The sequence below is a fragment of the Diabrotica undecimpunctata genome, chromosome 2, assembly GCF_040954645.1.
Source record: "Diabrotica undecimpunctata isolate CICGRU chromosome 2, icDiaUnde3, whole genome shotgun sequence".
Lineage (NCBI taxonomy): Eukaryota > Metazoa > Arthropoda > Insecta > Coleoptera > Chrysomelidae > Diabrotica > Diabrotica undecimpunctata.
In genome coordinates, this window is record NC_092804.1 from 35,467,113 (window position 1) to 35,590,514 (window position 123,402).

Consider the following 123,402-nt stretch of genomic DNA (forward strand, 5'->3'; position numbering starts at 1 on the left):
CGTGTCTCCGGGGGCATGTCTCATATTACCGACATCAGTAACAAGAGTTAAAAATTTGCTATCGATTTCTATTTGTTACACTTAAAACGACGTACAAATACCATTTCTATCGCTACCGCAAGATGCGACGGTTTGTCCAATTTTACTACAGCACAGTTGAAAAATTATTCACATGCCCCTGGGGATACGTGACGCAGTAAAGGTGTTAAAGCAGAAACAATTATTATTAAAATGAGTAGTTCTTGAAAGTTAATCGCATGTATAAAAGCTGAGTTATTCTTGGAAAAGCCCCATCGAATGCCTATTTTGCAATTGTTTTTCAAGAAATTTGTTATAATTCCGGTTCTAACAATCGGATCTAAGTTTTTCAAACCCCATTTAGTTCATTTTTTTTAAGGAACAAGTTTTATTTTGCTAAAATTAAATATGTATAATAGATTAGGAGATACAATTATTTGAACAATTAAATTGTTAATAACAAATTATCTGACAGGTTTTCAGCATTATACTCTCGAAAAATCCAATCTACGCACCAAAAAACATAAAAAACGAAAGGTACCGAGGGGACATAAAAGTGCATACTTCTATTAGACTATTATTAGGCTTATTTATTTTTACTACTTGCTTTTATATAGATGATATTTTCCTAAATAGTTTAAATATAAATATCTTATAGCTTTGATGTAGGTACAGATTAGATTATTTAGGAAATATAACAATAGATAATTACTATTCCTTTTGTTAGTTGAGTCTTGGTACTAGCTTAAAATCATTAATCAATATAATCAGGTATTAATGAGTAATCAGGTATGTTTTTATTTATTGTTTAACTACATAGATAATTATCAAAATGTTTTTGCAGTTCATTAGTGGGAATTCTAGGATAATGCATTCGTTGATTAGATAATTAAGATTAATTTAAAAGATATGTAGCTAGATCTAACTAGTTTAATTAAATTTTATATGTGTTAACAACTAGTGCCAAAAAATTGTGAAAAGTGTGAACTTTCTATGGAAAATCAGAGCCACGTGAAAGCATTATGCAAGAAGTTTGAAAGTGGAGAGATCAGTATAGGTAGTAAAGCTACAGATATATTTTTAAAATTTTAGATACTTTACACATGCTTCATTGCATTCTGTTATGGCACATGTCCACATTTAGCCCCCTTTCCTTTGTTTCACCATCGATACCTTCACTCCCACGTCTTCCCAGTGGTCTAGTATCTACTTTGGTAATCGATTTTCTTTCGTTCTCTGTACAAGATCCTACCAGTTGTTTATATTTTATTTATTCAACTATTGTGTTTTTAACACTCTGCGTAAATCTGCGGATATTTTCATGGGTAAATATTTCTGAACGCGATCTTGCAGCTGAACTCCTCCAGAATTTCTTTTTGGTGGCTATAAGTGTTTTCTCTGTTTTGATTTTTAGCGGACAAACTTTGGAACCATATGTGGCAATACTCTGTATAATGACCTGGTATATCCTTTTTTTGTTTTCTTTGGAAATATTTTTGCCTCACAGAATCCCGTTTATCATGTTGATGGCTTTTCTTCCTTGCATATTTCTGTCTTCTATTGCTTTAGCTAATGCTCCATTATCTGTTAATTTCATGCCCAAAGTCGATGTCACGGCAGGTTTTACGTTTTCTGCCTGATAGGATCTATCTGGCATTTTGTTTTTAATATAGTTTTGACCATATTGAAATTTATTTACACCTGAAACAAAGAAGTTGGTTTATACTAGAAACCAAGTTAAGTACTGTCTATCTGTTTATTTATGTCTTGTACATACTATTTAGTGATAAATGGTACACAAAATAAATATCTCACATAGGTTTGTAGTTAAATCTAGTGTCAAAAAAGTGTTTTACTCAATGTATTAAGTTCAACTATGATGAGAAACATTTAACATTTCAAGTATCTTTAAGGTTTTTTTATCTTTTATGAGAGGGAATGGTCCAAATCTTTGAAACATACCTTGGTCCTAATGGGTGGGCAGAACCGCCTTCCAGCCTCGGTTATACAGAATTTCTCCAGCGTGGCCACGATGATCTCAACACCACTCGCATGGGTTGTTAGGACACCATTACCGTCAATGCCAGAGACTCTCCTGCTAAAAAAACACCCACCTCAGGGGTGTATTACCAGCCGCATTCACCCGATCTGTCATTCGCGCACAATTCTAACGCATCATAGCACTTTGTCACTACGACTGAATTCTTCTCTTCCTCTGTTCCTCGCTGTTCCTATTCAATCTCGCTCCTTCTCATTATGTCTTATCTTCTTGCTTACTTCTGGGCACCCTGCCTCCCTTCGGGTCGCCTTTCTTCTTGTTTCTTTCTCTCCAACGTTCTCCTCGCATATCTCTGAACTGCTCTCCATCTATCTGACGATCTAAGCATTCCCTACACCAGTTTCGTGACTGATTGCACCCTACTTCCTAGCTCTTTCTCTCAGGCTCCTCGTACCTATCCATCTATCGCATACCAATAGAATGTGTGAGACAATGTCCGATATTTTACAGTACAGGCCTTTGCCATTTTCTTCCTCTCCAAATCTGTAAAGGTATGCCCTGAAGCAACCATGTCCTGTGAGCATCTGCCTCAGGAAGTAATCCAAACGCCGGTGCTCGCAGTCCATCCATCTTCTCAGATTAGGAAAGTGACTTCGTCCACTGTGCCACCCTTCTCGTGTCGTCCCATTCCTCTTACCACACCATTATGGACCTCTTCCTTTCTTCTTTTTTTAAACGTTCTGTTGGTATGTCTTCATTTCTTCTCTCGTATATTCTTCCTCTCTTTCACTAGAACTTGCATCGGAATACACCCGGTGATAACTACCAACCCCCTCGGCAGAGACTGTTTTGAATACACATGCCACCCTCAATAGACTCTTCCTATCTGCTCGAGTGGGCTGCTTTCTGTACGCCTTTTTTAAAACTGCAATTCTTCAGACAGGCACAGCGTAGAGAACCTCCTCCTCTCAGTTTTGGGCCCTACAATGTTGGGCATGATCCTCCCCAAAGCGGCGGATCTTACCGCATCTTTTTGAGGCACCGCCTTTACGTGCTCCTGTCACTTTCCGTTTTGACTCAGAGTCACCCCTAAATACCTCACACATTTCTTTGGAAGCACTATTGGTCGGTCCCTTCAGAACTATAGCCTCGGTCTTACCCGCAGCTAGTTCTAGCTCATGCTACAAGGTAACAGCCGACGAAAACGATATACCAAATATTTTTATCAAAAAATTTTAGTGTAACATGCATTAAATTTACATGCTTTATATTGTGAGTTCATAGATTGTTGTTAGATCTCAGCCACGTATAGAAGGGAAGTAAAGTAACAAATTCGAATTTCTTTGCTCCTGTTACGATTAATCGTTTTGACCTTATGTATACCTATATGTGACATAATTCTCAGAGAAAAAATGGTAAAATATAATTTAGTAAGAAAAAAATTAACTTTCTTATTAATGTTTATTGAATAAAAAATATGTCAAAAGGTTATTGTCTTGTATTCAGATTTATATCGACGTTTTCTTATATGCTATAGTAACTTTTTTTTGAGCCTTACGTATTTCAGAAACGTTTTGCTTATTTTTGCTGTGCTTATTTTTACTTTTCTGACCTGCTTGTAATCCGATCCTTAGGTCGTCTGGTTTTCATAGTTATAAAAGCTTGATATAATAAAATATTTAAAACATCGCTTTACAAACAATATTAAAGTACAATGTATTCTATTTTAGGAAGAATACACTTTTACACATACAGATAAAATTAATTAAAATCAATAAAACTGAAATAAAGTCAAATCAACAGGTATCTGTGCATTTTTATTTGATATCAGCGTTTATCTGCACAACAATGTATATTCAAGATAAGTAAATTGAGATGAACAACTCTATGAATTTTGAGCATCCTGTAGTGGCAATTATCTTTTTATGTCATCATCACAATGATAATTATTTTGCTAATATAGCATATACCTACACATAATTCTTTTTTAAAAATGACAGTATATTGTTTACTAGCGTAAGTTAAGGAAGAATCTTTGATTACGTTAAAAATAAAAATAGAGCTACGAGAAATGTTGAAACTAATACATGGCGAGATTATACGTTCCTTAGTAAAGTTATTGCGTAGATTTATAGACATGTAAACAAACGTACACAACCTACCTTACAAAGGTACTGTGTTTAAAAAATTACCGCATTTAAACGAGTCGCAAGATAATTTCATAATCTTGCAAGATTACGGTCTCAGTTGTTCATTGATTTTTGATAAATGCAAAAGAGTTAACTGTGCGCGCGAACCTTAAAGAAGATAATTTTTAAGCAACCCCTCGTTTAAGCGAAGCAAATTGATTTACGAATAATTGAGTGTCTAGTGAATAAAGAAAATGAAAAAAAAAAGTAAAAGGTACAAATATTTATTTCTTGGCATCCCACGAATCAGGTTATCAATACAATGTCGGCGCATATTTTAGCACAACTTTTGAACAACAATTAAGTCCTAAGAGGCCGGTCCAGAATTTTCGCTTAAATATTGTTCTGGAAATATGTTAGTATAAAGTTCCAACGAGACTCATATGTGGTGAGTTTGATGTTTAAGTAATTCTTCAGATATTTTAGTATGCTAGTATAATTTTTGCACTTTGTGTATGATTTAATCTTATATTATTCTCATATTAGCCTTGAAAAATAAAATGTTCTTTAATTCAATGTCTAGACGAATCTCTCAATAACAATATCTGCGTATACGATAGCAATTATTGTTCGCTTAGTAAAAATAAGTAGGATAGGTCAACCATACATTATCACTGATCCGCCTTAATAGGAAGCAACTTCTATAGCAAAAGCGAGCTATAGTATTGTATCAATAAAGTGCAGTCTACTCCTGATTCTTTTTCTGGGCTGAGAATCAACAACATCGTTACCTTGAAAGTTGTTACATACATATAAGAACAAAGACGCGTTAGTGTTAAATCTCAAAATTCGGTGATTCTGCAATAAATTATAATTAAAAAACCACTTTTTTTTTATTTGAAAATTTATTTCTTAACTTGTCATAATACACTCCCTTCATTATTTTTGACAGAAGTCAATTGTAGCATGAGTTTACTCCTAAATCTTTGGGACATTTTTATATTCTGAAATAATTCCAACTGGATTTTTTTAAAGATCGCCATAAGTCGAAATAATTTATAGACAGTTGGGTTCAAAATTGAGAAAGTTGTAATAATTTAGTAAAATACTGATATCACTCGAAATAATACTACAACTTATTTGAAACATAACTTTAACTTATTTATAAGACTGACACAACTCAAAATAAAGCAGTATTCTACAGAGAAAGTATTGCATTATCTTATTTTGTTTTTGAAAAAGAATGGTATATCTTAAAATATGACCATTTGGAGCAAAATTTTGAACCAACTTTTCGATTAACAATAACGACACTTCTATCATCTGACGCCTATAGACATAAGCTAACTTTATGACATTATCACACACAAAAATATAGAATAATTGAAATCTGTTCACCAACATAGCCCATTTTTCATTTTTTTTTGAGATGTGATGGTTTTCTTTCGAAGTAGCGACATATTTTTTGAGCCTAAGTTTCCATATAAATAAACGTTTAAAAATCAAAAGGATACAAGGATATAATCTAGTGAAAATAACTGAGAAAAAAACTTCAATGTGGAATGTGAAAACTTTAATGAGAAATGTACCAAAGGAGGCTTTCGCACAAGATACAGCTGAAACAAAGAAATAAACATGTCCTTTTTTATTCGTAATCTTTTTGGTGTTCCCTTTTGTATTGTTAGCTTAGTAATATCCCAATCCGAGACGGTTTGTTATTTATATGAGCAAATAATAACGATATATGAGCAAATGATAATGATACTCTTGGTAAGGTTTAGGAAAAACAATGGTAACAAAAGTGATTTCTGAGTTACTTGATCCACCCATTAATCATTGGCGGACTATACTGAAGAAACCATAAGTATAAAATGGATTCTCCACACTTGGATGTTCAGCTTTATTGAGTTTTTATCTCTCATCAGCGCCAGAGCGAGTAGTTGGGACAAATCTGTAATGTTTTCGCGGATATTTGTAAGGACTTAAATTGTGGAACGTCCTACGCTGTATTTACTTGCAAGTTACTAATAAACTTCGACTAAAAGTCTAGACGCCGTGAATAATTTACAACCTGTAAAATCGAGATCGTTAAAACTTTTTTGTTCAAAATACACAAAATATTTTACTCAAAGATGTATAAGTATATTACTTTCTAAACTACACTGAGACTGACGAAATTTTGGAGCGTGGAGCTGAAACAGTTTCCCCTTCGTTTTTCTGTCGATCTTTCGAAAATACCTTCGTTTCGAAGGGCTGTAAGTTTAGAAAAATTGGATGAATTTTATAGCTATAATTTTCAGTATAAAGTTTTGATTTTCATTCAAAATTTGTGCAAATTTTACTTCTTAATGTTTATAAACAATGGAGATATGATTTTTTTAAAAATAGTCGCTAACTTCGTTCCTATTGGTCATAGATGGTTTTTTTTTAATATGAGCTTTTTTACCAGCTATCCAATGGTTGTACGTACAAGTTTGTAGCTCGGAAAATATAAAAGTTATTACAATTGTTTTATAAGTAAAAAACATACCCCTTTTTCAAACGTTTATTTTGTAAATAATTTCGATGAAAACGCAATATGCATTTAACTTCTGAGATAGTTTAAGTCTTAAAGAATCCTATGAAATTTGCTAAATGTGTCTAGCATCATTCATAGGGCAAGTTCAATAGTTTAAATAATTAGCCTCAGTGATAAATAAATTAAATAACTTTTAAACTATTTGACCGAGCAGGGGAAATTTCGCACACATTTAAAAGACGGTAATTCCTCGATGTTCAAATGTATTCATAACATTTTATTTTGTTAAAATTAATAAAATTTATAAATAAGTGCAAAAAAACTGCTTTTTTGCAAATATCTCCGTAAATTATTTATCAATTTTAATTGAAAAACCGGGAAAATAAAGATATTCTTGATATCAAAAAATCATATAAGTATTGTTTATTTAAAATATAAGGGAAGCAATTTATAGATAAAAAATCGAATTGTGACCATAAATAATTCTTTAAAAAAACACAAGGTAAAAATACGAGTACTTTCTCATCTATTCGTCATCTAGTAACCCCCACCTATGTCTTAAAAGCTTCAGATATCTGCGAAACATTTTTCGACCTTTTTTTTTAACCAGACTGACCTAATATGAGAGCAAATAAATTTCACATTTTAAAATGATTCGGTTATTTTATTGTCGGGTTATGTCGGGATAGCCGATTAAAGGGTTAATAGGGTTCTTGCTCTGTAATTCTCCGGCCGATCTCCTTTTTTATATAGATAGTTTAGCTCTGGTTTAGGGGGTTTTTAATTTCTTTTGGTACTTCTGTGTATGTTTTGAATTTCTGCTTGTACTATTAGTTTTCATTGTTTGTTTCATTTTCTTGTACTGTTAGTCTTACTTCTTCTTCACAGTGTGTTTCCTTCGTAGTAAATAGCATTTTTTCGTAATAATATTTCCATTATTCTGCTGATCTGTTTATCTTCAAATAAAAATCTGTTTTTTAGTCCTCGTGTTTTAATGCTGGGCATCTTTTTTGATGCTATGACTTTTTTGTAAAATTGTTTTATTTTATGATTTTTTTATCTGTTTTAATATCCTCTAGCTTTTTATTAAACTAGTCATTTTTATTTTTTTTATTTGTTACGTTGGCTTTGTTTTTCGCTATTTTGTATTCTTCCCTGTTTTGTTCTGATCTTATTGTTCTGATCTTGAACGTATTATCGTATTTTTTTCTATTACTTCATTTGTTGTTTCATTTATTTTGCTTTTTAATTATTGCCATCTTCCGTTTATGTTTGTGGGTTGACTAATAATGTTGGATATATTTTCATTCATCTGATGTTTAAATTTTTCTCTTATTTCAGTCCGTTTTAATGCTTCTATGTTTCTTTTATTAGAGTTTCTTTTAACTTGATATCTTTTTTCTATCTGAGCGCCTTAATTTTTATTATTGTTAAAAAGTGGTCCGTGTCCACGTTTGTCCCTCTATGAGATCGTGTCCAGTGTTTTTAAAACTAACTCTTTGGTTGGTAGGAAGTGATAGGTTTGATTTTTACTGCCAGATGAATGTCTCCAGGTTGCCTTATGTTTTCTTGGATGCTCAAATTTTGTCGATAGGAAAGGCATATTAAGTATTGCTGCAAGTTGACCAATTCTGACGAATTGACGAGTTCTGAGTTGACGAGTGACCATTGTCATTTATTTTTTCGTGTAGAGTTTCTTTTCCGTTTTCGACTAGCTCTTTCAAGTCTCCTTCTTTCCCCAGTTGTAAGTTGGTGTCTCCCGGTATTAATAAGTTGTCTTTTTTTATATTTCGTCGCATGCTTTATTTAGGTTTTCATAGAATTTATCTTCTTGTGTTAGATCGGTTGTTTCAGTTGGGGCATATATATATTTAATAATAATATGTGATGTTTTTCCATTTCTATCGTCAGTGTGGCGATTTTCCCGTCTATCGAATTGACTTTTGTTTGTGAGTTTTTTATTTATGTAAAACCCCACTCATCTACACTGGACATAAATACATATTCTTCGTTCGTGATTTCTCCTGTAGTTTTTCATCTTACTTCTTGTATCACCGCGGCATCTATTGTGTATTTTTTTAACTCTCTTGCTACTACTTCAATCTCTACCAGTACTGAGTAGCGTTTTAATATTCCATGTTGCTACTTTTGGTAGGTATATATTTTTTGCTTTCTTTGTATTTTTTCTTCTTTGTTTCCTGATCTTTGGACGTTATGTTATCTTTTGTTATTTTTTCCTTACTATCATCATCAAATTTAATCTTGTCCTTATTCTTTACCAAATTCGTTGCCGTTGCCTGAGTTCTATTTATGTTTTTTGGCAATTTTTTGGATCCATGTTCATCGCCGATTTTTCTTCTTCCATATCATAAGTTTATGATCTTGCTGACTTCACTTCCATATTTTCCCGCATATTGTCAATGTCCTGTATGCTGTCTTTACTCGTTTACCTGCAAATCTAAACATTTTTGTTTCTTTTCTAATTTTCATCTGGATTTACCTATCGCTTTTATTCAATTTACCGTCGATATATATTTATTGATCTTTAAGTTCTTTCAAGCTATATTTGTTTTGGAGGATTTCTAAATTGTCTTTAAAGTTTTCTATCTCTGTAATACTCTTATAATCTTTGTCCTATTTTTCTAATTTCTTTAATTTTGCCCTCCACATTTAGCTTATATTGAAAGAATTTGGTTACTCCACCTTTTAGTACACTTTTATCTTCCGAATCTAGATCAAAGCCAATTATTACCAGATTGTTTTAAATCTTTCGTTCTATAATTCCGCTACTCTCTTTTTTTTCATTTTATCCATCCTCTCCACCATTTTGTCCGTTTTTGTGTCAGTTTTTTACTTTCTTTTTTTATTATCTTTGTTTCCTTCTCTTAGTTCTTTAAATACTGGAACTGCTCATCTTTTATTTCGTGTACACCTGTAGTTACTTTTGTTAAATTCTGTCAGTTTTTCTAATACTTTTAGTGTTAGATCCATTTTATTTGCCTTTAGATTTTTTCCACTTTAACTTTTCCTCCTTTTTGACCATTATCCGTATCGTATTCGTTATCATCACTATCCATTGTTAGTTTCCACGCTTCCGTTGTTTTGTTATAGGGCTGTCAAATTTCAGGGGAATTGACCAAGTTTAGGACTGAAGAAGAAGGACCACTGTTTGAAAAATATTTGAAATATATTATTTTTAAGTGATTTTGACCGTACGACCGTAGCCTAGTATCGGCACAACCCACTTCATGCATTTGTCTCATGAAATGCTACAAAACAGGACCGTATTAAAAACGGGAAAACATAAAATTCCTGGAAATTTTTTAATATGATATACCTTAGTGTTGATTGTTGTTTTTTAATTACATTCATTAATTTTTTTTTAGATTCGAAGAAAAGAAAACATAAAATTAATGGAAAAGTGGTCACAAGATCATTAACATCATCTAGTAAATTACCAGATGATAAAATAAACTCGGAATTTAAGTCGTCACAAACCGACGAACCAAATTTTATTCTTACAAAAACTTCCACAGAAGTTGAAGTACGAAGAAAAAAAATATTAAAAAAATTCGATGAAGAAGTTGCAAATATGAAAATGGATAAGTTTATTAAGGACGACGACACGGATGTTACAAATTTAAATCTATCAACAACAAACAGAAGCAGACATGCAGTTTATCTTAATATCGGTTTTCAAACGGATAATATTGAATGTACTAACAATAATAAAGAAACAACAGATGAATTACAGGTAGTTAAAAATATCTATTTTTATTTACTAAACATAATGTTTGTGATTTGATCATATAACTTTTTAAATTTCTTTTACCAGAACATTTTGATTCTAGCGTACGATCCAATTTAAATAGTACTATATTTTATATTTTTTATATTTTGATATAGTTTAATATCTCGTATATAAAATTATTTGTTTCTTGTGAAAAGTCCAAAATTACCAAATATTTATTTTATTTATTTAGCGTATGGCATTTCGACACATCTACAAGATTACAATGAACATTACAATAAACGTTCAAATTAACTCGATATAAAAATACTTAAATCATGCTCAGTTTATAGGCAAACAGGAAGTCTTGTGAAATACCCTCGTAAGCTCGCTGGTGGCACTCCTCCGTTATGTGCTTGATAGATTGGACATTGCGGCAGCTGCATAACGGTGATGGTAGCTTGCCCTATTTGTTCAACATATCTGCATATCGACCAAGTTGAGTTCTGATGCAGTTAAGTCTGCACCAGGTCTTACGTGGTAGATCAAATCCAGGAGGTGTCTCTGTGATGCAAGGTATGGCTGTATTTGGTTGAGCTGCCGACTGTTCATGGATCCATTTGGTGATCATGTTGAACCCTGTGGCTGCGGCTGATTCTGCAGTTTTTATTTTACATTTTCTGGAGCGCAGTCGGCTTTTAGTTGCATCTTCTATATGAAGTTATGAATCGCAGCGCCGTGTTGCTAAGGATCTTGTTATATTCCTTGGTAAGTAGATTGAGTCGGCGAAGATGTGGTGGTGGAATGTCGCCCAGCACTGGTAGCTTATGTGTTGGTGTAGATTTGATTACTCCAGCGTGGAGTATCATTATCGTGGTGTTATTTAGCTGAACATCTATGTTTTTAATGTGAGCACTGTTGATCTATATTGGCGCGTAGTATTGACCTACAGAATAAACAAGAAAGAGCTAAGCACAAACACCTGAGTGTGGATGCCGATGATTCCATATGATCCCATAACTCTATCGTATAAGGATTTAATAATTCCCATAACCTCTAGGTCTTCCGTAAGAATCTCTTCAGCTTCTTCTAGTGACTTTGTTTGGGTTAATAAAGCCCAGTCATCAGCATAGCCAAACTTTGTTGATGTTGTTGTTGGTATGTCTGCGATGTAAAGGCTAAAAAGCAGTGGTGCGAGTAACGAGCCTTGTGGCAGACCATTTTTGAATTTTCTGTAAGTGCTTACTTCGGATCCTATAGTAACTTGAAATACTCTGTCGATGAGCATATTTTCTATTAATCTAGCGGTGAATTTGCAAGGAATAATGCATAAGAGTTTCTAAATCATTCCTTCTCGCCAGACGGTGTCGAAGACTGCTGACAGATCTTTGAACGCAGCAGAACTCTTTAGTTTTCTTTGAAAACCGGCTGCTATGTAAGTACAGAGAAATAAAACCTGGTCTGTGCAACCTCGATTTGGTCTTAAACCTGCTTGCTCAATTGGTATAGCTTTGAGGATTGTTGGGCTTATTCTGTGAAACAGTCTTTCGAGTAGTTCATACACATACACACTACTGAACATGATTGTTCATACTACAATCATACACATACGTGTTTATGATTTTGTGCAATCCACGTGTATTGTAACGAGTTCTTGAGTTCTTTAATACTCAGTAAACTCATCACCCCTCGCTACCCTCATCATCCACTAGTCTGGATTAAATTTGGGATTCCACGATCAACCACAACTGTTTTATCTTCACTTAAAAATTTATTGCAAATAAAGCAAAACTGAGACATTCTTTAGAGCTATAAAATAGCACATAAAACCTAAATGGTAAACGCTTGTAATAAGTATGTATATGAACTTGAACTGAACCACAGACCACTAATAACTAGACGTTTCACGCAGATAGCTCAAGGTCAAAATAAACTAAACGTCATTTGTAGTACCGATACAAATCTTTTGATGTCGCTATACTTTACAGTTTAAGTTTAAAACAAATCTAAAAATTATAATTGTCAATTGCCAATTGTCAGTAAGTGATTAGCATGGTTATTATGATATTATTTATCTATGGTTATTATGTGTATATAATTATTGTTTGATTAGATGGTTATTATTGCAAATTGCAAAGAAATCAAACTAATAGTGGTTTAATATATCTAGGTTATTGTTAGCATTAACCTCAAATCAGTTTCTAAATTACAAATCACTTACATCAGTGGTCTGTGTTTTAAATGTTCCTGGCATTCAAATAGTATTTTGCAGATTAAAAATAATTACTTAAATATGGTTTTTCAAAATAAATGTTGTATTGTACAATGTACCAATTTGTCAATAATTAGACATGCCTTTATACGATTTAGGAAGTGACTTAGTGTTATAAAAAATCCTAATTTAAATATGGTGAATTCCACTACAGTTTTTAAAACAAAACGAATATGCCACAGGCACTTTGAAGATAAGTTTGATTCTTCATGGAGTCATAAATTGTATCCAAATACAATTCCCGAGAACAAATAACTGATTTGATTTTAGATTCCTCTTTTAATGTACATCCCAGAAGTATTTCAATGTTGTGTGCGGAAACAAATGTAACAGAAAGTAAGTAACCCTGATATGTAATTAATAAAAATTATTTTACTTGAAGTAAATCATTGTATAAATTATTATATTAACTTTTTGTTTTAGTTGAAAGTCCTTCAACAAGTAGAGATGAACAATCTACACACATGTTTCAATCATTTGAGATATCCCATTATATTAAGTATTGGGAAGATACCAATGAATAATTTTCCAATTGGTTATTATTTTATAAAACTTTTTAGTTGCAGAACATAATTGAGGAGTTCGCTATAAGAAGGATGCTGCTCCATATTTGGTAATTGTTAGGAAATTGAAAAAAACTGTTTTTTAATAAAAGTTTTTATTTTAACCCGAAAGACATAATATCAATCGATAGCAAACAGATTTAGTCAATACTTGAGACTATTTTCAAGTAGATAATTTTTGAAAAAATAAGAAAAGAATTGAAAAAAAGTTGGACCTGCATCTTTCTTGTACCAAACACATGAAATAATGCTTCTTTGCCATCATTTTTAAGAAAAAAAAAACAAATTCCCAACAAGAACTCTTTTATTCGGTTACAACAATCAAACGACTATGGTTTGCCTACTACACAAATACGAAAAAATCTGTAAAAAGAAACAGGTTGGTGTTGAAAAAATAGCATTCAGAAAAAAAAAAGATAAAACATTAAACACACGGGCAAACACATGAACACATCCTTCATTCATCTACCTAGTCGTCATCATCCGTTCCAGATGATTCGGTTTTCTGGTTCTCTGCCATGGCTGCTTCACTTGTGAGACGGGTGTAAAAAGCCATTTGGTCCATAGAAATGAATCGTGTTACCAACTGCATTACATCTGCATATTTGGCTTTTTTGACAGGTATAGGATTGCAATAGACAGGAATATCAGAAGAAACTAAGAGGTCTCTGTCAAGGTTTCTCAAGATTTGGAATAAATGAAAACTCGGAAGACCAGTAGATATACTGATTTTAATCTCATCTAAATGTTCATTGCTGTACTGGAAAATTCGGTATTTGGAAATCTTGAATCTTTGCTTTTCTGCATCTGAGATAACTTTTTTAAAATGTCCTTCATAGTGACAACTAAAGTTCAGGATTATATTTTGTTTTACCAGAATGAAAATAAACTTTTTTTGGAGGTAGAAAGTATTGTTGGAAGTCAAAGGTCAGAACCTCCACTTCGTCGCTATGCTTGCACAATGTGGTTTTCTCCTTCAGTTCTTTGAAAAACAAATCGGTCTTAATTTCATGCAACTTCTTTTCCGCTGCTAAAACTTTTCGTTCATTTTCGTCGAGGGTCACATCTTTGAGTTTGTTATCTAAGACATGACATATTTTGCAGGTATCTGATCGAGGTGAGCCAAACCTTTAGTTCAAGTTTTCTTTGAGTTGATACATCTTCTTTATATTTACATCTGGAGATAAATAGAATCGACGGGATTTGTTTCTACTATAATGCGATTCACGCCATGGAAAGCGGGGATGTGAATGTTCACATTTTTGAGTGTAAGATCGTTAGATTTTCGGTTGGGTCTATTTGTATGCTTTTTTTTGTTACTAGGTGGCGCTGCAATATCTCTGTCACAAAAAGTTTGTGCAATGAGATCTACATGTTTGCTTGATATGCCGTAGATTGAACCAAAAGCATGTCTACAAACTCGTTTGGATAGCTTACCCAGCTTTATAAAGTATTTGTGGGAACAAGTGCGGTCTTGCCTTTCATTAGTCTTTTTTCGAGTTCTTTGAATAGTAGTAGTTTGAATAAACCCTCCTAAATAGGTTTTTTGCAAATATTTGTCGCCTATTTTGTTAAACTTTTGTAAGACAACTTTTCTTGTTTCCTCGTCCACATTCTGAAAACACTTGTACCTGCAGTTGCAGTTCGATCCAGTTAATCTTAGTAACAGAAGATAACCTTGCATTCCACGAACATCACCGAACATTCACAATCGTTTAGTGCAAAAATATTGCAGGTCCGGAGCTGCACCCTTCTTGCACCAAATGAGTGAGGAGGCAAACAGATGAGAGTAAACAGATTTGTAAACATTCTCTAATATACTTAATTATAAAATTAACAGTTTGCTTAACCTTCGGATAGTGATACTAGAGTTTTTTATAAGATTAGTTGCCTCTATGTCATAGACTAGCTGGGGCTAAAAACTAGAAATAGGAGCTTGCCTGTGTTCATAATCTCCCATTGCTAAAATATAACAAAGATATAAATATGAAAGCACTGAAAAATACTAGTACTTACAATAAATTGTTTAATACTCACATCAAAAAACAGTCTACTAAGTCTTTCACGCAGTAATGGCACTACACGAAGGTTAATATAATGAACAGATTTTGCCTTGTAAGGATTAAATAAAGAAAATAACACACACAATCACATTTACTTTTAGGTGTTTCCCTTAAGAATATCACACCACTGAAAATATTGCAGCACTGTAAAATATTAAGAAGTACACCTACCCATAAAAAGAAAAAAATTATATGGAGCATTAAAACAACTACGTCATAAATATTTTTTGGAAAGAAATAATAAAAAATCTTTTAAACGCAGACTGCTTGAAGCTAAAGAGTTTTATAAAGAAAATAAATTGGTTGATCTTTAGAACATTAATAGAATGGCAGCTATGCTAATTCAAATTCAGTATAGAGAGAGCTGTAAAGTAAAAAAGCTAAGACGATTTACTCTTAATGAGAAATGTTAAGCTTTGTCTTTATATAAACAAAGTGCTCGTTCATATAGTATTCTTTTCCATCTATTTATCTTACCCAGTAACTCATCATTAAACAGACTTCTGGCTTAAACTATTGGGGCCCAGGAATTAGTTAATATTTGAGTCAGTAAAACCAACAATATCAAAAATGGAAGGAATGGATAAGCATGTAGCTATAACATTTGATGAAATGGAGATTATGCCAAGTGTTCATTGCAATGAGCATAGTAGGTGTACAGAAGATTTTGAAGACATGGGAGATGACAGAGATTCATATATAGAAAGTCATGTTCTAGTTTTTATGGTAAGAGGTCCAAGAAAACTATGGAAATCATTGTATTTCATACCAATTTTGTAGCAGAGGTGGTGCAAAAACTCCTCAAATTAAAAACATGTTGGTGAAAGTCATTTTCAGTTACTAAGAAGCCTCAGTCTGCTATGCAATAAGATCTGTTTCGAAGGAAATTAATTTAGCATCTTCCAAAATAACATATTTTTCTTTGTTCGAGTCTCATCTTCAATATGGTCTTCATTTTTGGGGTTCTATGGGGTTCTAGAACAGCTGCCCCAATTTGATGTTGTTTTTAAATTTAAAAAAAGAGCAATACAGTATCTTTTTGGCCCCAGTAGAATAACATATTGCAGAAGCTACTTCAAAAATCACGAGATTTTAACTCTTCCCTCTTTATATATTTTAGAAAGTATTTGCTTAATTCGTAAACACCTACATGTTTTTCCAGCAAGACCTAATCCTGACTACTCCACCAGAAATTTAATCTTTGATTTCTATTTACTGAACCGATCCACTGAATAAGTATAGAAATCTATATTATATTCAGAAAAAAAATATACAACGATTCTCCCTTTGCAACTTAAATCTGCAACTTTTTTCCTTAAGTTCCGTAAAAGAACAAAACCCTATCTATCTGAAAGACCATATTATTTAGTAGAAGAGTTTCTGAACGAATAGCTTTATGCACAAAGTAATTAAAGTATTTGTATAAATATATATTTGAGTATAACATGCAGCCACTTAAACTATGCAATTTGCTATTTATTTAAATTTTGCAATATATTGTATGTTTTATTATTTTTTATTTTATGATATTAACGATTTATGTAATTTCAGTAAATTTTAAATTGTTATTTTCCTGACTTTTTGTAAGCTTTGTCCATAAAATTGTACAATTTTCAGTGGTAATAATTATTTATAAAATATTATAACATATATTTGTAAATATTTCTATTGTATTCTAAATTTATATACCAAGTTGTTTTACAGGTATTAAATAAATAAAGAAATTACATTTTGTCTTATTTTTTCGTAAATGGTACTGTATATATTTGAATTTAAAAATAATTTGCACATTTTAAAATTTCAAATGCAATTTTTTTTTAAATGTACCAATTTATATTTAAATACTTTAAGCTTTATTTAAATTTTCCAACCAAAATTAAATTTTGAAATTCCCGCGTAATTTTTTGCATGAATTAGTTCCGATGATAAATTTCTTGGAGCGCTGAATTTCATATTCAACTAAAGTATTGTCGTGGCGCATCTAGAGGTAGGTGATTTGTGAACTGAACCTTTTGCACTGGAAGAAACAGGTCTATGAACGAAATCTACGGACAATAGAATAGCCATATGTTTTTCAAAGCCACGTGGGTAGAGGAGATTTAGTTAGGGACTTACTATCTTTTGAATAAATATTTTCAGAATAGTATAATAATACAAAAGAGACACACATAATTAATAATACTTTTATGTGCATATCATATATAATGTGACTCTTAGAATCGCGTTATCCCAGGAATGGTAACTCTTAGGAAAAAATTCATAAATGCCATTCTTATAGAGAATTTTAAGATCTACAACTTTGGCTTAAAGTTTTTTTTATAAAACGTACCGTTTTCGAGAAAAATACAAAAAATCTCAAATTTTGACCTTTGACTGACTTTGACACTGAATAACTTTTGTAGCATACATACGATCGATGGGGATTTTTTAAACTTTATTTATAATGGTAAACCCTCCACTTATATTTGGCTTTCCGGGAATTTCTGTTATTTGACCACTATTTTTATGTCTAAATTGACCGGATTATTATCTGTCTGTCAGACGTGAGATTCTGCATGAAAAAGTAGCTACTGAAAAAATTTTGTAGTTTTGATTGTTTTTATATTGATTTATGTAGTTTTGATTGATTAAAATAGATCGCATATTATTTATTACTTTTTAGAGGTATATCCTTAATTCTCAAAAATAGATTTCTAGGTTGAACGATTGGCCATTAGTGCCACTCATTAAGTCCAAAAACAAATCATATAGACTGATTTTTAAAAAATAGTTTAGCACAAAATAATTTTTAACTTTTGATTTGTCAATACGAAGATTTTTTGGTGTACACCAAATTACCGGACTGTTGGAGAGTCATTCTGTATAATGATTTTACTTTTCTGAACTTTGAAATAGCTTCTCTTGATGTGTCTGGATCTATCTCTCCTCATGTATTTTCCAAATTTTAAAGAAGAAATAACTCATTTTTTTTAATACCTTATATATATTCACTTACCATGAGCAATACTAAGAATTAGCACATTTTTTATTATTTACTTTAAGGGAATGATCTTTCTATTAGCTTATACAACTTGGATAATTTCTTTAACCTGCAAGGGTTATGAATAAACAAATGTTTAGATATTTACTTCCTGTTAGTTATATTATTTGATAGTTTAGTGGGTTGTTGATTTCACTATCAGAGTCTGTCGATATCCAAATATTAAACTCGTATCACCAAGCACTTCTACTGGAGCTCGATCTATATCAATAACATGGTTGCAATCGAAGATTGTTAAGTACTTTTTGTTAAATTATATTTAATAAAATATTGTGAGTACATACTCGTATACGAAAAATGTTAATAAAGGATAACACAAGTAAAATGCCTGTAACACATTTATCGGCTTATATTGTAATTTCTTATAACTCCTTTTCAGAAAAACATCAATAAGATCAACAAAAGCGGAAAAGACGATAACAGTATTTTAGACGAAAATATTAATCTACCAGTATCTTCTGATTTAAAAAATGTAGAAACTGACAAATTGACAAATTTAAATTATTCAGAAGAGCCAGATTATGATCATATTTATGAATACTCACCAATCCTAACTGAAGAGGAACTGAAGTTTATATTTCCCGAAACAAATGCATCGTCTGAGTCTAATTTAACAAATGTAGAGACTCAAGTACGTCATATGATTCCAATACAATCAACGAAATTGACACCAGAAAAAAGGTAATAAGAATTTTCTATTGTTTAATATAATTTTATAATATTTTTCAAGTGCAATACGCTTTCAGCGAGAAGAAGTTTATCTTTATTTAATTGTAATTATTGCTCTCTAACAAGTGTAAAAAATGTAGCTGCATTTCGAGTACCGAGCTAAACTCTTACATCTCGCAAGTACAAATAATGCTTTCTTTTGCTTTCTCCCTGGGTCACTACTTCCTTCTATCTCACCCATTAGAACAAATCTTAATATCTCGTACTTATAACCCTCTGTACGAAATAGGAGTTGTTTTATAGTTTGTAATAGTTCACGTTGGATTCCAGCTATCCTTAACACTTTTGCGTTTGATGATCACATTATCAACTCATGAGATATATATATATATATATATATATATATATATATATATATATATATATATATATATATATATATATATATATATATATATATATATATATATAAGAATCACTCGATGAGTGGTGAGTTTTTCGGTCAAAAGTTGGAGAAAAAAGACAAAGAAGTTGGCTACTTCATCTATTTATTGAAGACGTTTCGCTTTCTAATCAGAAAGCATCATCAGTTCATCTAAAAAGCACAATATGAAAAACCAAACATCCATAGACAAGTCAATATAAATGCACTACCTCAAAAAGACATGTAGCAGTCAATGGTATAAAATGAAAAGAAGCTCAAGATAATGGACATCAATAATTAGTTGTATAAACAATAAATTGAAACTAGACACAGTTTACAATTTGATTTAAACGTAGCACAGCAAAAGACTATGTGTTTTTTGTACATCTAATTTAAAAAATTATATAAAAAACTTATGTCAAAAATAAGTATTTGCCGAAAACTAACAAGATCATAAGATCACACTTCCAACAGTTTAATATTAATTTAATTTAATTTTTACTTTAGATAACATTATTGAGCAGATTAAGAATTTAATTAGTAATATTATAAAAGGTGTAATGAAGCTACCACAAAAGCTTCCAATGCTAATAGGAGATACCCGGCAAATGGGAGCAAAATTCAGGTCCACATAGCTATCACGTGAAAAGACAGTGTTCTTGAAGGTAAAACATGACACACAACATGGCGAGTTACCAACCGCTCATGCAATATGGCGGTAAGTTTAAAAAAAATATATGAAAAAGTAGGCGAAAACCTTGTCTGTACGAACCATTAAATGAAAGAAAAAGATGTTTAAAAACACCATCTTCATTTAGGGAATGACTGGGAGAAATAGAACAAACAAGTGAGGTCGATCCCTAAATCTCATATAAAAGTGTCTAAGTAATGGCTGGCTGGCAAGTCACAGGTGCAGATTTAATTCAACTTTCAACAGTCCAAGGTTCATAATAATTTGAACTGAGAAATCAATGAGAATTCTATGAATCCAATTAATTTAAAAAATAATTTATTAAACTATTTCATCAAAAATTATTTTATATATGTATAAACTTGATAATTGAATCAATAAAATATAAGTTGAATATCAATCCTAATTAAGTAAAGTTAAGTAAGAAAATGTTATTTTATTTTATTTGAATTTATTTAAATGTGAAAACTTATGTAAAAACACACCTTAGGAGACAATTTTAAAGTAAAAAACCGATAATTAAGTATAAAAATATTTGATACTTAATTATCCTAATTTTTTTTGTGAATTATATATCATGTTTTCTATTCGTTACAATATTTCAGATTAAATTACATCGCAAAGGAGATAGTGGAAACAGAAACAACATACTTTGAGGAATTATCAAAACTCGTAATGGTAAGACGATGAAGATAAATTCCTAATATATGTTATGGATAGTCCGTAATTTCTTTTAGGTATATAAACCATATATTGAGAAAAACACAACACAGGATAAAAAACATTTTCTGAAGTATCTTTTTGGAAATATTTATGATATATATTTTAAGCAAGTGCTATTTTTAACGGCCATTCAAGACAGTCAGATGGACATTGATAAGATATTACATTGTTTTATTGATGAAGTAAGTAAAATTATTATTTTAACAGCAAAATAAATCCCTTTCCAATATTTCTAGTATTTCTTTTTTCTATGACATAGACGATTAATCAGGCTTAGATTCTGTATATCTCTATTTATAAAATAATTAACACACCAGTAAGATAACTATAGTTTTTGTCCAATTTAGTATTCACGTTGAATGAAATTCCATATTAATGAGTATACTTCGTTTTTGCTCTTATGTTCCTCATTATATACTAAAGAAATTCTGCTTCTTGTTTAGCCTTTTTACTTAAGCCTCGGCTTAATGATGGCGGCTTACTATGAAAACTGCCCAGAAAAAAAAACAAGAAAGAATACAGGCAGTAATACATTCTGGTGGAACAATGGCTTAGTGACGCTAAATTCAGAAGTGCGAAGCCTATTTAACAAAGCGAAAAGTAACCAAGACTAGGATGCCTACAGGTATACGTTAACGCTATACAATAAAAAAAAGAGCCAAAAGGAAGAGGGTTTTGCGATGCCTGAAGAGAGTTTTGCGAGGAGATAACAGATATCCTGGCCAGATGTCGAATCCATAAAATGCTAGCAAAAGCTGGTTCAATCAATAAAGAAGTAGGTTTCCTAAAGAAAGCTAATGGCAAATTTACGGACACCAAAGAGAGGAAAGTCTTAAAGAACTTATAAACACGCACTTTCCGGCCTCAACAGTTCTGAATGACGCAGACAGGCGAACCAACATAGACCAAAGGCCCACTAAACCAAGTTCTATTAATTGTAAAATAGCCACAGCAATCAGAAGACCAAGCAGAATAAGATATAAATAAATTTCAGCCATAAAAGTCTCCAGGCACAGATGGCGTATATCCAATACTTTTGCAAATGGCATTAGAGGTATTGATACCATACATATGCAAGATCCTTAAAGATAGTTTAGCATGGAGGGTTGTACTAGAAATAGCGGTTAAAGTCATATGCGTTTCCAAGGTAGGTATAGTATCAGAACTAACACCAAAGTCACATAGAACAATAAGCCCATCGTCTTTTCTATTAAAAACGCGGGAAATACTTCTGGATAGTACATAAGAGACCAAGTTCGAAAAGAGAACTCTCTAAGCAATCTTCAATATGCTACACACTCAGCTTTGGTTGATTTAAATAGGCTTATCTCAAAGTCAACAGAAGACAAACATATGGAAAAAGCCGCTTTTTAGATATTGAAGGGACATTTAGTAATGTTACCACCAACTCTTTGGTTACAGCAGTGGGTAGACGAGGCACGCCTTATGTAATAGGCAGATGAATAAGAACATGCCTGGAAAATAAAATAGTAATATCCACTAGGGGTGAACAATTATCAAAGCAAAAGCAGGTGGAGTCTGTTCACAGGGAGGAGTTCTGTCACCTCTACTTTGGGCAACTTTAGTAGATGATCTCTTAAAAATCTATCCATAAAATACTTTAACTGTCTAGGATAGGGTGACGAAATTGCATTTGTCGTTAGGGGCAAATTCGCTCAGGTTGTATCTGGAAGAATGCAAGTAGCTCTAAATATATTTTTATAATTGGTATAAATAAGATAGACTGGCAGTCAACGCTCAAAAAATACAAATCATCAACTTCGCAAAAAAGACAGTAGTATAAGACCTATAACCTACAGTACTGGGAGGAACAAAGACTTCATTTATCAAAGAAACAAGGAACCTAGGGATATATTTTGATCATAGGCCTACATGGAATACTTACTTACTAAAAAATCACACAGAAAGCTGCTATATCCTTGGGCAGATGTAGAAGGATGTGTGGTAAGAACTGGGGTCTCAACCCCAAAATGTCGCTTTGGTTATACACAAGGGTAATTAGACCAATGACAACCTATAAGTGTGTCACGTGGTAGGCAAAGACGCAGACATTGGGAGCAATAAGGCTGATAAGTTATACAGAGAAGCATGTCTGGAAATTATGGGGTCATAAAAAAAACTTTTACAGCGGCGTTGGAAGTCCTACTAAATCTTCCACCACTTCATCTCTTTATACAGGATAAAGCCAGATCTGTGATGCACAGATTAATAAATAGTCAGCAAATCATAAAGCCAAGTACATAATGCCGGCAATAGAAAGCTAATCGAGGAACTAAAAGAAAATAAACAATAAACGTACTTTAACCTTTAATTGTGGCTTATTCCCATTTAAATAGTAATTACTTTAAAATGCAACAAGAAAATAGCTTCAGAACAATATAAAAGAAAATGTCGAAATGGGACAACCCATCGATGCAACATCTACTGCTGATGCATTAAATAGCTTTGACAATTAATTTTAAAATTAATATACCAGGCAGGGAAGACTAAAAGAAAGGTTTACTTATACAAGCAGAAGCTACCTGCTATACTGATGGCTCAAAAACATCTGATGGTGTAGGGACCAGTATAGTCGAAACAAGGAAAGAGATATATTTTCCAATTATTAATTTTCCAATATATCTATTTAAGGATGTCATAATTTTCCAGGCAAAAACATTGGCAATCCATCCGGTAAATCCAGTAAAAGAAATAAAAACGCAGAAGAGAAGGCACCCGTAAATTGCCATCTTCACAGATAGCCAGACAGCGCTTAAGGCACTCAATTCTGCAGAGGTCAAGTCTATGCTAGTATGGGATTGCGTAGGTGCCCTAAATAAACTAGGAGACCATAGCAAGGTTACCAAGGTCTGGGTACTAGAGCACAAGGGTCATAAGGGATATTAAAAAGGAGATGAAATGACCAAACAAGGCTCGTTATTGTCAATCATTGGACCGGAATCCTTCCCCAGCATTGCAAAGACATTAACAAGAGCAGCTACCAGAAAGTGGGCAGCACACAAATTTCTGGAATGGTGGAGGAATTCACTAGGACAAAGACAGGCGAAACAGTTCATTATAGAACATTCGCCAAAATTTAAAGAAGACCTAATAAGCAAAGACAGAAAAACAGTCAGTCATAGTAGATCTATTAACAGGCCACTGTAAGTTGATTAGGCAGTTGAAGAATGGGATTGGCAGATGATAATGATGAAGATTCTATCACCTAGAGAAAGAAACAGAAGAGCACATTTTGAGTCAGTGCGATAGCCTGGCAAATGTGCGGTTTTTTAAACTAGGCCAAGGAGTGCCATTGGCAAAAAACTACATGAAAGGTTCAGTCTCGAACCTATTAGGCCTTTTAAAAAGGGTCAGTTAGAGAATGTAGTATAGTATTAGAGAATCATAATAGATCTTCTTTAGTCTTTTCTACTTCCAAAATTAAATATAGCCCTTTAATATTTCCATACCTCTCTTTTATTTATTGTTCTCAGTCAAGTTTTGATTTTATGATTTATAATTGTTCGTCTTTTATTTTTTTAATTTGTCCTGCGTAGGCCATACATAGATAAAGCCATAATTTAGCTTTGCCATTGCTATATACTAAAGCTTTATTCTGTATGTACATACCTTAAGATCATCCTAAATATTGCATTCATGAGTACATACTTTTTCTGACTAATACATGCTTTTCTATGTTCCGCTAGTTTGATACATACTGTTCTTTTAGCTGCATTTCCTAAGAACTTGTATTATAAAGTTTATTAATTAATTAAATATAATAAGAGTCTATTTGTCGTCTACTAAAATAGGTGACATAATACTTATGAAAGTACTTCACAAAGTAAAAATATCCAATTTAGGTTTTTGAATATGTTACTTTGAACATATCGAACATAATTTTCATATTGAGTTTAACATAAGCATACAAAGTATATTTTACGAACTTATTTGCGACTGTTTTGAATTATCGTCAAACACTCAACCGCCAATGGTTCACTCTATTGTACAGCATAAGAAGTACGAAAGTAAATTGCCCTAGTAATGAAAATATGAATCAAGTAAATTTAATATATGATAATGTTTATTTGCGTAACAGTTTTATCTTTTTTGCTCAAAGTTAAAGACAGTTCCATGTTTATTAATAAGGTTATGAAAATATTTAAATTTAACATATTTTTATTTTATATTTACCTAAATAGTACTTGTTAAAACCAGATTAATTAACCTAGAATTTAATGCGATTCTAATCATTAAGATCTGAGAGATTAACAGAGGCGTAGATATTTATTAAATTCCTCGTAGCCTGTACTTGGGTTTTTGACCATTCGAAGCAACTGATACCTTACTTTAGCGATACTCCCAAACCGGTTGCAAATAAAAGGTACCCTAATAAGTTTGTCACAGTAGTACTTATGATTGGAAAGAGTTTGTTTGTGTATTAACAGTGATAGTGACGAGACGTGTTTTAGGTATAAATCGATTAATATTTAATTTGCACGCTTATTATACTGCTGAAAAATGCATAATATTTTTAATTTTAGGGAAGTCTCTTCGAACTGTATCCACCATATTTTATCAATAGGCGTAAAGCAGAAGGTGTTATTAAGGAATTTGACTCTCTTCTTAAAGTAAGTAGAGTTATATTTGTATATCAAGCTATCAAGTTATATTTGCATATATTTGTAAAATTCATGTGGCCATCTGGCTAAGGTCTGTTATCATTGTTTTCAGTCGCGCAAGCGCCTCTAACATGACGCAAAGACCACTTAAGTAGCTGAGACCGACGGCTTTACGTGCTCAAAAATGTCGGTGTCGAGGATCGAACTCGTGCATTCCGGCTTCATATGCCAGTACCTTAGCCGCTGAGTTACGGCCGCCACATTTGTTCCGATGTGATATATTCCTATTTAGCTGATGCTAGAAAACGTAACATCTGATTATTCGAATTCTGAGCTCTAGACTAAGGTCTAATATTGTAAAAAATGTTTTCATTTTTATAAGTGTTTTCCTCGGTTGTTCGATTCTTGATAGGATTTCATTTTTTGGGTTACACTGGCTATTGATATTGGCTCCCAAATATTTTATGGAAGTAACACATTTCGCATTTGTTTATATAAAATATGTTTTTAATAAATCAAATTGAGGGCATACACAATAAACAGCGTCGGTCTGAATATGCAAGTCATCAGAGTGTTGGACATCTACACATTACATCTACATCATGTCTTTGCAATGTTGTGTGAACACATTTTACGCACAAAGAGCTTCTCGTGTTCTCAATTGATTTCGAAATCCGAATTCAGTGTCACTCATCTGAAACTCACTTCTTCTTCTTCTTCAGCCTTAAGTAATCCAATTTTGGACATAGGCCTCCCCCAAATCAATCCAGTGTTTTCTATTTTGCGCCACTTGCTTCCAGTTGTGTCCTCCGATCTTCTTAATGTCATCAGCCCATCTCATTTGTGGTCTTCCTCTGCTTCTCTTTCCTAACCATGGTATCCATTGTTGTATTTCGTGGTTCCATCTTTTATCCTTTAGTCGGACATTGTGTCCTGCGAGGCTCCATTTTAATTTGGCAGCATGTTCTCCTGCGTCTTTTACTTTGGTTTTGCTTCTAATCCATTTGTTTGTTTTTTTTTGTCTATTAGTCTCACCCCGAGCATTGATCTTTCCATCGCTCTTTGTGCTTTTACTATTTATCCATATTAGACTTGGTGAGCGTGTCCACTTCTGTGAACCATACGTAAGTATAGGGAGGATACTCTGATCGTAAATTCTGGTTTTCAAATATTGTTTTATGAAACTGACACTTCTTCTAAATTCGTTTATGAATGACTTTAAGAAAAGTTTTAAGGACATGAGACATCCTGCTTAATATTCGATAGTCATTACAGTGTAAGGCATTGGAGTTTTTTGATAATGGAACGAAAGTTGATTTTGGCCAGTCTAATGGTATTTTACCTGTGTCATACATCTTATTAAATAGTGCTGTTATCAAGTCGAGGCTTTTACTTTCGTTGTCTGTAATTAATTTAAATATTTTGACATTTATATTGTCTGAACCGGTAGCTTTTCTGTTCTTCTGAGCTTTTACTGCATAAATATCTTCTTCTTTTGTTATTTTCGGACCTTTTTCATTTATTCGATCATCCGCGGATGGTGGAGAACAAGGTCTATCATCGTCAAAGAGTGTTTGAATATATTCTTTCCATCTCCTCAGTTTGTCTCCTGTACCTATAATTATCTCGCTATTATTACTTCTTAATATTGTTTCTTTTTGCGTCTACCTGTCATTTCTCTTACTTTTTTATGGACGGATTAAAGGTGTCGTATCTTTCCTGAAGTTATTTAATCTCTAGACATTTGGTTGACATCCAGTTTTCTTTAGCTTCTCCGCACTTTTTTGTCATTCTTGTTTTCTGTTGTTTTTCGTGAACCCGATGTAGTCTTCTTGTGTATTTGTTATTTTCGTTTTTAGAGCAGCTCATGTTACTTCAACCTCTGTCTGTACCAAGTTCTCTAGCGTTTCTATTTATTTCTTAACCTTGATACTTATTTAATTTTAAAGCTTAAAAATATAAAGTAAATTTTTTATTAAAACTAAACTCTGAAATGTTTATAGGAGTTGTTATATATAATTGACTTTTAGGTGTGAAACCTAAGCCGTTGTAAGAACCAAATACGATACATAGTCTACGGTATTGACCCGAGTAAGATACTTAACAGCATTAAAAATAAAAATGTTATTACATATCGTAATCCATATTATAGCCCAGATATTTTATTTTTATTTTCTTCCATTTGTTCGAATTTTATTTTTCCTCATTATTTTTATGTTTCTTTGTTGTTTATCATGTTGTTGATATGTCAATGATATTTTTCGCCACTATTATAGTGGCGTATAGTGGTATAGAAAATATAAATCTATGTGTACAAATAACCAAATATCTACATGCCTGTAAGAAATGGTATCTGAATTCATTTACCATTGTTTACATGCAGTGTAGTTTATTCGCTAATATGTCAAATTTCTTACCTTTGTTGGTCCATTGTGATCGTTAAGCATATATTCCAGGTCTTTATCTAAATCATAAAACTCGCTGTCACTATTTTTTGTTAGCAAAATTTCGCTTACAACATCTTTATTTTTGGCAGCAAAAAAAATTTATCCACCTGATCGTTAGACAACATGTTTTACACATACCATAATTTAATTTACGCAAATTTGAGATTTTACTTATCTGAGATTTGTAACTTATTTACAGCGCCATCTTTTAAACTACTAACGAAATATCAAGATTCCTGTTTAGAACTGCAAATACCACTGTTTTTGTGCAAAAAGTTAATTATTTACACCCAAACCGTATAAATACAAAATATTTTGATTTTAGGAACTTCAGGAATATTACAACATATCTGTAGAATTCACAGCTTACCTTTTATTACCCCTAAACAGATTATCAAAATATGTTCTATTTTTGAAAGATATTTTAAAACAGTTAAAGAAACTGAAGAGACCTACAGAAGTATGTCAAATTGCGTTAGACATAGTTCAAACTCAAATGCGCAATGGAAATGATGGAATAGCAATTGACTCAATTAAAAATTGCCCAATAGAAAGAACGGATTATGGTTCTTTTAAGCAAAGGGAGAGGTTTACGATTTCTAACAAAAATAAAAAAGAAATGTTTGTTTTCCTATTTGAAAACGTTGTGGTTTTTACTACGGCTGATCCGGTAAGTATTTACTGATTACTTTTTGACGCATTTTGTAATATGTCTGATTTTGTGGTTTTCTTAAGATTGTATTAAAAATATGGAAAAATCTGCAAAAAAAATCTTTTCAGAAAAGTAATATTGTTTCCACATAAGATTTTTTTCATCTGCAGCTCTGGCCTTCTCTATACCTATTTTAGTTTCTTTGGTCATGTGTCAGTTCTCATTTAGATTGCAACCAAGATAAGTGAAACCGTCGGTTTTCTCCAGCTGTTCTTCATAAGCCGTTACTACTTCCGGTTGTATTGATGTTTTACTGACAACCATCACCTTTGTCGTGTTTAGCTTTAGTCCATATTCATCAAACGTTATGGTAATCCTATTAATTAGATGTTAAAGTTCTTCGTAACTATTTGCAATTAACACTGTATCATCCGCTTACTTCAAATTATCAATATTGGTGCGATTAATTTTGATAGCACATTGAACACTATCCAATGCTTTTTTGAAAACAAACTCTGAATATATGTTAAATATTAGTGAGAACAAAATGCAGTCCTGTCTTACTCCTTCGTATTTTAAGCTCTTTAGAATTATTCTAGCCAATCCTGATATTTGAACGTTGATACCAGTAAATATTTTTAATGCTACGTAAGTCTTTTTTATGAATACCTACCTGCTAAAGAATGACATACATCAGTTTAGTATGTTTTTGCTCGATCAAAGACCTTCTCAAAGTCAATAAAACATTTTTAAATTGGATGACATTTCTGCATCTCTGTAACATAATCTAAATACTAAATAGTGCTTCTCTGATTCCAAGGTTATTGCGGAACCCAAACAGCGTGTCACTAAGTTGTTCTTCTAATTGTTAGTACATCCTTGAGTGCAAAATTCGGGATGATTAAAGTTACTATTTCACAAGACTTACAGTGACACACTGTAAGAAATGTAAGTGGCACACTGAATAGATATTAAAGAAGAGCTCACCAAAATAGAAATTATTTCTACTCAAGATGCTAACAGGAAATGGCATATGTTAAAAGATGCTCTTATATGCAGATGTGAGACAATACTAACACCTAAGCTGATCAAGAACAAAAATGAATTGATGACCGATGAGATTCTGGATCTCATGGAAGCAAGGAGATCCTATAAAACCAAAGACAAAAACATGTATAATATTATACACACAGAAATAAGGAGAAAGATCAAAGATGCAAAGGAAAGATGGTATAGTGACAGATGCAAAGATATTGAACAGTTGGTAGAGAAACATGATAACTTTAACCTTCATAAAAAAATTTGGGCAATAACAGGCACTAATATTAAGAAAAAATCAAACATATTGCTGGATAAAAACGGCAAAATAATTATAGACGTCGGTGAAAGGCTTAAAAGATGGCAGGAATATATTCAAGAGCTATTTAAAGACGAACGGACTGAGACAGTACTAGAGCAGGAAAACTTCGACAACGGCCCAGACATAACAGAAGATGAGGTATTAGAGGCGATAAAGCGAACAAAGAACAACAAGGCAACAGGTCCTGACGAAATACCTGTAGACATAATACGGTTAATAGAAGAACAGCAAATTGGAATATTGGTCGACTTATTCAATACAATATACAGTACAGGAATCATTCTCCCAGAGATTGGCTGATGTCAAAATTCATAACACTACCAAAAAAACCAAATGCAAAAGAATTCCAAGACCACTGGATAATAAGTTTAATGAGTCATACGCTTAAAATATTTTTAAAAATTATACACAACAAACTTGAGCAGGACATAAGTGACACACAATTTGGATTTAGAAATGCACTGGGAACGAGGGAAGCCCTGTTCGCTCTGAATATACTTGGGTGCAAAGGTGCATGGATGTTAATCAGCCAGTATATATGTGTTTCTTGGATTACAACAAAGCCTTCAATAAGGTCAGACATAAACGTCTTATCGAATTACTTAAAAAGAAAAACTTAGATATGAGAGACATCAGGACCATTAGCGCTGTATATTATATTCAGATCGCTGTGGTAAAAGAGGGCAACCTCTTTTCAAATGAAATACAGATTGAGAGGGGCATCAGGCAGAGCTGTGTCCTGTCTTCTACTTTGTTCAATTTGTATTCAGAGGAAATAATCCAGAAAGTACTAGAAGAACTAACTATGGGAATAAAAGTAAATGGCCGACCAATCAATAAAATACGGTTTGCCGACGACACTATTTTATTAGCGGAATGTCTTGAGGATTTACAACAAATGGTTGACAGAGTGGTAGAAGTCAGTGAAGAAAACGGACTGTCCCTAAACACAAAAAAGACACAATTTATGGTAATTACAAAAGCCCAACAGCGCCAAGAAAACATAACAATACATGGAGAACAAATTAAAAAAGTTGAAAAATATAAATATCTGGGTACAATAATTAACGAAAACGAAAATAATAAGTACACAGAAGAGATTAATGCAAGAATAGAACAGGCAAGAAATTCTTTCAACAAACTGAAAAAAGTACTCTGCAGCAGGGACATTTCAATTTCTTTAAAGAAAAGACCTCTGAGATGCTACATGTTCTCCGTATTATTTTATGGGTTGGAGGCTTGGACATTAAAGAAAGATGTTTCGGACAGATTAAAAGCCTTCGAGTTATCGGTCCACAGAAGGATATTAAGAATAAGTTGGGTGAATAGAGTCACGAATGTCGAGGTGTTGAGAAGAATGGGAAAAGATAAAGAGGTTTTAAATACAATTAAAGTCGGAAAACTGCAATATCTGGGACATGTCATGAGGAGCGACTTGTTGCAATTAATAATGCAATGACGCATCTCCTGGTTAAACAATTTGAGAGCTTGGTTTAACTGCACTTCTGCTGACCTCTTTAGAGCAGCGGTATCAAAAGTGCGAATTGCCATTATGGTTGCCAACCTTCTTAGAGGAGATGGCACATGAAGCGTTCTAAAAATAAGTAAACCATAACGTGTGTTAGACGTGATTTAGAACTACACCGGAGAAAGGCTTAGAAAGTCGCTAATGCTAAAAAGTTTAATGTAGAAAGAAATAAAGTTGTTGACGATAATCTGGTTATTTATTTTGATTAACAACAAACATTACTTACACAACTGTTGACTATATTCAAAGTATTTTATCTTAATCTATTATGGACATACATAAGACATGCTGTGAAAAGGATAGCAGCTTTAAAGTGGAACTGGGCAACAAGTTGCTGAAAAGTGTACCGTTCTCCTCGAAAGAAGTGCCATACAGTGATTGAATATATCTCTCTGTCCCTTAGCAGCTTTAAGTGTGTTAATGGGTGATGGTTTTTAATCTAGCCTTTAAAGTCTATTCCATTCTGTACTCTAAAGTCGTTCCATCTCAGGATGAAATCCAATCTGCCATCATGCCACATAAAGGTTTAAGAAAGTATTTCTGGCTCGTTCTACTCTGCTCTTTACTTCTGTCTCAGGATCCTAACTATCTTTTATCTGACAATAAAAATATATACACTAGACTTATCCAAAATTTATTTAATTTTAGTATGAGTTGGAAACATTTAACTATGAAAGTAGTATCAATATGAAGGATTTGTCAATGTCATCAGTAAAAGATTTAACTATAACTCTAAAAGACTTTGAGAAATGTAAAGGTAATAAAGATCCCAAAGAATTTACTTATATTTTAGAAGCAAAAAATATAAACATCTGGAATGTTTGGAAAAGGGATCTTGAAATAATGTTATGGGAACAACTTTCGGATGCTAAAGGTATAAAATTTGTATTAATAATATCTATAAATTTTTGCTGTTTTAGAATCTTTTATGCTAGAAGATGATGATATGCTAGATTAATGTTTTCTATTCCTATTTTTTATTTTTCTCTATATATGTATCCTTTATATGTTTTATATGTTTACTATTTTTAGCTACAACTCCAACCCTTAATTCCTGTGTGAGTTTAATAGATATCAATACGCTTAAGGTAAGAAAAGACTTTGTAAAAATATCTGTCATTTGGTTTTTACTATTTTTTTAAATCTATTCATTTAAAGTACTATAAACCAAGTAGTAGAACAAATGAAGAGCAATCAAAAAAATAAAAAATTTTAGTGTACATTGTTACGTCTTATGGATTAAACAGAAAAAAATTATTCATAATTGGTCCCTTGCAGCAGTGATTTTTTTTACCACTATGCTAAATTTGTAGATCTTAATATTGGAACAATGGACCCGTTTAGAAATATGAGATACATAGAAAGAGGCTTGAAAGCCAGAACTTGGATAGCTGAAAACCACAAGCGAACCCTCAAAACAGAGAAGTTATAGCAAAGATGTGATCATACTGTCATGAGGTAGATAAAGACGACTAACACTAGAAAGTTGTTCGCCAGAACTATGATGAACATGAAAAAAACCTGATATACCAGAAATCGAAGTAAGCTGTCAATAAACTCAACAAGGCACCAAGTTCAGATTTGATTAAGTCAGAGATGCTTTACTCTGCATTACTACCCATCAAAAATTGTCTTATTTTACCACCCCAGGTACAGGTGTACCCCAAATATAAAACACTAGTTGGCAAAAAAATCGAATATATTTAGAAAAATACAAAATTGTATATAATAATTTAACTTTATTAAACATATTTATTAATGATTAGTTTTAGTTAATGTAATCTGGGCACACTTTTGACTGGTGGTTCAGACATATGTATTTTTTGCACATCTTGATATTCTGTCTTGTTTGCATGTGCAAAAAGCTTATCTCCTGCGAGAAGATTGCCTTTGGTCTACATTAGGTACTTCAGGCTCGATATGCAATTTTTTTAACAGCTCGGAATTTTTATTTCTGTTACTTCTTTCGATGAACGTTACTGGGAGATCCGCTTTATATTTCTTCATGGTAGAAACTAATGTAACGGAATTATCATGACACAGTTTTTTTGCCGTTCAGATTGCGGTAAACCAATTATCTGTTGTAAGATTACGATTTGTGCCATGAGTTAGTTTTGTTAGACTCAGCGTGTAGTGTTCAGCTACAGGAACACCTACCAATGTCGAATTTATACCGATTTACACTTTGGCATTTAAAAGATAAAAAGTTTTTGCATCGCATAATGCTATCATTTTAATTCCTTATTTAACGAGTTTTGAGGGTATATACGTTGAACTCTAACGTGCAGAACTCTGAAGGCGTGTAAAGTTTGCTACATTTGGAAATAACTGCTTCAAAAATATCTCGCATTGGCGCAAAACGATCTGTTTTACGATGCTCCTTTCTAGTGTCTCTGTCGTCAAACCTGATGCGCTTTGTAAGAAATGCAAAGCGAAGAGTACCAGACTTGACTTGTCAGTATTGCTTAAAAAACTGATCAGGATCGTTTGCTAAAGACGTGCTATAGATGTACGGCACAAAAAGTTTACAATAGTCAACAATAAATATTCCAGAGCTGAGATCTAAAACTTTAAGGAAAGCCAAATTGTCGAGAAAACTAGATAAAAGGTACAGCAGAAGTGAAGTTAATGATAGTGATAATTAATACATTAAATTTTACTTGAAATTACGTTTTATTAAACTAATTTTAATTATTAGAATTGTTTATTTGGCTTTCTTTTACAATTTCTAATGTTATAACTTAATCTACTACAAATTTATATTTTCAGGCAATGTCAGATAAAAAAGAAAAAGATAAAAAAGAACAACCAACTGATAATTTCTCATGCTCTGATGCAAACTCAATTCTTGGTAGCCCTATAAACAAAGGTGAATTTGGATATTTTAAAGCAAAAGCAAAATTCCTATTAACCAAACCTGTTAAACAAGATGTAGTGGTCTTATTATTCGAGAATTATGTTATAATTACTTTTGAAGACGCGGTAAGTATTACAACAATTTTTAATTTTTACTTCTACTAAGTGCTTTCCATTCATATGGGGTGTCTATTCCATAGAGGAATGTATAAAGAAAAAAGAAGTACCATAACCAAGAAAGTAACATCTGGTATACAGATGAATCAAAACTACAGAGGGTGTGGGGGCAGGAATATACTAAAATAGTCTAAGCAATTGCGAAAGTTTTGCCTTGGGGAGCAACTGCACCGCTTTTCAAGCGGTGCAAATTAATGCGATACTGCAATGTGCAAAAGGAAATAATCAGAAATCTCTTGAAAATGAGCAGATCCATATATTGTCTGACAGTCAACCAGCATTACAGGCACTGGCGTGACAGGAAATGACCTCTAGGCTGGTGTGGGACTGCGTCAAAGAACTGAATAAACTAGGAGACCTGAACAAGGTTCAGCTTGAAATGTTTGGGTCAGTATTTTGGGGATATCACATAGTTGAGTCCGGGTAACCGGAGATGGTACAAAACGCAACTGAGCTGTTAATTCTTGAAATCCTTGAAGATAATCCAGATAAATTTGGTAACCTGGAAATACCGTTTTAACAAGATGGCGCTGCTGCACACTATTATGGTGCTGCAAGACGTTACCTAGATGAGGAATATCGTTGTAGATGAATTAGAAGGTTCTATAGGATGGCCAGCTCTATCACCGGATCTCACACCATTATATTTTTTCTGTGTATTAGTCAGACAGTAGATGGAGCACATTTTTGAACACTCAATAGAAGAATTGGTTTTTAAATCTTTATTAATTAAATGCTAAACTCAATTTTAGTATTTATCTCATTTATTCATCAAAATCAATATTAACCCAAACAAAATTAGTATGGTCGAATAGGTATTTTCAATACCTTTCAAACGAGATATCACTTGCCATAAGGTCCGATTTAAAATTATCGGCCACAGGGGCTCTGTACCCTCATCTATGACTATTATGTCACCTGTTATGACTAGTTGAGAAGCCTACAGCTGTTTATTTATTTATTATTGTATATGACGAGGGGGGTGGGGGACTTTTGGCCAGCACTGTATAGAGAAAAAAGTCTAGTCTCGTACGGATACATCAGAAAAGCGGTTTAGATTAACGAAATTACAGAATGGATTGCGACATGGAAAAGAAAAAAGGTAGAACCCGAACAACATTTAAAGATGAAGTAGACAAGGCGATGGGAAGGAGGAACTCATCAATACCTAAAGATAAAGAATTGCGGGATAGAAAAAACTGTACAGAATGGGGATAAAAAACTTAGTAGAAGTAGTATATTCAATATCGGTTCATATAACCTATATCTATCATAAAGTTGCTTGTGAATTATCCGCTTAAAAACAACAATTTTACTTTAAATAAATCTTTTTTTAATTTGTTTCAGACTAACACAAATTATTACCATTACTACAATAGCATAAAAATGACCAATTTACTGATGACTTACGCTGATGATAATATAATACAGTTAATAGATTTTGCTAAAAGTAAAGAGAAAGATATAACATCGAATTGTACGTTTGTTATAAAAGCATTGAATACAGTAACGTGGGAATTGTGGAAGAAAATGCTGGGCAGTTTGTTACTGGATCAATTTTTTCAAAATAGAGGTACGTTCGCCTATATAAAATTGCGTCCATTGGAACATGGCGCAATTACATGAACCATCTAAATATATCACGTTTATATTACGGTCTTAATTTTTGAAATTGAATATTTCCCTATCCTAGTTCATAGTTATTTTTCAGTTTGTTTAGCACAACAGATATTTAAGCCCTAGGGTTTAAAAGGTACAATCATACAATTATTGGTTTATTGAAATCCACAAATTTTACGAAAAATTGGTTAACCCAAATCAGTACTACAAACTTTGTCAAATTGTGTTATGGTTCTGATAATTGAAAACACAACTGCATAAAGGATATATGTAACATTTTTTTAATCAGTTTTTAGGCTCAGTAGGTCTGTTTTAACCCTTTAATTTGCTTCATAAGATTTATTTGACTTAAAAACATTTAGCAACGATTTAATTAGGGGATAAAGGATCTATGTACCAAGCAATATTTTATTACAAAAGTGCATAAAAGATCCATGTGCTTAATATTGTACATAGATCTTTTATGCCTAAACAAAGACCCCTAAAGTTAGGTTAAGTTGTTCTTTACATCCAAAATCGTACTGTGTACTTTTATAGTGAAAATAGTGAAATAAGTTGCGAAAATGTCAGCAAGAATTAGACTTTTACTTAATCTGGGACAAAAACAGTATGAAGGTATGTTGAATTGATATTCAATCTTGTTTTTTACTAAAATATGCTTCTTAATAATACTTTGAGGTTAAGAGTTTACCGGAACGGTAACAAAATACCTGCATAAAACTTGTTTTGAGCAATGTTTTTATTATTTAAACATTGTGGAATAACTTGATCAGATAAAAAGAGATTTAAGCATAACTTTATTGTCGTAAATATTGCCGAAACTTTACCTGAACAAGATAAAACTCCCCCAAGAATCGAGAATATCCTGCATGGAAATGGAAAGCAGATATCTTCAACAGAGTTGCAAGATACATTTAACGGTAAATATTCATTCTAAAATTAAATTGTTTAAAGGTTTTGGTCTGCAGATAAAAATAATAAAGTAACCTACCTACCCTATATATGTTTAAAAAAAACTTTTAAATTGTAGATTCTATTTCTGAAGATGAAGTAATTTCTCCAGAATGTACTTCAGACGACTACAATCCAGATAGTACTGATTCGAGTGAAAGTTTTGAAGATTCTAATTGTGAGGGTGAAAGTTATCTCGTAGCAGTACCACCTGTCACAGCAGAAGATTCAGTTTTACTTATAAATCAACATGAAAATACTGAAAATCTATTGGACAGGAAGGCAAGTATTTTAATATCTAGGATAAATAATGTTAAGAGAAATGTATTCAATTTGCCAAAAAAATCAAGAATAAGGAAACGCCGTCCTGCAACATGGAAGAAGAATAAGATTTCCTTAGCGAAACAGAGCGGTGAGACATACATATCATTAAAAAGTAAAAAAGAGATGCCAAGCAAAAGTCCCGAATTAGGATCTTTATGCAAAAAAGAAAATTACAAAAAAAAATGTGATGAGCAATTTAACAAGTTTGATAGGGAAACAATATTTCGTAAGTTTTACGCATTAGATCAAAATGCAAAAAACTCATTACTTTTTAAATCTGTTTCGATTATGCCAGTTAATCGCCATAGAAAAAACATTAGTAAAAATAAATCATATACATTTGGTTACACAATAACGTGTCAGACACGTATTGAAACTGTCTGTAAGACTGCCTTTATCTCCCTTTACCAAATACCAAATAAAAAGGTGCAACTCATTCAGAATTAATTAAAATCAGGGACGACAGCTCCTTTACCAGATAAAAGGGGGCATCATAATTCTAGACCACATAAAATAGAAAAATACGTGGTTGATGCTGTAAAAGGACACATTCTTTCTTTTCCTGCAGAACAGTCACACTATTCGCGAAACAAAAATGCCAATAAAATGTATTTGTCTCCCTTGTTAGATATAACAAAACTGCATGAATTGTATCAAGAATATGTTCAAGAAACTAAGATGGACAATTGGTTTTTGGCTTCAAAAAGTTTTTACACCCACATTTTCTCATCAGAATTTAATTTGTCTTTTGGCCAGCCCAAAACTGACACATGCAGTATGTGCGATGCGAATTTAGGAGATGAGATCCACAAAGAAAAATTTAAATTTGCTTTTCTGCAACAAAAATTCGATAGCGAACGGGCACATAATAATAAAGAAATGTGATATTTAACGATGGACCTACAACAGACCATGCCTTTACCATGCCTTACTACTTCTAAGGCATTTTATTTGAGGCAGATGTGGTTCTTTAATTATGGAATCCACACAATAACGTCAGAGGGTGATAAAGCCTACTTTTTTTAATTGGACCGAAGATAACAACGAAAGGCAGTCTTGAAGTTGGCAGTAGCTTGTACACATTTGTTCAACTTTAACAAGCAGAAAGAAAGAAATAATCTTCTTATATGGTCTGACTCGTGTGCAGGGCAGAACAACAATTTTTAATCTAATATGCCTATATCAGTACTTAATTTTAAAGGGATACGTGAAGATAATAGACCAAAAATTTCCAGAAGTAGGGCATTCCTTTTTTAGATTCTGATAGAGATTTTGGAATAATTGAAAAGAAATTACGAAAAGTTAAGACCATATATGCCGCAGATCAATATAGAGATGTTATAAGCGAATCAAGTAAAAAAGGTTCTGTTATTATAAATATGATCGACCATTTTAAAAATATAGCCGACATAGAAAATAAACTACACTTATTAAATAGAAAAAAGAATTGCTGTGGAGATAAAATAAATTTTAGAGATGATATCAAATGGATACGTGTGGATAGCTACGGTGAATATTCCGTATATAATAAAAAATGTAAGGGCGAATTCAGGGGAAGGTTTTGTATTAGAAGTTATACCAAACAAAACGAATACTCTGCCCGTTGAAAAAATTAATAATTTTTAATTGTTGTTAATTTTTTAAAAAAAAATAACAACTTTGTTTTATAGAGGAAACTTATAGACATTTTTATACTCGTCTATGGGAAAATAAAAAAGGTGCAGAAATCGAAAATGAAATAAATAAAAAAATAAAAAAAAGAAGAACGAATTAGGAATAACATTTGGTTTTACATCGTTTTGTTGTTTCGTTTATCCTTTATGCATTTTGAATTAAAAATGTTTGCCTAAGTTACTTAGGGAATAAAGGATTTATGTACATTTATAATTAAATATTTTTCTTTCGTTAATTATTATTGTTAAATTATCATTATTAAAAAGTGTACTTTAAGGTCTAAGTTTCTTCAAAATTGTATCACTCTAGGCTTTTTAATAAAAAAGTTCTAATTAAAAACGTTGAATTCATTTTACTTGAAAAGTTGTTTATGTTACATATATTCTTCATGCACTTATGTCTTCAATTAAAGTATTATAGATAAAATTTAAAACTCATCAAAGAAAGTTTTTGCTCAAATATTTTTTGCAACATGAATGTCAAAAAATTAAAACTGCATTTTAAAAGTAAATTCCATCTTGATAAATGTAGAAAATTTAAAATATCAGTTTCTGCAAATCCATAAAGAATTGGTTATCACGAAATAAAAAAGTAAGGACAAAAATCTAAAATAAATTATGGAAAATAATTTTAAATATAAACACGTACTTTTTGACATTCTTATAAAATTTCTTAAAGGTGGAAATTTAAGCGTTAAGTGTGTTTTGTGGTTTATTTCCATTAAAGACAGTAGATAAATAGAAATTAAGCAAGAAAATAATTTCAGAACCATAGTAGAAAAGAACTATAGATAAAAAAATATAAAAAAAATAAATAGGGATTAGCTTACTCTCACATAAAATTCATTATGGATGTTTGTATTTCTTGGTTGTTAGGAAAAGGTGTGAGAATATCGACTACCTAAGACAAAACTGTTATAGACTGTTTACTATAGCTTTTACGAATTTGAAACTTATAGTATGGATATATAGTTCATTCAGTTAACCAATTACTGCTTCAAAAATAATATAAAATAATTAAAAATAACTTAAAAATACATATTTTTGAAACTCAAAAAATTCGGGTAATATCGATCTATCGGTTAATATCGACAATGGAGATGGGTAATATCGATCACAGATAGATAAGTTCAATGTTAAGTTTACTTAGGTTTAAGTATAAAATACATATTTCTTTAGTTACATTTACAGTTTGAGTAAATATAAAGAGTAGCAGTATCCGCTTCCGTGCAGTCTGTATGAGCCCAGAGACCACAGAGACGACATCTTCACCATGTTTCATTTATTTATTTATTTTTAACAAGCTGTTGTCTAATAAGATTAATAAACAGAATCCAAACTCCGAACATACTGCACAGTTCGCTTTCTCGTGTTTGGTATGCTTTCAAAACATAAGTCTTCGTCTTGACTAATTTTTCTGTTTTTACCTTAGTAGCTCCAATTGTTCGTTTAACTTTCTCAACCTTATTCTTCTTTTGCTTTTTGTGTTCCTTATTTTCTAATTGTTCTTTTGATGGTGTTGATGTTAAAATGTTCGAGTGTTGAGTTCGCCTGCTTCTAGTTTTTGTATAACTACTGACCGGGAGTGCCGGTAGAGATCATAGTTCACTGAAAGATATACGAGATAAGCTTTCATTTTTTAGCAGCACAGATTTATCCTTATATCGTTGCTTAAATCAATGTCTGAAACTTCCTCTAATTCTGATTCAGATGAGAATCTTCTGATTATGGTGCTGCTTTTGGTCTCAGTTTTTTATTTTGCACTCCACTGGACCCTGGTAGTTCATCTAGTGGAACTGGTATTGGCGATGGTGTTTGATGTGTATCAGACAGAGAAGACACACTGTCGTGATATTGTTTAATTACTGGTATAGATATTAATTATTCTTCACAAAAAACATCGGGATTGAATGAAAAGATCCCTGTGGTTCGAAAACCATTTACAGCTTTCTCAACAGACGCAGCCCTATTAAAGGCTGCAGACGGTGGGAGGTGTGCAGTGGCAGTGAAAGGAGATTTATTCCGGTGTCGCGACAAAAATTGTAGGAAGCCAGACTTGAATGCGGTATGTGGTTATCTAGCACTAAAAGAACTGGATGGTCTTTAGAAGCATTAACATAATGCTGAAAATATTTCAACCATTCCAAGGAAAGTTGTTCCGTTGTAACCTCGGAAACCTTTTTTGGATGGTGCTAGAAAGGTCACTAATGGAGACACTGCGGACGGCAGCCAGATAGTTGGTGGAGAGCGAGTCGTGGGTTTGAAACTAGCTTTTGGAACCGGGAATGGGTCCAACGGACGAAATAAGTAAAGATAGGATAAGAGATATTAGAAAAGATACAGAAATAAACAAAAATATAGATGGGTAAAATTACCAAAGATACGATAAGATAGAAATAGGGCGCCACTCAATTTTTTTTTGTTGTTTAAGGGGGAAATTAAGAAACCTTCGAAAAGAAAAGAGATAAAGAAAGATATTTTGGTTTTGAGACCAAATCGAAGGAAGGATTTCAACAGTTAATTATTAAATAAATTTGGTCAACACACTATATAAACAAATAATAAACATATTAGGTGGACTCCGTCCATATACTTACCTACGAAACTTAATCGGCCTGATCTTTCTACTGGTCAAAGATATAGTAATATTTAAAGGTAAAAAGCAAATATTCAGAGTTATGGTTATATCAGAAAACTTGTTAGGAGTCGACAAATAAAATACATACATAAAACAAAAACAATATATTCAACAACACAATGATGTCGGTAGCTGAATGTACATACAAGTAATAAAAATACACAATCAATTATGAAATGGTGGTGTACACATAAAAATAAGCAGTAATATGAATAATAAGTACATTTACAAATACAACAATATAATAATGCACAGGTTCAATCATCAGCGAAGAGAGCCTGATAGTGAGTAAGAAAAAAATTCAACCAAAGTTGATGGTAAAGAAGGTCTCTCTTTGCTGTTTAATATGCATATCCCGAGACACTGGGTTAAAAATGTATAACAATTATAGCAAATAACAAAAATTAATCAAATCTAAATTTACAAGAATACAAAAAGGTTACCGAAATAAAAATTTAACCAAACCGCACTTGGTTAAGTTGATTATCTATCTCGCACTGTTATTTAATGATTGAGAACTAAATGTTCGTAATTATTATTTATTGAAATTTCTTAGTAGCTGATAGAAAGTTTGAATGTTTTTTAAAGTTAATGCAAAAATCAGTAGTTACTCTCAACTACAGGTGAAGACATGGATGAACATAGATTCGCCCAGATGATTGAAAAAAATATGATACCATACCATATTATTCGCCATGATAAGAGGAGATACTAAGATTATGGTAACTTACAGTAATTTCTGATGACTGCTGCACTAATTCACTGAAGTTAATTTACTTTACTTTAATACTTTACTTGTATCAAGCACTGAAGTTAATTAAAAATAAAGGTACTTCATACCAATATTTAATCTAATATGATATTACATCAAAAACTCAAATATACAAGTGTATACACACTTAGAAAGAAAATGCACAGAGAAGGTAACACAGAGACGATAATATGAGCGAACTGCTTTACTCAAAGATCGCCCGACCAAAAGTAACTTGGTTCCTCTAAAATTTTACCAAACTACCCAAAAAAAGGTGAGGGTATCTCCCACTTAAAAATGATAGGACAGTATCCATTTCTAAGAACGTAAAGTTCTAACGACTCGGAAAGTTCGAGGTAAATAACGGTACCAGCAATCTTACATGAGGATTAGGTTATTATAGAAAGAAAACATCACTACATGCCCCGACGATATTTATCAAATTTATCATAAACGAACCCGGCCTTAAATCCGGAAGGAATTAACCGAGGATTATCTAAACCGTCGTTTTTAATCAGTCGGTTATTCCATATTTTAAGGTAGTCGATAGTTTCAATAAAAATTTTGCCCCTATTAAACCGACGATGAGCGTATCAGCACGGGGGTAAAAGAATTAACAATAATTTAATATTTTAATCACAAAAAAAAAAATGTTACACCGTTATCTACCCTGATTTTAAATATTTGTATATTGCCCCAATAGGACCATTTTTGTCCAAACCTTCTTTCATCCGATTTCTTCTATAAATAAACAAGTGGAATATATTGACCTGAGGCACTGAAAGCGCATACTAGCGTCGTGGTTTGTCCTCGTTTACCACTGGTTATTGTACCAACTTGTTTCTGGCCTTTTTACAACAACAATTTCACAGGAAATATGAACATAACTGATACCCGTCTCATTAACATTAAAAATTTGATGATATTCAAATTTATAACGATCACATAGAGTTGCTAAATTTTTGTAAAATATCTTGAGTTCTTCACGATTAAAAGCAGTAATTCTATTCAAACTTGTTGCTTCTGGTTTACGCAAACTGAGTTCTGGATGACGATGCGGAAATAAATAAAACCAGTCTTTTCCACACATTTTCGTTAGCATTTTAAATGGATGTTTAATTTTGTTTTGCTCTGCATATTCAAAAACCATTTGACGTATGGTACGGGACGTAAGGCCAAAAAACGCCTTCGATAGTTCTAAAACTCTAGATACAAATTCGGATTCCTCTTCCTTGATTATTCAGCTTTTCGTCCTAGTGAATTTTTTTGGCCTTGGAACGACCTCTCAATCGGTCTTGCAATGTTCCATAAGGGATGTTGTATAACTTGGATGCTCCTCTTATCGAAAGTATTGTGTCAGCTATATCGCTGAGGGCTCTTTTCATCGCTTCTTCGCCCCATGAGAACCGCGTTGTTTTTCTGTGATATGTTCGTGGCATCTGAAATAAATAACATCAACTGAAACCTGTCACAATTAGGGTAATATCGATCACGTTCGGGTAAAATCTATGGTCGATTTTATCCGAAAGTGTGCTCATTGTTGACATGAACTTTTTTAGAAAACACTTAACCCGAAGTTATACGATTTTGTGATATACGTATTCTAGAAATATGTTTTCATGCATTGTGAATACTAAAATGCTTACTTTAGCTAATAACGAAGACCTTACCTTAAAATACGAGTATAAAAATCTTCCACAAAACACAAATTTACTAGACATTAAGTGCCTATGGCGTATGAAAAACGACTAAGTGGCCAGTGCACCACCTCTTGTTGATGTGTTCAACATTTGCGCATTCGTTTTGCTCTGCGACGTCAATTAGATGAAATTTGAGAGAGATCGACATTCCCCCACCTTTCCCTACTTGTCTCTAAAGGCAACTTTACTTATAGAATTAATTTTTTACTTATATACTTCTTATTAACATATAAAATTTCCATCAAGCTTTGTATATTAACATTTATGCTTTTGTACCTCTTATTTTTCATTATTAGATCAACCAGGATCTACAGCTTCGACACCTACCCGCAGCATTTCGTTTTCAATCAACACTCAAAATACAAAAGAGGAAAAACATAAAAGTAAGTAGGTACTATATATTATTTTGGATTTTAGTGTGATGCAGATAAAAATTTTGTGGCGTCGTAATTTTCTTCATATTTTATTAAAAAGAAATATGCAACTAGTCGCATACTTATATGTTTTCTCAACTTACTACTTTTGTCTTGCGGACTTACATACTTTTTCTAGTAGGAGCAGAAGTAGGAGCGCATCTAGGTAGGCATCTTAAGAAGTTTAGAATATGCCACGTTGATTATTTGCTTAAAATCCCGCTTTTTGGAGTTTTTTGGGTAACAGGCTGGTGGTTCATTTAGCAATGCGCTAAGAAGACGTTTTCTGGATGATAATCTATCAGAATACGTTTCGTAGCCGAAAAGGGGGAGACAATTGTCGAAGGTTTGTTTGGATCTTTCGGTGCGTTCGTGTGTCTTTCTACGGAAGTCAAAATCGGAGAGGCCTGAAGCTTTATAGAGTTTCTTCAGAGGAATTGGTCTCATACAGCCGCTAATGAGTCTGCAAATTTCGTTCAAGCTGCCCTTTGCTTTATTGGAGTGCACAGATCTCTTGCATACCGATCATGCATATTACGCCTTTAAGAAGCATAGCGCCTGCGCCGTTGAGCTTAGTACTCTGGGTTTAGCACTCCATTTACTATTGCTAAGTTTTTTAAAGGTGCATCCACCTTATTTTGTGTTTTTTTTGCAATGGAACCTATATAATACTAGATGAGCGGTCTAGTGTGACTCCAAGGTATGTTGACTTTTTGGTCTGCTTTAGCGTGGTGTTATTCCAGATGATGTTGAGTTGTCTTTTAGACTGTCGTGATTGACTGTGGAAAGCACAGATCTGAGTTTTACTTGGATTTAATCTTAGCCTTCTTTATAATAATCGAACATCAAATTCAGAACAGCTTCCAATTTTTGTTTTAACCGTTCAATGCTTTAACCTTGGGCTGTCTAGTTGCTTAGTAAAAGTTTTGTTTAGTTTGCCAGCGACTTTTTCTTCCCTCAAGACTCGTAGAAGACCACGTCAAATGGTCTATTTTGCAGAAGTTATTCCATTATTTTAGCGAGTTGATAGTCCTTAAGAGTGCTTTTGTGGTTGACGGTATCATACTCCGCATTTAGGTAGACAAGGGATAGGCCTTGTTACCGCTTTTTCCTGAAACCGGTGCTTGATGTATTTCCTCAGAGCTAGAATTTGTCTAGTTTTGGTCTGAGACCAGCTTGCTGAGATATTATTTTTAAGTCGACCGCTTTCTTTATGCTATGCAGGATAAGTCTTTCATGCAGCTTATATATGTGGCAGATAAGTGATATGGGGTGATAACTCTTTGGCGTTTCTGGGCCATTCCAAGGATTTAGTATAGCTGTAACTTTTGCTTTTCTCCACAGTTTTGGTATTTAAAATGTTGTTCTGCAGTTATTAAACAGGCGTAGAATCCAGCTTTTTGCCACGATGTCAAAATCTTTAATTTGCTAGGAGTCCTCGCTCTGTGGAGGCTAGTAGATGACCATATAACTAAGAAAATACATTAAACAGTATAAATTTTAAATAACCAATTCTAATTTATATCAAATAACTTCTAATTCCATAAATAAGTGAATCTTTATTTTTGATTTGATTCTGGTGTATAATATCAAAACGAAAACTTGGATATTGAACAGAAAATAAAAGCAAAAAAAAAAACATGTGATTATCGAACATTTCATTGATTAGCTTACTTTAGGGAGTTTTTTTATTTGACCATTGTGTGTTATTTGCCAACAGGTTAACTGACCTGTAGTGCAATAAAATTGCGTTTGTTACGGGGGTTCTCCGCAAATAGAACTATAAATGATGTTATCGTTGATCTATCTATCTATCTATACAGCCTTGTTGTCCAATTTTGGACATAGGCCTCCTCTTCCTTCTTCCACGTCTCTCTATTGTAGGCAGTTTGTATCCACTTCGGGCCTGCGTGTTTCTTCAAGTCATCTGATCATCGCATTTGTGGCCTTCCTCTTTTTCGTTTGTAACTATATGGTCTCCAGTGTATAATCATCGTATTCCATCTGTCGCCTTTCTGTCTTATGATATGTCCAGCAAACTTCCACTTAAGTTTTGCTATCTGCGTTAATACATCGGTCACTTTTGTTATGTTGCGGATCCAAGTATTTTTTTCTTGTCTGATAGCCTAATGTTCAGCATTTGCCTTTTCATGGCTCTTTGGGTCTTTGCTTTTTTTTCATGTTTTCCTTTGTAAACGTCCAAGTTTGAGAACCGTAGGTGAGAACAGGAAGTATACATTGGTTGAAGACTCTTGTTTTTAAATATTGGGGGTATTTTCTATTTTTTAGTATATAGGAAAGTTTTTTGAAGGATACCCAAGCCAACCTTATCCTTCTCTTTATTTCTCCGGTCTGATTTTCTTTATTTAATTTAATTAGTTGTCCCAAATGTACATATTCTTTTACTTGTTCTATAGTTGTTTGTGCAATTGTAATTATTAATTCTTCTGGTTGATTGTTATATCGTTTATTATAATTCATTTGTAGATAATTTTCGTTTTATTATAATTATTCATTTGTAGACCTATTTTTGTTGATTCGCTATTTAATTCAGTTATCGTTGATACATAGGCTAATTAGGTCGTTTTGACCAGTTTAGTTTGTTTCTGCTGTAGATGTACACTAATTATTTCCTTGAGTGACTTGATTGGCCCGAAAACGTTCTGTGATGTAACCCGAAAGTGATTTTAAATTATATACAATTTATAAAGGATTTTAAATAAACTTATATATATATATATATATATATATATATATATATATATATATATATATATAAATAATTGTTTTAGTTTCGAGTCCCATTCCAAGCCCTCGATCAACAAAGAATGAGAAAGACAGAAATCTAGAAGACACTGAAAGTGAGTAAAAAATATGAAAGAATTTTTTTTGTTTGAATTTTTTGTGTTTATTTGTATTTTATAATATTTTAGCTTATATGAATGTTTTAATAATAACCACTATTAAGGAATTAAATCAGAATGTAAGTTACATTAATTCTAAAGTTTAAAGTATCCGTTAGAAGAATTATCAAACTATATATAAGCATGTAAAAGTTTATAATATTTTATCAATAAACTTAGTATTAATTTGCATTAAGGTTGCCGTCTATATAGTCAGCTAATTTAGTCAACCATCAAACTCAGTTGAAAAAAATAGATTATGTGTAAAGGAAACTATGCAACAAATAAATCAGTGCAAATTCTGGCCTATGCTGATGATATTTATATTGTTGGGAGAACGGAAAACGCTATACGAGAGCCCCATGTAGCATTAAAACAGGCAGCTACAAACATAGGTTTAATAATAAACACCAACAAAACGAAGTATATGAAAATAAGCACGCAACCACAAATCCTACGACCACTCGTTATAGAAAATGACGTCATCGAAGCAGAAAACGAATTTGTATACCTAGGAGCGCTCCTTAACACTAAAAATAATACTACCACAGAGATAAACCGCAGAATTTGCTATTACAGATGTTATTTTGGGCTCAATCTCCTCCTTAAATTCACAATTACATCGATAAATACAAAAATAAAACTAACATATGGTTCAGAGACCTGCACTCTAACAAAAAATAATGAAAACATGTTGGGATGATTCGAAAGAAAAGTACTAAGGCGAATCTATGGTGCAGTGAATGGCAATGGAGTGTGGAGAAGACGATACAACTTCGAACTTTATAGAATATACCAGGAACAAGGTATTGTCGAGTTAGAAAAACGCTCCTTAAAAAACCCATTGGTCAGTGAAGAAGAGGAAGACCCAGAACAAGATTCCTTGATAATATCGATGAAGACATGAGAAATATGAGAAAACGTACTTGGCGGAGAAAGGCGATGGATAGGGACGACTGGATAGAAATTCTTGAGGATGCTAGAGCCCACACAGGGTTGTAAAGCCAGAATGATGATGATGATGTAAAGGAAACTGGGACTTTAAGCTTTGAATTTTTTAAAATGCAATGTTTTTGTTACAAAAGTGTTTCTGAGTATTCTTTCCGAAACTTATTTCGAATATATTTTTTCAAACAAAGATAATTCAATTTTAAAATAATTTGGCCAAAATTTAAATCTGATATTATTTTATTTAATGGAATATTAAATAAAATATACTAAAATTTGTTAGATATTATAGAGTTTTAAACATTTTCTAAAAGGTGCATCTGCTGTATGTGTATTTCTTTTATTTTTTTATCTTTTAAAATTAAACTTAAAAGAGATTGGAGATTGTTATAGATTACACTAAATTAAAAAAAATGTCTACCAACTATGGGTCTATAGACTGAGTTAAATATAATAGGGCATAGAACATTTGATGCCAGATTTATCTGTTTTATATTCAGTACATTCATTAGTTCTTGGAATTTAAACTTATGTATATAACTATATGTATATAATATAAGTAAAACATAAATGTTTTAGTTGCAAGTCCCTTGCCAAATCCCCGTTCAACAAAGAGTGATAACGATAGAAAACTAGAAGAAGGTAAGTTATTTTCTTTTTTTATAGATAAAAATTAAAGATGAATTTATGCTTAAATTTTGCTCATTAGAAAACCTGAACCAAGTAATTATATATCTATATCTTCTTCTTCTTCACGTGCCATCTCCGCGACGGAGGTTGGCAATCATCATGGCTATTCTGATCTTAGATAATATATATATATATATATATATATATATATATATATACATATATATATATATATATATATATATATATATATATATATATATATATATATATAATTACTGGGTTCAGGTTTTCTAATGAGCAAAATTGGATTAATTTCCGCGGTAAGGTAAATGAAAATTACTAAGTTCTCGGGAAAAACCGCGTTAAGAATATAAAACACGACGTTTCGGCACCCACTAGGGAAACATTATTAAGAGAGATATGGTTCCGGTCGAGTTTGGGGTCTCAATCTGCCTACTTTCCTCACTCGTGACGTAACAGTATCTTGTTCTGTAGAAATACAAAAACCGTCAAACGGCACTAAGGTCTTAATCTGCCTAGTTTTCAGTGCCGACCGGTTTTACCATGTGTAGCTACTTTCATACTCAAAGTATGCGCGGAAAGTGGGATGGCAGCAATGTCGCCATGTTGATGGCAGTCGTTTAGCGTCATCACGCGTGTTTAAGCTGTTTTTAGACTAGCGTGTAATCAATGTGTAATCTCTTTAGTTTTGTGTAATCATTAACCCCCAGTATAAATAGACGCCGACCATATTTTAGTAAAATAAGATACACCATTTCAACCAGAAATTTCCACTGGGATTGTTGCCTTTTATAACTTTTTTAAAATATGGTATACAACCAACCACTAAGAATTTTTCCTTTTATTAATTTATTAAAATATTAATTATAAAAACATGATTATTTACAATTTTAAAAATTTCTTTTAGCTACTACAATTCCTTCAGCTAAACCTTCAATAAATGATAACATCAAAATGAATGAATGTGAGTAGATAAGTTAATTAAAATTTTAGTAGTAACTCAAGGTGATGTTCTAAAATATTAATTTTTCTTTAATAGATTAAATATTTTTTTTATTCTTTTGTACACTTTTCGTATTTTAGGCTACATGAATTTATCACCAATTTCAAACATACCATTAAGGAGCACAGACCTAGAAGAAATTAAATCAGAGTGTAAGTTGATTAAAGTTTAACTCAGAGGGTTACAAATGGGAACAAAGCTCTTTTATGTATATACACTTCTCCAAGAAATTAACGCACCACTTTGAAATATTAAAATATTTTGTTAGCGTTAATAAAAATTTCCATTGTTATGTTATGTTTTGCAAGCCCCTTGTATATGCTAGTCGTAGACTCTATATTAATTGACTGTTTTGTATCGCTATAGCAACAAAACAAAACGAAGCAAAAAATGTACTAATTCTATAAATATACTAATTTCCAAGTGTTCTCGAATTTTATTCGGCTACTGTTTAATTGTTGATTATTTTTAATTGTGTTTATTATGGAGCGTTAATCAGATAATTTAACCCGAGATGAATGTGCCCAAGCAGTGATACTGACGGAAGAAGGTTGGAGTTACCGAAGAATTATTGGTCGTCGGTTTAATGTGTCCCACACATCCGTCTCACGGGTGTTAGAAAGATTCCTCGAAAGATTTTATCAGCAAGAGAAAGAGTGCAGAATGTATAGTCCATTCTTGCGTAATTTTTCTAAATGATATTAGGAATGAATTTATGAAAATTACGCATTTTTATCATAGGAACCGGTATAGTTCTCTTTGTTAAAATGTCCTTTAAAAACCTTTGTCTAATCAATTTTGGCTCAGCTCACGATTGGCCTCAGCCTCGAGTTACTCGAGCTATTGGGAAATCTCATAACCTATTTCCCTTGTTTAATAAACAATTATCAGTTGCACAGTCGGTTACTGTATCATAGCTTAATTTTCTTGCGTATGCCGAAAGGCAAAGAACACGCATTTTAAAAAGTATTAGACGTTTGTATAGAAGTTTTTTTTTTCTCTCTTTTGCTTATCCCATTATAATTATATCCCAGTATTAAAATTTTAATTATTGTTATTATATTAAGCTTGACCAATACATTGAGAAAATATTTAATGATGTAAAAACAGAAATATAAATAGAAAATATATTACCTGTTCTAAACGTAACCTTCTATGAAATCGAAAAAGCTATACAACTATCAAAGAATAGGAAAGCAATCGGTGCAAATGAAATTCCCATCGAAATAATCAAGCTACTGGACAATAAAGGCAAACATTTTCTTTTAAACCTCTTTAATTAAATATACGAAAGAAGGCATATAACAGTCTGGCCACTGTCAACATTGGTAATGATACCGAAAAAGATAAACGTTAAACAATGTAGCGATCATCGCACTATCAGTCTAATGAGCCATGTACTAAAAATTTTCTAAGGATTCCTACCCGAGAGTTTACAACAAAATAGAAGTACATAGAAACAACCTTTGAACCAGAGAAACATTATTCAGGTTGCAGGTAATGTTTCAAAGATGTAGATACTCTCATAGATAACTCATAGAAGCTACAAAAGCTCTGTATAAAGAAAATAAAGTGTCCATTAAAATGGGAACAAGAATCATAGGAGACTTCACCACAACAAAAGGGCTCCTGCAGGGTTATTCCACATCTCCAACCCTATTCAAAATATACTTAGAGAAAGCCTTGACTACATGGAAAAGAAAATGCGAAGGCATGGGAGTACCGGTACGGAACGAATACCTATATACGTTAAGTTTTGCAGACGATCAAGTAGTGATTGCACAAGACCAAGACGACCTCAGCTACATGATGAAGAAACTACAAGAAGAATATACCAAGGCTGACCTAGATATTAACCTCGCGAAAACAGAGTACCTATCTACAAGTGAAGAAGACATAGAAGATCTACAGATTGATGACAACGTAACAATCAAAGGAAAGGATAAATTCAAATACCTGGGGTTTATCATCACGAAAAAGGCAACAACAGAGGAAGAAATTACACAAAGATTAGGACAAACAAGAACAGAATTCCGACAACTTAACTCAGTATGGTGGGATAGACACCTAAATATGAAGACAAAAACGCAGATTTATAAAACATTAGTGCGAAGTATTATGACATATGGGGCCGAAAATGGGATCATAAACAAGAAAAACAGCAGTAAGATAATAGCAACAGAGATGGAATGCCTGTGAAGATGCTGCAGAGTAACAAGAATGGATAGGAGAAGTAATGACGAAATAAAGCAAAGAACATCAATAGAAACAGACATACTAACATATATAGAACAAAAAAGACTAAAGTGGTATGGACATGTAAGAAGAGCTAGCGACAGCAGATGGATAAAAAGAATAACCGAATGGAGCCCCATAGGAAGGAGGAAAAGAGGACGACCCCGAAAATCCTGGAGGAACGAAGTAGACGACGCCATGAGTAAGAGAGGACTAAACGATGGAGAATGGAACAACAGAGAGAGATGGAAACGGTTGAGCGAGGGAAGGCAGTGAATACTGTAGAATCCCTAAATATATATATATATATATATATATATATATATATATATATATATATATATAGATATTATAAAAATTGAATGCAATATTTGGAAATAAACATATTTATATTAAATGATGTTTATGATATAAAATCATAGTTTTTACCGGACTATGTCAGCATAACGTTCTGATTTATTTTTTCCAGTCACTCCTTACCTCCAAAGCTAGCATTAAAAGCTTCGCTTCAATATAATGTGTAAAAACAAAATACTACATATCTTTTTTATACTAATATTATTTTTATTATTTTAGCAGGTCCAACAATTTCACACTTACCTGGATCTAGAACGGTTTCTGAAAATAATTCCAGCCAATTAGTACATCAAGAAAAGAGTAAGTTCATTTTTAAGTTTAGTTTAATACCAGAATATCGAAGAACAGATTTTTTAAACGTATCGAAAGCCTTTCCAAAACGTCTAATAATTTGGTCGAGAAGATCCCCATTTAATCATAATTTCAGATTATTTTAATAAATAAACGTTTCCCTAGCTTTGCAAACTTCTGTGAGCTTCGGTAAGTTCGGCACTTATATTTTATTCCTTTCTATAACTGAGTTATACCAACAGTACCAAATACTTGTTTCCAACACTTTTCTTTCGAAGTGGTTTAGGTCATCTTCACCTTTCTTCACTAAAATCTGCTAAGAACGAAATTTAAAGGCGATTTTTGTACTTTCTTTGAACATATTTCGTTTTTTCTGGGATACCCTCAGGCACCTTCCACCATAATTTTTCAAGGAATTTGAACACTAAACATCATTTTTGACTAATTGTAATTATACTTTAATTCATGAGAGAAACCTTTTTATTGACAGTTTTCCTAATTTATGTAAACAATAATTTATCTAGTGAGGACGTAAAGGTTTACTTAAATTCAATATTTTTGTAACTAAAAATATTTTGGCGAAATTCTCGGACAGGTCGATTTATATTTTGGATTACGCATCGGCTTGTATAATTCGAAATACTGATGACGTCACCATTTTCATGTAAATGACGTCATTATTGTTTTTTTAAATGGAACGATAATATACTTTTTTCGTTTTTGAATTTTGCTTTAAAAAACAATTGCAAAAATATAAGACCCTTATAGTCTAAAATTATTATTTTGTTAATTATAAACAAATTCTATCGCAAAATTTTAAAGTAAAATGTTAAACAGTAAGTGTTTGTGGATGCTTTTCTTTCGTTATTTTTTGGTATCTATGCATTTTGTTTGCAATTTTGTGACTACTTTATTGTAAACTTTACAAATAATCGTGCGTTTAAGCGAGAAAGAACGAATTGAAATTTTAATCATGTGTGGATGTGGTAACAAGTCTTGAACACAACAAGTTTATGAATTATGGAATGCTAAGTATCCAGATCGTTCTATTAATCAACTAACTCTAAGCAGAATAGAACAGAAATTTAAAGATCTCGGTTATGAGATAATTATAAAAGTCGTCCTTCAATTGGTGATGTTGAGCAGTTGAATTTGTTATTAACTGTGCAAGAATCTCCGCAAAAATCCAGCAAAAAAATTGCAGCGGTAAACTCACCAAGCAAATCTACGGTTATGAAATATTTGAAAAAAAAATAAGTGACACCCGTACAAAGTTAATTTAGTTCAGAAGCTCAAAGAGGACGATTATGATCGAAAGACGGAATTTTGCCAGATAATGCTGGAGCGATGTAGTAATGACCCGCAATTTGTGAAACATGTAATGTTTTCAGACGAAGCAACATTTTACTTAAATGGCACTATTAATAGGCAAAACTGTAGATATTGGCCAGATATTAATCCTCATTGGATCATGGAGGCGCATACGCAATATCCGGAAAAAGCTAATGTTTGGTCAGGAATTGTTGGCAACAATATTTTGTCACCATTTTTTTTATTAAAGGGACGTTAACTGCGAAAAAATATTTAAAAATTCTTCAAATTAATATTATTATATGGCATATAGGCATATTATAAAATATCAAATATCAATTATCAATATCTGGTTTCAACAGAATGGCGCACCATAATATAAATCGACCTGTCCGAAGATTTCGTCAAAATATTTTTAGTTACCAAAATATTGAATTAATGCAAACCTTTACGCCCTCACTGTATAAATATTTGTTTTAGTTTCGATGAATTACATGAACCTACCACCAGTTCCTCGTAGATCAGTAAACGATGGCGCAAAAATAAAAGAAGACGATATTTATATGAATCAACCTCCAATTCCACCTAGATTGAAAAAGGACGATGAAAAAATAAAAGAAGGTAAGAACTAACATAAATAACACAGTAACAATAAAACGAGTTCCATCTGTACCAGTATTATCTCACTGGTGCAAAATATTTAGACTTGTGATACAGCAAATAGTATCAGAATGAATCACGCTATTTCTAAATTATAACAACCGTAATTAGTTGATCGAAACAGATTGGGAGTAGGGGCTTAATAGAATGGCCAGCTAAGTCGCCAAACCTTAGTCCGCTAGATTTGTTTGGTGGGGATATATTGATCAAAAGGATTTAATAATACTGACGAACTGAAGTAAATAATTTGTACTGAAATTCATGCCATTCTACCTGAAACTCTTGAAACGTGTTGCGTGAATTTAAATAAAGTTTGGCTTACTGCCAAGAACTGAGGAGAATTCAATTTGAGCATCTTATTTAAACTGTTTTTCCTTTAAATAACCAATACTTTGCTTGTGCTCTAAAAAATTAAACATTTCTTGAAATTGTCAAACTAATTTTTTGAATTTTAACACCTTGTATAATAAAAACTATTAACTTTAGGTCAATAGTGATACATATTGCCGTCTTTAAAATTCCATTGTCTATTTAATTTTAAAGAGAAAAGGATAGATTTCCAGTTAGAAACAAATAAATGACGTCATACTAACGTCTTGGTGACGTCAATATACTGCAATGCATTACTGATTAGTGATCAGTTTAGTAGTGTCTGGAGACTGAGACCTCGGAAGCCCTGAAGAAGACATCGAAAAGGACATCGAAGAAGATGTCGAAGGCTCGGCGCAATGATAATCGACGCGGTTCAACCCGGAACACTGTTGAGTTTTTGGGTTATTCAATCAACGGTTCCTGTAATATATACAGGGTGAGTTTTTAGTGCGACATCGATCGATAACTCCATTATGGTATAGAACATCCAAAAAACTTATTTAGAACAAATGTAGGCAATACTTGGAAAATATGTGGAATTCTACAGGGTGATTAATAGCTACGTGGAATAGCAAACATACAATTTTTTTAATGGAACACCCTATATATTTTTTTAAATTTGTATGCTTCTCATAATTCTTGTTCTTGTAGTATTTTGTTTTGCATTACTGTACAGAGTATTTAACAAGTGATGACCATCTTTATTTCGAAATCTCTATGAAATCAACACCATGTATATAAAGAAGTAATGCATAAACAATTATTTATTTTATATAATAAGGTAAACAATATATTGTAGTTTTTAAATTGAGTTTAATTGAAATCATTAAATGAAATTTGTATACAGGGCGAACTACAAAACGAAATTACGATTTTCTCAATTTTTTTAAATGGATCACCCTATATTTTATTTTTTAGAAATATTGTTTTTATAATACTCTTTCATTTTTATATAGCATTTCCTATACTTAAACTCATTACTTTCCGTGATACTTTTAGTTTTCTTCAAATTTCGAAAATACAATCAATTTTTGCAAGTAGAAATAAGTATTTAGTATTGAGTGATAATATAACAAAATTATTTTTACTCAATAAGTAACTAACAAAAAATATAAACCATAACAATATGCAATAAATGTATTAATAAATGTGATATTTGTGCAGCAAGTTAAAAGAGACCTATTTTTTTTTTTTTTTCGATTATGTGCTTTTTGGAGATGAGGCTACATTTCACAAAAATGGAACGGTAAATCGGCATAATTTTCATTACTATGCATCAAGCAATCCCTATTTTGTTAACACTTACATACAAACCAGGTGGTCTATAAATGTTTGGGGTGGTATTGTTGGCGATTATGTGATTGACCCACATTTTTTTGACGGTCGTGTGAATGGTCTGGATCTGGATTTTCTAAATAATCATTTGCCAATACTGCAGCAAAATGTACCGCTTAATATTCGACAACGAATGTGGTTTTTACACGATGATGCTCCAGTTCACCACACTGCTCCTATTCACAATCATCTAAATAATAACTTTCCTGAGAGGTGAATGTGGATAAGAATAGGAGGATCAACTGTTAGGCCACCGCGATCACAGGAATTCTCCAAAATTGATTTTTTTCATGTGGAGCTATATAAAAGACATATACCAGAAGCCTCTAACCATTCCAGATGATATGAAAAATAGAATAAGAGAAACTTTTAATAAAATTGACTAACAAATGTTAAGAAATGTGGTTAGGTTATTTGAATATTGGTTACAAACTAATATAGACGTTGAAAATAGACATTTCGAACATTTTCTTAATATCACAATAATGTTTACATTCATTACATATTATTATGGTTTATATTTTTTGTTAGTTACTTATTGAATAAAAATAATTTAATTAAAATTCAATGTATTCACGAAATTTAAAGAAAATTAAAAATATCTCGGAAAATAATGAGTTTAGACATAGAGAGTGCTATATAAAAATGAAATAGTATCATAAATACAATATTTTTAAAAAATATAATAAAATAAAAATAAAACAGGGTGATCGATTTAAAAAATTGAGAAAATCGTAATTTAGTTTTGTAGTTCATCCTGTAAACAAATTTTAGTCAATGATTTCAATTAAACTTAATTTAAAATCTACAATATACTGTTTACCTTATTATAATAAATAAATAATTGTTTATGCTAGAATTCCACATATTTTCCAAGTATGGAGAATATCATTCCCTACATTTTTTCTAAATAAGTTTTTTGGATATCTTGTACTACAATGAAATTATCGACATATATCGCACTAAAAACTCACCCTGTATATATATGTATATATATATATATATATATATATATATATATATATATATATATATATATATATATATATATATGTAATTATAAATGTTAATACAGACATTTTAGTTGCAGTTCCTATGAATCTTATGAATTTGCCACCAGTTCCTCCCAGACTAATAAAAGATAACGAAAAAGGTAAAAAATCTTATTTTTAATTAAACTTTTGACCCTATAAATGCCACAAACTTACTACATTATTCGCATATTTTAGTAATATAGAGATAATATAGAGATAGAGATAATACGTAGTAAAAACCTAAACAGAGCTAAACCTGAACTAGAAAATCTTAGAGAGAGCGTCATGTTAAAAAATTCTTCGTTGTTCAGTACAAACCCTGTTCCTTACATTAGTTGCCTTGTTGTGAATTTTTTCTTGATTTTTGTTATAATTTTTCTTTGCTTTTGTTTCTGTTTATTTTACAAATAAGTAAATTTATTCTTTTGTAAGTTTTTTTTTGCAGTTTACAGTGTAACAATTGACTCGAAATTTCCGAGATATTTATCAGGTGTATAATACTGTCTTAGGAAACAAAGGTTTTAATTGATTTTTGTTTAGCAACGGCAGAGTATGAGAGGTTTTGTTGATCTCTTATTATCAATGCATCGTTGTGGTCAGATATCTTGTAGTTTTAAATAGCTCTTATAGCTTCTTTTGACAAAACTTGGTAAATGTATTCTCTAGAGATAATTTATAAGCTCTCAAAGTTTTTGAAGCAAAGCTACTATACTGGCGTTGTATGTATATTGTCAGCAGGTGGTGTTATGAGCAAACATAACAATTCATTCAATACATAAATCTACTATAATACAGTATCTAGTTGTATTTAATCTATAAGTTACATTTCGGATAGTGTCATCATAATGCAATGAAACATCAAAGCCAGTGGATATTAATCTTGTCCCACTAGTTTATGCGCCCACAGCCAGCAGTAGTGAAGATGACACAGAGAAATTGTATGATGATATAAAAAAAGTACTGAGGCATCTTAAAAATAAATACATCACTAAAATATTGGGGGACTTTAACATTAAAGTAGGAAAATATAGACAAAAATATATTGTAAGCAATTTTTTACTTGACCGTAATGACAGAGAAATCATTTTGTAGAATTCTACTTAGAGAACAATCATTTATGTCCTCTACAAACGTCGTTTGTAAACTTGTAATTCATTAGCAGATGTTAAAGATAAGATCATAAGAAATCAGATCGATTATATAACAATTACTAAAAATAACGAAAGTTGGAAACCTAGTCACACAGGTTAAATATTAGGTACCACCAATAAAACGTTCTAATGTAGTAGTTAATGTGCATAAATAAATAGGAAATTTAAAATTAGCATAAAATTTTGTAGTCAATTTTAAGATTTGATAACTACATTTTTACATTTTAGCTAGCTCAGTAATACCGCCCTTATCAATTCCCCGAAAATCTATCGAAAATAATTTGGATTCCCAAGAAGATCCGGAAGCTGGTAAGTTTAAAATTATTAAATAACTTATTATTTAATAATATATTATATTATATTATTATTATATATTTAATAATTATTAAATATTAATAAGTTTTTTAATTAAATAAAAGGCAGATATCAAGCACAGTTTATTAATTAAATCTTGCCCAAGTACTTTCGCTCTCAGAGCATCTTCAGGGGCATTCGCCAAAATTGTAGGCTATCCGGCACTTTTATGAATGTCATAAACATTATGAAGGACAAACAGTTAAAAATAATTTAAATTTGAAGAAGGTACATAGTGGGTGACAGCAGGAGAGAGAATGATCAACTGTGAAACATCTTCAGAAAGTTCCGGCTTTTGCATATTGGCTTAAAAATCACAAAGGACAAAAAAGAAGTACCGTTGAAATTAAAAAAAGTCTGTAAATAATTTTCAGGTTATGTTTTTGTGGCTATTTCAATTAAGTTTTTATTTTTAGAATATGGATACTTGGAAAATCTCACGCCAACTCCAAGTAGAAACGTCGAAAGGAAAACTAGCTTGAAGGAAATTAACGACTCACATGCAACAAATGTGAGTATATTCGTTTATACATTTGGCGGTAGTTATATATTTGATTAATTTTTTTAATAGTAATGTCTATATTAATAAAATACTAATTTTTTCATACATAAATGACAAATTTTTAAAGGAAAAATTGATCGATATAATTTAATAATAATTCAGATATAGATATTATTTTATTTAGTTGTTAAAAACATTGATGAAGGAAAAGGGAAAAAGAAATGGAAATATATTAACAAATTAATACCTGAAACATAACGAAGTATTCTTTAAGTAACATGTCAAATGGACCAAGCTACAGTTACCGCATGTACCTCGGTCCATAGGATATTATTCCCTGATCCATTCTAGAAGGTACAATTAGTAATAAAAATAACGCAACACATTAAACCTACTGTAGGGGATGTAAGTTAAATATCATTTGAATTTCACGTTGTGTAATAATACAAAAACAAATCACTTAAACTAAACTGTATTGTAGAAAAAAGGCACATGTAAAATATTTTGTAATCGATAAATTTAAAAATAGCGTCCTTATCCTAACGCTGAAGTGATGAGACTCTGAGTGGTCGACCGTCTTCTGTCCGCAACTACCTAGAGCCCCTCTCGAGGGGTGTAAAATGAAGGTCGGGTATAACTTGACTGAAAGTGGGTTGCTCGAAAGTTTTAACATTTAAGCCGCCTCCCTTGAACGCCTGCAGGGGTTCAACAAGTAATAGAGTTGAGTTAAAAGTTTCTTTCACTGTTTGTTTCACCGAAGCTTAAGTCACTGATATGTGGGTAGGACGCACACCTTTGTCACTGGTCGCTTAAAACAACCTCTATTACTTTTAATTGTCACTGCACGAACTATTCCGTCACTACCCGCATGTAATTGAGTCACTCTACCCAGGAACAATCTTAAGGGTTCAGTCCCATTTTCCTTCACCGTCACTAGACTTCCAATTCTGAGAAGATTGTTGAAATGTTTTTTCTACTTAACTCGCTCCTGGAGGGATGAAATGTATTCTTTGAACTACCTAGTCCAATAACCTTGGATCATTTTTTGAAGCCTTTGAAATCTCAAATTCCGTTCAGGTACTGCGGTCAATGTGGATAAAATTAAAAAGTGTGCTGGAGTAAGAGGAAGTAAGTCGGAAGGGTCGTTAGACATTGGTGAGACTGGTCGTGAGTTTAGGCAAGCTTCAATTTGACATAAAACAGTGGAAAATTCTTCATATGAAAGAATGTCAATGACACGCTTTAGGTGAAATTTGACAGATTTTACTCCCGCCTCCCAAACTCCTCCACAGTGAGGTGATCGTGGCGGAATAAAGTGCCAGTTGATATCTTCGGTAGTTAAATTGTTCCTATTAGTTGAACTAGAGGCGTCAAAAAATTTGACGAGCTCATTTTTTGCGCCAACTAAGGTACTACCATTGTCTGAAAGGATGAAAACGCATTTTCCGCGTCGAGAAATAAAGCGTTTTAGCGTTGCTAGAAAACTTTCCGTGGTCAAGTTGCTCACGACTTCTAAATGTATGGCCTTAGTTGCTAAACAGATGAATAGAGCTATGTAACCTTCGATAGTTTCATAATTTCGGGTGTGTCGATCCTTGAGCAAAAAAGGTCCTGCATATTCAAGTCCACAGTTGTAGAATGGCCTAGAGGGAACAAGACGTGACGAGGGTAAATTACCCATAAGATAGATTTGTAATTTAAGAGCCACCCTACAACAGATAATACAATCGAGAACGATTTTGCGAACCACTTGACGTCCATTAATGAGCTGAAATTTTTTACGAATGAAAGCTAATAGTAGTTGAGGACTGCAATGATTTAAGGTAAGATGCTCATTTCGTACAAGAATATTAGTAAAGTGGTGTTTAGAATTAAGGACAATGGGATGTTTTTTAACGTAACAAAAATCAGAATTATGCAGTCTTCCACCAACGCGAAGTATGTTATCCTTATCGATAAACGGATTGAGGGTAAGTAGTTTACTTTTAGAGTCAACGTTACCATGTCTCTTAAGGTGTGTCAAGTCGTCATAAAATGTTTTATTTTGTACTGGTCGAATTATATATTTTAAAGCATTATCTATTTCCTCACAAGAAAGGTTGTCGAAACTCCTTCGTGTAGGAGAAAATTTACAATTATTTATAAAGCGTAATACATAAGTGATAATGTGCTGTAGTTTTACAAATGAGGATATTTTAGTGATGATGTCCAATTTTATGTGAACTCTTGCGGCAAGGGCTGATACTGGTAGAAGCTCAGGGATTTGAGAAGATTCGAATATTCTATTAGGCCAATGAGTTTCTGGTTTAACTAGCCATGATGAACCATGAAACCACATTTCAGAACTGATAAGTAAGGTAGGAGAAATTCCCCTTGATAGAAGATCTGCGAGATTCTCAAGTGTATTCACTTAACGCCATGTGTGATATTCGGTCAAAGTTTGAATTTGAGAAACTTTATTTGCAACAAACGTCTTTAACAAACTCCGAGCAGTCTTTATCCATCCTAGAACAATAGTGAAGTCGCTCCAGTAATCTTTCTTCGAAATCTAATTGCATGTGTTGTTTTAACTTGTCTATCAACTCAGCTAGCAAGTAAGCTCTACAAACTTTTAGGCGCGGTACCGTGAGGATGTGTTTTAAAGGAGCTACTCTGGTTTTGGAGCAAAGTAGATAACAACGAAAATTTTCGAAGTTTTCAGATGAACGAATATAAATGCAAGCACCATATGCAGTGGTGGATGCATCTGAAAAGCCGTGTAGTTGAATTGACTTGTAGTTTGTACAAATTACATGCCTAGGAATTTGTAATTGATTAAGTTTAACCAGTTGAGTCTGATATGTAACCCATTTTGTATCCATGGGAACGACTTCGTCCTAGGAAATTTTTAATTTCCACAAATCTTGGAGAATAATTTTAGCCGTTTTAGTTACAGCCAAAAGCAAACCTAGTGGATCAAATATTTTCGATATAGTGAAAAGAATAAGTCTCTTTGTAACTTTACACTTGTGCTCTATAAGTTGAGCATTGAAATGAAAAGTGTCAAATTTTGGACTCCACAATAAGTCCAAAGTTTTGATAGTATCGTCAGCTCCAATTTCCAAAGAAACATTATTTTGTCAAAGCTTAAAATAGGTGCGTTTGACTTCCATTTTCTTAATTGGAAATCATGACGAGACAATAATTCGGAAGTAAGTGATTGAATGCGTTTGATATCTTCTATTGTAGAACCACCTGTGTGAAGATCGTCGACAAAAAAGTCCCGTAAAATTATAGAAGATTTGTTGGGAAAATCGGTTGCATACATATGTGCCATTTCTTGAAGACATCTAGTGGCAAGAAAACTAGCAGAAGCAGTACCGTAAGTTACGGTGTTTAAGGTATAAGTTTCGAGAGAGTTTGTATGATCAGATTGAGGTTACTACGAAATTATATATTTCCTATACTGCTGTACAGAGTTGAGTCGTGGACTTTCACAGACGCTACCTGTAAATAAATTGAGGCTTTCGATGTGTCTTTATCGTAGAATCCTGAAGATATCCTATACCGACCACATTAATAACCAGGCCGTTTTATTAAGAATGTAAAAAGTAAAAAAGTTGTTAACCACAATAAAAACAGCAAAAATCGAATACCTCGGTCACATCATGGAGAACAGCAAAACATATGTAAATAGGAAAAAGTAGAAGAAAAACGCGGACCAGGAAGGCGAAGAATTTCCTCGCTGAAAAATCTACGTACGTGGTTCAATACAACAACCACAAATCTTTTCCGAGCCGCAGTTTGAGCAACATGCGAAATGGATAGACACTACAGGAAGAAGAAAGGTACAAAGATTTAGATGTCTGGGCCATGTACAGAGAATGATTCCATCTACAATTCCCAAAATGGTACTACCTAGTGCATTGGTAGACAAAAGGCGAAGAGCAAGACTGAGGTCAAGATGGAGCAACGAAGTTAAAGGTAAAGGTTAAAGGTTAATGTAATAAACTGGAAAGAAAAGCAACTAACAAAAGAGAGTGGAAAAAATAGTACATCAAGACATGAGAGTCTACTAGGCTCGTAGTGCTACATATTATTATTATTATTATTATTAAACAACACCAAGATAATTTTATTGTAAAAATTAGTTTTAGCTCAGTTAGCTCATCCAATCTAAATAAAGTTTACGTTATCATTATTTATTTCGATTTTTTGTTTAGTTCATTAAATACGTATAAATTTTTTATAAATAATATATATGTTAACAAAATAACTGCACCCAATAATCAATAAAATTAAATTAAATACAAAATATATTTTATTATATTATAGCCAAATTATTAGCCAAATTATATTAACAACTTAAAATTAAAAGTCTTTCCTATACAATTACATTCAAATGGTGCTTGAAGAAGGAATCTTTACTAAGACATGCGCGAAGCGAACCGATTTTGGAACATTATGGATCATACCTTGTGTTCATTGTACCATGCTCAGAAATATTCCTTATATTCAAAAAGGCTGCTCTTGATTGCTCTATTCTTGATCGAATTGGTGATTCTGGATTTAGATCTTCAGTAATCCACACTCCTAAGTATTCCATTTTGTCTACTTGTTTAAAATCTTTAGTCTTTATCAGGATCCATGTTCTGACTTTACCCCCTTACTAATAACCATGATTTTTGTTTTCTTTATGTTTATTGTTAAACCAAACTATTCCCCAATATCGCAAATTGGATTTAATAGCGTCTGCAGGTCTCTTTCATTTTCAACAATAACGATTGTATCGTCAGCATAACGAATGTTATTTATAGTTTAATAATTTCAAATACACATTCTAAGTTTATATCTTTTTATTGAATATTTATAAAATACTTACATTTTATAGGAAATGGAAGAAGCATCGAACGATGCAAATATAACAACACCAATCGTCGAAAAAGATTGGCTAACAAAAGAAAACGAATTTGAAATTAGCCAATTGATTACAAATTTTCCAATAAATAATATAGACCTTGGATCATTTCAGAAAAAGCAATTATTTACAATTTTGGAGCCTATTAAAAGTGAGGGAATACTATTTTTGTTCAAAAATATGCTTGTTATAACGACGGTGGATGGTGTAAGTAATACATTTTCTACTTTTTTTTTTAATTTTCTATCATTCAACCAGGTGCTGAGTTTTCGAATATAATAAAAATGTATAACAAAAAGCATATGAAAGAAAATTATAATTTTTTGTTATAATTGGGCAAAGTAAATTATAAGTGGGTATTCTTTCAGTGGATAGCGAGTAGTACTCTTCTACAATTCCAGTAGAGCACAGACTGCTTAAGAGCTTGGTACCGCTGCCCTATGTTAGCTATTATTTCTCTTCTACTTTCCATTTCCGAGTCCGTCCTTTACTCCATGAAATTCCTATTCATCTCTTTCTATCCCACACTTCAGACTAGAAAGTCAAAAAACATTTCTGACGAAGAGCAGCAATGACCGTTAGTACCAAGTTATTATGCATAGGAAAAATCCTGGACCGGCTTAGTCTTCTTCTTCTTCTTATTCGTATACCATATCAGGCGTTGGCGATTATCATTGTCATATTTCGCCATATGAAATTATTGTCCTACAGTTGATATCTGAGTAAATTCACGAATAATTTTAACCAAGAAGTCTGTTTTCTTCCTACACCTTTACGGCCTTTTATTTTGCCTGTAAGGATAAGTTGTAGTATTCTATATCGATTTCCTCTCACTATATATTCCAGATAAGAAATTTTCCGGTGTTTAACAGTATTTAGTAATTCTATATCTTTGTTCATCCTCCTTAGTACTTTATCATTCGTTTTCCTTGCTGTCCAAGGTATCTTTAGCATCTGTCTATGAATTCACATTTCCAGTGCTTGAAATTCTGTTCATACTTATTACTTTTAGTGTTCACACCTCTGCTTTATACAAAAGTACAGACCAAATATAGCACTTAACCTTATCATTACCTGTTTCAGTTTGTTTTACATATGTTTTTATTGTTACAACGCGTTGTAAGCCAAATTTTACTTTGCCCCATAATTTTCTCTTTGGCTTCCTACATTGATGATGGCTTCTGTGACAGTGGATTTGGTAACAATGTCTTTTTGACGGGATAGGGTTTCACATAACACGTGCAATTTCAGACAACGACTAAATATAGATAATATACCATTGCATTTTATTATGTTTCTATATTTAAGAGTCTTGTATTTATTTTGTATCGATTCTAGTTTGTATAAATTTCTAGACAAGCGAAAACGTTCGGTATCACAGTAGTATAGAAATCATGAATTTGAACGTCACCTTTCCTCAAGAAAAGAAAATATGCTTAAAAGATTTCTCAGAATATTTAAATTTGGACAAACACTCAGAAAGAAGCTATCTGCTAGCTGTGGAAAGTTCAGAAATATGGAAAGAATGGAAAAGTATATTTGAAAATGTTACACAAAATCGCATAGAAAGTCGAACAGGTATAGTTTAGGAAAGAGTAAAATAAATATTTGATATTAATCATAATAATATTCAGGAACCCTAAAAAAACCTCCACTACCACTTCCCAGAACTAGTAGCCGTATGACTAGGAGAGATAATGGGACGGAACACCAGCAGTCTTCAGAAACACATCCGTGTCCTACTGGAGAAATTTACGCAGATCCTGATGGTGAAGATCCAAGTGAAGAGTTTTATGGAGGTAAAATAATAATTGTTATGATATTTATGCTTTATATTTAGGCTATTATATGCTTTGATTTTTCTATAGACCAAAAAAGTATATCCTGGTGGTAATTCATTTAGGTAGGTCCCTTCTAGTACTTATATATTAGTGGTGGTGCAATAGGTAGATACGGTTCTAACCTTTAGGAAAACAGCAGTACATCTGACTTCATTTGGATGATCGTTGTGGTGATAGTAATACCAATACTTGACATTGGGCAACATCGTTGATTAGTTGGAGAACTTGTATGATGTAGTCATTTTTTGGGGCAGATGAATGTTTTAGATTCCTTTCTTCTGCATAGTAGATCCATACATTGGAAATGCTCTGAGTTATGTGTTAAACGATATGCTAGGTATGCAAAAAAAACAAATCAGATTATTTTTCTCAGCGTGGCCGACGCAGTAGTAGTATTTTTAATGGAATTTTCTGTAAGAGTTTATATTGTTACCCAGTTTTACCCATTCTCTATTGAGTTTTTTTCTCTATTTTGCTAGTCAAAAAAGTAAATAATTTTTTTTTATCTCAGTATATTGCCAGTCTTCTTTAAATTGCTCTATTCGAATACCAACAATATTACTGTTATATACGTTTGAATTATCGGGTAAAGTGGTCTGTAATGAAAATCTTTCTTTTTTCTAAATTACTCAATATTTCGCCATTTATTTAAAAGCTTCCTCAGGAGTAAACTAAAAACAATTTGAACATTACAAAAAATGGCGTACAAATACATTTTAAAACACTCACAGAATTTAAAAGATTTCGCAAATAATATATATATATATATATATATATATATATATATATATATACATATTATATATATATATATATATATATATATATATATATATATAACTAACAAAAAATCAATATTTTACCAATGTTTATATATATATATATATATATATATATATATATATATATATATATATATATATATATATATAAACTTAGAGCTAAGATTAATATTATTATAAAAATTAATATTAAACTCACCAGTCTTCCGGGTTGAACCGCGTCGATATCCATTTTGCCGAGCTTTCGACATCCTCTCTGATGTCTTTTTCAGGGCTTCCGAGGTCTCAGTCTCCCGAGCCCCCAGACACTACTACACTCACTAGTCACTTCTAGTTCACTCACTAGTTCACTACAGTGAACTAGAGTGACTAGTGAGTGTAGTAGTGTCTGGGGGCTCGGGAGACTGAGACCTCGGAAGCCCTGAAGAAGACATCAGAGAGGATGTCGAAAGCTCGGCAAAATGGATATCGACGCGGTTCAACCCGGAAGACTGGTGAGTTTAATATTAATTTTTATAATAATATTAATCTTAGCTCTAAGTTTAATTGTACTAACCGCGGAAATCTTTCCGAATATATATATATATATATATATATATATATATATATATATATATATATATATATATATATATATATATATATATATATATATATATATATATATATATATATACATATGTCCAAAAGTTTGGAATATTTCATCTTTTTATTGATTTTTATATATAAAATCTTCTGAATAGTTAAACATCATTTTGTTTCAATTATCAACAATACTAAATAAATCTTAAAACCAGATAAACGATATGCGAAAAAAATATTTATTTTCTTGGAGTGAAAAACTTACAATGTACAACTTACATTTAAAAATAAATAAGTATAGAAAAAAATAATTATTAATAAAACTAATAATAAGTATTTCCTCCATTGGCCTGTATGCAAGCCTGTAGGCGATTTGGCATGCTGCCGATTAACTGGTCGAGCTGGGCTTGCGGAATTCTCTCCAATTCTTCACGAGCAGCATCTTTAAGTTCTGAAAGTGTAATAGGGGGATTGTTTCTCTTCTTGATGCGTGTTTTGAGAATGACCCAAGCATGTTCAATAATGTTCATGTCGGGGGAATTCGAGGGCCACTGTAATGTAGATATTCCTTCTTCTTCAAGAAAATTTTGTACTGCTGATGTTCGATGAGGAGGTGCGTTCTCATGCATAAACACAAATTCATCACCTACTGCCCCTCGGAATAGACGTACGACAGGATTTAAAACTTCCTTGATGTATACAGCACCAGTGACTCTTCTCTCCAGAACCAGCAGTGACGTCCGTGTACCACTCATAATACCACCCTAACCATAATACTGCCACCTTCAAATGGGACACGCGGTTTAGCTGTTTCTAGTGGGGCTTGTCGTCCTGGGGCCCTCCAAACCAGTGTTCTTCGCGAATCAGATACTAAGTCAATTTTTGACTCATCAGAGAACATTACGTTATTCCAGTTAGGATCATGATGCGCCATTTCTCTAGCCCATTGCAACCTTACTATTTTGTGTTGGTAGGTTAGTTTAGGAACACGTAGCGGTCTTCTACGATATAAATTTACCGCATTTAGTCTGCGTGTTATTGTTTGCCGTGAAATATTCAGTCCTTGAAGCCTAGAAATTTCTCTGGATATACCACTTGTAGATTCCAGACGATTTCTACGAGCTATAAATGTTATTTGCCGGTCTTGTGCTGCTGTTGTACATCGATTTCTACCACTTCTGAGTCGATCCTTGACTTTATTTGTATCTTGGAATTTTTTTTTAATTTTCGATACAGCACTCTGAGTAACATCAGCAATATTCACGATATAAATTTGACTAAAGTCCTGTTGTAACAAAGCAATTACTCTGGATCTGTCAAAATGAGATATCACGTTTTTAGGCATTTTTAAACGGCTCAATTCAAATTTAAACGAAGACTGAAATAATGTGTAAATACGCTAATCAGTTGAATGTGACCAAAATCATACAAAAACGAATCAAATTTTTTATCATTTTCATTTAAAAACCCTCTAAAATGAATATCAACAACAGTTTTAAAACCCCCATAGGCGTAGATATATTATTTGTATGTATTCCAAACTTTTGGACATGTGTGTATAATATATAAAGATTGGTAAAATATTTACAGACTTTTTGTTAGTTTTGATTTTCTTCGTATATTTGGCTCAGATTCCGCACCGCACGTGTTTTTTTCTTCACCGTCTTAACACGAATATTTATTTATGTTATTATTAATTTTAATGTTATGTTTAGCCCACTACTAGCATATTTTGGCACTTTTTTGGCTTGTGTGCCTATTTTGGTATTTGCCTATCTTCAGGCCTTCTGTTGAAACGATTTGGCGTCATCCTAAAATTGCTAACGTATTCTAAACTACCTCGCTCCATATTTACTCCTATTATATCTTGGATTTTTACTTTATTCCTTAATGTTATTTCCTTGACAGTTCTTAATGTTTCTATTTACATTGTTGTTGTTTTTTTCTCGGTAAAGTTGCGACTCTGGATTTCCTGAAAAACGTGAGGTTTTTTCTTATTGATTTAACAATAAAAATCCTTTTAAGAACACCTTTATGATATAGTAAACAAAGCTTTTAACACAAAGTTTCAGATAACGAACCGGTTCCTCCTGAATTACCTCCTAGACTGACAACTCTGGATGATACAAAGGAAAATTCCCCACCACTCCCAGCTAAGGTTAAACAACTACCTAGTAGCAAGACAACTGCCGCGGCGACTAAGAGTGAGGTACTATTACTAATAAATACCGTTATATTATTTCATATTTTTAAATAGGATTAAGCCACAATTAATTTTAAAATGAAAATTACATTTTATAATTTTTATTTGACGTTTCGATTTCCATTCCAAAAATCGTTTTCAAAAAAGGATTATTTTGAAATAGTGAGCTGTTTTTATAACCAATAGTTAAGATAAAAGAATCTTTGTAACAGCAAATTTTATTTATTGTTTAAGTGAGTGATACAATATTTTGCGGTTTCAAATATAAAATATTCTTTTCAAATTATTTAATATTGCAACGTCAGTATATAGCTGTTTATACTGCGTACACGATAAAAACCAAATAAATACACCAAATAAATAAACTAAATATAAAAAGTGACATAGAAATCCGAACACCCAGTTTAAATGATTTTATTTCAATAAAATTTGGTGTAATTTATTTATCTTACTGAAAAAAACAAGGGATAAAGTTTTTAGCCTTATCAGTTGAAGATTCCAGTTTTTATACTTGTTGTTTTTAAATTCACTAACAATCTATGACGTAAAAAAATGTCATGGCTGCGCAATATTCGACAATGGACAGGAATCCACAGCTATGAAATCCTTCGCAATGCTGCTAAAAACAGAATTATTTAATCCAGAATATTTAACATCTCACCTGACAAGACGATGTACGGTGGACGCCTACGCAGAAATGCATGGCACCTTAAGAAGAAGAAGAACAATCTAAAAATGAATATTTCAGCCGCAGTAAAGATCCAAATTTGGCGGATTGTGGTTCTTGACATTTTTTACGATAGGTTACGATGCCTAGAGTACGGAGACCTGTACGATTTCGTCAACTTAGTGAGTTTGATAGGGGCTGTATACTGGGACTTCAAGAAGCTGGACTTTCTTTTCGGGAAGTTGAAGCTAGAGTGCAAAGAAGTGTAGACACCGTGGTTAGGTGTTGTCAGGCATGGCTTCAAGAAGGCCGTACGCAAAGAGCAAGGGGCACTGAACGCCGCCGTAGAACAACAGACCGTGAAGATCGCCCCCTAAGATTATTGGCCTTAAGAGACCGTTTCTCCACTACCAGCTCCATTGGAAATGAATGGTTTGCAGAACACGGAAGACCTATTGGCATGCGAAGTGTTTACCGACGAATGAGAAGTTTTGGCCTGTTTTCATACCGACCACACTGGGCCCTCCCTTTAACTCCAGAACACCGCCATAATCGCCTTCAGTGGTGCAGAGAACGGTCACTCTGGAATCAGGAATGAAACAGTATTGTCTTTAGTGACGAGTCTCGATTTTGTTTAGGTATGCACGATGGTCAAGCGAGGGTTAGAAGGCGACGTGGTGAAAGGAGGAATCCACAGTTTTTTGTTGAAAGACATGTTCATCACACTGTTGGAGTTATGGTTTGGGGTGCTATAGCTTATGGTTCCAGGTCACCTTTAATCTTAATCAGAGGTAACATGAACATACAGCGTTATATCCAAGAAGTTCTAGAACCCCACCTTTTACCCTATCTTGACACCCTGGCAAATCCAACTTTCCAACAAGATAATGTCCGACCACATGTTGCAAGAGTCACAATAGACTTCTTTCAACATAATGATGTCACATTGTTAGCATGGCCACCAAGATCTCCCGACTTATTACCAATTGAGCACGTGTGGGATATGATGGGTAGGAGATTGCTCAATTTGCAACGTCTTCCTCAGACTCTACAAGCACTTCGAGAGGAGTTGGTGGTTGCCTGGAATGAGATACCACAAGAGGACATTGACCACCTGATCAGAAGCATGCCTAGGCGCGTTGGAGAATGCGTAACACATCGGGGTGCATCCACAAATTTTTAAAGGTAAAAGGGCTTTAAAGCAATGCAATCATTTTGAAATTTTAATCATTTACTTATTATGCTTCATTAAGTACTTATACAAAATTTTATTAAAATAAAATCAGTTAAACTGGGTGTTCGGATTTCTATGTCACTTAGTATATATATACCAAATACATGTTGATCTCAAAAACTCCTGTTGCCATCATACATACATCTGACAAAGGAGGGTAAATCGTTAAAGAGGGTCGACGGGTATAAATACCTCGGAGCAATTATAAACGCACAGTTAAATCAAGATGAAAAGATAAAGGTCACAATTGAAATAGCTCGAAAAGGATTTATAAAATACAAGTCTATGTTAACAAATAAGAAATTGAGTATGACTGTCAGATTGAGGTTCGTCGAATGTTATGTATGGTCGGAGGGAACCAAAGCTTGGGAAAAAAGAAGAAATCCTGGCTGAGGAATATCAGTAATTGTACTAACCCAAGGGTTGAACAGATATTTCACGTTGCAAAAGATAGGGAGGCGATTTCGCTGGACTACTCGCCACTACATTTGAAACCATCTGTAACTTATAAATCAATTAAACACAATTTTAAATATTTTGTTTTTAGAATATTTAACTATTTTCCCGATATTCAACTTATTAAACCTGAGAAAAACCATTTTTGTTCAATTTCCTAAGAACGTCGAAATAAAATTTATGAATACGACATTTTGTAATTAAATTCTTCATAAAATAATTTGTCATAACATATCATGTGTCATTCTTTCGTCTCCTAATCGGAAGTTGAATATATCGTTATCACTGTATTTACTTTGTCTGCCGCAGCTCGAAAAAGTTCTAAAAAACTGCATTAAAATCAATTCCTTAAATTTTTCAACCTTGACATTCTCCTTCGTCCATTACTAATTCCTCCTGTTATAAGTTCATGTAGTATTGTTCTGAAGCTATTTTCATGCGGCATTTTAAAGTAGATACTATTTAAATGGGTATAAGCCACAGTTAAAGGGTAAAATAAGTTTATTGACGTTTCAATTTTTACTTCGGAAATCGTTGGAATTTGAAACGGAAATTTGAAATGGAAATTGACACGTCAATAAACTTACTTTAACCTTTTATTGTGGCTTTTCCCATTTAAATAGTAATTATGTTCTTGTAGTATCAATCTGAGCAAGTCATATCCCTGTCTGGTCATTATAGGCTGTCGGATTTTAATACAAAGTTCATTCAAAATTTTATCCCACATGCCTCTTTTTGTACTAAAAATGTCATGAGATAAGCAAAAAAAGGAAATTTAGAGTTGAACCAGGTTCGTTCTTTTGAAAATCGAATTTTTCTCATTTTCTGCAACTATTTTAAGTTTTTCGTTTTCACGACCCAATGTTATGCCTTTTTACAGGTTCCTTATCGTGAAAACTAACAAACTTTAAAATGAATGAGAAAATCGCGGACACTGACCTATTAGCGTTACATGTTTAAGTCATAATTAACATCCTTAGGGCACTAGTACCATATACGCCAATTTTTTTTTAAATATCAATACTCCTCTATCGATTCGTAATATGGCATAAATGAATTACTATTTTAATGGGAATAAGCCACAATTGAAGGTTAAAATAAGTTTATTGACGTTTCATTGAGTATTATTTATTATTTTATGGAGTACCGAAAGTTCATAAAATGAATATACCATTTAGACCTATTTGTAGTACCGTGAATTCTCCTTATAGTGAACTGTCAAATTTTTTTTTTACCTATTATACAACCATTTGCAAATAAAAATGACACATTTATAAAAAATACACATTTTTTAACTAAATTATCGAATATTTGAGTTCGATTAAATATCGAAGTTTTGACATAAATAGTTAATTTACAAATGTTCCATTAGATTAGATTTTAAAAATAATCAAAAAAAATTACAGAATGATGATACATTGGCAACTAGAACAAAACTAAATATATCAGCTATAATGGAGTTATTGATATTATGTACTGATAATACCTATTTTCAACTAAATAATGAATTCCATAAATAAAATTTTTGGTCTAGAAATGGGCTCTAGTTTTTCTCCATTATTAGTCGATATCTTATGGAAGATTTTGAAACAAATATTATTTCTAAACAAAATTTAAAACTCACAGTATGGTGGAGATATGTAGATGAGGTATTCTCAATATGTCCTCATGGATCAGAGTTGTTGGACACATTCCTGAATGATATAAACGATAAAGAAGATCCAATAACATTTACCATGGAAAAGAAATATAATAACACACTACCTTTCCTGGATGTTTTAATCTCTAAGAACGATACTGGATATGAGACTCAGGTGTATAGAAAACCAACACACACCAACAGATATTTAAATTTCAAATCAAATCACAATATTAATATTAAAAAGGGAATCATTAAATCCTTATACGATAAATTAAAAATTGCTTGATCTAACGAAAATTCGTTCTTGGAAGAAAAACATTTGTTAACATCTGTACAAAACAACTTAGAACAAGATCCTACAGCATATACAAGGAATAATGCGAGGAAAATAACAATACCATACACAAAAGGATTATCAGAAAAACTTAAAAAGATAGGAAATAAATTTAACATTTAAAACAACAAACACGTTGAGATCTATTTTATGTAACACTAAAACGCCCTACACACGTAATGATTTATTGTACTGCGTGTTTATACTGCAGGTCGTAGAGAAAATCGTAAGGTTTGCTGTACTGTCATTTTCTGTACTTACGATGCAACACATATCGTACTACAGTAGTTCACATTTATCGTATTTGTGGTGTTGTTATTAAAAGAGTGAGGATTATGTCATCAAGATTTTCAAAAAGAAAAGTTGCGGCCCTTATAACTGCGGTATTAATTGATGAAGATGATAAAAAATCAGTGAAAAAGAGAAAATGGGGTAAACAGTGGTTGTTAATGGATCTTACCTTCTCCAGTTCACGCCTAAAAGATGTTCTTATATTATTTATTTTCTTTTTCATTACATCTTTTGTCCGTGCTGGAAACAGTTCCTGAAATTTCTTAAATAAAATATCATAACTTGAGTTTCTCTTTATTTTATTTGCATATTCTTTTGATTTTAGATTCCATAGACAGCTGTTTTGTCTATATATTTCAATAAACTCTTCCCAGAATATTTTTTGTTAAAGTTCATGATTAAAAGATGTTCTTATATTATTTATTTTCTTTTTCATTACATCTTTTGTCCCTTCTGGAAACAGTTCCTGAAATTTCTTAAATAAAATATCGTAACTTGAGTTTCTCTTTATTTTATTTGCATATTCTTTTGATTTTAGATTCCATAGACAGCTGTTTTGTCTATATATTTCAATAAACTCTTCCCAGAATATTTTTTGTTAAAGTTCATGATTAATGTCCCAATAACTGGGTATCAACAATAATACTGCCGTAGTCAAGACTCTACACATGTTACAACTTGCGTTCAAACACGATCGTTGTTACGATATTTTATGGAAGCTCCGTACTGCGAACGACACGACTACTACGTACTGCGCAGCATTAAATTTGCCTACGCACGTGACGATTTATCGTTACTGCGGCAGTTTTAACCGATGCAGTACTGCATGCAGTTTGATAAATCGTTAGGTGTGTAGGCCGTTTAAACCTAACAATGAATAAGAAAGAACAAAGAATTGTAACAATAAAACACTGAAAACTTTGTTTTCAAACTTCCACAAAATTTATTTTAAATTCTTATCACTACAGCTGTTTCGGCTAATTGCCTTTCTCAAGTGATCTGTTTTTGGTATGGGTTTACACTTTATAGTCTCTAATGAAATAGGTTGAGGAGGGGAGAACTGTTTGTCTCAAGCTGGTCATTCAGAATTATATCTGTGTTTTTTAATTTGTTGATTTCCATAGATTCTAACAAAGATAGCTTAAGGCCTTTATTTTGAATGTGGAGAATTTTAAATTCGCCATTAAAAGAATGATTATGATCTAGAAGGTGAAGTGCGTATGTAGAATCTGTTTTTCTATTATTGAAAGCCCTTTTATGTTCTGCTATTCGTTTATTAAAATTTCTACCTGTTTGACCAATGTAAGTTTTTGGACAGTCGCCACATTTAAGTTTGTACACACCACTGTGTAAGTGTTTTTTATGTTGGCTCTTGTTGTTTTTAATATATTTGCCTAGGTTGTTATTTGTTCTGAAAGCTGGTGTTATTCCTTTCTTTTTTATGTGTTTGGCTATTTTTGTTGATATTTTGCCTGTATATGTAATCGAGCAGAAGGTACTGGGTTTTTTCTCTGGTGGTGGAAATACTAAGTTCAGGGCTTTCTTGTGTAGTTTTTGATTTAATATTTTATTAATTGTTTGTTCGTTGTAACAAAGTTTTCAGTGTTTTATTATTACATAAAATGAATTTCCATCAAGTAACGGTCGAATCCATCAATTATTTACAAAGAATTGTATTTATAAATTAACTTTGTGAATGCTATCAGTTTTATTTAGGTGAAACATCAAGGCCATTAAACGTAAGAATAAGTGAACATCAATCTTATATTGAGAATTTGATAGATCTCAAATAGGGGAGAAAATCGTCGCAACACATGCGATTTTCAAAAGAAAATTTAATTTTCACGCAGATTTCTCCAGGAAACCTCATAGTTTTCATATATTTTACTCTTCTTGGTTTCATCTTACAGTACTCTCAAAGGTATAAGGGATAAAATTGTGGCTGAACTTCTGCCGGTCTATTAGATGTCAGAAATATTGTAACGTTCTTATTTTTATTGTATTTATTATTTCATATTATTTTCCCCATACATTTTAAATGACTGTAATTTGTTCTTGCTTAAGTCACAGTATATTGCTTTATTTAAGTATCTAGCTTTCAAGTTCATATTACAGTATAGAAAATATGTAAAATTATCAGACCTCTTGCTCTCAGTTCTAATTTAAGGTCTCTGTTGCAGAAAACGCATTTCTTGCCTATTCTGCCTATTATTTCTATTGTTTGATCATTCTTTCCTTACGGCTCCCAGGTATTTGTAAATTTAACTCATTCTCAAATGTATGTTTGTGTATATATTATTGTCATTTTTTAATTTATAAAAACTTTTTTTACAGGTGGATGATATACGTCCCAGATCTTTGGATTTTGGAAATTTGATCCAAAAGAGTCCGATTGACATGAAATATTACGGCGATTTTCAAATGATGGAAAAATTTAAAATCAAGAAACCTTTTAAAATGGAATGTGTAGTGTTTCTTTTTAAGGATATCATCATTTTTACGTTTAGTGAAGAGGTAAATGTATATATAATGTAACAATAAAACACTGAAAACTTTGTTTTCAAAACTTTCACAAAATTTAGTATAATATCTTATCACTATAGCTGTTTCGACAGAGTGCCTTTCTTAAGTAATTCATTATTGGTATGTGTTTACACTTCATAGTCTTTAACTAAACAGGTTGAGAAAGGGAGAACTGTTTGTCTCAAGTTTGTCATTCAGAATTGTGTCTGTGTTTTTTAATTTGTTAATTTCCATAGATTCTAATAAATATAGCTCATAGCATTTATTTTGGATGTGAAGAATTTAAAATTCGTCATTAAACTTACATCGGTCAAACTGGTAGAGCCTTTAACAAACGTATGGCAGAACATAAAACGACTTTCAATTATATAAAACAGATTCTACATACGTACTTCACCTTCTAGATCATATTCATTCCTTTAATGATGATTTTTTGGTGCGGTGTTCAGAAATGCAGGTGAAATTTGCACTTGTTAGAGAGTGACAATACCAAATGAATAGCAGATGAACGTATATACTCCAAAATTGTGTAGCACTGGGCAATAACTGAGTAGTTTTAACAGTTAAAAAACGAAAGTCAAATATTTAGTCTGCAGTTAAACATAATATCAAAAACAAAGATCATGATAGTGTAAGACTACATAACAATTATCCACACATATCTACGATTGACCGGTTTAAGGTTGTGAGCTCAAACTTATATCTGGGATCATTGGTCACAAACACAGGGTTACTACAGGCAGAAATAAAACGTAAATGATACTTAGCAAAAGTCGCTGTAGGAAAGATGGCCAAAATATGGAACGTCTCCCTAATTTAAGGTTGACTAACTGCTTAATATTCTTAATACTGACATACGGATATGAATCATGGACCCTACGGCAAGCAAAAATAATAAAGATAGACGGCACTGAAATGTTCTGTTGAAGAAGAATGTTACGAATTGCGTGGACCGAACATGGGAAAATAATTCAATTTTAAATGATCTAAAGGTCTCTCTATTTATGAGTTTTTATGAAAGCAGAACACATGGAAAGACTTATTATACAAAAAAAGGTCGAAGATCACGAAGACAATCCTCGACAAGATGGATCGACAAAATTACTGAAATATGCAAAAGACCTATGCATAAGTTAAAAGAAATGACCAGAGACAGAGGTCTTTGGAGATGAGCAATACAGGATATCACGATGACCACTACACTCCCTCCGTGGGGCCTGGACTAAACAGAGATCTCTTTGAAAAAATACCATGACTTTATGTCTGCTCAATACTTTTTCAATGGATATATAGTCTCTCTAAATAATTCTGAGTATCGTTCTATATAACCACATTTCAAAAGTCTTCCATTATGTAACAATAAAACACTAAAACTTCCACAACATTTATTATCAAATCTTATCACTACAGCTGTTTCGGCAGAGTGCCTTTCTCAATTGATCTATTTTTGGCATGCGTCTACACTTTATAGTCTTTATTGAAATAGGTCGAGGAGGAGAGAACTGTTTGTATCAAGTTGGTTATTCAGAATTATATCTGTGTTTTTAATGTGTTAATTTACATAGATTCTAACAAAGATAACTTAAAGCATAAAGCAGACAATATTCAAAAAGTTTTTATATTGGTAATTATACATTATATATAATTATATATAATTTATAACCAAATATATAATTAAATAATTTATAACCAAAGAATAGATGGAGTGAGAAGGAGAGGCAGACCCCGAGCACGATTTAAGGACCAGGTGGAGGAAGACTTGAGAATGTTGGGAGTACGAAACTGGAAAGCCAAGGCGAAGAATAGGAGAGAATGGAGATTTATCCTTGAGCAGGCCAAGACCCACCATGAGTTGTGGAGCCAATGATGATATTGGTGGAGATACGTAGACGACGTACTGGTATGTTTCACAGGAACTAACAGGCAACTCGACCAATTTTTATCGTATATTGATTTACTTCATAATCATATTGAATTTACAATAGAAACAGAACAAAATCAATCCATATTTTTTTTTTATTTAAAAATTATCAAACTTAAAAACCAACATGACTTCTCCATATTTCATAAACCTACCCATACTGACACGACTATACACAATTCATCATCCCATCCCACACAATATAAACTGGCAGCCAATCATAGTATGTTACATAGATTAACAGAAATTCCGATGTCAAAATACAACTTTGAGACAGAATTAAATATCATTAAGCAAATAGCAGTAAACAATGGATACAACGAACAAAAAATTAATAAAATTTTAAAACAAAAACTACACAAAAAGGCCCTATAATTAGTATTTCCACCACCAGAGAAAAAACCCAGTACCTTCTGCTCGATTACATATACAGACAAAATATCAACAAAAATAGCCAAACACATAAAAAAGAAAGGAATAACACCAGCTTTCAGAACAAACAACAACTCAGGCAAATATATTAAAAACAACAAGAGCCAAAATAAAAAGCACTTACACAGTGGGGTATACAAACTTATATGAGGCGACTTCCCAAAAACTTACATCGAACAAACTGGTAGAAATTTTAATAAACGAATAGCAGAACATAAAAAGGGTTTCAATAATAGAAAAACAGATTCTACATAAGCACTTCACCTTCTAGATCATAATCATTCTTTTAATGACGAATGTCAAATTCTTCACATTCAAAATAAAGGCCTTAAGCTATCTTTGTTAGAATCTATGGAAATTAAAAAAATTTAAAAACACATAATTCTGAATGACCAACTTGATACAAACAGTTCTCCCCTCCTCAACTTATTTCATTTTAGAGACTATAAAGTGTAAACGCATGCCAAAAATAGATCACTTGAGAAAGGCAATTAGCCGAAACAGCTGTAGTGATAAGAGTTTAAAATACATTTTGTGGAAGTTTTGAAAACAAAGTTTTTAGTGTTTTATTGTTACATAAAATGAATTTCCATTAAGTAACGATCGAATCCATCAAGTCTTCCATATTGTTGGGAAATAATGACTAACAGCTTTAGGAATAATTCTCCAGAATACTTTATATTATTTTTCATGCTCTAAACATCCTGTAATAACAAATACCAATATTTTTCAGGTATCTTCTCAATCTACATTTTTTATTAATGATAATAAACAGCCACAATATTGTTACTACGACTGTATTTTTACTAAAGATGTAAGAGTGTGTTGTTTAGATGATCATACGCTTGAACTCACGGATTTTACAAAAATAAATGAAACAAAAAACGCTGCCAAATATACATTTATTTTGGAATCAAAGAAAAAGGGCACCATACAAAAATGGAACTCTGCTATTGAAGACATATTGTGGTATGAGTGGAAAGTTACCAAAGGTAAGTGATTTGTTAGAAAAGTTTACATGAGATTAAAAACCAATATCTTATTTTAAATACGCAACTAATATAGAACCAAATAAAATTTGAAAGTCAAAGTACTTTTAATACTATATTTAGATGGGAATGGGCCACAATTGATTGAAATGGCGATTACATTTTACCTAAAAATTTGACGTTTCGATTTCGTGTCTGGAGATCCTTCTCAAGAAGGATTATTAAATAATTTTGTTGAAAAACGGTATATAACTGCGGTTATACACGCGGTTTTTCAACAAAATATTTAATAATCTTTTTTTGAGAACGATTAATCGAAACATCAAATTTTTAGGTAAAATGTAATTGCCGTTTCAATCAATTGTGGCCTATTCCCATATAAACATAGTATTAAACTTAGACATGCCACAATAATATGGTGAATGGAATAAGATGATTATACACTGGAGACCATATAGTTAAAAACGAAAACGAGGAAGGCCACAAATGCGATGGTCAGATGACTTGAAGAAACACGCAGGCCCGAAGTGGATACAAACTGCCTACAATAGAGAGACGTGGAAGAAGGAAGAGGAGGCCTATGTCCAAAATTTGACAGCAAGGGCTGTATAGATAGATAGATAGATAGAAGCCGCAAGAAAAAAGTTTTAGAACCTTATCGATGTACTTAATTGTTTAACATACTCTCCACTTAATTCATCTTCTTTTTCTTCCTGGGTAGTAGCAGGTCTGCTTGTTCATTGTCAAAGTCGCCTCAATATGGACACTGTAGCGACATCTGCGAATAAAACACCAAAGTAGAAATGCGAAAATTTTTTGGTTGACGAAATCAAAATTTAGATTTTTGTTTTAATCTGTGCCTTCTATAAGTTTCAACACAAAACAGACGATGAAAAAAGATGTAAGAAAGCCATGGGGAATCTAAAAGTTACATTTCACAACATATATCCTTCTCTAAGCAAAAATCCTTGGTGAACTGGTTTCTTGTACTTATAAAAAGTAAAACGAGATAAAAAAAAAGACAGTTAAGGCCATTCTTTTTTAAAAATGCAGTCCTTATACCCGGTAAATTTTGCACAGTGAACTGTACAGTCAATGAACATTTGTTAACAAGTTCCGTTTGGAACCAACGACGATGTGACGGTTTGATGGTTTGAATGCAGAATGGATGTTAACAAAAATAACTTTTAATCAGTTCCTTTAATCCGCCAAAGCCGTTTACACGGATTTCCGATTTTATACCAGGGCGGCTGAAAAATCCGCCTCGGCGTCAAACCGGTTACTTAACAAGAGATCTGGGTAGCTAGAAAAAAGTATTATAGTTACATACTTTACCCAAGGAGTAAAAATGATTACCCAAGGAGTAAAAGTGAATGTGTAAGCAATCACAAAGAATCAGAACCTATTACATAAGGTTTCTCCGGCTCTGAATCTTTATTTTTAAATTTAAATGTTTCTACCAACCAATTCTAACAGCTTTTGTTGAAAATAAAATTAAAAAGAATTAAAATTTTTTTCAGAAAACGCACAAAAACTAATTAGAAGTAAAACATCTGTATCAAGTTCGAATAAGGTAAGTTAAGTTTTCAATTATTTTTTTATTATTATTATCCTTGCTTAATTTTAGTGAATATTATAAAGTGGCATTACCAATGGCACTAACTTATATCCAAAAAAACATAGCTTATGTACATAAACTGATGAATAATTCGTCATTCGAATACCATAGGTATAAGCACTTTTGGAAGTTAAAAAGTGAAGATGAGCACATAAAGCTACCGCGATGTCGGGACATTTTAAACATCCAATCTGAAAAAGACACGCATTAATGTAAGCTGCAAATCTAGAATTTTTAAAACATGCGCAGGACCAATAATAATACGAGCCAAACAAAAGAATAGAAAGTAGGATATAATTGGGTACACTCTAAATTACACACAAAGGAACACATATCGCACTTTCGCTAAAAAAGAGTCATTATTGAGATGAACATGCTACAAGTATTGAAAACTGTCGGACCTGCTTTTAGAGATAAATGCCGGTTGAAATGTTCTAATAAAATAGATAAAAATACTAGGAAAAATATTTTTAAAAACTATTGGGCCCTAGAAAATATAAATAGACAGAGAGATTTCATTCACAAATGCATGAAAGCAGTCAAACCAGCGTACGCGTGCAGTAGTGCAGAGTAGCCTAGACAACATAATAATACATACTATTTTCATATAAATAAAAATGAGCAAGTTCGCATATGCAAATATTTTTTTATGGCTACGCTAGATATCAACAATCGAATTACAAGCATGGTCATTGAGAAAGTTGAAAAAGGGTTCCTGGAAGTAGACTTAAGAGGAAGACACGAAAACCATAAAAAAGTGAATCCATCTATTAGACAGAAATTGTGAGCACATTCGATCGATTCCTCGTATTGAGAGCCATTATATTTTCAAGAAAACCAATAGGGAATACATCGAAGGTGGAAAATATTTAATTGATTTAATGACTATAAACAAAATTGCCAGGAAAACAATCTACCGCACGCAAATTTAGTGATAAATTTTTTTTAACACAGAGTTTAATATTAGTTTTTTATGCTCAGATAAGATCGCTGTGAGTTGTGTGATGCGTATGAAAATACCATAGGAAAAGCTATGGGAATATTGGAATACAAGTATGTATTACATTTGGAAGAAAAAGATTTATCGGTAAAAGAAAAGGACCAAGAAAAGGCGAAGGCTAATCCCAATTACATTGTATCAGTCTAGGACTTTCAATCAGTTCTTTCTACCCCGCATGGAACTGTATCTGTTTTTTATTATAAATCCATAATTTTATAAATAATATATTTATTATAAATATATAAATTTTAATATAAATAAAAAAAACTGGTTACTTCTAATAATAAAGCTAGACTTCGTTTTCTTTTCAGATAATTGTTGTGGCCAACAAAAAACTAGATTTTTACTTGCTATATATATTTATGCTCTGGGTAAATACCCTAAAATACGTTCTTCTTCTTCAAGTGCCATCTTCGTTCCGAAGGTTGGCGATCATCAGGGCTATACGTATTTTCGAAACTGCTGACCGAAACAATTCGTTGCTGCTACAGCTATACCATTCCCGTAGATTCTTTAGCCAGGAGTTTCGTCTTCTTCCTATGGACCTTTTTCCTGCTATTTTCCCTTGCATAATTATTCGAAGCAGTTCATATCTTTCGCCTCTTGTAATGTGTCCCAAGTATTGCAGTTTTCGTTTTTTGATCGTAAATATGACTTCCTTTTCTTTATTCATTCTTCTCAAGACCTCGACATTTGTGACTCTCTCGGTCCATGATATTCTCAGGATTCTGCGATACATCCACAGTTCAAATGCCTCTAATTTTTTGGTATCAATCTTTTTCAACGTCCATGACTCCATTCCGTAGAACAGCACAGAAAGTACGTAACATCTCATCAGGCGAAGTTTCATTTCAAGGCTCAAATCTCTTCCGCAGAACACTCTCTTCATTTTAGTGAATATGGATCTGGCTTTTTCTATTCTTATTTTGATTTCTGCTGAGCTATCGTTGTCTTCATTTATAAAAGTGCCTAAATATTTGTATTTGCTAACTCGATCGATAATTTCATTGTGTAAATATAAATTTTGGACATTTTGTGTTGATTTCGATATTACCATAAATTTAGTTTTCCTTATGTTCAAAGATAGTCCATATTCTTCGCTGTAGTCTGCTATCTTATTCACCAATGTCTGTAGCTCTTCAAGTGTTTCTGCGATCAGAACGGTGTCGTCGGCAAATCTCAGATTGTTTAATCTAACACCATTTATTTTAATACCTACGGATTGCTCAGAGAGTGTTCTATTCATTACGTCTTCGGAATAGAGATTAAACAGGGTTGGTGACAGTATACACCCTTGTCTCACACCTCGCTTTATTTCGATTTCTTCAGTGGTATTATTCTCTACTCTCACTACTGCTTTCTGATTGTAGTACATATTTGCTATTAGTCGGATGTCTCGTTTATCTAAATTCTTTTCTGTCAGGAGTCTGATTAGGTGATCATGCCGCACTTTATCAAAGGCCTTGTTGTAATCTATGAAACACATGAATACATCTTGATTTATGTCAAGACATCTTTGAGACATAACGTTCAGTACAAACAACGCCTCTCTTGTTCCAAGTCCATTTCGGAATCCAAACTGGGTATTATTGATGTCCATTTCCAGTTTTCTGTGTACTCTAGAGTGTATAATTTTCAGAAATATTTTCAGTACATGGCTCATCAGACTGATTGTACGGTAATCACTGCATTGGTTTGGCATTTATCTTTTTTGGTATAGTAACAAAGGTGGATAAAAATACGTTCAATAACCCATAAATATTTGATAAAAGTAGTCATAGTCAGAATGAAGGCTGTTCATTCAACTATTGAGTAGGCTATAAATAAAAGTTTAAAATCTGGTCCTATCTATGTGACAAGTCAGTATGCACAAATCATTCGTTTGGCAAAAAAAAAAAAGAAAGAACCCTACCATGTAAATTAATTCGGTTATTTGATTTCAATTCGCTTAAAAAATCATGTGACGATATAGGCATGACAGGCTTTAAATCTTTAAATAATACTAAAGTAAAGGTTTTTAAGTTAAATCAAGAAAATACTACCACCCTCTATTATAAAACCTACTATAAAGATGAAGGGTTCAAGCAAGTAGATCTCTGCCGAAGAAAAAACAATATTATTAGAAAGTACTTCCAACAGGCCTACAAAAGTGTACTTAGCATTTTAGCATTAAAGATAATAAGAAAAAAGATCTCTTGGATTAAGTAAAGAATATCACATTCCCAGTTGTTATTCAGCATTCTATATGGTGCCCCATTCTTTAATCGCTGCTATTCTAAGGTCTTGTAGTGTCCTTGGGGGTGGCTGCCGGGACTGAATTTTTCTTTTGAGCATATCCCATCCGTGCTCAATGGGATTGAGGTCAGGTGAGCAAGGTGGCCATTGTAATATGACGATATCTTCTGTCTCTAAAAAATCTGTCACATGTCTCGTACGATGGGGAGGCACATTGTCGTCCATAAAAATAAATTCTGGACCAACAGCTCCTCGCCGCAAGCGTACAACAAGCCTAAGAATGGTATCAATATAAATTTATCCATTCATGTTACCAACAATAGGAATTAAAGGAGTTTTATTATTTAGCATGATGCCGCCCCAAAACATTATGGAGCCACCTTGATATGGGACTCTTTGGACAGCTTGGTTGAGTCTATCCTGTCGATTTGGGTTCCTCCAAATCCTAATTTGGTGATTATCTGACAAAAGGCTAATTTTGGTTTCATCAGAAAATAACAAGTTTCCCCATCTGTTGTCATGCCACTGTAAATGTTTATTGGCCCATTCCAGTCGAGTCCTTTTCTGCTCTAACGTAAGCCTTGGTACAAACAATGGTCATCTTGTAAATAAATTAGCCGAATGTAACCTGTTTCTAATAGTCTGATCGCAAATTACAATATTATGAGCTTGCTGGAGCTCTCTTCTGATAGCTGGGGCAGTCATAGAGGGATTTCTTCGGACAGTTAACGTTAAAAAGCGTTCTTGGACATTGGTAGTAATTCTGGGTCTTCCGCTTTTTGGACGATCGATAGCAGAATTCGTCTCTCGATATTTTTTCACAATCCGAGACTTCTTCTTCTTTAAGTTCCATCTTCTATCGAAGGTTGGAAATCATCATGGCTATGCGGACTCTGTTGACTGCCGCTCTAAAAAGTTCTGCACTACTGCATTCAAACCATTCCCTTAAGTTCTTAAGCCAGGATATTCTTCGTCTTCCCACATTTCGCTTTCCTCGGATTTTGCCTTGCATAATAAGTTGTAATAATGCGTATTTTTGCCCTCTCACCACATGTCCTAAGTACTCAAGTTTTCGTCTTTTGATAGTTAATATTATTTGCGCCTTATTTCCTATCCTTCTAGTTACTTCCACGTTTGACATTCTTTGAATCCATGATATTAGTAGGATTCTTCTGTAACACCAAAATTCAAAGGCGGCCAACTTATTCAGATGGACTTGTTTTAGTGTCCACGCTTCCAAGCCATAAAGAAGAGTAGAGAACACGTAACATCGAAGCATTCTCAGGCGTAGGTCTAACCCTATATCCCGACAACAAAGAAACTTTTTAAGTTTAATGAATGATGCACGTGCTATTTCAATGCGTGTCCTAATTTCTTTGGTTTGGTCTACATCTGATGTTATCCATGTTCCTAAGTATTTATAGTTATTAACACTCTCAATTGCAGTATCTTCAATAGTCAGTTGGATATTTGCATGTGCAGATTTAGTCATGATCATGCATTTAGTTTTCTTTAAATTTATTTTCAGTCCGTATTCATGACAGCGTTTATTAAGGCGTTGCATTACGTTCTGTAAATCATTGTTGTTATCCGTCATTATTACTGTATCGTCTGCAAAACGTAAGTTATTCAAAACTTCTCCATTGATAGATATACCTTCTATTGAGTCTGATACCTTCCGCTTTTTGGACGATCCATAACAGAATTCGTCTCTCGATATTTTTTCACAATCCGAGACACATCAGTCTATAATAATTAACTCCAACCCGGACAGCAACGTCGACTTGTGTATGGCCTTCCTTAATCAAAGTAACGACTCTAGCTCTGTTAAACTCAGATATCACTTATATATTCATATCTATATTGTTCACTACAAAGTGAATAAAACGCAAACCAATTTTTACAAATATCAGTTTTTGAAAACTGATGAACGACAATATGAATTCTGAGAATTTTTGCGACGATTAAGAAACAAAAAACAAGCAATAAAATACATTATTTTAGTAGACAAAAAAAATCAGTGCAAAAAATTTCAAATGAGAAACGTTCAGTGGCGTTACAGATATTATGCAAAACATTTTTGAGTGTAATTTTGAGTTGGTAATCAACTTTACAGAAACTTATGCAAAGAAACCAGTACTATATAGCCACCGACTTCTAAACGATGAAGCTGATTGAAAATGTTTCGATCATAGACAACGATCTCTAATATTAAGTTATTGTTTATGTTATATATATTTTTTGTTTGTTTTGTGTATAGTTATTGTATAAATTTTTATTATGAATATACGCTTATTTTTTTTACAGAAATTAAAAGCTTCTGATGTAAAACAACAAATAAAAACTTATACTAATGAACAAATACAATCAATAAAATATAGTGGCCTCAAAAAACATGATTATGGGTTGTTTAAAATGAAGTCAACGTTTTACATTATGGAACCCATCGAAGCACAGGGCCTAGTTTTTCTCTTTGATAACGTGATTGTATTTACAGTTCGTGATGAAGTAAGTAAAATTCTTATTTTTAATAAAACAAATTGTATTAAAGCTCTACTGCATGAATTATTGCAAACGTGAAATAAAAAATATTTTTATGTATTGTGATTTTTATTAAAGCATATAAAAGTCATTAGTACATTTAAAATAACTGTTTAGTCCTATACATAGAAGTTTTTTTGTAAACCCATATATGGTTTCATATGCAATAACTACTAACTGAAAGATTTTTTGAAAATCCATAATAATATGTGGTTTCGCATGCACTATACGTATATATTTTAATAAAATTTTAATATACAAAAATATATCAGTTAGGAAATTGTGATAATCAACTCCTTTTTCATTAAAATATGAAAATACTTTACACTTTATACATTTGGTGTAAGTTTTTTTTGTACATATTTGACACTGTAGGCGATATTTTTACCATTCTGGCATGTGTCCAATGTTGGCCGTACGCACATGATTTAACGGTATCTCCTGATGTCTTGCAGAAGTTTTTGTTGTACTTTTTGTTGGTGTTTGAGTTGTTCCATTGGTTAACACAGGTGGAGTTCCTTGACGACTTGACGTTGGAGTTCCTTGATGACTAGACGTTGGAGTCCCATTTTGTCCTACCGGACGACCTCTCTTTCTTGGTAGTTACTTCCCAGATTTACATACATTTTCAGAAACGGCTTTTATGAAGTCAAATAATGGCACATAGCAATTTTTTCATTTTTTCTACGCCAGAGTATCTATGCGTTCAAAACACATAGATCTAACAGGAAAAAAAAATTCGTTTATACCATTTTCTTGATCTTAGATAGATTCCGTAAAACCCCAGCATCGAGTCTAATAAGTCCACTCCTCCCATCAGCTGATTATAAACTTCAACAGCTTGAGGGCATGGAATCTCTTTGTACGTTTTTTTCTTTTAGAAGTACCTAGGTTTTGTAGTTCTAGGTTCACTACCAACTACCAAGTTATTAGACTTATGTTTACGCCTTCAACACGGGCAGCTTTTTTACAATGAAACCATGTTTTTTTTTCTTTAGTTCTTTTTCGGATGGAATTCCTGAATTTGGAACACAGTTTAATCGAACCGTACCTAAAGGCAACAATCCATTTTTTGTATGATAAATCTGTAATTTTGGACTATTAAACCAGTTATCGAAAAATATTTTATGATTAACGTTCTTCGGCACTGTCTCTGTCAGTCTAGTGACAATATTTTCAATAACTCCTAAATCAGGCGGTCCATTTGGAAAATTATTGCTTTATTCACCAGCAAAAATATCAAAGTCATAACCAGAACCTGATATACCACTAAGTACTTAATTTTTGTACTTGTCACCACTTGTGAGGTTTTTCTGGATTATATTGTTTGATGTGGTGCCGGCATTTCGTAGGGATAATTTGTTCGTCATCAGCTAGATGTTCCTCCTTGGTAAGCAGTAAAAGGCGTTGTTTATTCTTGTCTAATAGAGGTCGAATTTTGAACAGTTTATCATGGCCTGGATTACCAACAGGAACGGAGTTACTATTATCACTAAAATGAAGGTGTTTCCTTATAATTTCCCATCTATTGCAGGTCATAGATTCAAATCCTTGTGGTTGACCTACAGTTGCATTCCAGTAAAGTCCCGATGATGGTAATTTCACCAATGATATAAATATTGCAGTTCCTATGAATTGCTCCATTTCGTTTTCTTGAAAATTGATATAAGGTTGAATGCTCGAATAAATGAACGTTGATAAAATAAAGGCAGATATCGAGCACAGTTTTATTAATTTAATCTTGCCCAAGTACTTTCACTCACTAGAGCATCTTCAGGGGCATCTGAAATAAGCCAAAAAACGTTTTTTTAAATGAAGAAATTAATAAACCTCGATAAAAACTCGAAGGTAATGGATGATATTTTTTTTTGATTAACGTTTTAGACTTACATCGTCAATTTTGGGCTATTCAACAATCTCAGAATGTCATAAATATAAAATTAAACATAAAGTTTTACATAACATGACACTAAACAAGGAGAAACAGTTTAAAATTATTTAAAAAGGCGAAGGAGAGTCGGTCGGCAACAGGAGAGAGAATGGCTCCTGGTATTAACGGAAATGTTAAGGTCACATGTGACATATGACCGCTTGGATGGTCAATCACAATCATGTAGATGTGATCTGAACATTTCAAAATTCTATGTAACTAAGCATTGACCAAAGGTCCAACTGACACTACTATAGGAAATCAACTGATGAAATATGACATACAGAATATTATAACTAGATTGCATAATCCAGATCTCACACTTAAACCTGTCTATAATAATTAGGGTGTTAGTTTGAGAGCAATTGAAATGGACAGGTTTAAAAGGAGCAGGTCTGTTTATGTTATCATGCAGAGCTTTTATGTTTGATTGTTCAACAATCATGGATATTAATTCTTTTGGAAACAAAAACAAGAAAAAAATCTGCAGGAGTTTCTAACTCAAGGATACATTCTGGTAACTCTACAACATATTTAAATGCTTAATCACTTTTATTAAAATGCTTCAAATGGCCTAATTCCCATAAAAAAAACTCGTGTGGCAGTCCAGTGGGACTGCCGGTAGAAGTTACACTTCTATACACGCATTCGCCGTTACAAATTTATTTGGGAGTCAATCTGCACAATCATTACATATGTAATGCTATAAGTAAGACATAGCAGAAAGAGAAACAGAATTAATAACAACTTACTAACAATTAATAAACAGCATTTGACCTGTAATAGGAGTATAGTAAATGAAGGATTGAATCAATATTTTGATGAAAGTGTATATTTTTATGTTCATATATGTATGAAAGGAGTTGAATGTAAAATTTTTTTTACACATACTCCGCAGTAAAATTCATTGTTTATTTTGTTATTAATATAAAAATACAATACAATACACTGCAACATAATTCAATATAATAATACAATACAAATTAAAATGCAATATTCATAGGTATTTAAAAATGATAATATTACACATAACTTTTCTACTTACGCATGTGTTTAATTTATCATGTAATAATATTAATAAAAAGTCCTCCCCGACTGGGAATCGAACCCCGGTCTCCCGCGTGACAGGCGGGGATACCGACTACTATACTACAGAGGACATGACACAAATGTATTTCAAAATTGACAGTTCTGGGTCATACAGTGATTTATTGAGATTATTATTTTGAAATACAAAAGACTAATATAATTATGAACATTTAATAAATAATACAAAACATATCACATAAATAATAATATTAATAAATATTTTATTATATATAATATTATATGTATATATATATATATATATATATATATATATATATATATATATATATATATATATATATATATATATATATATATGATATATAATATTAAATATATATACAAAAGGAACATTTTTATATTCGAGAGAGGAAGAGAGAGAAAATATATCTTTTGTCTCTCTCTTACTCATTATCTTACATATGTAATGATTTCACAGATTCACTCCCATACAAATTTCCAACGTGGAGCGCGTGTATAGAAGTATATCTTCAAAAATTTTCAGGTTTCTTTTTTTTATTGACAATTTTATTTATACAATTTATACAATTTTTTATTTATACAAAATAGGTATATTTTCATCCAAATTCCTTTGTTCATTGCTATCACTATCATCAGACTGGGACTGAGTGACTGAATCTGAACCTAATTCGTCTTTACTTAATTCTCCATTAAAAGGAATATACTAATTATCCGAATCTGAGCCTAAATCGTCTTCACTTAGTCCTCCATCACCAGGAATACAGTTCGTATTTAGATGACCCATAAAACTTCCCAGGGTCCGTTTTGAAAACAAAAACCAAATCATAATTTTTCTAAAAACGGTATAACTAAAACAAGATTGAATGCATTCGAAACCATTAATGGATTTTACGGATTTAATTATAATAATGTGAAATTTGATGTAGAAAAATATGTATACAATAAAAAATAATAATTACTTTCTCAAAAAAAAAAATTTCCAACAAAAAAATTAACTATTTCGATAAAAAATATTGCTTCATATTGGAGTCATACATAAGGTACCGTTTATACACTACACGTGCACAAACGACTGAGGTTATAACGATCTTTCTCTTGACTGGTAGGCAACCAAATATACAGATGCGTTGTAAGTATAATGAGTACTAGCTATGATGTAGTACTGTAGAATTTTCGATGGGTGGTGGATATTAGGCATACTACAACACTTTGAAATTTTAAAACCATAGAAGGTTTCGTATGCTGTAGAGGGTTAATAGCTCCGTTTTACTAATCACTCTCTAATTAAAACATATAGTACATCAAATGCAGTGGGCTGATAGTTGACTAGAATATTATCACACATAACATGTTATTAAAAAAGTAATTAAAGTATTAGTTCAAGGAAATAAGTAACAATATTTTTGACTTTAGCTAAATTTACCTTTTAAAACATTTAAGAAACAATAACACTGCAATATTTAAAAGTTTGAAAATCAATTTGTTGTTTTGAAAACTGACAAATATGGCAAAATCGTTTGTGTAATTTATAATTCTTGTAAAAATTACTCTTTAATTAACAATAATTTTTAAGCAGACTATAATATACTTTCTATTAATAATTTGAATTTTTAATCGTAGGAAAGTCCTGGGAGTTTCCACAGTATTGGATACATAAAACTCGATTATCTACATGTTGAAGACTACGAAACGTATCTACTGGTATTATCTGATACACAAAAAGCGAAGAAAAAAAGTGATACAGTGCCAACATCTTATATTCTAAAGGCAGAAACACTAATAACTTGGCAAACATGGAAGTTGCATTTAAGAAAAATATTAAATTAAACAGATTAAATCATTGATATAAGAACTAATTCTAGAATGGTTATAACTAAGACTGTGATTTATCCCAATAAAAATAAGTTGAATTTTAGTCACTATAGTTAAAAGTTGTCCTAAAAGGATTTTGTAATATTGAAAACTATTTTATGATTAAACCTAAGTTAAAATTAAATGTAAATGGCACGAGCAAATAAACCGTTTACTAAGTAAAATATATACATAAACTTATAACACAAATTTAGATATTTATTAACCTTTCTCAGGACAAATCTTTAAATATATCTATGACTCTTATGTAAGTGGGGAATTGCCTGAATGGCTTACTGACCAACGCACATAGGGGTATTTGAACGATTTAGGCGGCCAAAAGTCTATTTTTCAAAACAATAAGTAGGTACGTCTACGAAAATATTTGCCTGAAGTACAATAACCTTCCAAGAATAGTACCCAAGCCCTCCCGACCTCTGATCTCCACTAATGTCTAGAGCCTGACCCACTACTCTGAGCCGCGTAATGTAGGTTGCCTATTATGAATTTGAATCGGGGAAATTACTGAGAAAATAGATGTTAATAATTATTTTTCTTCCAAAACGAATTGTCATTAGAACAGGCAATTTTAGTTCTATCATATAATGATGTAATGACCCCCTTTTTAACATTTATGTTGATTTGATTTATAATTTAGATAAGTATATGTGATGTGTTGGTTTTTTGTATCTTACATGAGTCTCATATCCACTATTTTCCTTTGAGATTAAAACATCCAGAAAAGGCAACGATTTATTTTATTTCTTTTCCATTGTAAGTTTTATTGACTCCTCCTTTTTACCTTTTATTTATATTAATCAGAAGTGTGTCAAACAGATCATCTACATATTTCCAACATATTGTGGGCTTTAAATTTTGATTAGGAATATTTGTTTTGAAGTCTTCCATCAATATATTATATTAGTTAATAATGGATTATTATTAAACAAATTTTTTAGATAAAAATAAGTGTTGTCAGCAGATAATGTCAACAGTTCCGTTATAGCTGATACATTTAAATTGGTTCTAGTTTAATCTATCATTTTGTAATTTGGTCCTAATTGTTTTCAAAGTTTTATCTAATGGTACATTTATATATATAGTGTGATGTGAGGGAAGAATATAAAGGATTAGGCATGGTTTAAATTACTTATATTTTTAACTAACGGTCGAAATAAATATGTACAATTGACATTGACATGTGTTATGACTTCCTCTTCTTTTCTCTATTATAATATACTACAATACCTCCCCACTATAAGTTTAAACGCACAGGTGGTTTTACATTTCTTTTTGGCCTACTTGGAACTGCTGTCACACTTTCTTTGGTCTCTGGTTTCTCATTAACCTCACTAACCACTGCTTCACTTGCTACTTCATTACCAGACTCTTCAAAATTTCTTGCTTCAATATCACTTTGTTTTAACACTTCCCCTTCTCTTAGAGCTGAGAGGGGTCCAACACTGTTACTAATTGTATTATTATTATTAGTTATATCAGTTACAATGGTTTCATTAAGACTATCGTAGTTAGAATCAGATCCTTTATCTCGCAAAATCTGGTCCAAATGTCTTTTCCAAATTAAACCTTCCTGTGTTAACTTACACAAATATATCCTGTCACCTAAAAGTTCATCTATTATTGCTTTTGCCCATGTTTTACGATTAGGATAACGATAATCTCTACAAAGGACTTTATCCCCCACTTGAAAAGTTTCAATTCGTCCATTACTATTTAATTTATTATCAATTAATTTAGAACTCTGATTCTCACTACATGTCCATAACAAATCTAATCGGGTTTTAACTTTATGTTTAAATACAAGACTGGAGGGTGATACACCTGTAGTACAGTGTACTGAATTTCTATAATGAAACAATAACTTACTGATTATAGTTTGTAAAGAATTATTACAGTTGTAATCATCCTTCAATCCTTTCAAAGCAGCGGTTTTAAATGTCTTAACAAAATTCTCTGCAAAACCATTTGTTGCTGGATGATATGGTGGTGATGTAGAGTGTTTAATACCATTATTATGTAAAAATTTTGAAAATTCACCTGATGAAAATTGAGGGCCATTATCTGTAACAACTACTTTAGGTAAACCAAACCGAGCAAAACAATCTCTAAATTTTTCAATAGTCTCCCCAGCGGTCAAATTATTCATAATAAATGCTTCTGGCCATTTGGTAAAAGTATCAATGATTATCAAAATCATTTTATTTCTTATGGGACCCAGAAAATCAGCATGCACCCTCTCAAACATACATGTTCCCTTTTCACATGATATTAACTTAGCTTTACTTGGTTCTGCTCTAAACCCTAAACAAATTTTACAATTATTTACATAAGATTCAATGTCTGTATCTAAACTTGGCCACCAAAAATAAGCTCGTGCATTTGCTTTCATCTTGGAAATTCCTTCATGTGTACTGTGCAACTCTAACAGCAATTGTTTTCTTAACTTTGTTGGCACTACTACTCGAAATCCCCACATAATCACCCCCTTCTCCACAGATAGTTCTTCTTTTCTATTTAAAAATGGTTTCATTATTTCATCTACTGTCTCTGGGAATCCATACCTAATATGGTTAAACAAACGACCTAACACCGGATCTGTCCTGGTTTCTACCTTTACCTTGAGGGTATCAATGGGAGTCAACCCTTCTATAAAATGTAGATAATCAACATCTTCCTCTTTTTCGCTTACTGTTTTCTCTAGAGGAAGTCGACTCAAAGCATCTGCCTGCACATTATCAGCTCCTTTAATACATTTAAAAACATAATCAAATCCTGACAGAAACAATGCCCAACGCTGTAACCTTGCTGAGGCCATTTTCGGGAGACTTTTAAACTCACCAAAAAGTGCCTGCAGGGGCTTATGATCACTCAAAATTTCAAACTTTCTACCTGCTAAGTAATGATAAAGCTTCTGTACTGCCCAAACAATTGCTAAGGCTTCTTTATGAACCATAGCATAATTTCTCTCTGCCTTATTTAAGACCCTTGATATAAAGCAGACTGGTCGTTGTGATCCATCTGGCAATACATGCAATAATGCAGCACCTAACCCATATTCTGAACTATCACAAACTAGTCTAATAGGTTTATTTTGATCAAAATGCATTAACACATGACTCGAAGTTATCTCCTTCTTAATAGCATCAAATGAATTTTGACAATTATCTGTCCATACATATTTGCTATTTTTTTCTAGAAGTTTATATAATGGATTCACCCTATCTGCCAAATTTGGAATAAATTTAGAATAATAATTTATCATACCAAGAAATGATCTTAACTCCATCAAATTCTTTGGTTTTGGCAGTTTCACAATTGCTTCTACTTTTTTATTATCCGTTTCCAGCCCCCTATTTGAAATTTTATGTCCTAAATAAAAAATACAATCTTTAACAAATTCACATTTACTCAAATTTAACCTAAATCCTGCTTTTAAAAGTCTCTTAAGAACCTCAGCCAAGTTCTCTAAATGTTCTTTATTATCTTTCCCTGTAACTACTACATCATCTAAATAATTGACTGTGCCCTTACAACCCTGCAAAACTTTCTCCACTATACACTGAAAAATAGAACAAGCTGGTTTTGTTCCATATGGGAGTCTTTTAACTCTAAAAATTCCATAAGGTGTACTCCAAGATAGTAAATGTGATGTTTCAGGATCTACTTCTAACTGATTATATGCGTTTTTAAAATCTAGTTTAGTGAACTTTTCCCCACCTTTCAAAGCAGCAAAAATATCTTCTATTAAAGGAAGTGGATAATTCGAGTCTTTTAAATATTTGTTAATTGTTACTTTATAATTAGCACATACCCTTACTTCCTTACCATTAGGTTTGAGTACAGGTACCAATGGTGTACCCCACAAAGCATTTTCTACTTTCTCTATTACCCCCTCTTTCTCTAACTTAAGCAACTCTGCCTTTACTTTCTCTCTAAATGCAAAAGGAATTTGATGTGGTTTTTGAAAAATTGGCCTAACATCTTTTTCCATCTCTAAATGAACTTGCTCACCTATATATTTACCTAATTCATCATCAAAAATTTTCTCATATTTTCTTAATAAAACATTTAATTGTGATTTAAAGTCAATTTCATTTATACTTATTTCATTAATCTGGGTACACTTACTAAAACCTAATTCATAATTTCCAATATAGACTTTTGTTCCTTTTATGGATAAGTTAAATTTTATAAAGATATCTCTGCCTAACAGTGCCTTAGTAGCTCCCTCCACTACTGTCAATGAAACATTTTCAACTCTATCACCTATTTTGCTTTGTACCTCAATTTTACCTTTTGGTATTACCACTGGTCCATCATAATACTTTAATTTAATCAAACTTGGCTTTAACTCTACCATTGAAAAACATTGATTATACATACTAAAAGGAATGCAAGAAACACCAGCTCCTGTATCTATTTCCATAACAATAGGTTGCTGATTTATTAAAACGGTTATTGACATTGGTTTAATATAAGCCTCAACATTATAAACATCCATCTGCAGCATCTCCACCATACCATCTACCTCTGAGGTATTGTCCTCAGCATCTACATTATTATCCATTTCTATAAAATTGTTTCCCCTAACTTTACATGCTGCTGCAATATGCCCTACTTTTTTACATTTATTACAAATAAATTTTCTAAACTTACACATTTTAAAATCATGATCTGGTTTATTACAATAAAAACACAAATTATCTCTTTTATTACTTACAAATATCCTACCAGTCTTAGTTTGATTTGATGAACCTGGTTGTCTTGCTTGAATTTTCTTACCACCTTCCCTTTTGGCTTCTGAATAATTTATGTCCACTCCTCTGGATTCCCTCAAAGCTGCTTCTTTTGCCAGTGCTATTTCTAAAAGATCTTTTAAAGTCCTATGAGGATCTTCTTCACATAAACGGTCTAATATTGGGCCTGGTTTTATTCCAACTACGAATTTCTCTTGTACTCTATACATTAACTTATCACCAAATTCACATTGAGTTGCCATATTTTTGACTTTAATATACCATTCATTTATAGTTTCGTCTTCCTGTCTCAATGTTTCAAATTTTATTCTTCTTCTATAAATTGCAATGCGAGGTTTAAATTGGCTTTTTAATAGTGCCATAATATCATCAAATGATTTCTCTTTTGGTTTGCTAGGTGCACATAGGTTTTTCAACACTTTGTAAATGTCTTCACTGAGTAATGTTAATAATACAGCAACTTTTCTTCCTTCTTCTACTAAATTAGCCAATAAATATTGTTCTAACCTTTCTTCAAATATTTCAAAATCATCACCAATTCTAAACGTTGCTAATGAAGATATATTCCCTGCATGTACAACTGTTATGGGCTGTGATCGTAATCCACATGGCTCCCCGGCCTGGATATCGCTTCCATTCTTTGGCATTTTTAGCAATGTCTACACTAAAAATATGTACATAAACGAAATCCTTAAAATATACACAATCACTTTACCATTTACCTCGTCGCCAAATTAGTGTGATGTGAGGGAAGAATATAAAGGATTAGGCATGGTTTAAATTACTTATATTTTTAACTAACGGTCGAAATAAATATGTACAATTGACATTGACATGTGTTATGACTTCCTCTTCTTTTCTCTATTATAATATACTACAATATAGACTATTTATTTATATAAAAACTTACTTAGAAAATATTACATATACAAATCAATGTATCAAATTATATTAACCTTTAAAAAATATAGATAATTTTAATGAAATTTATGATTTTTTTTCTATCTAATCGTTGTTTTAAGTCAAGCATAGCTACAGCTATACAGATCCCTGTTTATAGTAATAACTTTTCAGTTTGTTTTGAATAATACATCTACAAAAAAGGTGCTACATATTTGATTCATTCATGCCTTTTAATGTGATTTTTTTTGACTTGCTTAAAAACGTTTTAGAGACCTTTTCTTTGTAATATCTATAAATGAATCCCCGTTTCGAAATACATTATTCAGCACAGTTATATAAAAATTATTTATTAAATGATGGTTAGTTCCTCGAAAAGCTCTGGCTTTAATATTTTTTGTTGTGCATATGAACATATATCTGAATTATAAATCAAATCACAACATAAATGTTAAAAAGGGAGTCATTAAATCATTATATGATAGAACTAAAATTGCCTGTTCTAATCACAATTCGTTTTTGGAAGAAAAATAAATATTATAACATCTATTTTAGTAAAAAATGATTATCCGATGTCGGACGTCATGCGTGAGTCTGTCAGTAATTTCCCCGATTCAAATTCATAATAGACAACCTACATTACGCGGCTCAGAGTAGTGGGTCAGGCTCATCGAGCAAAAAGACAAAAGAGGGAATCTAATCGCTATGAAAAGGCGACCAAAAAAGTGGCCTCTGATGGCGGACATATCCGGAAATGCGAATGCGCCAAATTTAAATTTTCCGATACTTATTAACAGTAGCTATAAAATAGTTTTCAGAATGTGTCTTAGACGAGAAAATTTTAATTAAATATTAACGATAACAGTCTAAAATGTGAAACAATTGTTAAAAAACTTCAATATAAATAAGATTTCATGTGACAGTTGGGACACATAATAACATAACCCAACTAAATTTGATTTCTTAAACAAGGAAAGACTCTCTTTCCTTGTTTAATTTGGCCTCTCAAGATGGCACTTCCTGTCTAACAATATTTTTGCCCCCACTACCTTTACATTCCCTCTTTTGTCTTTTTGCTCGATGGTCAGGCTCTAGACATTAGTCTGATCTCCACTCACATTCGTGCACGGTCCACGCGTCCACGGTCAGTCTGAATTAGATCTTGTCACCTCGTGCACGTGTATCGGTTCTCGGCGCTCCTATAAACGTTATTTACAAAGTGATATTTTACTTTATTAAGTTTGTTTGTGTAGAAAAAAATCATAGATTCTCAAACAAGAGGTTAGTAGCTTATAATATATATTTAAATTTATTTGATTTATTGGTTTATTAATTTACTTTTATCGCTCTGAAATTAAGTTGTTTTTGATCCAAATTTTCTCAAAAAAAATTATTTGTGTAGTAGATTTTTATTTCAATCGGAATAGATCGGGCAATTATTTTTGTTACTATGTATAATTCAATGTTATAGCTATTAGAAAGTCAAAGAATTTGCCACGGATAATCCCGGATAATTAAAAATTTTGTACTTTGAAAATTATAAGATAATGAGAGAATTAAGGACTAAAAATTTCCGAAAATATTCTTTATCTGTTTTTGGCTTAAACGAAATATTTGTTTATTTTAGGTTCAGGGGGTACATCTGGAGTGAAGATTGTAACTAGAAAATACTTTTTCGATCGCATGAGAAAAGAAAATTTACCTAATTTAGAAGAAAAACTAAATTGTTTAAAAAATCAACTTTTGTCTAATGAAGACTACACTAATGACCAAACCGGAATACTGAAAAGCAATTTTGCGCATTTCAAGTCAGAAATGAAGAAAAGATGGACGAAAGCCCATAATAGAGAAGATGTATTTCTTAAATATAACGATTCTTGGCTCGAGGAGACCTTTGCGATTCCTGTTACCGATAGTACGGCAAATCGACTAGGACGACCTCATAAAACTTTTGGAGATCTCAGTGAAAGAAGTAAACGAAGGAGAACACAAGATATTCGCTCCAACTTCGACGAAGATACTATAGTGCATGCTGCTCAAGTCAAGTTACAGGAAAGAGGAAAGAGAGATGCTTCCAATGTACTCAAAGAAATTATATGTTCGCCAACTCCCGCATCAAAATATAAAAAGGCATACAATCGCACAAAGTCTTTGAGAGATAAAATTAATCCTTTGAGTATCCAGGAAGCCAGCCAAATGTTCATAGACGCAGACCTAACACGAGCACAATATGATGTAATAAGAAGCACGAATAAAAACTTCTTTCCGTGTTACAGTCTGCTACAAAAAGAAAAAAAGAAATGCTATCCGCCACCTGAAGCTTGCACTGTAACTAACACTTGTGCGGAAGCTAAATTGCAGCCTTTGAACAACCTAACCGTTAGACGATTATCGGATTACCTAGAAGAGGTTTTACTATCGTTAAAAGAGAAAGAACGCGAAACTCTAAAATTAATCTGCAAATGGGGCTGTGATGGGTCCCAGCAATCGCAGTACAAACAAAAGTTTGATAGTGATGAGGACAGTGATTCCAATATATTTCAAAGTTGCTTTGTTCCTTTGAAATTAGTATGTGGGCAAAAAAATGAAAAAACTGTATGGGAAAACCCCACAACCTCTTCTCCTAGGTTTTGTCGGCCAATAAGGTTTAGGTTTGTCAAAGAGACCAGTGATACCACTAAAGAAGAAATTGATTATATCAATAATTCTATTAACTCGCTTGTTGCAACCGATTTTGACTTATGTGGCCAACAATTTAGAGTCAAATATGAATTCATAATGACAATGGTGGACGGAAAGGTCTACAATGCTGCCACAGGAACTACATCGACAAGCCGATGTTATATTTGCGGTGCTACTTCAAAAGATTTTAATAACTTAGACAGAGCAAATTGTGTTCATGATGGGGCAATTCAATTCTGACTCTCTGTATTACATGCCAGAATAAAATAAGAGTATTTGAAAGTATTCTGCATTTGGCGTACAAATTGCCAGTGAAAAAATATAGGGCAAGAAAAACAGAAGCTGAAAAACAATTGGAAAAAGAAAGGAAAAAAGAAATCCAGGAGAGATTCCGCAAAGAAACTGGATTGCTTGTGGACATGCCAAAGGCGAATTTTGGCAATACAATTTTTCGATACGATTGTTCGAGAATCCCCAAGTTGCTTCAGAAATTACAGGTATTAATTTCGAATTAATATACAGATTAAAAGTGATTTTGGAGACTATTTCAAGCGGCCCCAAAATTGACCATGATAAATACGATAATTACGCAAAAGAAACTGCTCGTTTATATATAGATCTCTATCCATGGCACCCCATGACGCCCACATTGCACAAAATACTCATGCATGGTGCAATAATTATAAAAAATGCATTGTTGCCAATTGGGCAGCTCTCTGAAGAAGCGCGCAACAAGCACTTCCGGTCTTATCGCCAAGATTTCGCACGGAAATTTTCAAGAGAAAGCTGCAACAGGGATATTTTCAATCGCCTACTTTTGAGTTCGGACCCTTTGATGAGTTGTAGGAGGCAAATAAAAAAAAGAAAGAAAAGTAGTTTCTTATCTGAAACATTACAAATGCTGCTACCTACCGATCCCAACTCAGCTGGATACTCTTCCGGAAACGAAGAAGAAAATGTGCCTTTAGATGATCGTGAAAGTGATACTAGTGATTCTGAGTGATTATTCTTCAGTATATTTGCATCCGCTGCTGGACAAAGGCATTCCCATAAGTGTTTAATTACTATGTTATTAACAGCAATCATAACATATACTCTACGATAGTAAGTTTTATCGGATTAGGAATATTGTTAATATTTTGATTTCAAAATAACAACAAAAGTATTAAAATAAAGTATTTTTTGTTAATAAAATTTTTTTTTTAATAACTATCCGTTCGGCTTAGTAACATTTTTTAAAATACAATACACTATAAAAATAATTTTGGCCGCCTAAATCGTTAAAATACCCCTACGTGCAACGTCTAGGTCAATGACATATCAACTCGGCCGGATAAGTTGGTAAGTGATAGGGCACTCTTTTATCCTAGGGTTAGGAAACTGGCCTTAAAGAAAGATGAACTAAGAAATAGGTCAACAGCGTAAGGATGTAAAAAGTAGCGAGAAACCACATTACTACATTAAAGATCCATATGGATATCTCTAGTTACTTATTATAACAAATGCAAGTAGGTCACTAAAATGTAATGATCATGGGAATCAGAGACCAAGATATGAAGAAATGGTAAAAAAGATCCATAATACTTTTCAGGAGATGAAACGGCTACACATCGACACATGGAAACTAAAACATTTTACCCAAAAAGTTCGAAGGTAACATCATTATTTGCATGTAGCAATCCGGTAGAGTCATGTTGCTAAAGGTGAGAAGACAAAAATAATATAAATCTGATTCAGGTATACTAAAAGTAGATAAGTCTGAACATTAAGTAGAAGAATTCTATGCCTAACTAAATAATATGAAAACTTTAAAGAAACAAGAGACAACGATTATTGTGGGAGACTTTAATGCGAAGGTTGTAAGAGGATTTGAGAAGGATTTAGTTTGGTCTTTGTTCAAAAAATAACAGATGAAACCGATTGGTACAATTCTGCAAAGAAAAAGAGTTTATTATTACCAATACATTTTATAAGCTTGTGTAATTTTAAATCTCCAGCAGATAATACGGACAATATCATTAGAAACCAGGTAGATTTTATCCTAGTTAATAAAAGGTATCAAAATGCTATCACTACAGTTAAAACTTATCTCAGTGCAGATATTTCCTGTGAGTACAACCCACTTGTTTGAAACTTCCATTTAAAACAGAATAGATTCATAGTCAAAAAAAGGTAAACGATTACAGTTGGAAAAATTTCAGAATGCAGGGACTCAAGAAACTGTAAAATATGTATTAAATGATGACTTTAAAACAATCTTGCCTTCTGATTGTCATAGATACGACACGTGGAACGCCATCAAGAACGCGACCATCTTTGTTTGTGAAGATCGAATAGAGCCCGAAAAAAAAAAGAATTGATGACAGATGTCCGAAGTCGGAACTCTGGAGGCGGGGGTGTCTCAGGGGGCTGTGTTGTCGCCGTACCTGTACACAATATATACGGCCGACACACCGAAAGAACCAGGAACCCTGCTAAGCCTCTACGCAGACGACACGGCTATACCAGTCAGCAAAAGAAACCCGAACACTGCAGCCATCTGCAGAGAGCACTAGATAGATTCCAAAGCTAGTGTATAATGTAGAAAATCGCCCTAAACCCAGATAAGACACAAGCTGTCGTGTACAGACATCGCAGAAGTATACCAGAAAACGAAATAACAATAGATGATATCCCCATTCAATGGGCAAACGAGGCAAAATATCTCGGAATAATACTTGACAAAAAAGTAACATTCACCGAGCTGGTCAAGCAAACGGTAAACAAAGCCAAAACACTAAAACAACAGCTCTCCACACTAATAGGCAGAAGAAGAAAATTACGTTTCAAAACAAAAATGAGAATAGTAAACAGCGTAATAATACCAACGCTCACATACGCCTCCGCTGCTTGGGGACACACCTACAAAAGCAACAGGAAAAAAATCCAAACGACACAAAACCAAATGATTAGGGAAGCAATAGATCTACCAAGGTATGTGCCCCTAAGAAGTCTATATAGAGATTCCGGGCAGAAAAGAATATTAAGGAAAATGGATGAAAGAGCCTACGAAATATTTAACGGGCTAAGAAACCACCCAAGCAGACTGCTAAGAAAGCTAATAGACTACGACGAAAATGTTAAAACGGTACACAGACGACCTAACCAACAAATAGCTGGATTCAAAGCAAACCAAGAATAGCCACACAGCAACGAATTTTTAGACAGTGAGCACAAAAAAAATTAGGCGAAGTTGCTGCAGCCAATTAAGAGATGGCTGGTTGGATGAGTTTGGATGGCTAGCGAGACTAAAACGATAGTATATAATGTTACGATAAATATACTGGCCTAACTTTTATGACTAATTATTCTGTTTTATTGTAGAAATTTCGGTGGAAGTCTAGAACCAAAATTATGGTGAATGAGCCGGCCAAGCTTCTCGATCTTTCGATGCTGTTCTAGTATATCAGGATTTCGTATATAAATACAACATTTTTATATGGAGGGCAGTTAATTCGGACGACGCGCTCGCGATAAAATGTTACGTTCGCTTTTTAATAAATTATGTATGTTTAGTGAAAATAAATAAATATCAGTCATTGTGCTTTTTAATGAATTAAGATAAGAACAAGACATTATAAATTAAAGACTTAACAATTAATAAATTCACAACAAATGGTGTCAGAGTGGGATCGAACATAAATTAGACTTATAATAATAATACAAGTGAATACGTAAAATAAATTGTGAAAATGGCTACGATTTATGAGCTCACAGTGACGAATTTAAGAAGACATCTCGAAGACAGAGAATTAGCTTCTACCGGAAAAAAGGCTGAGTTAGTCCAACGACTAAAGAACGCTTTGCTAGAAGAAGGACTAGATCCAGAAACTTATATATTTGAAGACAAGCATGATGCTGTCCTCTCGTCGATTTCGAAAGTTTCTTCTGATGTAGCCAAAGTTTCTGGTGATGTAGCCAAAGTTTCTGGTGATGTAGCCAAAGTTTCCGGCGACATCGCATCATTGGAGAACAAAGTATCCGGCGACATCGCTTCTTTAGAAAGCAAAGTTTCTAACGAGATTTCTTCTCTGGAAAGCAAAGTTTCTGCTAACATCTCTAAAGTCACTTCAGAGATATCTGCTCTTGACGATAGAGTGTCTTCGTTAAAAAACCAAGTTGCTGCCGATATGTTGGCCTTCGAAGAAAAGATATGGAAAGAGATGGAAAGGAAGATGGAGGAAACAGGGACAGCAGAGAGAGGTAACAATCCGATTACAGTGGAGATAAAAGAAGACGAGACGAAATTTAAGTTGGAGACACGGCCGAAATTTGAAGGAAGTGGAGGTTCTATTCATGTTAAAGTCCCAACTTTCGACGGAAAATCATCATGGAACAACTACATGAAACAGTTCGAATCAGCCGCAAGAGCAAATGGATGGTCTGAAAAAGAAAAGGCTGTAAACCTGACTATCGCCCTTCGAGGAGATGCCTTAGATGTGCTTCAGACCATAGCCGTAGAGGAGACCGATGATTTCGAACAACTGAAGAAGAGGTTAAATATGCGATATGGCCACGAACATTTGGAGCATGTATATCGGTCACAGCTTAAAAATCGTAGACAGAAGAAAGATGAGGCTCTTCAAGAATATGAGGTAGATATTGCCAGATTAGTACGATATGCTTATCCAACAGCTCCCGAAGACATGATGGAAAAATTGGCCGTTCAAACGTTTATTGATGGTCTTCGTGATCATGAAATGCAGAGAACACTACGATTAGCTCGTCACAAGACGCTGGTCGATGTCTTATCCGCCGCCCTCGAATACGAGTCAGCTACGCAGGCCTCTGGAGGATACAGTAAAGTTAGGACTGTAAAAGAGGAAGGAGATGAAGATAAACTTGACCAGCTCGTTAATATGATGAAAATTATTACATGCAAGAAAACGAAGACCATAAAATCAAGAAACTCACCATCAGGAAAACCAGAACGAGTTGGCTTTAGGGGAGCAGCTTCGACCCGGAACTTTTCCAAAGACCCTCTTATACTAATAGCTTCTTTGAAATGTCGTGAAGATAGTGTATATGTAGATGGAGAAATAAATGGTAAAAGACGTACGTTGTTGGTGGATACCGGAGCGACCAGAACCATTATACGTCCAACAGTTATAAACAGCCGAAAGAAACTGTTACCAACGAGGTTGCGACTTCGGACCGCTACAGGTGAAAATGCCAACATTCATGGAGAAATCCAGGTACAATTGGGAATTGGAGCAGAAAAGTTTGTCCATACTGTTATAGTTGCTGACATCGAAGAGGATGTTATATTAGGAATGGACGTAATGAATATGCATGGATTCCAATTGGATTTTAAGAATAAGGTAATCAAAGTTGGCAACGAGGAGGTATTTCTCCATCCACATAATGACAACACTGTGCAAGCAGCCATTATAGAAGATACAGTCGTGCCTGCGAGAAGCGAAACGATCATAGTAGCGCGACTACAGGGAATTGTAGACGAAGGGAGACCTGTTATGATGGAGCCTTGGAACCACGACGATGAGGTTGGCCGTGGAATCATAATTGGAAAGGAATTGGTGACTTCGGCTAAAGAAATTCCTGTGAGACTTATCAATGTCAACGACTACCCAGTGACCATAAAGAAAGAGACAAAAGTAGGAACTTGTGTACCTGTGACATCCATAATTCGTCAGGCGACAACATCTGATAATTCCAACGACAAATTCGACCAAATGGTTGCAGTTGCAGGACAGTCTCTAAATCAGATGGAGAAAAGGAAATTAAGGGAATTTCTTCGGCAGTATCGTGATATTTTCGTACCGAAAGGAGGAAAGACGGGAAGAACTACCGTTGTTAAGCATAAAATTGATACTGGTAATGCTAAGCCAATTCGTCAAACAGCTCGACGATTACCACAGGCGAAGAGAGAGGAAGCTGAAACGATTGTTCAGGAAATGAAGAAAGACGGGGTGATAGAACCTTCTACGAGTCCATGGGTCTCTCCGGTGGTCCTGGTTAAGAAGAAAGACGGAACGACGAGGTTCTGTGTGGATTACCGTTTGCTGAACAACGTTACCAAGAAAGATAGTTATCCTCTGCCTCGGATCGATGACACATTGGACACATTGGCTGGAAGTAAATTGTTTTCTACTTTAGATTTGAAGTCTGGATACTGGCAGGTAGAAATGGACCCAGTCGATAAAGAAAAGACAGCCTTCACCACAGGATCTGGATTGTGGCAATTCAACGTTATGCCATTTGGACTTTGTAATGCTCCTGCGACATTTGAGAGGCTTATGGAAAATGTGTTGAGAGGGTTATCTTGGAAAACATGCCTGGTTTATTTAGATGACATAATCGTCTTGGGGGAGACATTCGAAGATCATTTGAGGAATTTAGAAAACGTTTTTAATCGACTTAAAGCTGCCCAATTGATGCTAAACCCCAAGAAGTGCCAGCTATTTCAAGGTAAAGTCAATTATCTGGGTCATATAGTCAGTAAAGAAGGAGTGGCCGTGGATAAGGGAAAAATCGATTCCATTAAGGAATGGCCAAAACCAACTGACAAACATCAAGTGAGAAGTTTTCTTGGACTATGTACTTACTACCGGAGGTTTATTAAGAAGTTTGCAGATATCGCTAAGCCATTAACGCGACTTACAGAGGAAGCAAGAGAATACCGCTGGGATATAGACTGCCAAAATGCCTTTGAAACGTTGAAAAAGCATTTAATAACAGCACCAATTTTGGGGTATCCACTGCCAGAAGGAGAGTTCATCTTAGATACGGATGCAAGTAATGTGGGAATTGGAGGAGTGCTGTCTCAGATTCAAGGAGGACAGGAACGAGTCCTCGGATATTTTAGTAAAGTTCTTTCAAAACCTGAGCGGAATTATTGCGTCACGAGAAGAGAACTTCTAGCAGTAGTTAAATCAGTAGAGCACTTCTATCAATACCTCTATGGAAGGAAGTTTTTAATCCGAACCGACCATGCCGCCCTTAAGTGGTTGATGCAGTTTAAGAATCCAGAGGGTCAGATAGCCAGGTGGATCGAACGACTCCAAGAATACGATTTTAAGATTGAGCACCGAGCCGGAGTTAGCCACAGAAATGCTGATTCTCTTTCCAGAAGGCCATGCCCCGCAGAGTGTTCCCACTGCAACAAAACGGAATCCAAGGAAGCAGCAGTGCTAAGAACGACGATTGTCAACGACGACTGGACGCCTACTAAGATAAGGGAAGAACAAGAGAGAGATCCAGTTATACAGAAAATCCGAAAATGGAAAGAGGAAAACCGTCGACCACCTTGGCAGGAAATATCAAACCTATGCTCAGTAGTTAAGACGTATTGGGCCCAGTGGGACTCATTTATCATCGAAGATGGCTTGCTTAAACGAGTCCTGGAAAATGATGACGGTTCAGAGAAGAGAAGACAGTTGGTGATCCCAAAGAGCAGAATAGCCGAAGTACTTCGTCAGTTACACGACAGTCCATCGGGAGGGCATTTTGGTGTAAGGAAAACCCTTCAGCGAATTCGGGAACGGTTTTATTGGATGAACAGTTCCGACGATGTAAAAGACTGGTGTAAGAAATGTACTATTTGTGCCACGAGTAACGGGCCTTACCGAAAAAGGAGAGCTCCTATGAGACAATATAATGTTGGAAGCCCGTTTGAAAGAATAGCTTTGGACATCGCTGGGCCATTTCCAGAAAGTGAAAATGGAGGCAAGTACATGCTGGTAGTAATGGATTACTTCAGTAAGTGGGTCGAGATTTACGCACTTCCAGACCAGAAGGCCGCCACCGTTGCAGATAAGTTGATCCAAGAATATATCAGCCGATTTGGAGTGCCTTTGGAGATCCATAGTGACCAAGGCAGGAACTTCGAAAGCGATCTATTCCAAGGAATATGTGATAGACTAGGCATGAAGAAAACAAGAACTACAGCATATCATCCGCAATCTGATGGTATGGTAGAACGGATGAATAGGACAGTTGGCAAATATTTGACAAAGATGGTGTCCGATCATCAGCGAGACTGGGACCAATACCTTCCGTTCTTCACAATGGCCTACAGATCTGCTGTTAACGAATCAACAGGCCAGACACCAGCGAAAGTCCTATTCGGACGCGAAATGCGACTACCTTGTGATCTAGAGTTTGGGTGTCGACCTGGAGAAGATGTAGCAGGTGAAGATTATGTGATCGAATTACGAAGAAGAATGGACGATGTACATGAGTTGGTCCGTTCCCACCTTCAGATCGCTAGCGACCGAATGAAGAAACGGTACGATACACAAGCCGAAAAGGGTTGCTTTAAGAAGAACGACAAAGTATGGCTGTATAATCCCAAGAAGCGAAAAGGTTGTTCTCCCAAATTGCAGCAGTTTTGGGAAGGTCCATACCTCATCATGGAGAAGATCAACGATGTCATCTACCGAATAAGCAAGATTCCGAGGGGAAAGCCGATGATAGTACACCATAACCGGTTGGCATCTTTCGAAGGTGACCACGACGTAGATGAAGAAGTGGAAGTAAACCAAGTCCAAGATGTGTCTGACCTCACGTTTGAGGAATTCATGGGTGCCTATGGAGGTACCGGTAAAGCGAGACATGGTGTTACCACTGAAGAAAAGCAAGATCTACTCGCGCTCCCCGATGACTACTCGCTGGCCCTTACCATCCCGGCCAGTATCAAAGACGCACCAGGGTTGGCATCCGTCTTTCGAAGGAAGTTTGGTCGAGTTGCAGAACTTCAATGCCAAGTGCCAGCGTCCGGTAAAACCTTGAAACTCCAAGATGCATCACGTTACCTTTTCTACCTGGTAACAAAAGACACTGCCCGTGACCAACCTACCTACCGAGATGTATGGGAAGCCTTACTTCAATTGAGAGGGCACGTACTAGAGTCCGACGTGCAAAAGTTAGCCATGCCAAAGTTGGAGTGCCGCCAATTAGATTGGAGGGTTATCCGAAATATGGTGGAGGAGATCTTTAAAGACACCGAAGTCCAGGTGTTAGTCTGTTGCAATCCGCATAGTTACTGGTGCGGAGAGAAAACCGTCCCTTGTCATTTTTATACAACTGGAAGTTGTAAAAGAGGGTCCAGTTGCCGATACCAGCATACAGTTCCGGTTCCAGTCCCGACAAGGTTCCAGGAGGAACCATCTTTTAAGAGGGGGGCAATGTTACGATAAATATACTGGCCTAACTTTTATGACTAATTATTCTGTTTTATTGTAGAAATTTCGGTGGAAGTCTAGAACCAAAATTATGGTGAATGAGCCGGCCAAGCTTCTCGATCTTTCGATGCTGTTCTAGTATATCAGGATTTCGTATATAAATACAACATTTTTATATGGAGGGCAGTTAATTCGGACGACGCGCTCGCGATAAAATGTTACGTTCGCTTTTTAATAAATTATGTATGTTTAGTGAAAATAAATAAATATCAGTCATTGTGCTTTTTAATGAATTAAGATAAGAACAAGACATTATAAATTAAAGACTTAACAATTAATAAATTCACAACAATAAGAACAATATACACCGGAGTGTGTGAGGGCAACATACACCTGGGAATGCACACGCCAACACACGCACACATAGTAGTAGTTTAGATATAGTAAAAATACAAAACCCAAAAAACATATACACGGAGTATGTGAGAGAAGTATACACTTTGGAAAGCACACTCTATAGTTAAGTTTGATTAGTAGTAGTAATCAAGATAAAAAAAATCGCTCAGTGTCTAAACAAAACCAGGCCCGTTAGGCCTTTCCTATGCTGGGAAATCTTTATAGGGGAATTATGAAGAAATTAAATATTGTTTATGTATTTTTTCCTCAAACAAAGATGAAAAACCATTAAAAAGGTCCCAAGGTACTGGTTCGCATAAAAAACTTGATACATTTGAGTATGTACTGTTACTTATTATATGGGAAAAGATTTTTTAGAAAAATAAATGCTTTAAATAAGACTCTTCACCAGAAATAAGAATACCTAAATACAGCAGTTTTAATATATGATTTATTGAGTAAGATTTGTTCAAAATAATGAATTCCAGAACATGAAATAAGATTCAGTGGCAAACAACATTTTAACGTTAATATTTTTGTTGTGTGCGATTCTTTACTCAGCGCATAAAGTTCTGAGGGATATAAAACTATTAACAATAAATTCGAAACAATTTTTCTTGATAGTCATGTTAGAGACTCTTCAATAGAGCAATTAAAATGATATATACAAGATGTAAACCTAGCAGAACTGAAAAGTGAAGTATTCCAATTCAGGACTTTTATAAGTAACCTGTACCTATGTAGTCATTTATTCAGGAAAATAAAATTATTGCAACGTTCCCAAATTTAAACACAATTCTGATAATTTATTTAACCCTTCCAATAAGCAATGCAAGCAGCGAAAGATCATTCTCAGTAATGGCCAAAATAAAAAAAAATTTAAGATCGTATTAGGCCAACAAAAAGTAAATAGTTTATTTTTACTTTATTTATTTATTTATTTATTTATTTATTTATTTATTTATTTATTTATTTATTTATTTATTTATTTATTTATTTATTTATTTATTTATTTATTTATTTATTTATTTATTTATTTATTTATTTATTTATTTATTTATTTATTTATTTATTTATTTATTTATTTATTTATTTATTTATTTATTTATTTATTTATTTATTTATTTATTTATTTATTTATTTATTTATTTATTTATTTATTTATTTATTTATTTATTTCATTATTTATTTATTTATTTATTTATTTATTTATTCTACAACAAACACATTTTACAGAATAAAATGTAATTACAAGTAGGGATCTTGACATTAGATATACCTACATGGTAAGATAAAGTGATCGAAGCGGATAGAAACCTAGATTTAATTACTTTGATATTGGTAGTCTAGAAGAAGAAGTAGAAGAAGAAGTAGAAGTTGGTAGAAAATATCTATTTCGCTATTTTTTAGTATTATATTGCACTGCCTCATCATGTTGTTTATGGGCGAGCAGTCTGTCTCACAAATAAAAAAAGCAGCCCAGTTAATCTTAGTTACCAAGAACTTTATATGGTTGATCAAGAATAAGTCTTTATATTTTAAGTTATTCACAATATAATATACAAGTAGCATTGCTTGCATTTTCCGTCTCTGTCCCAGTGTTAAAAATTTGAAAGTTTCAAGCATACTCCGGTAAGACACCAAGTATGGATAGGAATTATATTTTCTAACATATAGATATCTTAAAAACCTTTTTTGCACCTTTTCAATTAAATCTATATTTACTTCTGCATGGGGTTCCCAAACTACAGAAGCATAATCAAGATGTGGTCTTACAAGGAATTATATAGTTTAATTATGCTATCTATTATCTTAAAATGTTTGGTGTTTCTTATTATAAATCCTAACATCCTTAAGCCCATTAGTAGCAATGTGATAGTGATCATTGAAGTGCAAGCTCTGCTGAAAATTCACACCAAGATCTTTCTTCTTTAAGTTTCATCTTCTATCGAAGGTTGGAAATCATCATGGCTATGCGGACTCTGTTGACTGCCGCTCTAAAAAGCGCTCTAAAAAGATCTTGTTGACTCCAAGATCTTTATACACAGATTTGCTGGGCAATTCTCTATTATTGATATAATAAACCATTTTAATAAAGTTCCTGTTCCGTGTGAAGGTCATCACTGAACACTTTTAAACATTTAGATCCTGAACACTTTCTGAACACTTTTCAACATTTATATAGAAAGAGTTATTAAATAACTCTATTAATTATGACAAACTAATTGACGGGTTTGTAGAATTAAACGTGAGAAAAAAAGCAATATAATTAATAAATTTGGGTATATTTGTTGAAGGATTATTGTTTGTTTTAATAAACTATAAACTTTTTTTTTCTTGTAATCCGATAATTAAAAGGAACTACATACTATCTGCTTTGAAACTAAACTACCAAACGCAAAGTATGTGTCATGACTGAAAAATAGGCCCGAAATTACAATATTGCCTAGGGCCCGCTTTAGTCTTAGTCTTCCTCGTTTTTTTTTTTCGCTCAGGTGACGCCTTATCTTTGATAGGCAATGGTCTGTCATTTTCTGTACATGTCCATACCAAATAAGCTGGTTTTGCTGTATTTTTTCGATAATGGTGGTTGCTCGATCCGTATATAAATACTTATATATCCATATATGTATAAATACAAATATTATTTATAAATCCATAAATGTTTTACTTGCTTCTCTGCATTATTTGCATTACGAAGAAAACCTAATCCTAATCCCTAGATATACAAAGTTTTGTATGTTATATGATTCACCATTTTCCACGATGCTAGATAGTTTTTATTTGGAAGTATTTGCATAATGATTTCCAGATTTTTATTTATAAATATTATAAATCGAATATTCGATTAAGATGGCATAGGTTAGGCTTGATCTTATATAGTTCTATTAAATGGGTACTATTCAGCTGGAACAGCTGAAACTTAAAATTTAGAAAATAGAGTAGAGTAGAGTAGAGTAGAGTAAATTTTTATTTGCATAAATTTTTAAACATAATTGAGCAAATAACGTCACATTATTCATTACAGATTAATAAAATATATATATTGACATCACACATTTAAAATATATTAACATTACAAATTAAATATGCTGATCAAGGAGAAGGATAGGCCAGGTACTCCGCCACAGTGTAGGGCTCAATGTCAACTAGGTGTTGAAAAACCTTTCTTTTAAAAGCTCTATAGTGTGTTTCCTGTTAAATGTATGATGGTAGACTATTATAAAATTTAACACACGCATACAAAGGACTTCTCTCTGTTATAGACAATCTGTGAAGTGGCAAATTCAAATTAAGGCTTCTTGTATTATATTCATGATTGGGAAGCAAGTGACAATACAAAGAAAAATTTTTAATAAGGAACATAATACATTCAAATATATAGATGGCTGAGAAAGTGAGTATATTGAGTGATTTGAATCGGCCTCTACAGGATTCTCCCGCCTTCAATCCTAAGATCACACGGACTGCCTTTTTTTGGACTATAAAGACAGTTGAGCTATCTACTGCAGCACCCCAGAAGATTACCCCATATCGCATAATAGAATAAAAGTTTGCATAATATACTGATAGTAAAATCCCCTGGTCTAGATAGCTCTTTAACACCCTTAATGAGTAGCGGGCTCTATTCAGTTTTTTTGTCGTATTTTGTATTTGTTCCCCCCAATTCAGATTCTGGTCAATATGAATACCAAGAAATATAACTGATCTAGCAAGTTCCGTGTTTTGTGGTAGAAAATTAATTGTATCTGGAAACTGCTCTCGTGACTGGCTGGTTCTAAAGTAGACAAAAACTGTCTTATCAGTATTAAGCAACAACCGATTTCCACTGAACCACTGTTCAGCCTTGCTTAGAATTTGCTCTGCCACTGTGAGGAGTATTTCTAAAGTTTTTTCCCAGAAAAGCACATTTGAGTCATCAGCGAAATTTACAAGGTTTGAGGAACTACTAACCACCACATTTGGAAGGTTGTTTATGTAGACCAAAAAGAGAAAAGGCCCCAGGACACTCCCCTGTGGTATGCCTAATTTTAAATTGATAGGATCAGAGTAAACCATACATCCCCTTTTCTCCAGGCATACCTTTTGCGACCTATCTGTGAGAAATGATTTTATCCATTTTAATGCCGGTCCCTGTATTCCATAAAGATGTAATTTTTGTAATAAAAGAACATGATCTAGGCTATCGAAAGCCTTAGATAGGTCCAAAAAAGCACCTAGTGTTTTCATCTTTGCCTCCAGTTTTTCTAAAATTTTTGATATAAAATCATAGGTAGCTGTCTCAATAGATCTCCCTGCGAGAAAACCATGCTGTGAACTACTAAATAAGTTGTTTGTAGTGAAAAAGTTTTGTAGTCTGAAATATATTGCTTTTTCGAATATTTTTGAGAATGATGGAAGAAGGCTTATTAGTCTATAGTTCTCCATCTTAGTAACATCACCTCTTTTATGTAGTGGCTTCACAATTGCTAGTTTTAAACTTTGAGGAAATTTACCTTGCCTGAAAGAAGCATTAACTATAAAAGAAAGAGGAAGAGAAATCTCTGATGAAACATATTTAATTAAGTTGGTTGATATTTCATCATAACCAGAGCTATGCTTGTTTTTTAAGTTATTTATTATGTGACTTATTTCTTTCTCTGAAACGGAAGTTAAAAACATGCAATGATTTTAGTTTGTTCGATATTAATTTGGAAATTTTTTACATGCTTTATTTTCTTTACAGCTTCTGGTGCTGCATTTGCCATAAATTTATTTATTTCGTTAGAAAGCACCTGAGGATCACCCTCTAAACAGAAATTATCTTGATTTTTGGAATTACCCTTAATCTCTTTTACCAATTGCCAAGCCATTTTAGTTTTATTTTCGCTATTTTCAATTCGTTCTTTATAACAATTTTTTCGAGATTGAGTGAGTAAAGAATTGTATTTGCGTTTTTCTGTCCTGTAAATATCTTTATAATCAACATTATTGGTAGACAGTGTAAACAAAACATCAAGCCTAGATTTACAATGTTTTACAATAGAATAGAATTTGCTTCTGCAGAAAATATCGTCATAGAGCTAGCTGATACGAAACAAATGGAACAAATGTTTTGCTAATGGGTGTTCCGGATAATAATACAGAATCTAACGAAATTAAAGCAAAAGAAATTTTACACCAGCTAGCTCCTAGCTTAAAAATTGCTTCGCATCTCCGGCTTGGCTATTCTTGCCAAGATATAAAAATAAAGTAGCTGAAATTACTATGACGTCGAGTGATGCCCTTTTTGTTCTTAAAAATAAATCTACATAAATTAACTCAAAACATAAACATATACATGAAACTAAACATAAAATTTACCAGTTAGATACATAAAAATAATATACCTATAATTACTACAAGGATTGAGAATAAACATGGTAAAGGGGAACATGAATCACCCAGACGTGAAATGGGACTAAAGACTTCAACGTAATCTCATCTGTAGGTACCTAATTAGCAATCACTTAATATTCTATTTTGGATATGTCAAGGATTTGCTAATCAGGAGGAATTTGTTAAAGGTCGTAATGATTTTTCGGTTTTATGTCTTACTGAAATATGGCTCAGAAACATTATAAACTTTGTCAGTTTATAATGTTTCTAGGCAGAGCAAGGGGTGGTATCTGGATGTTCTATAACAATGTACAGTACAACTGTGTAATTAAAGAAAAAACACCATTGTGGATATTCTGGAAACTGGCTTCTCCTTCTGAATAGTCTATTATTATTTATACAGTCTAAGTTAAACCTTTTTTAGATATTGTAAATATTTTAGAACTTTTTTAAATATCTGTCGAATTTGATTTCAAATATGTAAACATGCATAGGCAATTTCAAACAGGTGAAAGAAATAACTTGAAGTACTTCGTTTAATTCTGCAATTGTTCAAGCTCAGATGCAAGAACCTCAAAGGCCAGATATGAAAAGTCTTCCAATAACATTAGTAATCAAGATGTATTGGGCCAACCTCTCTTAAAAAATGTGCTACCAGCACAAACCGTCACTTTTTAAATTACTCCAAAATAAAATGCAATTACTGACACTGTAATATCTGCACCGCTCGTGCTACTTTACATTTGTCCCCCATAAATAGTGCAAGGATCCAATACTTTGATTTTAAGTCAAGCTATGCCTACACAAAATGTTTTAGTCTCTGCTCCAATTTTGACACTTGTCAATTTGCCTCCATTAGTTATTGCAAATTTAACTTCCAGTACCGTCTCCTTGCGGTGTGCCGGTAGAATTGGCAACGATGCCTCCCCCAACTCTTATACAGGTTGAAGGTAGTTCTCAACCTGAACCTTCAAATGGTCTAAATATAGTCCAGGCAGCTTCTATTTAAATTTAGAATATATTCACTCTTACTTTCTTACATTTGAATAAAATTCCAACACCAAAACCTTTAGACTTATTATCAACTTTAAAGAAGGTGGTATACCTGCCGATTTTAAAAATTATCTTACCTCCAAATACCTTCTCCACGAATACACATAAATCAAATAATCCTCTCACAGCCTCGTACTACCACAGCTACCATCACAGTTCCCTCAAGACAAACTGTTTTTACTCACACGATCTCACAATCTAATTTATTAGATTAAGTCGAACCTGTCTTTTCTTCAGCAACTGGGCCAAGTAATGATAGCGCTTGAAGTACCCAATAATATTCCGCCTTTGATGGCTCAGTTTGTCTTGCTGTCTCCTGATATGGTGAACGTCAACGTATTGTTCCTTACTCCGTTGTTTACTGCCCCTCAGGTTCAAACTTTTACTAACCAAACCAAACACTTAATGGTCTCTCATACTCTTAAAAATTCTACAAATATCTTGTCAATCGCCAATAACATAACTTGGAAGGGTTGCACACACTCTATTCTCAACTGTGCTTGCTTCTGAACACTTATGGTTTCCAACTCTATAAAATATATTCAAATTCTCGTGCCTTTTCAAATGAATGTAATATGGTCTCTACTTGGAAAGTCAATTTTGACTTAGTTAATGGTTCCACTAAGGTCCAAGGTATTTATTGGTCACCTGATCAAGACAATTTCTCTTTTCAGCCACTTGTTTGTGAAGAGGCGTCCCTTCTAACAAAAAGAAAAGTATTGTCATATTATGTTTCACGGATGTATGACTCGTTAGGAAAACTCTCATATTTTATAGTACATTCTAAACGTTTTTGACAACGTATCTGGTCATTACTCTTAAACTGGGACAGTGATGTACTAGAGGATGTATTAATCTCTGATTGGAATTCAATATTGCATACATTCCAATCAATATCCAAAATTGGATTTTCTATAAGTCTGATACTCTCACTGCCTCAATCTGATATGCAATTATATTGTTTCGCTGATGCTTTTGACAACAATGTCCCAAATATAGGTATACAGCTTTACCCTTATTCTTATAGTAATTATTTGATGACTCTGATGGCATAACTCTTCTCGCCCGCCCCCAGTATGTTCAATTTTTATATGCGAAAAAACAAATGTTATATTTTTCACTATATCAAATCATATAGTTTCAACCTTAATATTAGAATCATTATCTTAATCCCAACTTGAGTAATATTTCCTACCTAAATTCTAACCCCACACTTTGGGGTTTAAAATTCTCTAGTTATAATAATAATTTCACATTATGTCCATGCCCTAATTGTACAGATAGTAAAGCAATACCTAAAATTTCCAATTTTCATTAGATACGTTCGTACCATGGAGTGGTAAAATTTTCCTATAATCGTATAACATATCACATTCGACCATCTAAAATTCTTCCTATTTGCAACACAAACTAGTTGGAAACACTTTTTGGAAATATTTACTATTTAAATGCCCCATTTTCAGTTCAATCTTCTTCTTCTAGTACCGTCTCCACTAATGAAGGTTGGCTATAATCACTGCAAATTCATCTCTATCTTCTGCTTTTGTTAAGAGCGTCTGTGTATTTAACCCGGTCCAGTCGCGAATATTTTTCAGCCAGGATATCTGTCGTCTACCAGGACCCCTTTTTCCTTCGATTTTGCCCTTCATAATTAGCTGCAATAACTGGTATTTATCATTTCTAAGTGTGTGCCCCAAATATGCTGTCTTTCGCCTTATAATGGTGGTCAAAAGTTCTCTTTCTCTTCCCATTCTGTGCAGCACCATTTCGTTCGTAATATGATCGGTCCATGGTGTCTCCTAAAAAGCCACATCTCAAAAGCTTCCAGTTTTCTCATTAAATCAACATTAACAGTCCAGGCTTCGACACCATAAAGGAGAATAGAGTGGATATAACAATTTACCATCTGATATCGGATTTGCAGATTGAGTCTTTGGTTACTCAAAAATTTCCTCATCTTCATAAAGGCTGCTCTTGATTGCTCTATTCTTGAGCGAATTTCTGATTTCGGATTCAGATCTTCCGTAATCCAAACTCCTAAGAATTTATTTTTGTCCACGTGCTAAATATCTTCTCTTATATGCCCTCTTACTGATAACCATGGTTTTTGTTTTCTTGATGTTTATTGTTAAACCAAACCGTTCCCCAGTACCACAAATTGTGTTTAGTAACGTCTGCAGGTCTGATCAGTTGAATGAAGCCGGTTAATATGGCCCCTCTTATCAACTGTACCGACCTTATTGGCTGTCTTAATAATCTCACTATAACGTTTGTCAAAGCAATATATATTTGAAATATTCTTAGATCATTTGTTTTAAATGAATAAACTTGAGTATCTCATTTATTTAGTTGATGTTTAATTTACATTTGTTAATACATATTATACTATGATATACTTAATATACTAGACTAGTTACACTTTCTAAACCCATTGTTATAAAACTGTAATTTTTACAATCAATAAATATATATCTAGCTATCTCTGAATAGGTACCAGATATTGTTGGAGTCAGTTGATAGTCATCAAAAAGTGTTTGGATGGCCTGCGATCTAATGACCCACAGTCCTACAAAATATGGTTAACTCTAAGCCGATTATCGCTTGTTTTTCGCAGTCTTTTTACAATATTAGAGTATAACCGTCCAATAAACATTTTGAAATGTGCTCTACCAGGGGACTTTCTCAGTAGGAGTTGTATTGTCTTCGGATTAAGCCTCTTTTCAAGCTGTAGGCAATGCAGTATTATTGTATCTTCTTTTAGTAAGTTTATCAGCTTTTTCATGGCCTGGTATTCTCCAATGATCTGGCACTCCTACCAGCGTGAGACTGTTCTTCTCGGCATGCCCATACTTACCTAAAGACTACCTTAGGGCTCCTGAGAGCTCCCATAGGCGCTTAATTATATGTGTAGATATTGGATCGCTTAAGTCTAAAAGCGTTTTATGTTAATTTCTCTTGCACAATTCAAAGTTGCATAAATCTCTGTATGGAACCAGAGCGATATTTGTTACCACATGACCCTTTTATAGTTTTAGATCTTAGTGTACACCTGGTACACAGCGGATTGTGGGTAAAAAGGATTGTGTGTTATGTCATATCCCTCTCTTCAGCAGATATCTACCTGGAAAGGTAGACTTTTAGTCCTATATCTGGATATCATATGATCAGAAGTCATTATCCACACGGTATCCTTAATTTTATTTATGTTTCTATATTTTAATCTTAACATTACGGTACTCAGGTTTTCTCAAAATCTTAATCCCATTTTCGCTTCTTCTGACAATAATTTGCGAGCAGGAAGATCTAATGGGGTTTTCATAGCTTATGTTGCTGTGACACTCAAATTCTCTATAATGCCAAGGCACGCAAGTCTTTCTTCTTCTTTATGTACCATGTCCTTTCAAATCGTTGATTATGATTATAGCTATTTTAATTTTATTTACTGCCACCCTACAGCATATTATGTAATAATATGTATAATATGTATAATATTATACATATTATTATTATGTATTTATAACAAATAGGTTATAATATTATAATAAATATAATACTATTATATAAATTATAATATATTATAATATATAATATATTATATTATATATATAATATATAATATATTATAATAAATATAAATATAATATTATAATTTATGTATTTATAATATTATTATGTAATAATATGTATAATATGTATAATACACTCAGGTGCAAAAAAATCGATCCATTCCTTATTTCTTATTTATTTGAAGTTGTATAATTTTAGAGACATTAAATTACGTATGTAAATTTAGGTGTACCCTCGTATACGAGAAATAAAATAATATTTTTAATATTGCTTTTAATATTTCTTAAAACAAATTGGTATTTCAGGTTTTTGTCAAAAAGGGTCTGAAGCAAGTACCTAGATATTTATTGAATGTTGTTTTAATTCAACAACCATACTAGTGTAGTGATTTTATTTTCAAAACGTGTTATATTTTTATTTAATTATCCTTCCTAAATGTCTCTAACTCCGACAGATGCTGCAAGGGCGGTGACTTTAGTTCAAGATGGTCGTAGCCAATATTATGCAGCTGAAATGTTGGGTGTTAGTCGATCTTCGGTTCAAAGAGCAGTTCGGCGTTTTAGCGACACCGGTAACTTCACAAGAAGACCAGGATCAGGTCGTAGAAGGGTAACATCCGAAAGAGATGATCGATTTCTGGTCTCATCATGTTTGAGAAATCGGCATTTAACTTCAGTTGAACTGGCAAATCGTCTGAGCGAAGGGAGAAATGTGGATGTAAGCAGATGGACAGTTCGTCGACGACTTGTAGAAGGTAATTTATTATCTAGAAGGCCAGCTCTATCTCCAATACTATCCATAGAACATCGCAGAGCTCGCCTTGCTTTTGCAAGAGAACATGAAAACTGGAGTGATGCAGATTGGAGCAATGCATTGTTCTCAGATGAGTCCAGATTTTGTCTAAGGTCACCAGACGGCCGAGAAAGGGTTTGGAGAAGACACGGAGAGCGATATTTTCAATGTAATATTGCGGAAAGAATAAGTTATCGGGGGGGCTCCGTTATGGTTTGGGCTGGTATCAGTTCAGAAGCCCATACTGATTTAGTTATTGTAGATAGAGGTTCTATGACTGCTGCAAGATACATAACAAGTATTTTAGATTAGCATGTGGTACCTTTTGCTCCTTTCATTGCGGAAAGAATAAGTTATCGGGGGGGCTCCGTTATGGTTTGGGCTGGTATCAGTTCAGAAGCCCATACTGATTTAGTTATTGTAGATAGAGGTTCTATGACTGCTGCAAGATACATAACAAGTATTTTAGATTAGCATGTGGTACCTTTTGCTCCTTTCATTGGACCTAATTTTATTTTTATGGACGACAACGCGCGTCCTCATCGTGCTAGAATCGTCAACCAATATATAGAGGAGGTGGGAATTGTCCGTATGAACTGGCCAGCTTGCAGTCCCGATCTCAATCCCATAGAACATCTATGGGATATGATGGGAAGACGTCTTCGAGCACGAGTACCCCGTCCAAACAACTTGGCTGAACTTACAGCGACTCTTCAAGAAATATGGGACCAATTGGATCAATTTGATATCCAGAGGTTAATTACCTCAATGCCTAGACGTGTACAGGCTGTTATAAGGGCCCGAGGGGGAAACACTAGATATTGATTTATTATCAATGTTTTTTTTAATTTCAGAAAGTTTTGAATATTCTTGTATTTTTGAGTTTTGGCGTATGTTTCTATAAATAAATGATTTTTTTGGATAATCTGTAAAAATTATTTTAAGCTAACATATACTTTTACATATATACCTGATTTAAAACTAATATCTTCAAACGTTTTCTTTTTTCAGCAAATAATACCCATGGATCTATTTTTTTGCACCTGAGTGTATTATACATATTATTATTATGTACAACGTAACAATCAAAGGAAAGGATAAATTCAAATACCTGGGGTTTATAATCACGAAAAAGGCAACAACAGAGGAAGAAATTACACAAAGATTAGGACAAACAAGAACAGCAATCCGACAACTTAACTCAGTATGGTGGGATAGACACCTAAATATGAAGACAAAAACGCAGATTTATAAAACATTAGTGCGAAGTATTATGACATATGGGGCTGAAAATTGGATCATAAACAAGAAAACCAGCAGTAAGATAGTAGCAACAGAGATGGAATGCCTGCGAAGATGCTGCAGAGTAACAAGAATGGATAGGAGAAGTAATGACGAAATAAAGCAAAGAACATCAATAGAAACAGACATACTAACATATATAGAACAAAAAAGACTAAAGTGGTATGGACATGTAAGAAGAACTAGCGACAGCAGATGGATAAAGAAAATAACCGAATGGAGCCCCATAGGAAGGAGGAAAAGAGGACGACCCCGAAAATCCTGGAGGAACGAAGTAGACGACGCCATGAGTAAGAGAGGACTAAACGATGGAGAATGGAACAACAGAGAGAGATGGAAACGGTTGAGCGAGGGAAGGCAGTGAATACTGTAGAATCCCTAAATATATATATATATATATATATATTATTATGTATTTATAACAAATAGGTTATTTATAAAAACAATAAACAGAATAAGATCAAACCACGCACTCACTCCTGCATACAAACACAGCATAGGTATTACTGATAACCCATATTGCTCCTGTGGTAAAGTGGGAGATCTGCAGCACTTTATATTGGAGTGTGGACAGTACAAACAAAGTATCAAAATGATGTATGAAAAACTAATTGAGCTAAATTGTTCATTGCCTGTCAATTTAAATACAATTATTTTTTCAAATAATAAGCAGATATTAAAATGTATCTAC

At 33.0% G+C, this 123,402-nt stretch overlaps 1 protein-coding gene across 13 annotated transcripts; it reads left to right on the plus strand.

Moving 5' to 3' along the window:
• The first annotated feature begins 734 nt into the window (after positions 1 to 734).
• LOC140434402 (uncharacterized) lies at positions 735 to 92,683 on the plus strand. 13 transcript variants are annotated; one of them, XM_072522633.1, is made up of 30 exons: positions 735 to 807; positions 10,051 to 10,418; positions 18,712 to 19,013; positions 20,722 to 20,794; positions 20,854 to 21,021; positions 25,384 to 25,470; positions 28,234 to 28,578; positions 32,097 to 32,322; positions 32,481 to 32,536; positions 34,218 to 34,430; positions 35,829 to 36,054; positions 44,435 to 44,521; positions 47,344 to 47,412; positions 48,982 to 49,044; positions 49,964 to 50,020; positions 50,140 to 50,211; positions 52,871 to 52,951; positions 54,734 to 54,874; positions 57,705 to 57,773; positions 59,034 to 59,114; positions 59,576 to 59,670; positions 64,532 to 64,765; positions 65,914 to 66,136; positions 66,193 to 66,357; positions 69,830 to 69,972; positions 76,925 to 77,104; positions 80,200 to 80,458; positions 81,976 to 82,028; positions 87,616 to 87,816; positions 92,471 to 92,683. In XM_072522633.1, exons 2-30 carry the CDS (start codon positions 10,257 to 10,259, stop codon positions 92,675 to 92,677), a joined length of 4,338 nt encoding a protein of 1,445 aa, XP_072378734.1. In that variant the 5' UTR covers positions 735 to 807; positions 10,051 to 10,256; the 3' UTR covers positions 92,678 to 92,683. The 13 variants fall into 13 exon arrangements, with proteins under 13 accessions (XP_072378734.1, XP_072378724.1, XP_072378726.1 ...); XM_072522623.1 differs by lacking the exon at positions 735 to 807 and adding an exon at positions 901 to 1,075; XM_072522625.1 differs by lacking the exon at positions 735 to 807 and adding an exon at positions 901 to 1,075 and having other exon boundaries at positions 69,836 to 69,972.
• Positions 92,684 to 123,402: the final 30,719 nt, after the last annotated feature.

Bases quoted from the DNA above. Each gene is read 5' to 3' on its own strand.
- LOC140434402 (XM_072522623.1), top strand. From the start codon at position 1,012: ATGGAAAATCAGAGCCACGTGAAAGCATTATGCAAGAAGTTTGAAAGT. The intron at 47,413-48,981 runs GTGAGTAAAAAA...TAAATGTTTTAG, and splicing joins AAATCTAGAAGACACTGAAA to TTGCAAGTCCCTTGCCAAAT. The intron at 66,358-69,829 runs GTAAAATAATAA...TTTAACACAAAG, and splicing joins AAGTGAAGAGTTTTATGGAG to TTTCAGATAACGAACCGGTT.